We start from the raw sequence: 144,179 nt of genomic DNA on the forward strand, positions 1-144,179 counted from the left end.
TTCTTAAGGCTGTTGAAACCCCAGCCAAGAATGGCCAACTAGTACAAGAATTTATAGATGTCATACAATCCTCATCAAAAATTGCTCCATTAAAATATAAAAGCCAATCCAAAATCACTATTATGGAAAGCCTGGGAAATGCATTCATGGATGAAATTGCACAAAGGGCTGCATGGGAAGGAGTAAAAGAAGGAAAAGAAATAAAAGAAATACTGGGCACATCTGCAGTTAATGTGACAACTGGAATTATGGAAATGAAGTTGAACTATATCTAAGATTAACATAGAAGATATTCAAGAGGTGCAAGCTCAATGCTCTAACCAGGAAAAGTGGTTCTGGATGGAGAATGGTGGGAGGTTAAACAGTGCCATATCTCCAGACTATGGAATGTAGTCTCCAACTATATTGCTTCCTTATCAGACACAGCAGATACACTCCCTAGGACACATTGGAGTATAAAATATGATCACCACATCTCTCAGTGGTGGTGGAACCCAAAGTTCAGGGCACAAACTTAACAAATGTTTGAAAGATTCATGACATGCCAGAAAACAAATCCTGGAGCAGCAGTAAGGCTACCACAATTCAGTGTCCTGCCCCTCCTGGTCCATTTTTACATTTGCAAGTGGGCTGCATTTCTTTACCAAAGTGTTATAGAAACTCAGATGTACTGGTAGTAATGGACAAGTTTTCAAGATGTGTGGAAGCTATTCCAGCAGGGAAGGCCACTGCCATACACACAACAAAAACTCTGATCAAGGACTATACTCCTGGATGGGGATTGCCATGTCACATCGACTCTGTCCAAGGAACACGTTTCACTGGGAGGGTTTGTCAGGAATTATGTCGACTGATGAACATTGAATGGTCTTTTCATGTTCACGTCACCCAGAGTCATCAGGACAAGACGAGCGAATGAATGGAACCATCAAAGAACCACTGACTAAGTATCATGAGGAAGATGTGTCATGGCCTACGGCTCTTCCTGTGGTCTTGCGTAGCATCAGAACAACTCCGAACAAGAAAACTAAACTAAGTCCGTTCTAGGTGATAACAGGGTGTTCCATGTCACTGTTGGGAGCCCTCGATTTCAGATAGGCTGATTCTGGCAGCCAGTTTAGTTATCTACTGTGTGAAATTATCCCAGACTGTCCAGTTTGCTTCTTACTGGGTTTCTGCTGTTTGGAGTGATCCAACAGAAGAACGACACACCCTGATTCCAGGCGAGTGGGTGCTGATTAAGTAACTGCATAAGAATCCACTGGGTGGGAAGATCCCTATCAAATTACCAACAACAATGAAAATCGAAGGCAAAAGTAAGTGGATGCTCACCACTGCAAGGGAGCTAAAGTGGTGCATGACGAACACAACAAGCAGTGTGATTAACATGCTAGTAACCTCTTGACCCAGTTCCTAACCTGCTTGGCTACCACAAGCAAATCACATAACAGTCGGAAGACTTCAAGCACGTAGACAACTACTGGACATTATGAAGTTTACTTTCTTATTAGTTGTTATATTTTTCCAGTTTCCCTACTTACAATGTGTACTAATATTTGTACTAATATGTTTTATCATATTTTGAATCTTTTTTACTTGTTTAAGGGCAGTCATTAATGAAATAGTTTAAACTGACGTAAAGGTGCCTATTAATCTGTCTAATCATAACATAATCCTACGAATACTTTGAAAGATATATACCCTTTGATATTTTCATAACTTAGGTAGTTTTTGATTATTTTATACTTAACTCTGTGCATGAGATCCAATGGCCAAGAAGTGGCTCTGCAACACTAAGTGGAGAGTGATGGCATGATGAGGCACAGAAGCCATGGTCATCTACTGCAACCAAGGAAGACCTAGTTGTGACGTTCATACCACTGGACCCAGATCTCCGAGGTCGAGAGAGTGGGACTACCCCAGTGCAACGGCTTTTTTACATTAAAACTCAACTGCACAGGTTTTCTGTTATCGTTGGACATGACAGACAACCACCACCATCATACTTAATGTAGACACCACAGGTTTTTCTGCCTCTGAATTTTCAGATCTAATGATTCTAAATGTGTGATTTAGAATCAAAGGAGGAATTGCTGGATTCAACTGTTTAATTGTTAGTTGCTTTGCAGATTAACAATTAATTGTCTTCTTTTATTTTATATAATTACTTATATATAAGTAATTGCCTTGTATGCTTCCTATGGGTCATAGTATATGTTCAGCGTGTCTCCTAGAGGTTACATTTTTATGATTCTGGAAAGTTCTGGAAGCTTCTTTTGATGCTGCATTGTTTGAATAATGGATTTCTCATTGGCTGACTCTCATATGCAAATCTGAATGGGATTTTTGTTATCTATGTAGTATAAAAAGTGCTGCGCCATGCTGGGCACCTATCTTTTTTCTTTTGTCTCTCCCTTCTACTGCTAACGTTCCAAGGTGCAAATCCATGGTCTCACGAGACTGACGAATGCCTATATAAAGTTAAAGGTGACAAATTTCTTTAATATTTTAAGCAAGGTTACTTTTTTATTTCCATCTTTTACAGTTTCAAAATAACAAAAAAGGAAAAGAGCCCAAAGCAAAAATTTGGGCACCCTGCATGGTCAGTACTTAGTAACACCCCATTTGGCAAGTATCACAGCTTGTAAACGCTTTCTGTAGCCAGCTAAGAGTCTTTCAATTCTTGTTTGGGGGAATTTTGCCCATTCTTCCTTGCAAAAGGCTTCTAGTTCTGTGAAATTCTTGGGCTGTCTTGCATGCACTGCTCTTTTGAGGTCTATCCACAGATTTTCAATGACATTTAAGTCGGGGGGGCTGTGAGGGCCATGGCAAAACTGTCAGCTTGCGCCTCTTGAGGTAGTCCATTGTGGAACTTGAGGTGTGTTTAGGATCATTATCCTGTTGTAGAAGACATCCTCTTTTTATCGCCAGTTTTTTTACAGATGGTGTGATGTTTGCTTCCAGAATTTGCTGGTATTTAATTAAATTCATTCTTCCCTCAACCAGTGAAATGTTCCTCGTGCCACTGGCTGCAACACAAGCCCAAAGCATGATCGATCCACCCCCGTGCTTAACCGTTGGAGAAGTGTGCTTTTCATGAAATTCTGCACCCTTTTTTCTCCAAACATACCTTTGCTCATTGAGGCCAAAAAGTTCTATTTTAACTTTGAGTCCACAGGACTTGTTTCCAAAATGCATCAGGCTTGTTTAGATGTTCCTTTGCAAATTTCTGACGCTGAATTTTGTGGTGAAGACGCAGGAAAGGTTTTGTTCTGATGACTCTTCCAGGAGGGTCATATTTGTGCAGGTGTCGCTGCACAGTAGAACAGTGCACCACCACTCCGGAGTCTGCTAAATCTTCCTGAAGGTCTTTTGCAGTCAATCCCATGAGCAGTTCTCTCGGAAAGTTTTCTTGGTCTTCCAGACCTCAACTTAACCTGCACCGTTCCTGTTAACTGCCATTTCTTAATTCCATTACGAACTGAGGAAACTGCTACCTGAAAACACTTTGCTATCCTCTTACAGCCTTCTACTACTTTGTGGGCATCATTTATTTTAATTTTCAGAGCGTTAGGCAGCTGCTTAGAGGAGCCCATGGCTGCTAATTGTTGGGACAAGGTTTGAGGAGTCAGGGTATTTATAAAGCTTTGAAATTTGCATCACCTGGCCTTTCCTAAGGATGACTGTGAACAACCATAGCCCTAACAAGCTAATTAAGGTCTGAGACCTTGGTAAAAGTTATCTGAGAGCTCAAATCTCTTGGGGTGCCCAAACTTTTGCATGGTGCTCCTTTCCTTTTTTTCACTCTAAAATTGTATAAAACAAAAACAATACACTAATCTTGCTTAAAATGTTGAAAAGTATGTTTCATCTTTAACTTTATGAGTTTTGGAGATCAGTTCATCTTCTACTAACTTAACTATATTCACAGTAATAGAAATTTTGACTGGGGTGCCCAAACCTTTGCATGCCACTGTATATTACATGTGTGTGCACTAATCTCTGGTGTCAGGTATACTTTACATCTTTCAGGGACCACAAAATGACACATTGCAGCTTATCTTTAACTCCTAATCCCAAAGCCCTTGCATTTAAAATGAAATTATCTTTTCATTGCATTCATGTGTTTGCTGCCTTTGTCATCTCACACCTGCCCATCAGAGAAGCTTTGTATATTGTATATATTAAGCTCAAGTTGCTGTCAATGTTGCTCCATTTGTTAAGCAGAAACTTAAATAAATGTGCTTTATCATTTTCATTTGGGAAGATTGTGAATTAAAAAGCAAAAAATATCAATCTTTTTTGGAAGGGGTGGTAACATTGGGTAACATAAGATGACATCTCATAATACTTGTTACATTTGTGAGAGAGAAAAATTTGTGACGGTGTTGGGGGAATGCTGTTCTGAGTCAATTCTACTCACTAATTCTAAAAATACACATATGACCATGCTGCTTTGTATTCTCACTGGCTGAAGTTATTAGCTACTGCCTGTTGCTTTTTTTTGTGCTTTACTAAGTAACTGATTTGAGTTTAAAATGAGAAGATACATAACTCCACAGCTTCTTAATTTAATTCTGAAGTCTTTTCCAAAATAGCTCAAACTTTACAAAAAAATCTAGCCTCTAATTATGTTGGTCACTGAGGTACAATCATGGAAAGCTGGTGCTTTTGTTTGTTCTGTCATGCATTAGTCAGTCTCTTTATGGCCATGACTAACACGATGGGGTCCTAATACCATGGTACTCCTAACCAATAACTTCAAAGCTAAGCAAGTACATCATCATCCCTCGACCACAATTTGGTAATTTAGTAGATTGCATGTTTTCAAGTCTGTGTTATTTTTAAATGTATTTCAGAAATGAATGAAATAAATTGTGTCATTGCCTATAGCAGATTATTGATTTAATTCAAGGCATCATTTTAGTTTTGAATTAGGATAAACATATTATTGAAGCTTTTCCTCGTTTTATTTCACTGTCCCAACAACCTTACTTTTCTTGGTCCTCCTGAGAAATTTCAGTCTTGCCAAGGTGGCTAGTAATTGATGTTATTGTAGTAGGGATGTTATAAAAATAAAGGGTGAGCTAGTGGGAAGTGGGGGAGTATAGATTGTATATTAGTAACTTACCTCATTGCTGACAATTCTTTTATAAATTGCTTCCTCTTCCAATCACTGGATATAGTTATCTTCTCAACTGTTTTTACATTTTGCAATTATGAATTTCTAGTGAAATTTCCCCAGTGCAAAAGAGTCCTTTCACATCTTCTCTTCACACCTTTCATTCGACACATTTTCGAACTATTTGAGACTATAGCAGACAGAATTCGGTGTTACATAAGCAGGGAATTTTGATAAAATGTGAAAGAGTGAGTCAAGGACATTTTCAAATCTTTGCAGTCTGATGCACTGTAAAGTGAACCAACAATTCCCAATTCATCACCATCCAATTACTTTAAAGTCTGTGTGGGTCTGATGGTGACCTAGCTGTCTGCCCCTGGGATTCAGAGTGTACATCCAGTGACTTGCTCTTGGAAAGACCCTAAGACCATACAACTTAGGAGCAGAATTAGGCCATTTGGCCCATCAAGTCTGCTCCACATTCAATCACGGCTGATCCTTTTCTCCCCTGCACAACCCCATATTCTGGCCATCTCCCCATAACCTTTGATGCTGTCTCCAATCAAGAAACTATTAATCCCGGCCTTAAATACACCCAATGACCTGGCCTCCACAGCAGCCTGTGGTAATAAATTCCACAAATTCACCTCCCTCTGGCTAAAGAGATTTCTCTGCATGTCTGTTTTAAATAGACGGCCCTCTATCCTGATGCTGAGCTCTCTTGTCCTAGACTCCCCCACCATGGGAAGCATCCTTTCCACATTCACTCTGTCTAGGCCTTTCAACATTCAAAAGGTTTCAATGAGATCCCCCCTCATCCTTCTAAATTCCAGTGAGTACAGACCCAGAGCCATCAAATGTTCCTCATATGATAACCCTTTCATTCCTGGAATCATCTTTGTGAACCTCCTCTGGACCCCCTCTAATGCCAGTACATCTTTTCTTGGATGAGGAACCCAAAACTGTTCACAATACTCAAGGCGAGGTCTCACAGTTCCTTATAAAGCCTCATCATTACATCCTTGCTCTTGTATTCAAGACCTCTTGAAATGAATGCTAACATTGCAGTTGCCTTCCTCACCACTGACTCTACCTGTAAGTTAACCTTCGGGGTGTTCTGCACAAGGACTCCCAAGTCCCTTTGCATCTCAGATTTTTGGATTTTCTCCCTATTTAGAAATAGTAGAACATAGAATAGAACAGCACAGTACAGGCCCTTCAGCCCACAATGTTGTGCCGACCCTCAAACCCTGCCTCCCATATAAGCCCCCACCTTAAATTCCTCCATATACCTGTCTAGTAGTCTCTTAAACTTCACTAGTGTATCTGCCTCCACCACTGACTCAGGCAGTGCATTCCACGCACCAACCACTCTCTGAGTAAAAACCTTCCTCTAATATCCCCCTTGAACTTCCCACCCCTTACCTTAAAGCCATGTCCTCTTGTATTGAGCAGTGGTGCCCTGGGGAAGAGGCGCTGGCTATCCACTCTATCTATTCCTCTTATTATCTTGTGCACCTCTATCATGTCTCCTCTCATCCTCCTTCTCTCCAAAGAGTAAAGTCCTAGCTCTCTTAATCTCTGATCATAATGCATACTTTCTAAACCAGGCAGCATCCTGGTAAATCTTCTCTGTACCCTTTCCAATGCTTCCACATCCTTCCTATAGTGAGGCGACCAGAACTGGACACAGTACTCCAAGTGTGGCCTAACCAGAGTTTTACAGAGCTGCATCATTACATCGCGACTCTTAAACTCTACCCCTCGACTTATGAAAGCTAACACCCCATAAGCTTTCTTAACTACCCTATCTACCTGTGAGGCAACTTTCAGGGATCTGTGGACATGTACCCCGAGATCCCTGTGCTTCTCCACACTACCAAGTATCCTGCCATTTACTTTGTAATCTGCCTTGGAGTTTGTCATTCCAAAGTGTACCACCTCACACTTCTCCGGGTTGAACTCCATCTGCCACTTCTCAGCCCACTCCTGCATCCTATCAATGTCTCTCTGCAATCTTTGACAATCCTCTACACTATCTACAACACCACCAACATTTGTGTCGTTTGCAAACTTGCCAACCCACCCTTCTACCCCCACATCCAGGTTGTTAATAAAAATCACAAAAAGTAGAGGTCCCAGAACAGATCCTTGTGGGACACCACTAGTCACAATCCTCCAATCTGAATGTACTCCCTCCACCACCACTCTCTGCCTTCTGCAGGCAAGCCAATTCTGAATCCACCTGACCAAACTTCCCTGGATTCCATGCCTTCTGACTTTCTGAATAAGCCTACCGTGTGGAACCTTGTCAAATGCCTTACTAAAATCCATATAGATCACATCCACTGCACTACCCTCATCTATATGCCTGATCACCTCCTCAAAGAATTCTATCAGGCTTGTTAGACATGATCTGCCCTTCACAAAGCCATGCTGACTGTCCCTGATCAGACCATGATTCTCTAAATGCCTATAGATCCTTTCTCTAAGAATCTTTTCCAACAGCTTTCCCACCACAGACGTAAGGCTCACTGGTCTTTAATTACCCAGACTATCCCTACTACCTTTTTTGAACAAGGGGACAACATTCCCCTCCCTCCAATCCTCCGGTACCATTCCCGTGGACAACGAGGACATAAAGATCCTAGCCAGAGGCTCAGGAATCTCTTCTCTCACCTCGTGGAGCAGCCTGGGGAATATTCCGTCAGGCCCCGGGGACTTATCTGTCCTAATGTATTTTAACAACTCCAACACCTCCTCTCCCTTAATATCAACATGCTCCAGAACATCAACCTCACTCATATTGTCCTCACCATCAAGTTCCCTCTCATTGGTGAATACTGAAGAGAAGTATTCATTGAGGACCTCACTCACTTCCACAGCCTCCAGGCACATCTTCCCACCTTTATCTCTAATCGGTCCTATCTTCACTCTTGTCATCATTTTTTTCTTCACCTAATTGAAGAATGCCTTGGGGTTTTCCTTTACCCTACTCGCCAAGGCCTTCTCATGCCCCCTTCTTGCTCTCCTCAGCCCCTTCTTAAGCTCCTTTCTTACTTCCCTATATTCCTCAATTGACCCATCTGATCCTTGCTTCCTAAACCTCATGTATGCTGCCTTCTTCCACCTGACTAGATTTTCCACTTCACTTGTCATCCATGGTTCCTTCACCCTACCATTCTTTATCTTCCTCACAGGGACAAATTTATCCCTAACATCCCGCAAGAGATCTCTAAACATCGACCACATGTCCATAGTACATTTCCCTGCAAAAGCATCATCCCAATTCACACCCGCAAGTCTGCAGATTTATTTCTACTACCAAAGTGCATGACCATGAATTTTCCAACATTGTGTTTCATTCGCTATTTTCTTGCCCATTCTCCAAAATCTAGGGCCTTCTGCAGCCTGTTTCCTCAACAGTATGTGTCCCCTACTAATCTTTGTATCATCTGCAAACTTGGCAACAAAGCCATCTATTCCCTAATCTAAATCATTTATATACAGCATAGAAAGAAGCAGTCCCAACACTGACTCCTGCAGAATATGACTAGTCACCGGCAGCCGACCAGAAAAAGATTCTCTTATTCCCACTCGCTGCCTCCTTTCAACGGCCATGTTAGTAAATTTCCTGTAATACCATGGGCTTTTAACGTGGTAAGCAGCCTCATGTGTGGCACCTTGTCAAAGGCCTTCTGAAAAGTCCAAATATACAACATCCACTGCATCCTCTTTATCTATCCTACTTTAAATAATTCCAACAGGTTCATCAGGCAAGATTTTCCCTTAAGGAAACCATGCTGACTTTGTCCTATCTTGTCCCACGTCACCAAGTACTCCATAACCTCATCCTTAACCATTGACCCCAGCATCTTCCCAAACATTGAGATCAGGCTAACTAGTCTATAATTTCCTGTCTGCTGCCTTCCTCCTTTCTTAAAGTGTGGAGTGATATTTGCAATTTTCCAGTCCTCTGGCACCATATCAGAGTCCATTGATTTTTGAAAAATCATTGCTAATGCCTCCACAATCTCTAACGCTACCTCTTTCAGAACTAGGGTACAGTTCATGTGGTCTGGGTGACTTATGTTCCTTTAGGTCTTTCAGCTTTTTGAGCACCTTAGAGTCGTGAGGTAATGATGCAGCTCTATAAAACTCTGGTCAGGCCACACTTGGAGTACTGTGTCCAGTTCTGGTCACCTCACTATAGGAAGGATATGGAAGCATTGGAAAGGGTACAGAGGAGATTTACCAGGATGCTGCCTGGTTTAGAAAGTATGCATTATGATCAGAGATTAAGGGAGCTAGGACTTTACTCTTTGGAGAGAAGGAGGATGAGAGGAGACATGATAGAGGTGTACAAGATAATAAGAGGAATAGATAGAGTGGATAGCCAGCGCCTCTTCCCCAGGGCACCACTGCTCAATACAAGAGGACATGTTTTAAGGTAAGGGGTGGGAAGTTCAAGGGGGATATTAGAGGAAGGTTTTTTACTCAGAGTGGTTGGTGCATGGAATGCACTGCCTGAGTCAGTGGTGGAGGCAGATACACTAGTGAAGTTTAAGAGACTACTAGACAGGTATATGGAGGAATTTAAGGTGGGGGCTTATATGGGAGACAGGGTTTGAGGGTCGGCACAACATTGTGGGCCAAAGGGCCTGTACTGTGCTGTACTATTCTATGTTCTATGTTCTATACCTTCTCCCTTGCACTCACTTCTCTTCTTTCAGACACTACAATGTCCGGCACACTGCTAGTGTCTTCCACAGTGAAGACTGTAAGCAAAATACTCACTTAGTTCATCTGCAATCTCCTTGTACCCCCTTATTATCTCTCTAGCCTCATATTCTAGTGGTTCTATATCCACTCTCATTTCTCTTTTTTACATACATGAAAAAGCTTTTACTATCCACTTTGAAATTATTTGCTTGCTTGCTTTCATATTTCATCTTTTCCCTTCTAATGATTCTTTTAGTTGCTCTCTGTAGGTTTTTAAAAGCTTCCCAGTCCTCTTTCTGTTAATTTTTGCTTTGTTGTATGCCCTCTCTTTTGTTTTTACATTAGCTTTGACTTCCCCTGTCGGCCACAGTTGTACTATTTTGCCATTTGAGTATTTCTTTGTTTTTGTAATATATGTGTCCTGCACCATCCTCATTTTCCCCAGAAACTCATGTTCTGTTGTCATCCCTGTCAGCATCTCCTTCCAATTTACTTTGGCCAACTCTCATATCACTGTAATTTCCTTTACGCCACTGAAATACTGCTATGTCAGACTTTATTTTCTCCCTATCATATTTCAAGTTGAACACAATCATATTGTGATCACTATCTCCTAAGAGCTCTTTTACCTTAAGCTCCCTAATCAACTCTAGTTCATTACATAACACCCAATGCAGTATAGCTGATTCCCTAGTAGGTTCAATGACAAACTGCTCTAAAAAGCCATCTTGTAGACATTCAACAAAATCACTCTCTTGACATCCATTATCAACCTGATTTTCCCAATCAACCTGCATGTTAAAATCTCCCATCACTATCATAACATTGCACTTTTGACATGCCTTTTCTATTTCCCATTGTAATCTGTAGTCCATATCACAGCTACTGTTTGGAGGCCTGTATATAACTGCCATCAGGGTCTTTTTACCCTTGCAGTTTCTTAACTCAACCTGTAAGGGTTCAACATCTTCCAATCCTATGTCACATCTTTCTACTGATTTGATGCCATTCTTTACCAGTAGAGCCACACCACCCCCTCTGCCTACCTTCCTATTCCCCTGATACTGTACAACGTTTTACCTTGGGTATTCAGCTCCCAACTACAACCATCCTTCAGCCATGATTCAGAGATGGCCACAACATCATACCTGACAATCTGTAATCATGCAGCAAGATCATCCACCTTATTTCTTATATTCTGTGCATTGAGATGTAACACTTTGAGTACTGCACTTGCTACCCTTTTTGATTTTGTATCCCTAATGCACTGATACTCACCCTGCTGGCTGCAATTTTGTCCTATCATCTGCCTGCCCTTCCTGACAGTCTGACTGCACGCTATCTTTGCTTTTTTACCATTCGTCCTATCCTGAGTCCCTTCATTCCGGTTCCCACCCTCCTGCCACGTTAGTTTAAACCCTCCCTGACAGCTCTAACAATCTTGCCAATGAGAATATTGGTCCCCCTCTGGTTTCATAGCATTGAAGGTGATTACATAGCATAGTGTGCTTTTGACCCTGAATTTTCTGGTTGATAGCAAGTTTGACTCCAGACTTCTGACTACAGTCATGGGCTAAAGGTGAGCCAAGATAACAGGGAACCAGCCTTGGGAGTGGGGCTGAAACTGCTGAGATAGATAGATCCTTTATTGATCCCAAAAGAAATTACAGTGTCACAGTAGCATTGCAAGTGCACACATATACAAGTATTAGAAGAGAAGTAAGAAAGAATAAAAAAATAGAGCTTAATGACCAAGGAGACAGTGGGCCAGAGACTCAAAGTTCCTAGCTTTAGAGTGAAGCTGAGAGTGACCCAACTACCAGGCTTCCAGTTTCACAAATGGAGCTAATGGTGATTTGACTCCACCTAGCGCAATGGTTTTGGTGGGGCAGAAAGCAGTTTTATTCTCTTAAATAGTTCAGAATGCTGAAAGTACTCAACAGACCAGGCAGCGTCCATGGATAGAGAAAAAGTAGTTAACATTGCATGTTCATGGTTAGTTCTGACACAAAATGGAAAGACTGGTGATTTTATATTGATGAATTCTGTAAATTGCCAGGTCGAAGACACGTAACTGTCCCTCAATTTTACGTAGGGTTTCATTGGAGCTGTGTAAGAACCAAAGACAGGAAGTGTAGGAGTGGATGGAAAATTAAAGTCATAGGTAACCGTAAACTTATAGTCACCCCTGTGGGCTAAATAGCAGTGTTCTCAAAGGTGAACTCCAATCTGCATTTACTATTGCTTTGTGATTCCATTGTTCACTTTTCTGACTTTACCAACATTCATTGGTCTTGTAATGTAATCTTAGGTATTTCTCCCTTTACCTCTTCCCTTCTCACTATCAAGAATCCAAATACTTCTTCTAATGTGACTGAACTCATTTGCAGCTTTTTCAATTTGGTACATTGCCATCTATCCGCACAATGTGGTCTATTCAATGGAGAGATCAAACACAACTTGGGTGACTACTTTTCAGACAACTTCTGTTCAGTCCCCAAGGATGAGCAGAGCTTCCAGTTGCCTATCACATTAATTCTCCATGCTATTCTTTTATCTCTGTCTTTAACCTCTCATACTGTTCCAGTGAATCCCCACATAAGCCTAAGGAACATGGTGATACTTTTTGTCCTGGTATCTTACAGCCCTTGGGACTTGACATTGAATTCAGCAACTTTGGAGAACTAGCCGTCTAGTTTGTAAAAAGCAGAGTGATGTAAGGTTACAAGCCTGTAACATTATTCAGATTTTCTCTGCCTTTAGATGCTGCCTGAACTGAATATTTTCAGCTCTCTATTGTCAGAAGTGTGATATTTATTTATTAAGAGACACAGCATGAAACAGGCCCTTCCGGCCCTTCGAGCTGCACCGCCCAGCAATCCCCCGATTTAATCCTAGCCTAATCACAGGACAATTTATAGTGACCAATTAACCCACCCAATGGTACATCTTTGGACTGTGGGAGAAACTGGAGCACCCAGACGAATCCCACACAGTCACGAGGGGAACATACAATCGCCTTAACAAACTCCTTACAGGCAGTGGTGGGAATTGAACCGGGGTCATCTGTACTGTGAAGTGTATGCTAACCACTATGCTACCATGAATAAAAGAGAGTTACCTATCTCAGTGTTCCAGCGTTATATTTTCTTCCTTTCCTCTATTCTCAATCATCTCTTCTATTTACATCAACCACAGTTATCAAGTTTCTTCCAGCCGTCCCAATATCACTTATTGTGTCATTCAACATCTTTTGGTCTCCAGCCTACTGTAGACTAGAGAACATGCTTCTCCCCACTCTTTCCCCCTTCTCAGCATCTTAAAACATCTGTGATTTCTAAATTTTCCTAGGTCCGATAAAAGGTCATTGACTAGCAACATTAACTTTGTTTCTCCCTCCTGAAATACTGAATGACCTATTAAATATTAACAGCATCTTCTATTTAATTTGACTTTACCAACATCAGCAGATTTTTTCTTTCAATTTCCATCCTTTGTACCCTCATTCATTCAATTCTGCTGCACGAGTCCAAGCCATTATCTCTACTTTGGAAAAGAACAAATGGTAGAACATTTGAAAATGCAGATGTTGTTGATGAAGCAGGTTTTCAGTTGCTTTTTGTTTGAAACATTTTAAAAGGCTAGTGTGGTCTCAGAAATATGATGTCATTTGTCGTTTAGCAGCATTTACATACTTTCCAACCACTTTTGAGCTTCCAGAGTCTTCACTTCTCTCCCAACTCTACCCCAATGTCTCCCTTTCTTTCCCCCTACTCCATTCCAAGGTTTGCCCTTCTCCACTACCCCTACCAAGAGTTTTTTCCTTCTTTCCACCCTCAACTTGACTACTCTTCATATCCTTCAATTATACCCTCATCTTCTCCACCAACACCATACGAGAGTCTTCTCCTCTTTCCTCTGATTCCACAAAATTGGTCTCTTCTTCTCCTCAACCCACAAAAGGCTTTCCCACTCTACAGATTTCACACAGATCTCTCCTCATTTTCCTTAACTCCACGCTGGGATGTTTTCCTCTTTCCTGACCCCACACTAAGGGTTTCTTTCCAAATTCCTGACCCCATACACTAGAATCTCTCTCATCCCCTGGCCCCACAATGGAGACTTTATCTCCACCACCTCCACGCATCAGAGAATCTCCTTCTTCTGGTCTTGCTCATTAGATCCAATTCTCTACTCAAGCCCACCACCACCCTGAACTTCACCATCTATTCACACCTCCACAATTTTCCCATTTCACTCAAACAGGGGCCATTGAGGTTGTGCAGTCTGAATAAGGAGCTACCAGATCCATGATCAGGTCAAAAGGTGTTAATGGAAAGGAATTGCTGACAAAACTCCACATGGGAGCAATGTTAAGATACAACTGTCGTGTACTTCGTCTCACACAGTGCTTAAGTACATGCATGGATAGGTATTAAATAATTTTTGATCAATCTTTCAGACTCTCACACACCCAAATTCTTTTCATACTTACAATCCTCTCTCACACTTCCACAAATAATCCTTCGACCTATTCTCATTGCTCGTAGTTCTTTCATATTGCCTCACAATTACTTTCATAACTTTAAACATGATCAGTCCTAATGTCCTTTCACATACTCACAATCCTTACATACTCACGTGAGCAATCCGCTCAAGCTTTTTCATACCTCACAGACCTTTTTATTATAATCCTTCTTTTGGACAGAGGCGTAAATAATCCAAAAACCAACCATTATAATATATTGCTAACAAAATGGCCAATGTAATTAGCAGTGTTGATGAAGCTATATCCTTCTAGGAAATTGAAGTTACTTTCAACCTTTCTTACAGACGTACCTATTTCCATGACCTAGATTAGGGGACTCCTATCATAAGACCATAAGACAGGGGTCATCTGGCCCATCAAGTCTGCTCCGCCATTCAATCATGGCTGACGCTATTTTCCCTCCTCAGCCCTGACCTCCCCGTAACCTTTGATGCTGTGTCCAATCAAGACCCTATCAAGCTCTGCCTTAAATGCACCCAACAATCTAGCCTCCACAGCTGCTTGTGGTAACAACTCCCACAAATTCTCCTCCCTCTGGCTAAATAAATTTCTCAGCATGTCCGTTTTGAAAGGATGCCCCTCTATCCTGAGGCTGTGCCGGCTTGTCCTAGACTCCCCCACCCTGGGAAACATCCTGTTCACATCTACTCTGTCTAGGCCTTTCAACATTTGAAAGGTTTCAATGAGATCCCCCCTCATCCTTCTGAATTCCAGTGAGTACAGATCCAGAGCTATCAAATGTTCCTTGAATGATAACCCTTTCATTTCCAGAATCATCCTTGCGAACAGCCTCTGGACCCTCTCTAATGCCAGATCTTTTCTTAGACGAGGAGCCCAAAACTGTTCGTAATACTCAAGGTAAGACCTCACCAGTGCCTTAAAAAGCCTCAGCATCATATTCCTGCTCTTATATTCTAGATCCCTTGAAATGAATGCTAACATTGCATTTATTTTTACTATTTTTGCAAAAAGCTTTTACCATTCACTTTGATATTGTAGAGTAAGCAACTAGAATTTAAACCACAAATGTGTCAGAACCTCCATTCGGGAAAACCTGATTCCTCCCACCCAACGTATCTCCATCCCCCCAGTGTAGACATAAAAATGTGAAACTTGATAAAAGGAATCCAAGGCCTTTCTCTGCATCATGCATTATTCTCTATTTCGATCTTTGCAGTGATCGCCACTTCCCTACATCCATAGTGACTATTGTTTGCAAACTTAGTAGTTTTCTGACTTGCCTGGAGTTGGAGAAGTGTTGCAGGCAATGTCAACTGATGTGAAAATGTTTGTTCTACATTTGCCTAAAACCATATTTTGTAATCTGGAAGACTGGGAAGCTGAAATATCAGTAAGTAGAATATGGTATTAAACACATCAGGGCACATCTATTCCATTGGCCATTCTTTGAATGCCCTAGCACCATCCCCAAGTGGCTAGACCAACAGCTCTTTGCAGAAGTGGATGCTAGGACGAGTCCAAGCACAGAAGATACCAATTTCAAGTACCACATCACGCTGACTGAGTAGCTCATTCACAGTCCCTGGATTGTTCCTCTAAATTCTTCCCCATTTCCCCTCTTTTGAAATCCTCTTAGAACCCATCTTACCAACCAAGATGTCAGTCAATCTTGGACGTCAGCCAGCTAGAATAGCGAGCAGAGTTTAAAAGTGAGAACAGTTTAAAAAGAGACAATTATTTCTTCAGCAGTTTGATTGGGGCACGACAGCGCAAGAGTGTGGATGTCAGCCAGGTAGAACAGCGAGAAGAGTTTAAAAGGAGACAGCTTTACAGAGCGGGCAACAGAGTAGAGGGAGACAGAGTAGGAAGGCTTTGGCTCAATGGGGTTTCGGCAATAGCAGGTTGAGGCGAGGTAGGTTGCCTGCATAGAATACAGACAGGAAGTATGTTTTTGCCAGTGTTCTGTGTTCGGTGTCATATGTGGGAAGCTCTGGAGACTCCCAGCCTCTCAGATGGCCACATCTGTGCCAGGTGCATCGAGCTGCAGCTCCTTAGGGACCAGGTTATGGAACTGGACATGCAGCTCAATAACCATCGTCTGGTCAGGGAAAGTGAGGAGGTGATAGAGAGGAGCTATAGGCAGGTAGTCACACCAGGGCCTTGCGAGACAGATAAGTGGGTAACACTCTGGAGAAGGAAGGTCAGGAGTCAGAGGCTAGAGAGCACCCCTGTGGCTGACCCCTTAACAATAAGTACTCCTGTTTGAGTACTGTTGGGGGGGGGACGGCCTACCTGGGGGAAGCAACAATGGCTGTGCCTCTGGCACAGAGTCTGGCCCTGTGGCTCAGAAGGGTAGGGAAAGGAAGTGGATGGCAGCAGTGATAGGGGACTCTATAGTTAGCGGTTCAGGCAAGCAATTCTGTGGACGTGGGAAATAAGCACAGATAGTAGTTTGCCTCCCAGGTGCCAGGGTCTGGGATGTTTCAGATCACGTCCACGATATCCTGCAGTGGGAGGGAGAACAGCCAGAGGTCGCGGTACATATTGGTACCAACAACATAGGCAGGAAAAGGGAGGAGTTCCTGAAAACAGACCACAGGGAGTTAGGAAGGAAGTTGAAAAGCAGGACCTCAAAGGTAGTAATCTCGGGATTATTGCCTGTGCCACGCGACAGTGAGTATAGGAATAGAGTGAGGTGGAGGAGAAATGTGTGGTTGAGGGATTATAGCAGGGGGCAGGGCTTCAGATTTCTGGAACATTGGGACCTCTTTCGTGGCAGGAGTGACCTGTACAAAAAGGACAGGCTGCAATTGAATTCCTGGGGGACCAATATCCCAGTGGAGAGGTTTGCTAAAGTTATTGGGGAGAGTTTAAACTAGAATTGCTGGGGTGTGGGAACCGAACTGAAGAGACAGAGGAAGGGGCAGTTGGCTCACAAATAGAGAAAGCTTGGAGAAAGTGCAAGAGAGAGGATAAGCAGGTGATAGAGAAGGGACACCCTCAGACCGATGATTTGAGATGTGTCTATTTTAATGCAAGGAGTAATATGAACAAAGCAGATTAGCTTAGAGTGTAGATCAGTACTTGGAGATATGATGTTGTGGCCATTACAGAGACTTGGATGGCTCAGAGGCAGGAATGGTTACTTCGAGTGCCAGACTTTAGATGTTTCAGAAAGGACAGGGAGGGAGGCAAAAGAGGTGGGAGCATGGCACTGTTGATCAGAGATAGTGTCATGGCTGCAGAAAAGGAGGAAGACATGGAGGGGTTGTCAACTGAGTCTCTGTGGGTGGGAGTTAGATACAGGAAGGGCTCAATAACACTACTGGATGTTTTTTATGGACCACCCAATAGTAACAGGGACATCGAGGAGCAGATAGGGAGACAGATTCTGAAAAGGTGTAATAATAACAGGGTTGTTGTGGTGGGAGATTTTTATCTCCCAAATATCGATTGGCATCTCCCTAGAGCAAAGAGTTTAGATGGGGTGGAGTTTGTTAGGTTGGTTCAGGAAGGTTTCTTGATACAGTATGAGGATAAGCCTACAAGAGGAGAGGCTGTACTTGATCTGGTATTGGGAAATGAACCTGGTCAGGTGTCCGATCTCTTAGTGGGAGAGCATTTTGGAGATAGTGATCACAATTCTATCTCCTTTACCATAGCATTGGAGAAGAATAGGAACAGACAAGTTAGGAAAGCATTTAATTGGAGTAAGGGGACATATGAGGCTATCAGGCAGGAACTTGGAAGCATAAATTGGAAACAGATGTTCTCAGGGAAACGTACAGAAGAAATGTGGCAAATGTTTATGGGATATTTGTGTAGAGTTCTGCATAGGTACGTTCCAATGAGATAGGGAAAGGATGGTAGGGTGCAGAAACCGTGGTGCACTAAGACTGTTGTAATTCTAGTCAAGAAAAAAAGAAGAGCTTACAAAAGGTTCAAAAAACTAGGTAATGATAGAGATCTAGAAAATTATAAGGCTAGCAGCAAGGAGATCAAGAATGAAATTAGGAGAGCCAGAAGGGGCCATGAGAAGGCCTTGGCAGACAGGATTAAGGAAAACCCCAAGGCATTCTACAAGTATGTGAAGAGCAAGAGGATAAGACATGAGAGAATAGGACCAATCAAATGCGACAGTGGAAAAGTATGTATAGAACCGGAGGGGATAGGAGTGGTAATTAATGAATACTTTGCTCCAATATTCACTATGGAAAAGGATCTTGGTGATTATAGGGATGACTTGCAGCAGACTGAAAAGCTTGAGCATGTAGATATTAAGGAAGAGGAAGTGCTGGAGCTTTTGGAAAGCATCAAGTTGGATAAGTCACTGGGACTGGACGAGATGTACCCCAGGCTACTGTGGGAGGCAAGGGAAGAAATTGCTGAGCCTCTGGCTATGATCTTTGCATCATCAATGGGAACGGGAGAGGTTCCGAAGGATTGGAGGGTTGTGGATGTTGTTCCCTTACTCAAGAAAGGGCGTAGAGATCGCCCAGGAAATTATAGACCAGTGATTCTTACTTCAGTGGTTGGTAAGTTGATGCAGAAGATCCTGAGAGACAAGATTTATGGACATTTGGAGAGGCATAATATGATTAGGCATAGCCAGGATGGCTTTGACAAAGGCAGGTCGTGCCTTACGAGCCTGATTGAATTTTCTGAGGATGTGACTAAACACATTGATGAAGGTAGAGCAGCAGATGTAGTGTATATAGATCTCAGCAAGGCATTTGACAAGGTACCCCATACAAGGCTTATTGAGAAAGTAAGGAGGCATGGGATCCAATGGGACACAATTTTATGGATCCAGAACTGACTTGCCTACAGAAGGCAAAGAGTGGTTGTAGATGGGTCATATTCTGCATGGAGGTTGGTCACCAGTGGTGTGCCTCAGGGGTCTATCCTGAGACCCCTACTCTTCATAATTTTTATAAATGACCTGGATGAAGAAGTGGAGGGATGGGTTAGTAAACTTGCTGATGACACAAAGGCTGGGGGTGTTGTGGATAGTGTGGAGGGCTGTCGGAGGTTACAGCGGGACATTCATAGGATGCATAGGGGCAGAGAAGTGGCAGATGGAATTCAACCCAGATAAGTGTGAGGTGGTTCATTTTGGCAGGTCAAATATGACGACAGAATATAGTATTAATGGTAAGGTTCTTGGCAATGTGAAGGATCAGAGGGATCTTGGGGTCTGAGGTTAAAGAGGCATACAGTGCATTGGCCTTCATCAATCATGGGATTGAGTTTAGGAGCCGAGAGGTAATGTTGCAGCTATATAGAACCCTGGTCCGATCCCACTTGGAGTACTGTGCTCAGTTCTAGTCGTCTCACTACAGGAAGGATGTGGAAACCATAGAAAGGATGCAGAGGAGATTTACAAGGATGTTGCCCGATTGGGGAGCATGCCCTTATGAGAATAGGTTGAGTGAACTTGGCCTTTTCTCCTTGGAGGGACGGAGGATGAGAGGTGACCTGATAGAGGTGTACAAGATAATGAGAGGCATTGATCGTGTGCATAGTCAAAGGCTTTTTCCCTGGGCTGAGATGGCTAGCACGAGAGGGCACAGTTTTAAGGTGCTTGGAAGTAGGTATAGAGAACATGTCAGGGGTAAGTTTTATATGCAGAGAGTGGTGAGTGCGTGGAATGGGCTGCCGGTGACGGTGGTGGAGGCGGATCTGATAGGATCTTTTAAGAGTCTCCTGGATAGGTACATGGAGCTTGGAAAAATAGAGGGCTATGGGTAACTGTAGGTAATTTCTAAGGTAAGGACATGTTCAGCACAGCTTTGTGGGCCGAAGGGCCTGTATTGTGCTGTAGGTTTTCTATGTTTCTATGTTTCTAATCGCTCCCATTCTCTACACTCCTTCTATTGTCGCTTTTTCCTTTACATTCATCATTCACTTTACAAACATGAAAAGGTCAAAGTCAATGTATGCTGTTATTTTGACTGTATGAATAGCTAATGCCTGAATGTGCAAAGAAAAGTGCATCGAATTCAGCCGGCAAGGACCTTCTTCTTGGTCCCAATAAACTGGTATATAGGTGTCAGTCTCTGGAAATTTGGGGATGCCATTGATTGCTTGCTGGTAAGTGGGTGCACTGGGTTCTGGTGGGTTTGCAGTTGAGACGGGGGGAAAGCAAAGTTCTGAGCAGAAGCCTCTTGTCATAAAGTGTCCCACAATCTAATAATGGGAGTTTTATATGAACCTCACTGCATTTACCTGAGGAGTATCATAAAGCTTTGGACCTATCAAACTATATCCAGAGGATGAATTATCCTCTAATTGCTAACCAGGGCATTTGGAGAGAGACAAATTAATGAGAGTACTGAACTGTACAATTAAGTGTGCTCATCTGAATCATGAAAACTGGGAAAAATGGATCCTTAATAACTACTATGTACTGAGCTAGTCAACTTAACTCAGGCAAGCAAATGGTCTTTTAGGTCCTGGTGGTCGAGGAAACATCTGGTCCATTCCTCTAATGAGAGGTACTTGTGTTTTAACTCATGAGTATTCCAGCACTGATTTTAACCAAATATGCTCAAAAAGTTGAGGTTTTTCCTTGTCTGATCCAACACTCCATTAAAGTCAAGGGCAAAAGAGGTATCCAGCCAAACTTGTTGGTCAGGCAAAGGTTACGATTATGTTATCAGATATGGAATACAGACATTTGGGCTATAAGCTACCCAATCAGAATGCAAGATGTTGTTCTTCCAATTTGTGTTTGGCTTCTTCATAGCAATGGAGAAGGTTGAAGACAGACAATTCAGCGTGGAAGAGGGAATGAGAGTTCAAATGACATGCAACTGGAAACTTGAGACAGCAGTAGTGGACAGTGCACAGATGCTCTCCAAGACGGTTGCCTAGTCTACATTTGGTTTCAGCAATGTAGTGCTAGCACTACATGCAGTAAACTAAGTTGAAAGAGGTGCAGGTGAATCTCTGCCTCAGATGGAGGGGTCTTTCAGGCACTTGGTGGTAATGTGAGGAGAGGTGAAGGGACAGGTGTTATACCTTCAGTTACAGAGTAAAGTGCCATGGGGTGGGACAAGGATGGAGAGGAATGAGTGAACCATGGAGTCCCAAAGAGAGTAGCCCCTTCAGAAAGCAGAGAGTGACTCTTCACTTTGGAGATGGCAGAAATGGCGGAGGATAATATGTTGGATGTGAAGGCTAGTTGAACAAAAGATGAAGAAGAAGGGAACTCTTCTGATGTTTTACCTGCAGAGAGGAATGATCAGAGCAGTCATGCAGGTAAGTGGAGGAAAGACATGTGAGGGCTCTCATGGCAGGAGGGAAGTCATGCTTCTGGAAAAATGAGGACATTTCAGAAACTCTAAAACAGAAGACGTAATATTGAGAACAGATGAAGTGAGGGGGGAGAAATTGAGAACATGGGATTGCACTTTTATAACAACACACAAGCACTGGAGGAACTCAGAGAGGAAAATGGACAGTTGACATTTCAGCTCGAGGCCTTTCATCAAGACTAGGAGGAAAGAGGGGAGGAAAAAGGTGGAACATGATGTGCTGGTCCTCTAATCTACATTTAGCCTCAATTTGACAGTAGAGGAGGTGTGGGAAATGGAAGTGGAGATCCTGGTTGGTATGCCATCCAACCTGATGGCATTCACATTGATTTCTCTGACTTCCAGTAACCCTCCTCTCTGTCCCTTCCATTTTTCCTTTATCCTCCAGCAGCTCCCCCATTATCTTTTCTCTTTTTCCTCCCCTTCCCTTTCGATCTGTCCACCACCAACATATTCCCCCAATTGGTTACTCTCTCCACCACTGCCCTTTATTCCATGGTCCCCTGTCCTCAGTGTGGGCACATGGCCAAGTGGTTAAGGTGTTTGTCTAGTGATTTGAAGGTCACTAGTCCGAGCCTCAGCTGTGGCAGTGTCTTTGTGCCCTTGAGCAAGGCACTTAATCACACATTGCTCTAGTCTGTGCGAGGAGTAGCGCCCCACACGGACTTCCAATCTGCGCCTTGTAGGGCATGAAAATGCCTGATGCAGGCCTCTCATGGTCTGAGTTGACGTTCCCCCACCCCCACCACTTTCCTCTCTTATCAAATTCCACCTTCTTCAGCCAAGTCACTTCCATCTATCACCTTCCAGCTCTCACTCTCCATTCCCCTTCAACTGCCTGTTGCTCCCCTCTTCTGCATCCACCTATCACTCTTGCTTCACCTCTTTCCTCCATCTTTTTATACCAGCTATCTCCCCTCTTTCTTTCTTGTCCTGATGATATAAACTGTCTATTTCTCTGCATAGATGTTGTCCGATTCACTAAATTCCTCTAGATTTTTGTATGTTGCTCTGGACTTTCAGTATCTGCAAACTCTTGTGTCTTCATCATGAAATGGAGACACCTCTTTCTTCCTTATTAGGGAGAGAGAGAGCCTGTGGTATGTCGAATACCGGGTGAATAAGTAGTCTTTGGGGTACTGCAAGTCTGTGTCTTTGCTGTTGCTTTGCTGCACACTTGAGTGCTCAGTGGTGGGTGCCGATGCTTTTTTTTGCTGGTGGGGGAGGGGGGGTTGTTGCTTTGCCGCTACTTACGTGCGGGAGGGACGGGAGCTGGGGGGGCTTTGGGGTTCTAACGTTTAACTGTCATTCATTCTTTGGGGGCACTCCTCTGTTTTTGTGGATGATTGCAAAGAAAAAGTATTTCAAGGATGTATATTATATACATTTCTCTGACATTAAATGTACCTTTGAAACCTTTGATCTAGCATTCATATACCCTCCCCTCTCCATTGACACCCCCAGCCTCCCCCCTCTTCTGATCCCAGCTCTCATCCATGCCGGGTCTTTACCATCCCCTCCGACCTTCAACTGTCGGAAGCAGAACGCTCTGTTCTCAGTAAGGGCCCCCTTCGCCCACACCTCAGCGAGTTCCGTGTTCGCCAGGATGCGGATCTTTTCTTCCGCCGGCTCCGTCTCCGTCTCCGAGCCTACTTCTTCGGCAAGGACTCTTCCACCCCCACCGATGACCCCTTCTCCCGTCTTCAACCCTCCTCTTCTTCATGGACACGCCGCTCTGGTCTTCTGCCTGCTCTGGATCTCTTTATCGCTAATTGCCGATGGGCCATCAACCGTCTCGACTTCACCGCACCTTGTCCCCATTCCAACCTCACTCCTTCGGAACGCTCTGCTCTCCACTCCCTCCGCACTAATCCTAACCTTATTATTAAACCTGCCGATAAGGGGGGTGCTGTTGTAGTCTGGCGTACTGACCACTACCTTGCCGAGGCACAGCGACAACTCGCGGATACCTCCTCTTATTTACCCCTCGATCGTGACCCCACCAAGGAGCACCAGGCCATTGTCTCCCACACCATCACCGACTTTATCCGCTCAGGGGATCTCCCATCCACTGCTACCAACCTTATAGTTCCCACACCCCGCACTTCCCGTTTCTACCTCCTACCCAAGATCCACAAACCTGCCTGTCCTGGCCGACCTATTGTCTCAGCTTGCTCCTGCCCCACTGAACTCGTTTCTGCATACCTCAACACGGTTTCATCCCCCCTTGTCCAATCCCTTCCGACCTATGTTCGTGACACTTCTCACGCTCTTAAACTTTTCGATGATTTTAAGTTCCCTGGCCCCCACCGCTTTATTTTCACCATGGATGTCCAGTCCCTATATACTTCCATCCCCCATCAGGATGGTCTCAAAGCTCTACGCTTCTTTTCGGATTCCAGACCTAATCAGTTCCCCTCTACCACCACTCTGCTCCGTCTAGCGGAATTAGTCCTTACTCTTAATAATTTCTCCTTTGGCTCCTCCCACTTCCTCCAAACTAAAGGTGTAGCTATGGGCACCCGTATGGGTCCTAGCTATGCCTGCCTTTTTGTTTGGTTTGTGGAACAATCTATGTTCCGTGCCTATTCTGGTATCTATCCCCCACTTTTCCTTCGCTACATCGACGACTGCATTGGCGCTGCTTCCTGCACGCATGCAGAACTCATTGACTTTATTAACTTTGCCTCCAACTTTCACCCTGCCCTCAAGTTTACCTGGTCCATTTCCGACACCTCCCTCCCCTTTCTAGATCTTTCTGTCTCTGTCTCTGGAGACAGTTTATCCACTGATGTCTACTATAAGCCTACTGACTCTCACAGCTATCTGGACTATTCCTCTTCTCACCCTGTCTCTTGCAAAAACGCCATCCCCTTCTCGCAATTCCTCCGTCTCCGCCGCATCTGCTCTCAGGATGAGGCTTTTCATTCTAGGACGAGGGAGATGTCTTCCTTTTTTAAAGAAAGGGGCTTCCCTTCCTCCACTATCAAATCTGCTCTTAAACGCATCTCCCCCATTTCACATACATCTGCTCTCACTCCATCCTCCCGCCACCCCACTAGGAATAGGGTTCCCCTGGTCCTCACCTACCACCCCACCAGCCTCCGGGTCCAACATATTATTCTCCGTAACTTCCGCCACCTCCAACGGGATCCCACCACTAAGCACATCTTTCCCTCCCCCCCCTCTGCATTCTGCAGGGATCGCTCCCTAAGTAACTCCCTTGTCCATTCGTACCCCCCATCCCTCCCCACTGATCTCCCTCCTGGCACTTATCCGTGTAAGCGGAACAAGTGCTACACATGTCCTTACACTTCCTCCCTTACCACCATTCAGGGTCCCAAACAGTCCTTCCAGGTGAGGCAACACTTCACCTGTGAGTCGACTGGGGTGATATACTGCATCCGGTGCTCCCGATGTGGCCTTTTATATATTGGCGAGACCCGACGCAGACTGGGAGACCGCTTTGCTGAACATCTACGCTCTGTCCGCCAGAGAAAGCAGGATCTCCCAGTGGCCACACATTTTAATTCCACATCCCATTCCCATTCTGACATGTCTATCCACGGCCTCCTCTACTGTAAAGATGAAGCCACACTCAGGTTGGAGGAACAACACCCTATATTCCGTCTGGGTAGCCTCCAACCTGATGGCATGAACATTGACTTCTCTAACTTCCGCTAAGGCCCCACCTCCCCCTCGTACCCCATCTGTTACTTATTTTTATGCACACATTCTTTCTCTCACTCTCCTTTTTCTCCCTCTGTCCCTCTGAATATACCGCTTGCCCATCCTCTGGGTTCCCCCCCCCGCTTGTCTTTCTTCCCGGACTTCCTGTCCCATGATCCTCTCGTATCCCTTTTGCTAATCACCTGTCCAGCTCTTGGCTCTATCCCTCCCCCTCCTGTCTTCTCCTATCATTTTGGATCTCCCCCTCCCCCTCCAACTTTCAAATCCCTTACTCACTCTTCCTTCAGTTAGTCCTGACGAAGGGTCTCGGCCTGAAACGTCGACTGCACCTCTTGCTACAGATGCTGCCTGGCACTTTGATGTGTGTTGCTTGAGTCTTATATTGATGTAGCTGTGGACGACAGTAGGTTTACAGAAGTCTGAATGAAACTTCTCACTCAGTTGTGATGGGGGCTGAGTGGTACTGGAAGATGATATGTTTTTTAAAGAATTAGACTGTTGTAGATACTTCGCAAAATTCTTTGATAACGATAACAGGTAGTGAGCTGAGTAGTTTACTTCCATATGTGTTTTTGCTAGTTAACACAACCAACCCTCCAAGCACACATTACATTTGGTTATTAGGGAGGTTAATTGTAGTTGTTGGAGGACAACCATCTTCAGTTGCTTCACCAAACAATCATACGAAGACTAGCATAGACTTCTTTACTGATGATGACACAGTATTTAACTTTATTAACAATTCCTCAAGTAATAAATCAGCCCATCCCACCTGCAGCAATATCTGGATAGCATTCAAATGTGGGTTGCTATGTGACAAATAGCAGTTATACCACTTGAATGCAAGACAATGGTCATCTCTTGGAAATAAATTCTAACCAGCTGACTTTGACATCTAACACATTGGTAGATTGTCATGTGCCAATTTCCCTCCAGTTTACATGTAATCTGTGGCTCACTGGCCCATCAGGCAGATCCTGCAAACCAGCTTCAACCCTAAACTCCAGCCTGCCTGTATGGAGTTTGTGACCAGGTGGATTTCCCACAAATGCTCTGCTTTCCTTCCACATACCAAAGAGCATTGAATGGGTGGCTAACTTGTCACTATAGATGACCCTGAGATTTGGTGGTTAGTTGGAGAATTCATGGGGAAATGATAGGCATGGGGGAGAGAATTGGTTACAGGGAATTACAGTAGGTGAGAGACTGGGATTGATGGGATTGTTTTGCGAACCAACATAGATTCAATGGTGTTCTGGTTTGTCAAAAGGAAATATATAAGTATTATATATATAAAATTAATCTCAGAGTTGTATACTGCATACTAATAAATGTACCTTGAACATTGAACCTTAAAAATCCTGACAAAAATATCTCATTCCTTTATTCTTGCTTAATTTTAATCCTGGAACTCGCAATCTTGTAAACACCCTTGCCACAAGGTTTGCAACATTTTAAGGAGATAGGTCATTACCAGCCTTTCAAGGACAAGTGATCACCATTAATTACTGTGCATCCAGTGACATTAAATAAGTATTGAATGTCAGGTGGTTCTAGACAAGGTTGGGGGTGCCAAAACATAAGGGAAGATCAAAGATTGGGATGAGGGTTGGAGATTGGACCACAAGTGGAAGTTACGTTTATGGCTGCTGTTGATGCCTGAAAGGCAAAGATGGGAGGAGTAGATTTATATTGAGAGATAAACCTAATAATGATCCATTGAAGGTAATTTTTTTTGCATTTATAACCCCAAAAGTGTCTCTGGCATGCACAGTAATTAAATGATCATCACTTGTTGTCCTTGAAAGTGGCTAGGTTAAAGAGGTCACCAGGATCTACAAGATGCTACAAGATCTTATCAGTTCATCCACCCAGTACTCTAATCACCACTCACTGTGCTCTTTCATGGGAACAAGTAATTCTTGGAGCATTTTCTATCTAAGTAAGTTATCACATTAATTAAAAACACATGTGCTGTTCTAAACTAAGGGGACCTGATAAAGAGAGGATAGAAATCTGCTTAAAGGAGGTAACTGAAGTCAAAGTTGAGTGGCGATCTTGCTGAAGAAATGTAAATATTAAAGTCAGGGGAGCAAACTACTTAAAGAAGTGAGGAAAAGGGATACGAGGACTTGTCACGCTCGCCCGTCATCAGATAGCTGTTCACAACCAATGGATTACTTTCTACGTGAAGTCACAAAGCAAAATCCCACAAACAGCTAACCAGATAACCTAGCTGGATAACGATAATAAGGGGTAATAGAGATATGGCCAAATGGAACTTACTGATCTGGACGGCATGGATGAGTTCGGTGAAGGGCCTGTTCCTGTACTCTGTAATTCTAGCTTGGTGCACAATAAAGTTACTTGGAGAAGCAGCTTAGGAGAAGATGAAAAAAGTTTTATTGTAAAAATGCTCCCCCTCACCCATGTAATTATATGTGTTCACAATGTTCGACTTCCATAACAATTTTCAGTTAAGCTTAGGTGATTTTGCATACTTCAATGTAATGTACAGACCATTCAAGTAAATGAAAATTTCAGACCTATTCAATCCAACAAACACCAGTGTAACCCATTGCAATAGAACCAACATTTGTTTTTGTTAAAATAACACTATTTACAAGTTTAGCTGAAGGTAAAAGATCTCCCTGCTTCTTGGCCAAATTTTATAATTTAATTGAGAGCACAATATACAATTATGAAGTAATTGATCAGATTATTGGTACTGGATATTCCCATCTGCAAATTTCTTTACAGTGACTGTAAAGTCAGAATCAAATTTATTATCACTGACAAACATTTATTATTTTGGTAAGTTTATTCTTCACTTTGCAAACAAGTAAATCATATCAACTCCAGTATCAATGGGAACAATCCCAATCAATGTAACACTCGAATTCAGCTTCCTGCAAAAGAACTTGGTTCAAAATCAGAATTTTATTTAACAGGCTTTTTGAATAGTAGCTTTAGAATCCACACCAAATTGGTATGCCAAGTAAAAGTAGATTCTCATGATTGGCGTTCATCTTCATTCAGCCAATTCTTCTAGCAAAGGTGACAATTTAGTATTAAATTCAATAATTTTGCCAATGTGCTTAGCTGGCATCCAAGGCTCACTGGATACATCTCCACAGTCATAAGGATTCAGGTTTAAGGATTAAGGGTAGCAAATGAGATGCACTCGATGTTCTCAGAACCATCCTGAAAACTCCCTCTCTACTCTGAAGACTTATGGTCCATATTTTCTTGGGTCTTACCCTGGAGCCTTATTGTTGCAGACTGAAGTTGTTCTGTGTGGTAGGTTGGTAGAGGGCCTTGGTCTTGCACATGTTGAACATTTTGCATGTTCAGCAGTGATTCCATTTCCTCCTGATGCCTGGTTACTTTTGAATTAAGATATGGCCTTCTTAAATTCTTGACAGTCAGGAGGTTGACAACAAAGTTGGTCCAGTTTGTTTATTATAGAATGAGTCCATTGGCTTTACATGTTTGAAGAGGACTCAGAAGTATTCCTTTCAGTGGGTACTATAGTTACACCTCTCCTTTCCTGATGAGTTCAATCAATTCTTGGTTCATAGTGATGTGGGCCATGGATATTTATATGGCTCTTATAAAACTAAAGACCCAATGCATGTCATGGGTGTTAGTTACTGAGGTTCCTGCACCGTTCTTTGTGCTTTGTGCTTGGGTTCTGCTTTCAAATGTCTTTAAAACTGTCTCATATCTCTTAAGTAAAGGAGAAATTTTCACTCAAGGAACACTTTATATAAGCAATTAATCATTTCTGCAATGTCCTTGTCATTCTCAACAAGTAGTCCCTGTTCTTGGTAGAGAAGTTGAGAGTTTCTCCATAGGGGCCAAATATAGTGGACCTCAGGATTGCCCCTTATGTTGTGAACACACTGCCAGTTTCTTAATCTGGGAGTAAACAGGTTGCCTACGAGGTGCTGTCTGAACAGAGCCGCCTTTGTGATGTCCTTAAAATCGTTGATTTTGATCTTGAACGCCATCATCTTTAAGATGTCCTGTAAGTCCTGTGGAATTCCTAGCAAAAGCACAATGTACAACCAGTCATAAGGACTGCAGTGTTCAAAGTAGAAATGCTACCATTAGTTCCTCAAGACAATTAAACACCTCTGTCACGCAGGGTCTGTGGTACCATTCCCATTTCTGAGTAAACGGGTCTTGGGTTCAAGTCCAAGAGATGTTGGTGTAGAAAATGGATCACTTATCACTTCCTAAATTCAATTTAAAAGAACACAATTTTAATTTGAAAAAAAAAGGATTTTGTGTGAGATGCAACATGTCCACAGTTTTCATTCCTTGTCCTCTGTGCAAATGATGCTCTAAAGACTCTACACAGCTACACCAGTGTTGTGCAATGTACTCCTGGTTGCCACCTCAATCAACTTTAGTGATATCTACATGTAAGTAGGCTTCCTAATCACCAGTACCGCTTAAAGCGACAGGTTTAAGCAAGTCCCATGCTGCTATAAGAAACTCAACTCAAGTTGTCCCACTTTAGTAAATACCTGATTTCCTTTTTAATGTTGCACATTATCAGAATACAGCACCTGTTAGCAGATCTCTACACCTGAATACTCCAGCAGCAGTCCTTGATCAAAAACTATAGTCTTTCTAATCAACTTCTGGGTAGTCCTCATCTTTGAGATCCACCAGCAGAATGTAAAAGATTGCATAAAACTACTTTTAGAAGAGCAGGGCACTTTCCTAGGCAATACTTTCCCTTCAAATGGCATGAACAAAACTTATAATTCAGTCATATCACTCTACCTTTGCTGAACTAGTTGTGAACAAATTGATGACTGTATTTCATTTAGTGACAAGATACATCCAGGGATTTTAAAACAATTTGAGGATGAGGAAGTCCCTATATAAATTCAAGTTTTCTTTATTAGCTATGGTTACACATTCTATGGTCAGCATTACCCATATCCCACATCCGAAGAACATTTTTTAAAAACGGTAACTTGAACAACAGGAATTACAATAAATACAATGAAAGCAGCAACAAATATGTCCAGTGACTTTCAGGGTGAATGGCTGCTTCAAGGTGCTTTTCAAATCAAATTTATGGCACAGTCCCTGTCAGACTGAGAACTCAGATGGATGTGTGTGAGGTTTGGGAGCAGAGAGGTAGAGGGAGGACATTACTGAATTTTTAAAAATGATTTCCTGTTGTGAGTTCCTGATGCAATGAATGTTGAAGGCAAACAGTTGGCAAGGTAGAGCAGAGAGGCATAATGTACATTGCCAATTAAATAAAGTATATCACAATCTCCGTTGTAACATGAAGTATCTGTATGGACCTTACTCTGTGTTTTTCATTATGGTCACTGTTTTACCTGTATATATAATATTCCAATATTCCTAATGGCAATTTTGTAATGTAAACTATTGCCTATCCCATTGTAGTTCAAGGTTGTAATCCCTAGATGGCAGGAGGTTTAAATCTCCCAACCATTCTCTATTTACACAGCTTTTTTTCATACAACTCCAATTCTAATGTTGTACTTCTATTATTTTATATTTCAACGTGATTCATTCCTGTTTAGGATTCTCTACCCCTTTTCCATACCTTGCCTGATCTTGCCTTGAGTTCATATTTTCTGCTGACCCACAAGCCTTTAAATTCCTTTCTTGATTTCTCATTTAGCAGCCTTGCCACAAAGTCTTCATCTATGTGAACTACATTCCTTAGTCAGCTTCTTAACTTGCCTGATAACTCTCTCATTTTAAAGCATAACATCCCACAGTAGCTCCCACCCTGAATGAACACCCCTCTTCTCTGCTTCCTATCCTCCTGCTGGTAGCAGCAGCACCTTAAAAACCTTTCTGCTGTCACTAAGAAGCCTCTGCTGCACTCTTTCCAAGGCCTTAAAGTTATTCTTAAAGTACACGGTTGTACTCAATATTCCAGCTGAGATTTTATCCATCAGTTATAAATATTTAGAATGATTTCTTTGCTTTTATTTGCAAGGCCTCCAATTCCATACATTTTCTTTTCGGAGTTTGGAGTTGAATCCCAATGTCCTCTGTGAGGAGTTTGTATGTCGCTGTGGAATGTGTGGTTTTCTCCCACAGTCCAAACATGTAGGTTAATTGGTCATTGTAAATTGTCCAGTGATTGAGCTAGAGTTGTCAGAGATTGCTGGGTGGTGTGATTCAGAGTTGGAAAGGCCTATACTGCACTGTATCTCTAAATAAAGAAATAAATATAACCTCTTCAACCAGGCAGTCACTATATTATTCATAATGTTATGAATTAACAGTGCTTGCGATTTCAGGATGTGGTATAGGTGAAATTGACCCTTGCACTAGAGCTGCAGCTGCAGTTGTATCCCACACCACTCCTATCAATCAACACTGATCCTCTGATAGCCTGCACATCAGTACCAGAGTTGGGTTTTCAGTGTCTGTAAAGCTGTTTCAATTGTGTTTTGCCAGGACCATTCTATTCCAGGTGCCAGTTCAGAACTGGTCTAAACATGACCAGAGAGCTGAACAGCAGAGGCCAGGAGAGAGAGGCTATTCTTGATATTAAGGCAACATGTGACCAAGTGTGGCATGGGCAAATGGCAACAAAGGGAAAATACTTCAACGGTTGGAATCATACCTTTCGCAAAGGAAGATTGTACATTGCCAGGGTCAACAATTCTAGCCTCAGGATGTCACTTCAGGTGTTCAGGGCAGTGTCCTACGCCCAGCCACCTTCAGCTACTTCATCACTGATCTTCCTTCCATCATAAGATGAGAACAGGGAACGTTTATGAGAATTACACAAAGTCCAACTCTGTTTACAACTACTCATATTTGCATGCAATAAAACCTAGACAACATTCAGGTGTGACATAATGGGTGACATATAACATTCATGGGAAAAGTGATTTGAGTATTGATCATCTCTTACAAGAAAGAATGTAACCATCCACCCTTGGCACTCAGTTGTATTACCATTGCTGAAAATGCCACCATCAACAACCCAGGGATAGACATCACCATTAATTAGTGTCCTGGCTATATAAATAGTACCGGGACGTTAGGTCAGAAACAGCAAGCAACTCATATCCTGGCACTAGAAAGCCTTGCCATCATCTAAAAGGCACGTTTGTCTTGCCTGGATGGCTATAGCTCCAATAGCTAGGATACAGTCATAGAGGAAAACAACAGAGAAACAGAGCTGTTGGCCACAACGACATCAGCTGCCTATTTATGTAACCCTATATTAATGCCACTTTTGAAAGATTATACCCACATTACTCACTCCCAACCCACCACATTCTACCACTCATCTACAATTTATAGTGACGGACTATAGCACATCAATCTACTCACCAGCATGTCTTTGGGATGCCGGAAGAAAACAGAGCAACTGAAGGAAAACCACATGGTTGGTCACAGAAAGACTAAAGTAGTCTGCACAGACAGCATTCAAGGTCAGGATTGAATCTGGGTCACAGGAGCTGTGAGGTAGAGGCTTTACTAGCCTTGACCCTGTGCCAGCCCTTATAGTAGCCCAACTGACTGGCACCTAGTTCACTGCTCTAAAAATTAATTCCATCCACCACAAAAAATGATGGCTGAAGGGTTACTTATCTTGCAATGTCACACACCTACAATCCTCCAGCAAGAAAAGGACAAGGGAAGCAGGTGCATGAAAATACCATCACTTACACTTTCTGACATGAAAATATATAACTGGTCCTTGATTATCATAAGACCATAGGAGCAGAAGTAGACCATTCAACACATCCAGTCTGCTCCGCCATTCAATCATGGACTGATCCAATTCTTCCAGTCATCTCCACTGCCCTGCTTTCACTCCATGCTCTTTGATATCCTGGCTAATCAAGAACCTATCTATCTCTGCGTTAAATGCACCCAATGACTTGGCCTCCACAGCCACTTGTGACAACAAATTCCACAGATTTACCACCCTCTGACTAAAGTAATTTCTTCGTATCTCAGTTCTAAAAGGACGTCCTTCAATCCTGAAGTCGTGCCCTCTTGTCCTAGCCTCCCCTACCATGGGAAATAATTTTGGCATATCTAATCTGTTCAGGTCTTTTAACATTCGGAATGTTTCTATGAGATCCCCCCTCATTCTCCTGAACTCCAGGGAATACAGCCCAAGAACTGCCAGACGTTCCTCATATGGTATTATATATGATATATAATGATTTCCTGGAATCATTCTCGTGACTCTTCTCTGAACCCTCTCCAATGTCAGTATATCCTTTCTAAAATAAGGAGCCCAAAACTGCACACAATACTCCAAGTGTGGTCTCATGAGTGCCTTATAGAGCCTCAACATCACATCCCTGCTCTTACATTCTATACCCCTAGAAATGAATGCCAACATTGCATTCGCCTTCTTGACAACTGACTCAACCTGGAGGTTAACCTTTAGGGTATTTTGCACAAGGGTTCCCAAGTTCCTTTGCATCTCTGCATGTTGAATTCTCTCCCCATCTAAATAATAGTCTGCCTGTTTATTTCTTCCACCAAAGCGCATAACCATACACTTTCCAACATTGTATTTCATTTGCCACTTCTTTGCCCACTCTCCTATGCTCTCTAAGTCACTTTGCAGATTCTCTGTTTCCACAACACTACCTGCTCCTCTACCTATCTTTGTAACATCAGATTTAGCCACAAATCCATTAATCCTATAGTCCAAATCATTGACATACATTGTAAAAAGCGGAGGTCCCAATACTGACCGCTGTGGAACTCCACTGGTAACCGGCAGCCAGCCAGAATAGGATCCCTTTATTCCCACTCTCTGTTTTCTGCCGACCAGCCAATGCTCCACCCATGCTAGTAACTTCCCTGTAATTCCACAGGTTTTTATCTTGCTAAGCAGCCTCATGTGTGGCACCTTATCAAACGATCTCCCAGTCTGCGTCGGGTCTCGCTAATATATAGAAGGCCACATCGGGAGCACCGGACGCAGTATATCACCCCAGCCGACTCACAGGTGAAGTGTCGCCTCACCTGGAAGGACTGTCAGGGGCAGTCTGGGACGCAGACTGGGAGATCGTTTTGCTGAACACCTACGCTCTGTCCGCCAGAGACAGCAGGATCTCCCAGTGGCCACACATTTTAATTCCACATCCCATTCCCATTCTGACATGTCTATCCACGGCCTCCTCTACTGTAAAGATGAAGCCACACTAAGGTTGGAGGAACAACACCTTATATGCCATCTGGGTAGCCTCCAACCTGATGGCATGAACATTGACTTCTCTAACTTCCGCTAATGCCCCACCTCCCCCTCGTACCCCGTCCGTTATTTATATACACACACATTCTTTCTCTCACTCTTCTTTTTCTCCCTCTGTCCCTCTGACTATACCCCTTGCCCATCCTCTGGGCGCCCTCCCCCGCTTTCCTTCTCTCTGGGCCTCCTGTCCCATGATCCTCTCATATCCCTTTTGCCAATCACCTGTCCAGCTCTCGGCTCCATCCCTCCCCCTCCTGTCTTCTCCTATCATTTTGGATCTCCCCCTCCCCCTCCCACTTTCAAATCTCTTACCAGCTCTTCCTTCAGTTAGTCCTGACGAAGGGTCTCGGCCCGAAACGTCGACTGTACCTCTTCCTAGAGATGCTGCCTGGCCTGCTGCATTCTCCAGCAACCTTGATGTGTGTTGCTTGAATTTCCAGCATCTGCAGAATTCCTCGTGTTTGCGTATAAAAATTGATTCACAGTTTATCATAAAGATAGTTTTCATGACAGCATATAAATAACAAAACATGGAATTCTGCTCATTAGGGCTCCGAGTTACCAAAGGAAAACTGACAAGACGTGGTTGGACTCCCATTAAACACTACCTGAAATTGCTCACTAACAAAACTCAGCATCTGAGACGCGAGGACAGACGGGAGAGAAAAATAATCAAAAAGAGCATAAAATGTGAGAATCAACCATCTCCATCCGATTCCTGTAGGCTATGTTAAATTAAATTGAACCCATTCAATAGAACATCTGCTCCCTTGTTTTTTGTACCTTACGCAGCAAAAATAGTAACACCCTGATCTGGCCAGCTTCACCGAGATAGTATTCAGAACTCTAGCTAGGGTTGGGCAAGGTTAACATCCAGCAGAATAGAGGAACAAATGTTTACATGACAAATTGCTTAAACACAATTAAGCAAACTACAGCAACATCATGTGCATCATTTAACCAATCACCTTTTTCTTATCTTAACACTGTGCATGTAATAAGAAAGTTTTGCTTCCAGCAATTTTTCCATGTGGTCTGATAACACTAAAACATATCTGTTGTCTTCAGTGTCACCAAATTTAATACTCTTTTAAATCGTAAAGTTGCTTTACAGCTGTCCTTGCATCTGGAGGATGCTAAATCTTTGCTTCGAGTGCACCACCACTTACATCTTTTTTGGCACGTTATTGATTTTTGTTTTATTATGACTTAGGTACACCTTGGGAGTTCACGTTTTAAGCTGAAGATACCATATAAATGTGTTCATTGTGCATTTAACAAACAAAAGTACAGCAGTTGGATTAAGGAAGTTAAAAAATGCAATAAGGTCTTGAACACTCGGGTAACTAGAGTAAGTTTTCATCTTTATGGCTGTTGAAGTATGGGATACAGCGGACGATTTACTTGCTGCTCTTTGTTGATTTCAGTGAAATCACAAGTGAGTTCACTGTACACGTTAAGGAGGATGGGGAAAAGGGTCAGAATCTGAAACAGGTTTCATATCACTGGAATACCTCCTGTTGTTTTTGGCAGCAGTATATTGTAATACATAATAATAAATATAAACTAAAAATTACAATACGATTATATATATATATAAAAATTAAATAATTAGTACAAAAGAAGAGGGAAAATACTGAGGTAGTGTTCATGGGTTAATTGTCCATTCAGAAATATGATGGCGGAGGAGAAGAAGCTGTTCCTGAAATGTTGAGTGTGTGTCTTCAGACTCCTGCACCTCCTCCTTGATGGCAGCAATGAGAAGAGGGCATGTTCTGGGTGATAGGGGTCCTTAATGATGGATGCTACCTTTTTGAGGCATCGCCTTTTGAAAGTGTCCTCGATGCTGACGAGGCTAGCACCCGTGATGGAGCTGGCTGAGTTTACAACGTTCCACAGCATTTTCCGATCCTCTGCATTGGCCATCCACACCACACGGTGATGCAACCAGTTAGAATGCTCTCCACGGTAGAAATTTGTGAGCGTGTTTAGTGAATTCTCCTCAAACTCCTAATGAAATATATTAGATTATGAGGACACTCAGTCCTCGTTTATTGTCATTTAGAAATGCATGCATTAAAAAATGATACAATGTTCCTCCAGAATGATATCATAGAAACACAGGACAAACCAAGACTAAAACTGACAAAACCACATAATTATAACATGTAGTTACAACAGTGCAAAGCAATATCATAATTTGATAAAGAGCAGACCATGGGCACAGAAAAAATAAGTCTCAATGTCCCGATAGACTCATCATCTCACGCAGGCGGCTGAACTTCCAAGCGCCGCCAACTTGTCGATGCAGCACCATTGGAAGCACCCGACCGCTGCGGACTCTGAGTCCGTCCGAAAACTTCGAGCTTCTGACCAGCCCCTCCGACACAGCCTCTCCGAGCACCATCCTCTGCCAAGCGCTTCGATCCCTCCCTGGCCGCCGAGCAGCAAGCGAAGCCGAGGACTCGGGGCCTTCTCCTCCGGAGATTCTGGACCACACAGTAGCAGCAGCAGCAAAGCAGGCATTTCAGAAGTTTCACCAGATGTTCCTCCGTGCTCTCACGTCCGTCTCCATCAAATCGGGATTGTGCACAGCCCCCTACTTGACAAATAACAGACATCACCACCAGAGTGGCCGCTGCGAGCTGCGTCGCGCCGTCATCTTCTCCTCTCGAGCTTTATGATATATTGTGGATATATTGTAGCTGCTGTCATGCTTTCTTTGTATTTGCATCAATACTGTATGTTAAGCCCAGCATAGATCTTCAGGGATGCTAACATCCAGGAACTTGACAGTGCTCACTCTGCCCATTTCTGATCCCTTGATGAGGACCGGTGCGTGTTCCCTCAACTTTTCGTTCCTGAAGTCCACAATCAGTTCCTTGATCTTACTGATGTTGAGTGCAAGGTTGTTGCTGCGACATCACTCAACCAGCTGATCTATCTCGCTCCTGTATGCTCCTCATCACCATCTGAAATTCTGCCAACAATAGTTGTGTCGTCGGCAGATTTATAGATGGCGTTTGAGCTGTGCCTATTAGGATAAAGGTGACTTCATCACCTTGATAGATACAGTAGCTGTCTATTACACCCTTGAACCTGCCTCTGTGGTACAAATCAGGTCAAGATTTATAGAGAATCACAACCCACAACTCTCATAAAAGTTAATTAATTCCATTCAAATGCCACAAAATATAATACAAGGTTAAAAATATCTAACAAGTCATTACAAGAAACTAACAAAATAATTGGGTGCGAAATACTAGAAAATATTATTCAATATGAACTATGTACTCTAATAATCCTTTAATCCTTAACTGTGTACAATGTAACTTCACTCACACATGTGCATCTCTAACTCTGATTCTGAAAGTAATTCACTCTAGTAATATGAAACCATTACTTTCTCTACATCTGCATTTCCCTTTGAAGACACTCTTAATTTTATAACAGAAACCATCATTGATTGCAGAACACTTTAGGTTTCATAAGCAGAATCAAAAGGAAGGGGAGCCCATTTCAGCATGCTTGGCTGAATTGAAGAGATTGTCTGAGCATTGTCAATTCAATGATGGGCTTAATGATTCCCTGAGTGATTGTTTTGTTTGTGGAATCTAACAAGAAAGTATCTAATAGTGGCTCCTAACTGAAGCACCCTCATATTTAAAAGGGCAGTTGAAATTGCTGTATCAATGGAAACAGCAATAGAAATGCAATTGAGTTACATTCAGGAATGAACGTGAATGTGAACAAAACTGCAACATTAAAACAGAAGGCGGTCTGGCCAAACAGATTGTGTTACCATTATGGCAAGAGCTCACATACACCAGAACAATTCAGGTTTAAAGGCGATACTTGCATAAAATGCCACCAAGTAGGACACATACAAAGAGCATGTCAGGAAGACATCAATAACTGGAAGGGAAGAGATAAAGATAAAAAGTCAAGTTACAGTTTCAGAAAGAGCACTAATCTGCATGTTGTTGATGATTTGGACACAGGACTTGGTTGCCTTGAGATTTATAATGTGAAAACTAATAATAGACAAGCAATATGGCTTACACCAGAAATGAATGGCAAATTAATTAAAATGGAATTGGACACTAGCTTGGGTGTCTCTGTTACTTCACAAAATGAGCTTCAATGGCACTTCAATGATTCAGAACTGAAGCCTGCAGATATCCAACCAAGAACTTATACTGGGTAAAAGATAACTCCTGTGAGAATGACATCGGTAACAGTGAAATACAACAACTAACAAGCTACTTTTTGCTTCTATGTGGTAAAAACAGGAGGATCAGCATTGTTGGGAATGTGAATGGCTGAGACAACTATAACTTAATTGGAGATCCATCCACAATTTGTAGGCCACATCCCTTGCAATAGATTCAACTGAGACCGAATTAAGAAAGGTACTGGATAATGCCACAGTACTGTTCAAGGATGGCATTTGAGAACTCAAAATAGCAATGGTAATATACCATTAAATGAAAGTGCCATACCCAGGCTCCCTTATATGATCCGTGATAAAGCAGCCAATGATCTAGATCACATGGAGTCTGAATGAATTCTTTCCAAGGTTGAGTGGAGCCCATGGGCAATGCCAGTGGTCCTAGTAGCCAAGAAGAATGGGTCTGTCAGGGTCTGTGGTGACTTAAAAGTCATCATCAACTCAGTACTGGAAGTAGGTCAATATCCTCAGCCCAGGGTAGAGGATATCTTTGCAAACCTTTCTGGAGGAAAAACTTCAGCAAAGTAGACTTAGCTGAGGTCTACCTACAGATGGAGATGAAGCAAAAGTGTTTCTCACCATAAACATTCACAAAGGGGCTTTTATAGCGATAATAGGCTTACTTTTGCTGTAGCATCCACACCTTCACTCTGTCAGAAAGCTAGGGACTGGGTGCTGCAAGGCTGCCCAGGCACTGAGTGTTACCCAGATGACATCATTGTTACCAATAAGGATGACAAGGAATATCTCCAAAATTTCAAGACCTTGTTAAAAAGATTAGAAGATTATGGGCTCAGATCACAATGCAACAAGTGTGAATTCTTTAAACTAAGCATCACTTACTGTGGTCACACCATTGACGCACAAGAGTTACACAAGTGTGCTGAGAAAATTCAAGCAGTGGTAGATGCCCCAAGGCCAACTAACATGCCACAATTCTGATCCTTTTTAAAATTTGTCAATTCCTATAACAGGTTCCTGCCAAATCTGGCTACTGTGCTTCACCCCTTGAACTTATTACAACAGATAGGGAAGAACTGGCAATGGACAGAGCAGTATGCGGTGGCTCTCCAAAAGGCAATGCAAATGGTGATGTCAGGCACTGTACTCACATATTATCATCCACATCGTTCAATAAGGCTTCCCATGCTTTCTTTGGGATACCAAAATGTCCAGAAGAAAGGTGTCAGAACTATTTCCTCCAGTCCCAGAATCAGCCCCTACAACCACCATGGAGGAGGCCCCAGAACCTGAAATTGTTTCACAGCCACAGGCCTCACCTACCAAGCCGAGTGACCGCCCCCCCCCCCACCTCCAACGCCAACCCCTTGTCAGGGAAGATACTATCCCACAAGAATAAGAAGTCCTCCACAGCGATTAAATCTTTAGGCCTGAAATAGACAAGTTAAAGTTTACTATGTTGTGGATGTCTATATAGTAACTGTACTATATAGTATACAGTCTGCTCTCCGTATCTGCAGGTTCCACATCCGCGGATTCAACCAACCATGGATTGGGATCAAAAAAAACCCCCGGAAGTTCTCTCTCCAGCACTCGTTGTTTGAGCACAGATCCTGGCATTAGTATTATTGAGCCTCCTCCAAAGTGTCCTTATTCCCTAAACAATACAGTGTAACATTGTTTATAGGTAATGCATGTCAAGATTAATACAACAAACCAGATTCCTTTCTCTCAATATGTAGCTGCCTAGCACAGAAAACATATAATACAGGACAAATCCCAGTATCCTGGAAGCAGTCTTCTGTGGCAGTCCATTATGCCATTGTAATAGTGAAAGGAAGACACACGGACCATAGTGATGAAGATGTAGTTTGTGATTTCTGAGCACCACCAAGCCACCTCTGATAAACATACAGTCACAGAAAACATGATATAGCAGATCACTGATATTTAGAAAGAGTGTTTCTGCTGTCAGCACTGCCCTGGTGAAGACTCTCCGAACTTGACGGGCTGGGTATGGTGGTTTTCTGTGTTCTCTCCAACCACATTATCATGAGGCACAGTGCTTGCAATGATTACCCAATATGCAGCAAGACTGAGGAGTGGCAAGATAGGCAGGAGGAAATGAGTGAACATCTGAAAAGTTGGGAAAGCAGTAACCCACTCAAACAGCATTTACAACAATTCCACACTCATTAGCTAACATTCCATCATGTTTATTATCCCTCAAATATGGAGGCAATATATCTTGTTAAAAATAAGCTAATCTATGGGCCAAAGTGTACAAAATTGAAAAATACTGTGAAATAGCTACTCCAGTGAAAAGAAAAGAGAGGCATGAGAAAAAAAGGAATAAGCTTCTTTCTCCATGTTTCTTCATATTGCATCAACTGTGCTGTCTCTGGCTGAGCGCGTCAGCCTCTTTTCGGTTGCATATCCCTGTGCTCATTGCTGTAGGAAGCTTTTGGTGAGGTGCCTGGATCAAAGTCCCTCTTGAATTACAAAGCACGGCTCATTGTATGCCTGGTGCCTGACATCTCCGTTAAGTACTCAGACGTGACAAATCACTTGGGGACGCTGAAGGGACGAACAGTGTCCAACATTCAGCTCAATAACCTGTGTGCAGCGATGTTGCTGGTAAAAGATGTTAAGACCATCTGAGATCAAGTGAGCTGAATGACAGATTAGTCAATAAACCAATATGTAATAGAGAAATGGCAGCCTTTCAGTCCAAGTCCTAAACCTTGGTGTTCTTTTCTCCAAACCTTAACTATAACACTAATTCTCTCTCCAATCCTGTAGGATTCTCTTCATTTTCTACCTCTCTGACCATTCTTACAGTTGGCAGAGGAAAATGTTTTCTAATTACATTGTTCTGATCACTTTAACATCTCACCTGGTTTACTTTCATTCTCCTGGCCTCTCCTTTGTACATCCAGTGGATTTCCACACTCCTGCTTACCCCCCATTCCCTTTAATATAACACAAGTGGAATGCAACAGTCAACCAAAATTCACTGTGACCATTTTGTACATGTGCTACAGCTAAGCAGAAACTCCCCAGTTCCTTAGAGCATTGCAGAAAAAAAAACAATAACAACACAAGGACATCCATAAGAGAACAGTGGATTTTAGGAAGACATTTGACAAGATTCCCTATGGAAGGCTCATCCATGAAGCATAGGATCCAGGGAAACTTAGCTGTGTGGATTCAGAATTGGATATTTAACAGAGGAAGAAGATGGCGGTAGATGGAGCATATTCTGTCTGGAGGTTGGTGAGTAGTGGTGTTACATATGGTCATTGGTTGAACGATTACAATTGGGTTTGGGGTCCTCAGGATGAATGGTTGGTGGTGGGCCGGGGAAGCCAAGAACAGATCAGTGGGTGGACAGTCAAGTAGATGTTGATCAGAGGATTGGAGGTGGTGACAGATGATTAAGAGAAAAGGGCAGAAATTGGTAGTGGGGGCATCAAGTAAGGGTTTGATGGGAGAGTGGGGTGTGCTGGAGATCAGTGAATAGGAAGTGGGAGTTGCACTCAGAGTAGCAAAGTGGCCAGAAGGAGAGCTACTGCAACATGCAAGTATAGTATTGCAGACTCTGGAATCTGGAGCAACGAACAATATGAGAGAGGAACTCTGTGAAAGGAATGAAATTTATGATGTTTTGGGTCAATGTTTTGCACCAGGACTGAGGCTGGAGAGGGGAAATGGTCATCATCGAGAGGAGAAGAAGAGTGGCAATTTTTTGTCCCCATTTTCCTCCCATTCTTGTCACCATGCCCATCCTCCCGCTCAACCCCACCTTCACCCATCTTTGTCCCCTCCCCCCCCGGCTCCCCCCACCCATTTTCCACACAGGTGTCCCCCCACCACCCCATCTGGTTCCGAATGTCATTTGCCTCTCCCTTCTCCCCCAACAGTTCCCACCTGCTTTACTTATCCGAATCCCTTTGTGTTCCCCCTCGGACCTTCTGGTGAATGCATAGTCTCCATAGAATAAAGCTGAGGACCTCAGAGCAAGATTGCAGTACCAGATGGACATCGGGGACTGTTGTGTACTCTGCTTCACGGAGACATGGCTCACCCCCAGCACTCCTGCCCGAGGGTTTCACCTTCCACTACATGGACAGGACAGCAGTGGAGTGACAGGTAATGGCAGAAAGGGTGGCACTTGCTGCATGATTAGCTCACTGTAGAGCACAAAAGTGGTTGCTCCGTCTCAGACCTGCTCCCCCACCTGGAACATCTGACATTCAAGTACATCGATTTCACCTGCCTAGGAGATTTCCGCCAACATTCTGGTAGCTGCTTCATCAACACCTGAGTGGATGAGTGTGTGCCTTCAGAACATACTGGACATACCCAAACCAAAAGCCAGGGATGAACTAGGAGGTTCACAGCCTGCTAAGGGCTAGATCTGTGTCATTCAAGACCAATGATCCAGATGTCCAGGTACAATCTACAGAAGCCTACTTTAAGAGCGAGAAAAGAAATCCGATTGAAGTTAGAGATGGAATCGGATGCACATCAGTTCTGGCAGGGTTTGCTGGCCATCACTTCCATCACTTGTTCACTGTTACACAACGATCAAGAATCCTTACCATGCCATCCCACGCCTGAACTTTGCCAAGTCCAGGCCCCTGGCTGTACTTCCACTTCTGTCATATAGGCTGATACTGAGGACCACAGCACCAGTGGCGAGGAGCATGAAGGTATGGTCAAGGGAAGCAGAGCAGCTTTGAGTCGATGGATAGAACCATGTTCAGCGATTCATCTTTGGATCTGAGTAAATATTCCACAGTCTCCAACTTCATCAAGACCTGCAAAGACGAGTCAGTGCACTTGAGAACATACCAAACATACCCAAACTGGAAGCCCTGGATGAACTAGAAGATTCGTGGTCTGATGAGGCCTAGATCTGTGATGTTCAAGACTGGTGATCCAGAACACTACAAGAAGTATAGGTACGACCCACGGAAGGCCATTCTGAGGGCGAAAAGGCCGTTCTGTGTGAAGTTGGAGACACAGTGGCATACTTTGCATATCATTACTTCCTATAAGGTGAAACCTAACACCTATTATAAGTGGATGTGAACAGTTCAATATCTATTATGCATGGTCTGAGAGGGAGATTAAACCTGGATGTCTGAGTCCTCACAGCATCTGGTGATCTTGTGATTTTTGTCTCAAAGGCCGATATCAGAACATCCCTCACAAGATACAAGGCCTTGATGGTGTACCCAGCAGGGTACTGAAAACCTTCGCTAACCAACCGTATGGAGTTTTCAAGGACATCTTCTGCCTCTCACTGCTGCAGTTGGAGGTTCCCACTTGCTTCAAAAGGGCATCGATTATGCCCAGGAAGAACAGGATGAGTTGCCTCAATGATTATCACCTGGAAGCACTCTCATCTCCTGTGATGAAGTACTTTGAGAGATTGGTCATGGCTAGAAATAACTCCTGTCCAAACAAGGTTCCTTTTGCCTACTGCTACAACAGGTCTACTGCAGGCACAATATTTGGAGCATGTATACAACAGCAAAACATACAGTATGTCGGGCTACACACATAAAAGTTGCTGGTGATCGCAGCAGGCCAGGCAGCATCTCTAGGAAGAGATACAGTCGACGTTTCGGGCCGAGACCCTTCGTCAGGGCTGTGTTCACCAGCAACTTTTATGTGTGTTGCTTGAAATTCCAGCATCTGCAGATTTCCTCATGTTTGCAGTATGTCGGGCTGCTGTTTATTGATTACTGCTCGGTGTTCAACACCATCATTCCCTCAATACTAATCAATAAGCTTCAAAACACGGGCCTCTGTACCTCCCTCTGCAACTGTATAATTGATTTCCTTATTGGGAGAGCACAGTCAGTGCAGATCACAAATAACATCTCCTTGCTCACAATCAAAACGGGCCCACCTGAAGGATGCATGCTAAGCTCACAGCTCTACTCTCTCAACATTGATGACTGTGTGGCTAGGAACAGCTCAAACACCATCTATAAATTCGCCAATGACACCATTGTTGTTTGCAGAATCTTGAAGGTGATACGGAGGTAAACAGGAGGAGGATACAGTAGATCAGCAGGTTGAGTGGTGTCACAACAGCAACCTTTCACGTAACATTAGAAAGACCAAGGACTTGATTGTGGACTTCAGGAAGGGGAATTTGGGAAAACACACACTAGTCTTAAATGAGGGGTCAGTGTTGGAAAATGTGAACAACCTCAGGTTCCTCAACGTTAACATCTCGGAGGATCTTGAGCCCAACGCATCAATACAATCATGAAAAAGGCACACCAGCAGCTATACCTCATTAGGAGTTCGAGGAGAACTAGTACTTCAATGACTCAAGCAAATTTCTGCAGATGCACAGTGGAGCACTTTCTGACTGGAGGCATCACCGCCTGGTATGGGGACTTCAATGCAAAGGGTTGTAGACCAGCTCTGTTATGGGCACAAACCACCTCACCATCCCATTATCAAAGAGATTTTCAGAAGATGGTGCCTTGAGAAGGTGGCATCTATCATTAAGAACCCTCACCATCTGGGACATGCCCTCTTCTTATTACTACCATCATGGAGGAGGTACAAGAGCCTGAAGGCACACTCTCAATATTTTAGAAAGAGCTTCTTCCCAAAACCCCTCTCCCCCACTATCAGGTTTCTGAATAGTCCATGAACATGACCTTGCTCTTTTTATTTTGCATTATTCATTTACTTATTTATTTATTGTTTATAAATTAATGTAATTTTTGTCTTGCATTGTACTACTGCCACAGAACCACACATTTCATCGGTCATAATAAACCTAATTTTGATTCTGGATTGTTCTATGCCTAAACTGAGTAGGATGTTAGCCTGTAAAACAATAGTGACCACTATTCAGAAATTAATGTACAGCTCAGGGATGGCTTTCGAATGCATTGAGAACATTACAGGCAAATCCCATCTTCACCAGAGACATTAACCTGTGTAAAATAATTGCTGTTTCAGATACAATGCAATTCATTATGAGGCAGAGTGTTTCTCTTAAACTGCAAGCCTTTGGAAACTGTCCATTTGTTTTGTTCGGAGTTTTGTCAGTGATTTCTTTTTCTGCAAACAATTGATCCACACCCATGATTGCTGTCACCTACCAATTTAAAACTTCCTGTCACAAAACCTGTGGCTTTGTGGCACTGTTCCAGTAAGAAACAATTCATGTTATCACTATAATCAGTAGGGAGGGAAGGATGCTATCCATAATTGTACACATTTTGTTTTAAAGCATGGCTTCATACAAAAGATTATATATTATCTGTGGAATAAAACTGATATGTCATTGTTTCAAAAATATTACCTAGGTGACTGACATAGGGGGCAATTATATCTAAGCTTCTAAAGCTTAGTAACATTGAGAGAGCTTTTTAAGATTTTTGATCCAGCCATAAAATGTATTTTCACTTGAATACTTGAAACTACACTGGAGTCATGAGCACGCTTAGATCCCTCATCACTTTGCACGGCATCCTTGTGTGGAAATAGATCCCCTTCTCTCATCGTCACAGTGCATCATCATGATGGGAAGGCCTGTTGTAGTGTGGCCTTCATTTGGTCTCAAGAAGTGAGTTTTAAAAAATCAGAAAAAAGGTGGGAAATGTGTGAGTGCACAGTGAGATGAAACAGTGGAGATGAAGGGGAAAATGGTGGTGATAGTAAGCAAGCGAACTGGACCATTTTAACTTGATGCTCAGACCTCTGAGTGTATGCAGGCGGAGACCGAGTTTAGGACGAGGGAAGGATGAACAAACATGTGAATACACTGAAAATGTAGAAGATGATCCCCAATAATGAATGGCAGAGCAGTTTCAAGAAACTATATATTGTTGTTCCAATTTCTTTAGTTATTCATTTACCTTATGTAGATATGTGGTTTTCCATTGTATTAGGTACTAACATTATTTTGGAGTGTGCATATTTACCCCAACTTCACTTACCATAAGCAAACTTTGTGAGAGCATAACTTAAATTATTAGATGACTTCATTTCACGGCAGGCTAATGATACAGAATGTGGCCAGTTGTATTTAATTCAATCTATGTGAATAGGAATCAAAATGGAGAACAGATCATGGTAACCTTCAACAGGAGGTCATCTTACTTGACCTAGCAAACCAGTTGAATTTCTAACCCTCTTTGGTTTAGTGAAGTCTCTCAAAACTCGGTCTCTAAAGAAAAACTGACTGATATGACCGTCTTCCTGTTTCCAGCAGTTGGTACAGTTGCCTCTCAGCTTCAGGAAGTTCATTTCAACCCCAACCTTGGGCATCGTTGACTTATTTTTCCAGTGGCACTGGGAGTTACCCAGGGTATTCTGCAAATTGCTCCCACTGTTACTACATGGCAAAGGAGTCAAAAGGAGTTGACATAAATACGTGAAAAAGAATAATTCACAGGGACGCAAGGAAAAGGAAAAATGCAAAGCAATGCTATGGCTATTTTTGCATTATGATGGACTTTTTTGTTCTAGTTGTGTTCTTTCTTGTGTAATGCCCTGGTTCACATCTTTACTGTTATGCTGCAGGTATTTCCTAACAGCTCTGCTCTGCTTTCAGCCTGTTTGGGTTACTGTTGAAGATAAGGGATGATGTGGAATGTGGGCCATCCAATTAGCGGGAGGTTTTTCTTGGTGAGGGACAATCGGGTTGGTCTTGGGTTTTTGTTCGAGAGGAGATGGAGAGAGAAGACGCTGGGGAGAACCGGTCGTAGCATACGATCCAGTGGGAAACCCATTTGTTCGAGGTGGATTGTGAGTGACGTTCGGAAGGTGGTGTGTGCGTTCACGTTGACCGAGGGCCCAGTGCGTGAGTGACAGAGAAGTTCAAGATAAGCTCCAACTTGTGCACTTTCACTGTTTAATTAGAATGGGCCCTTTTTGTTATTCTTTACTAACCCTTCAGTTAAGTTAAGATTCGTAAGTATAATTCCTTTAATCATCAGCGTACCATCTGTTATTTCATGGCATTAATTTGTAACAGAGTAGCAAATTACACAGCATCCACACAAACCGGGGTTTGGGGTGGGACGAGTTGTCTCAATCTCACGGGCTTGGCGGGACTTGAGAGTGTCTTCCCTAGACTTATGTAGCTAAGGAAACCAGGACGTTTCACTTTAAAAACTTATGTTTAACTCATGTTTCTCTTATGAACGTTGCAAATCTAATGCTATGTGCCTGTGATGCTGCTGCAGGTAAGGTTTTCATGCATATATGTACTTGTGCAGATGACAATAAACTTGACTTTGACTGGTACTGATGGGTTGTCCCTGGGAACCTGTACAGACGCAATAAGCTAAAAAGACTCTTTGAGTGTCATTATAAGGTAACAAAAGATTTTTCTTAATGCAGTAAAAACGGGGACTTCACATTGATACAATTTGTAGGGCTGCTGCTTCACAGTTCCAATGCCCCAATCACAACCTCCACTGTTGTCTTTGTGGAGTTTGCATGTTCTCCCTATGACCACATGATTACTTCTGGGTACTCCAGCTTTCTCCCATATCCCAAAAATATGCAAGTTGGTAGATTAGTTGCTCAATATAGATTCCCACAGCATGTAGATAAGTAGAATCTAGGGGGAACTTGGTGGGAATGTGGGGAGAATAAAATGGGTTAAGGTAGGACTGATGTCAAACAGTACTTGATAGTTGGCTCAGACTGTTTCCACACTGCTTCTCTAGGACTTCATCACACCTTATTGAAACAGTTGGTCAGGCCATTGAATTGATTCTTCAGAAAATAATTCCAAATTTTTGTTTAGGTGCCTTTTAAAATGTACAAAAATACACTTAAAAGGATCAAGGTTTTTAAAGAAATTCTTTCTCCTTTTTCCCCTATTTTTTAAGGAAAATCAATTAATAATAGCTTAGTAGCTCAAGCACAATTAGCCAAGCAGACACTATTTGGGAGGCATGCCCCTTTTTACAGTGGGCAGCCTGATAAACATGCAGTGCTCACCCTACAGTTCATATGCTGTACATTTTGCCTGACTTTCCCTACACTGATTTGGTTGGGTCTCAACAAATCTGTTAAAAATTATCTTTGCTATACTCAGCAATGTCTTCCTCAGAAAGACCCAAAAGTCCAACAATGGAATCTTAAAAGGATAATCAGCTGTTACTGTATCTGTTGGGCAGTGACTAAAGCAACATAATGAAGATGAATAACAACAACAGGATGCATGCCAAATTACATTGGACTTACTGACTGCTGGCTGTATTCCTTTCGCAGTGGTTAACCTATTTGTCATTTGTCATTGTACATTTATTCTTAGTAATGGAATCATTCAGTACCTGACATGGAGCCATATTCAACGATCAGCATTACTGGATGAAGTAATATTCAAATTTCACTTATTTGTTATGTGCCAAGTGCCTTTTGATCTAGTTGAGTGTCTACGTTGATCACACGTAAATATTTATTTGCAGTATACAGTGAATTTCAGTTAATTGAGACACATCAGGACAGTACACTTTCGCCCAATTAAGCTGCCGTCCTATTAGCTGAAGTTTCACGGAAGTAGTTAAAAAGGTATAAAAAAGACAAACTAACGTTTAACTGAGCCACAAATTATGTATTTAAATAATATATAGAATATATTAGACCTCTACCGAAACTACTACAGTACTATAAAACGGTGTATTATCTTATTATCAGTGTATTTCTTATCTTCTTATGCTCCTACTAGTTGTTGCCAGGGGAATTAATTCAGTGTACGCTGATGTGTTCTTTTGATAAACTGTAAATGAACACAATCCTCCCCAACCCGTATCAACACATTGACATCATGTGGAGGCTTGAGATGCCAACTCAGGGCCACCACTTGGAACGGCTGTGGACGAGATGCCAGACAAAGATCAATACAACCCCGGGGCACACTTCAGTTAGAATACAAGACAACAACAATGAACAAAATCAGCATAGACACCTAATACAGATAATGGACTGCCTTCAAGCAGTGTTTCACTGATTGCATCTTCCAGATCATCATTCTAATTGTTACATTCAAGATGATTGTCAATTCAAGCTCTTTGTAGCAAAATTGTTTCATATTCACTCACAGCCTTTTCCGGCATCTCCAAGCCCGGATGCTTGAAACCACAGTGAGCAAAACAGTTCTGAATTGTCTTACTGTTTATTATTCTCCAACTATCAGTGACAAAAATCACTGCTTTTTGAGCACAAACATGCAAGTGGCACAATTTAAAAACTGTTTGCTCTAAGCACGGTGAAATGTCTAATGGCTACATGATTGACGCTAGTTAGAAAATGTTTAGCAACAATCTTCTCCCCCAATTAAGCAGAATATTGTCACAAGTAATTAAAGAGAATCCTGACTATTTCCTCACTTTGTTTTTGTTCTTTAAGAGTTGTCCGAAGTAAGTGGCAGCCCTGATTGACAGATGGCCCAATTAACAGGAATCCACTGTATTAACAATTAGGCATTCGTCTGGTATTTTACAGGGAAAATGACCCAAGAATCTTCTTCAAAGCACAATCAGAAATAAATGGACTTCAGTTAAAAGAAAATTAATCAGCGGAGGACACATAGAAAGAACTACAACACACCCACATGAGCTCCAACATCTCCAGATGAGCCTGTAATTTTAGTCTCTGAGGCTGACATTCAGGCAATCTTCAAGAAGGTGAATCCACAAAAGACATCTGGTCCAGACAGAATACCTCATCCAGCACTAAACATCTGTGTGTTGTAACTGCCTGGAGTATTTACAGACATTCAACCTCTCAATTCTGCAGTATGAGGTTCCCACCCGCTCCAAAAAGGCATCTATTGTACCAGTGCCCAAGAAGAGCCTACTGACCCTGCCTCTGTGACTATCATCTGGTGGCATTTACCTCAACCATAATGAAGTGCTTTAAGAGCTTGGTTATGGCACAAATCAACTCCTGCTTTGAATCCATTCTAATTTGCCTACCACTGTAGCAGGTCACCAGCAGATGTGACTTTCCTGACTCTTCGTTCTGCTTTGAAACACCTGGACAACAGCAACTGATACGGAAGCCTGCTGAGCATTAACTGCAGCTCAGTGTTCAACAGAATTATCCCATCCAACATCATCGTCAAGCTTCAAAACTTCCCTCTGTAACTCCCTCTGCAACTGGATTCTTGACTTCCTTATCAGCAGATCTCAGTTAGTGAGGATTAGTAACAACATCTCCTCCTCACTGACCATCAATCAGGTGCACCTCAAGGCTGTGTGCTTAGCCGCCCGCTCTACACTCTATTCAGACATGACTGCATCACTAAGCACAACTCCAATGTCAGCTTCAAATTTGCCAATGGTACTCCTGTTATTGGATGAATCACAGGTGGTGATGAATCAGCTTACTGGAATGAGATTGGTTGAGTGGTGCTGTGAAAATAACCTCTTGCTCAATGTCAGCAAAACTTAGAGCAGAGATTAAGAAATTTAAAAGCTTTTGAAGTTTAGCTTTATTTGTAACATGTACATTGAAACATCGAAACTTACAGTGAAATGAGTTGTTTGCGTCAAATCAAATCAGTGAGGTATGTGCTTATCAGTCCACAAGTGCTGCCACCCTTCTGATGCCACGATAGTATGCCTCAACCTCACTAAACACAGCCATACACCTTTAGAAAGTGGGATGAAATTGAAGCACCCAGAGGAGAAACTCACACAGCTACCGGGAGAACATACAAACTCCTTACAGGCAGCGGTGGAAGTCGAACCCTGAACAGTGATTGTTGGTGCTGTAATAGCGTTACACTAACTGCTACACTCCTCTCTTGACTTCAGGAAGGAGAAGGAGGGCAATTATGCCTTAGTCTTCATTCGGAGAAAAGCAGCACCTTTAAATTCCTTGGCATATCTGATGGCCTCTTCTGGGCCCAGCACATAGACACAATCATAAGAGTGTAAAGACACTGGCATACTTAAAATGTTTCACTTGTAACCAGTTTATACAGATAGTATAAGTATCCTGACTGGTTGCATCATTGACTGTAGTACAGTTCGAATGGGTAGGAATGGAAGAAGCAGAAGAGAGTAGTGGACTCAGTCACCATTAGTAGCATACGCTATCTCTCAAAAAAGACACTATCTATCAAAGATCCATGCCAAATGGCAAAATCCAAATCATCAATCATTATCCATCAACAACTGCCACCATCCAGGTTATGCTCTCTTCTTGAATGAGATACAAGAGCCTTAGGTTCCGTACCACCAGGTTCAGGAACAGTTATTACTCTTCAACCATCAGACTCCTGTACCAACATGGACATCTTCATTCACCTCAACTTTGAGTACGTCCTATGGGCTCACTTTCAAAGCCTTACAACTCATGTTCTCAGTATTATTTTTAGTGCGCATGCGCCGGTCGTGCATGCAGCCTGTTACAGTCGTTCCGACCAGTATTCTTACGTTTTTCTTCTTACTTTTTAACTTATGTTATTTTTTGTATTTTTTTTTGCATGGTAACACATCGAAGCTGCACCCTCTCTAACATGCTGGAAGACAGAGTTTTATTTGGGATTTTAGCACCGGAAATAGTTACATTCCGACATGTCTCATTAGCGGGACAGAAGCATGGTAGCATTGTGTATTCCAGGGACCAACTGATTGCGCTTATGCCGTCTGGTTTAGCGAGCAGAGCGGCAGACACCCCTGCTGAAATCTGGAGGAAAACACACAGAGGATGCAGAGGGGGATCACAAAGTCGAGGAAAGAGGACCGGGTCGAGACAACAGAGACTTATGGAGGAGAGGAGTTCAGTGGGTAATAAAATGGACGAGCTCACAGCGCTAGCCAGGTGTCAGAGAATATTTCAGGAGTGCAGTGTTATCTGTTTCACTGGAATGGGGCTGCACGAGGACATATCCGATCAAAACTTCTCCATGGACGGCTTCCGGACCATTCGGGCTGACCGGAAGTGCACTGAGAGCGGTAAGCGTAAAGGAGTTGGGTGCTTACTGTTCTGGTTAACAACAGATGGTGCAATCCGGGGCATATTACGATCGAGGAACGTGTTTGTAGACCGGATATTGAACTTTTTGCTGTTGGACTTCGGCCATATTCCACCGAGATACAACACTGGGCGGCGCGGGAGGTCGTTCCTGCCTGTGGCCATCGAACTTGCAGCTCCTCCCGCGGAGGGTCAGACACCCTGAGCCAATAGGCTGGTCCTGGACTTAATTTCTATCTGGCATAGTTTGCATTTTGTTGTTTGATTGTTTGTGGTTTTTGTATTGCTATATTTATGCTCTATTCTTGGTTGGTGTGGCTGTAATGAAACCCAATTTCCCTCGGGATCAATAAGGTATATCTATCTATCTATCTATTATTTGTTTATTATTTATAGGCATCCATTAGTCTCTTGAGACCATGGATTTGTGCCTTGGAAGGTTTCCAGGGTGCAGGCCTGGGCAAGGTTGTATGGAAGACCAGCAGTTGCCCATGCTGCAAGTCTCTCCTCTCCACGCCACCAATGTTGTCCAAGGGAAGGGCATTAGGACCAATACAGCTTGGCACCAGTGTCGTCGCAGAGCAATGTGTGGTTAAATGCCTTGCTCAAGGACACAAAAGGCTCGAACTAGTGACTTTCAAATCACTAGACGAACGTCTTAACTACTTGGCCACGTACCAACACATTTATTATTATTATGTTTAATATTATAATTATTATTATTATTGGTTTCTTTTTGCATTTGCACAGTTGGCCTTCTTTTGCACATTGGTTGCTGTCAATCTTTTTTGTAGTTTTTCATTGATTCTTTCGCACCTTTATGTCCTATTGTGAATGCCCGCAAGAAAATGAATCTCGGGATAGTATTTGGTGATATATACACACTTCGATAATAAATTGGCTTTGACCTTTGAACTACAGTTTGGCAACACTATGACCACTTTGCACTAAAATGGACTTAATATTTCTGTTTGAATTGAACTTTATTGTGAAATTTGTGTATAATTTATGTTTAATTTAGGCTTTTCTCCTGAATGCCGCTTATATGATTCTCTGTGCCTATGATGCTGATGCAAGTTTTATATTGAACCTGTGCACACAACAAACTTAATTCTGACTTTTAAAGGATATTGGATAAGGATATTCCAAATGCAAGACTAAGACAGGGATATTAATTGTCATTTTAAAAAAAGGAAACAGAAGAGGTTAGACTTGGAGGACTGGAGCACCCTGAGTGGAGTTATTGTAAGTTTATATATGGTTAGGAAGATAGGAGGTCTAAGACCATGAATGGATTGTGTTTATGGTAGAGAACAAGGAGCCCATAGGAGGTCAACAAAAAGGACTGACAGCATCATAGCTACAACATGTTACAGTGCTCTTAATGCTTGGAACCCTAACTGGCTTTTTGTAAGGCCAATCCATTTTTTTTCCATTCCCTGAATCCTATCCATATTACCCAAGATCAACCCCAATTACTCTTGGAAGCAAACCGTCCAGCATTAAAGAAAATTAATTCAATAGATGCCTTTGAGATGTAAACTAGGGTACTAAATTTAATTGGAGGTGATGCTCCTGATCACTGGCTAGTGCTAATGTGGGGAAAACATCAAATAGCCAAAGCTTGTTGAGTCAGGCATAACTTCAATAAAGTGATCAACACAAAAAGTTGAAAACAGCCCATAGCATTCTTCACACCATATATTGGTGATTCATTTATCTGTCAATGTGATAGAAACATATTGCTGTTCCATTCATCCATGTCAGAGTGGCATATGACTCAATGGATATCATGCAAGTGGTGATGGCCTCGCCCACCTGTTCTCCTTGTCTTTCTTGATGAAAAAGGCCATGAGTATGGATAGTGAGGCTGAAAAAGATTCAGTGAGTCGATCTAGAGCATCTTGTAAATGGGCCAAACTACAGATGAGTGTGGGGAGTATCATTGCCTCATGGTAGATTGCTCACTTATAATATACCTGCAGCTAATCACAAAGACTCCCTGAACCATGGCATCAAAGTTCACAGTCTCCACAGCCGAGGACAAGGACAGCACTCTTGCTGATGCTGAAAGTGGTTGATATTTCAAACTAACAACAGTACTTTATTAAAGAAAAGCTTATAGTATGAAGACAGTATTCTTCCCACTGCTGTTTAACCAGTCTAAATGATAATATATTTTTAGAAAACAGGCAGTAAAACCATATAAAGATTTGTAATTATAGATTACAGGTTACATTTATAAGAGAGTGAAGCATGCCTGCTTCATATGTTGACATGACATGCAATGCATTAAGATGTAGACTATAAGAAAATTGATACAAGCACAGGATAGATTAACTGTGAGCAACCTCCTCAGTCACAAAGGGCACTTCAGCTGGATTTGATCTTGTTCACATTTGCAGCACTAAATAGGGAACTGGATGTTGAATGTAGATTATAGATTGTCACAGTGAGATTTTATTTGTCGTGATGTCCATTTCATTACTTACAATATCTTGGGAAATACTTGAAACATCATTGAGATGGCATTATTACCTCTGAACTAAATTAATGCTTTCTACAAGAAGTCCTGACTTGTCACAAATCTAATAGAATAAGCATTGAATACAGATACAGAAATAGACTTCAAATGCTTCCATTTTATCACCAGATCTTCCACCCTGCACCTTTCTTTCTTCTCCTGACCTATCTACCCAGGTCATTTTAGACAACCACTTCTTCTTTACCAACTTCTAATCCCTATCACACAGTTTCTTTTCCTCCTCACTGCTAAAGACCCCACTTCAAAGTTTATCAATAGCTTTTTCTCCATTCTCTGGAACTAAACTGAAGAGCACGAACACTACCTTGGACTATACTTCTCTTTCTCTCTCAATTTCCACAAGTATCATTATGTTTATTTTGTTATGCAAGTTATGTATAATTTATGTTGGCTTACACTCTATGACCAACTTTTTTAGTTACACCTACACATCTGTTCGTTAATGCAAATATCTAATCAACCAATCATGTAGCACCATGCGGACATGCTCAAGATGTTTGGCTATAGTTCAGACTAAACATCAGAATGGGGAAGAAATGTGATCTAAGTGACTTTGACTGTGGAATAATTGTTGGTGCCAAATGGAGTGGTTTGAGCATCTCAGAAACTACTGATCTCCTGGGATTTTCACACACAAGTGTCTAGAGTTTACGGGGAATGGTGTGAAAAACAGAAAGCATCCAGTGAGCAGCAGTTCTGTGGGTGAAAACACCTTGTTAATGAGAGAGGTCAGAGGAGAATGGCCAGACTGGTTCAAGATGACAGGAAAGAAACACCAACTCCAATAATCACACGTTACTATAGTGGTGTGCAGAAGAGCATCTCTGAATGCACAAAATGTCGAATCCTGAAGTAGAAGGGCTACAGCAGCAAAAGATCATGAACATAGACTCAGCAGCCACTTTATTAATTACCTGTTGTACTAATAATGAATGTATGTTTGTAATGTACTGTAGCATAAAGCTATATTTCATGATACTTATACCCTGTTTCTGTGCATATATCAATAAAGTTGAACCTACTCCATATGTTCTTCACCATCACGCTCCTCCCATTGGGTTCACTATTTCACCCCCCCCCCAACACTCTTCCAATCTGCCCACCATTTCTCCCTTATTTGGTTCTTTTGTATCTGATTCCACAATCTGCAGGCCTTTGTTGTTTCCACTCATCTCCTGATAGCTTATCTTGTTATTTCTATCTTTCCTTCCTCAATTTATCAATCAGCCCTTCCTCACCTGGATCCATCCATCACTTGCTCCAGCACTCCTCACCTCACTTCTCTTTCTGGCCATCTCTCCTCCACTCTTGGTCCAGATAAAGGGTCTCAATATGAAGCGTACTCCGTGCACTTCCTTCCACAGATGCTGCTTGACCCACCAAGTTTCTCCAGGATGCTGCCTGCTCTGCTGCGTTCACCAGCAATTTTTATGTGTGTTGCTTGAAGTTTCTCCAGGAGCTTGTTTTTCATAAAACTGCAGCAACGTTCAGCATCCACAATCTTGTGTTTGCACTGAGTCACACACTATCTGACACTATCATCATGCCTGCCTTGGCCTCTTTGTCAATAACCCTTTGGGAGCATCTTCACTGGGTTGACAGCAGCCACCATGTCTTACTGAGCACACTTCAATAGCTCAAAACAATTCATGGCATAGGAATGAGTATCACAAGGTTAAATAAAACCACCTGTGATTTGGGTCTGGATTCTTAAGGACCAATTTAACTAGGGTATTCATTAAACATCCTTCATGATTTAAGACCAAGCCAACATTGCACATTTTAGTCTATTTTCCAAGGACAAGTTGTCCCTTAGACATATCGAATCCCCACTGACAGCACGATCTTATAATAGGCTTTGAATAAGGTTGACTTATACAATCCTTTGTTAAGATTAATATGAATAGCCTGAAGCACAAAGATACACAATGAATAGACTCCGAAAGAGAGTTTCCATAGCATTGCTTAATGTACTTTGTACTTTAATAGTACTTTCTTAGATTTGGCAACAGTTGCAGACCTCATACAGATTCTGTCATTGCTCACTAGACTCCACCAACCTTTATCTGCATGGTCCTGTTTTGGACATTTTTTGAATCTTTCAATTATGTTGCTGTGTGATGACTCACTTCCAACCATCTATAATAATTCATCTATAAATAAATTTTATTTTGAAACACTGAACCACTGAGAAAGCTATTGTCTGTCGTAATCCTTTCTCTGGAAGATATATTGTCATAGTTCCAATTCAAAAACATATTCTAATACAAGCCTCTCTGACGCCATCCTAGCTTTGTGGTTAACCTGCAAAACTAGTTCATCTCCAAGAGATCAGTATCCTTTCAATTCTCCACGAATGCTGTGGAGTCTTCCAGAACTGAAGTCTTTTGGATTCCGTCACCATCACCCAAACCCCAACAATGGATGTTAAAATAAAATTCTCTCTTCGTTTCCATTGAACTCTTAGTTATAAAGTGTGCTGGTTGCAGTGCTGTGATGGGAGAATCTGATTGACTGAATGTAAATACATCAGCTTACCATCATAACCTGCAGGACAGTATACAGCCAGAGCTGCCAACACACCTCCTGTTTTTATGGCGTTTACCAATGACAAAAAGTGAAGCAGTTTGTCTTTCAATGGAAGAGGCAACTTTGAGGAGGGGTTTTTATTAATCTGCAGCAGCTTGTTACAGGTGTGCCTATTAAAGATGACCTGACCCTTTTAGAGGCCTGAAAAATTGCGTCCAGGGCCAACACTGAAGAGGGAAATTGGGAGGGGTATCCAGGTGCCCATTGCCCATTCTCTCGAAGGGTGAACCAATCTGTTTTTGTTTCGGTTCAGCAATTCTCCATACTTAAAAAAAATTGAAACTTTCTGTCCGATCATATGTCTGCAACATATATAAACCTGAAGAATAACATAGCGTAAACCTGGTCTCCCTCAAGTTCAGGGATAGGTAGATTGCAACCTTGACATACTTTGGTTTCCCCATGCCAACTGGAACTGGTTATCAAACTGGAAAGCTGTCAGTTCCTGTACATGAAAAATGGTCAAGGACATGCATGAGGAAAACTCGGCTATTCATCTCTGGCCTTGATGTTTCAACCACCATGCTGTAGAAATGGCAGCTCTTCAAAAGTTCATAGCTTATATCAGGGTAGAAAAAAACTTTGTTCCCTTGAATCATCAATGGCCCTTTTCTATCCTTGGCAGCTTGAGCAGCTGCCTGTAGAATCCTTTCCTTGTCTTGAAATCGTAAGAATTTTATTAAAATCGATCGTGGATATTGGTCATCTTTTGGTTTTGGTCTTAAAGCTCTATGTGCCCGCTCAATTTCAATTGGATGAACCTCCTCTGCCATTTGCAAAACTTCCGGGATCCATCTTTGAAAAAATTCTATTGGTTTTTCTCCCTCCATACCTTCTTTAAGACCAACAATTTTAATATTATTACGTCTACTGAAATTTTCCAACATGTCCACTTTCTCCAAGAGTCGATTTCTTTCCGAGTTCCAGACAAGCAGATCATTTTCTGTTTTTTCCACTCTATCATTCATATGCCCCATTGCTCTTTCCATCTTCTGAAGCTTCTTATTCATTTTATCCTGTCTTTCCATGGCTTTATTATAGCACAACTTCATATCTCTAAGCTCTTCTCTTACTTTTCTTAGTTCAGCCATTAATTGCAGAGAAGGATTCTTTCGAAGAGAAGGAAGAAATTTAATCCAGTGAAAAAAACCCTATGGGATCACGGTTATCAATTTATATTGCGTTATCCTGCAACCTTGAAGATTTTTTTGCCTGGTGGAGAAAAAAGATTTTTTGATGACTACCGGAAAGCGGAGCAGTTTGTGCGAGATTCTCTGAATATTCACCAGATACAAGGACAAATCCAGGGGAGCAAGATAGATTGAAGATGAAGACTGGGTCAAAGAATGGACTTGTTGGATTTTTGAAGGTGGATGAATATATAAATATATTATTAATTATACGAGGGGGGTAAGAAAGGTTAAAATTGGAGGATATTAGTTGGGAAAAGTAACATTAATTTTGTCTATATATATATATATATATATATATATATATATATAATTTTTTTTGTTGCGGGGGAGCTGGAAGAAGCACTGACCAATTGCTATGCTATTCATGTGTGCAAGCGTAGCTTTAGCCACGACCTGTAAAATGGAGGGGGGTAGTGTTGTGTATCTTTTCATTCACAACATTAGTGGGGGGGTATTTTGTTTTCAACATTATTAAAACGTCAAGATTTTTGTGATTTTATGAAAAAGCAGATTCAATTTTTTTTGGATACAAATTTTCATTCAGTGGATGATAAATTTATATTATGGGATGCGATGAAAGCATATCTTAGGGGCCAGACAATAAGTTATACGTCTAAAATTAAGAAAGAATATATGGCAGAACTAGATCAATTGGAAAAAGAGATTACAAAATTAGAAAAAGAATCTCAAAGATATATGTCAGAAGAAAAACGAAGGCAACTTGTCAATAAGAAGTTACAATATAATACGCTTCAGACATATAGAATGGAAAAAGCAATTATGAGAACTAAGCAAAGGTATTATGAGTTAGGTGAGAGAGCACATAAAATTCTTGCCTGGCAGTTGAAAATAGAACAAGCTTCCAAAACAATAAATGCAATTAGAACAAGGGCAAATAAAATATCTTATAAACCTCTTGGCCAGTTCATTGGCTATATTTAAGAGGGAGCTAGATATGGCCCTTGTAGCTAAAGGGATCAGGGGGTATGGAGAGAAGGCAGGTACAGGGTTCTGAGTTGGATGATCAGCCATGATCATACTGAATGGCGGTGCAGGCTCGAAGGGCTGAATGGCCTACTCCTGCACCTATTTTCTATGTTTCTATGTTTCTAAATAAATGAAACCTTTAAAAGTTTCTATTCTGAATTATATCAATCAAAATCACAAAATGATGTTAATGAGATAGAAAGGTTTTTATCACAAGTATCTCTTCCAAAATTGAATTTGGAAGAACAGAAGGGGTTAGATATGCCTTTTACATTAAAAGAAGTTGAAGAAGCTTTAGGATCACTCCAAAGTAATAAATCTCCAGGAGAAGCACACAAATCAAAGTTGCTGGTGAACGCAGCAGGCCAAGCAGCATCTGTGGGAAGAGATGCAGTTGACGTTTCAGGCCGAGACCCTTCGTCAGGGCTAACTGAAGGAAGAGTGAGTAAGGGATTTGAAAGTTGGAGGGGGAGGGGGAGATCCAAAATGATAGGAGAAGACAGGAGGGGGAGGGATAGAGCCAAGAGCTGGACAGGTGATAGGCAAAAGGGGATACGAGAGGATCATGGGACAGGAGGTCCAGGAAGAAAGACAAGGGGGGGGGGACCCAGAGGATGGGCAAGAGGTATATTCAGAGGGACAGAGGGAGAAAAAAGAGAGTGAGAGAAAGAATGTGTGCATAAAAATAAGTAACAGATGGGGTACGAGGGGGAGGTGGGGCCTTAGCGGAAGTTAGAGAAGTCGATGTTCATGCCATCAGGTTGGAGGCTACCCAGACGGAATATAAGGTGTTGTTCCTCCAACCTGACTGTGGCTTCATCTGTACAGCAGAGGAGGCCGTGGATAGACATGTCAGAATGGGAATGGGATGTGGAATTAAAATGTGTGGCCACTGGGAGATCCTGCTTTCTCTGGCGGACAGAGCGTAGATGTTCAGCAAAGCGGTCTCCCAGTCTGCGTCGGGTCTCACCAATATATAAAAGGCCACATCGGGAGCACCGGACGCAGTATATCATCCCAGTCGACTCACAGGTGAAGTGTTGCCTCACCTGGAAGGACGGTTTGAGGCCCTGAATGGTGGTAAGGGAGGAAGTGTAAGGGCATGTGTAGCACTTGTTCCGCTTACACGGATAAGTGCCAGGAGGGAGATCAGTGGGGAGGGATGGGGGGGGACGAATGGACAAGGGAGTTGTGTAGGGAGCGATCCCTGCGGAATGCAGAGGGGGGGAGGGAAAGATGTGCTTAGTGGTGGGATCCCGTTGGAGGTGGCAGAAGTTACGGAGAATAATATGTTGGACCCGGAGGCTGGTGGGGTGGTAGGTGAGGACCAGGGGAACCCTATTCCTAGTGGGGTGGCGGGAGGATGGAGTGAGAGCAGATGTACGTGAAATGGGGGAGATGCGTTTAAGAGCAGAGTTGATAGTGGAGGAAGGGAAGCCCCTTTCTTTAAAAAAAGAAGACATCTCCCTCGTCCTAGAATGAAAAGCCTCATCCTGAAAGCAGATGCGGCGGAGACGGAGGAATTGAGAGAAGGGGATGGCGTTTTTGCAAGAGACAGGGTGAGAAGAGGAATAGTCCAGATAGCTGTGAGAGTCAGTAGGCTTATAGTAGACATCAGTGGATAAGCTGTCTCCAGAGACAGAGACAGAAAGATCTAGAAAGGGGAGGGAGGTGTCGGAAATGGACCAGGTAAACTTGAGAGGAGGGTGAAAGTTGGAGGCAAAGTTAATAAAGTCAACGAGTTCTGCATGCGTGCAGGAAGCAGCGCCAATGCAGTCGTCCATGTAGCGAAGGAAAAGTGGGGGACAGATACCAGAATAGGCACGGAACATAGATTGTTCCACAAACCCAACAAAAAGGCAGGCATAGCTAGGACCCATACGGGTGCCCATAGCTACACCTTTAGTTTGGAGGAAGTGGGAGGAGCCAAAGGAGAAATTATTAAGAGTAAGGACTAACTCCGCTAGACGGAGCAGAGTGGTGGTAGAGGGGAACTGATTAGGTCTGGAATCCAAAAAGAAGCGTAGAGCTTTGAGACCTTCCTGACGGGGGTTGGAAGTATATAAGGACTGGACATCCATGGTGAAAATAAAGTGGTGGGGGCCAGGGAACTTAAAATCATCGAAAAGTTAAGAGCGTGAGAAGTGTCACGAACATAGGTCGGAAGGGATTGAACAAGGGGTGATAAAACCATGTCGAGGTATGCAGAAACGAGTTCGGTGGGGCAGGAGCAAGCTGAGACAATAGGTCGGCCAGGACAGGCAGGTTTGTGGATCTTGGATAGGAGGTGGAAACGGGAAGTGCGGGGTGTGGGAACTATAAGGTTGGTAGCAGTGGATGGGAGATCCCCTGAGCGGATAAAGTCGTTGATAGTGTGGGAGACAATGGCGTGGTTCTCCTTAGTGGGGTCACGATCGAGGGGTAAATAAGAGGAGGTATCCGCGAGTTGTCGCTGCGCCTCGGCAAGGTAGAGGTCAGTACGCCAGACTACAACAGCACCCCCTTTATCAGCGGGTTTAATAATAATGTTAGGATTAGTGCGGAGGAAGTGGAGAGCAGAGCGTTCCGAAGGAGTGAGGTTGGAATGGGGACAAGGTGCGGTGAAGTCGAGACGGTTGATGTCCCGTCGGCAGTTGGCAATAAAGAGATCCAGAGCAGGCAGAAGACCAGAGCGGGATGTCCATGAAGAAGAGGAGGGTTGAAGACGGGAGAAGGGGTCATCGGTGGGGGTGGAAGAGTCCTTGCCGAAGAAGTAGGCTCGGAGACGGAGACGGAGCCGGCGGAAGAAAAGATCCGCATCATGGCGAACACGGAACTCGCTGAGGTGTGGGCGAAGGGGGACAAACGTGAGGCCCTTACTGAGAACAGAGCGTTCTGCCTCCGACAGTTGAAGGTCGGAGGGGATGGTAAAGACCCGGCACGGATGAGAGCTGGGATCAGAGGGGGGAGGGGGGAGGCTGGGGGTGTCAATGGAGAGGGGAGGGTTGGGGTGAGAGGAAGATGGAGCCTCTGAGGGCCCAGGAGTTGACGGTGGGATCTGAGGAAGACGGGGCTGCGGAGTGGTGGAGGGGGAGACGGGAGTCACAACAGCAGCACATAAAGACTCGGCCTGGAGTTCAAGGCTGGAATCTTGAGAGCTGGGATCAGAGGCGGGAGGGGGGAGGCTGGGGGTGTCAGTGGAGAGGGGAGGGTTGGAGTGAGAGGAAGATGGAGCCTATGAGTACCCAGGAGCTGACGGTGGGATCTGAGGAAGACGGGGCTGCGGAGTGGTGGTGGGGGAAGGGGAGACGGGAGTCACAACAGCAGCACATAAAGACTCGGCCTGGAGTTCAAGGCTGGAGTCGCAGTTGGTGGTTGCGTAATCACTTCGAATGTGTCCATGGTCGTTGCTGGAGTCTGGGTTTTGAATATGTCCTGAGGTGTTGGAGCCGCTGAGATCAATGGCAGGCGCCGCAATTGAAAGTTCATGCCTGCTAGCGTCGGGGCCGGCAGGCTCTGGAGTCCGTAGATGTAAGATCTTACGATCTTTGCCTAACATGACAAAGTCAAAAAAACGGCGATTGCAGGCGTGGATCCGACGGAAGATGAAATAGCGGGTAGGACCATTACAGACAGCGAAGAAAGTGTCCCGAAGGTGTGGAAGGGTCTGGGATAGGGACACCAAGTACCTCCTCATGGCGGAGAGAGTCGCCTTCAGAGCTTGACGGGAGAAGCGGCGAGAGGCAGAGTCAATAAAATGTGAGTACCTGGGATCCTCAGAAGGTCCAAATTGAGAGGCTTGGAAACGAATCCTAAAGCCAACTGGAGTAAGTTGGCGACGGAGGCACGTTCCAAGAAAGGATATATGGCTGTGATAGGGAGTCTGAGTCAAAGCTCTGAAGGCGACTCTCTCCGCCATGAGGAGGTACTTGGTGTCCCTATCCCAGACCCTTCCACACCTTCGGGACACTTTCTTCGCCGTCTGTAATGGTCCTACCCGTTATTTCATCCTCCGTCGGATTCACGCCTGCAATCGCCGTTTTTTTGACTTTGTCATGTTAGGCAAAGATCGCAAGATCCTACATCTACGGACTCCAGAGCCTGCCGGCCCCGACGCTAGCAGGCATGAACTTTCAATTGCGGCGTCTGCCATTGATCTCGGCGGCTCCAACACCTCAGGGCATATTCAAAACCCGGACTCCAGCAACGACCATGGACACCTTCACAGCGATTGTGCAACCACCAACTGCGACTCCAGCCTTGAACTCCAGGCCGGGTCTTCATGTGCTGCTGTTGTGACTCCCGTCTCCCCTTCCCCACCACCACTCCGCAGCCCCGTCTTCCTCAGATCCCACCGTCAACTCCTGGGCCCTCGGAGGCTCCATCTTCCTCTCACCCCAACCCTCCCCTCTCCATTGACACCACCAGCCTCCCCCCTCCCTCTGATCCCAGCTCTCATCCGTGCCGGGTCTTTACCATCCCCTCCGACCTTCAACTGTCGGAGGCAGAACGCTCTGTCCTCAGTAAGGGCCTCACCTTTGTCCCCCTTCGCCCACACCTCAGCGAGTTCCGTGTTCGCCATGATGCGGAACTTTTCTTCCGCCGTCTCCGTCTCCGAGCCTACTTCTTCGGCAAGGACTCTTCCACCCCCACCGATGACCCCTTCTCCCGTCTTCAACCCTCCTCTTCTTCATGGACACCCCGCTCTGGTCTTCTGCCTGCTCTGGATCTCTTTATTGCTAACTGCCGACGGGACATCAACCGTCTCGACTTCACCGCACCTTGTCCCCATTCCAACCTCACTCCTTCGGAACGCTCTGCTCTCCACTCCCTCTGCACTAATCCTAACATTATTATTAAACCCGCTGATAAGGGGGGTGCTGTTGTAGTCTGGCGTACTGACCTCTACCTTGCCGAGGCACAGCGGACAACTCGCGGATACCTCCTCTTATTTACCCCTCGATCGTGACCCCACTAAGGAGAACCACGCCATTGTCTCCCACACCATCACCGACTTTATCCGCTCAGGGGATCTCCCATCCACTGCTACCAACCTTATAGTTCCCACACCCCGCACTTCCCGTTTCTACCTCCTACCCAAGATCCACAAACCTGCCTGTCCTGGCCGACCTATTGTCTCAGCTTGCTCCTGCCCCACCGAACTCATTTCCGCATACATCGACACTGTTTTATCACCCCTTGTTCAATCCCTTCCGACCTATGTTCGTGACACTTCTCACGCTCTTAAACTTTTCGATGATTTTAAGTTCCCTGGCCCCCACCGCTTTATTTTCACCATGGATGTCCAGTCCTTATATACTTCCATCCCCCATCAGGAAGGTCTCAAAGCTCTACGCTTCTTTTTGGATTCCAGACCTAATCAGTTCCCCTCTACCACCACTCTGCTCCGTCTAGCGGAATTAGTCCTTACTCTTAATAATTTCTCCTTTGGCTCCTCCTACTTCCTCCAAACTAAAGGTGTAGCTATGGGCACCCGTATGGGTCCTAGCTATGCCTGCCTTTTTGTTGGCTTTGTGGAACAATCTATGTTCCGTGCCTATTCTGGTATCTGTCCCCCACTTTTCCTTCGCTACATCGACGACTGCACTGGCGCTGCTTCCTGCACGCATGCAGAACTTGCTGACTTTATTAACTTTGCCTCCAACTTTCACCCTGCCCTCAAGTTTACCTGGTCCATTTCCGACACCTCCCTCCCCTTTCTAGATCTTTCTGTCTCTGTCTCTGGAAACAGCTTATCCACTGATGTCTACTATAAGCCTACTACTGACTCTCACAGCTATCTGGACTATTCCTCTTCTCACCCTGTCTCTTGCAAAAACGCCATCCCCTTCTCGCAATTCCTCCGTCTCCGCCGCATCTGCTCACAGGATGAGGCTTTTCATTCTAGGACGAGGGAGATGTCTTCCTTTTTTAAAGAAAGGGGCTTCCCTTCCTCCACTATCAACTCTGCTCTTAAACGCATCTCCCCCATTTCACGTACATCTGCTCTCACTCCATCCTCCCGCCACCCCACTAGGAATAGGGTTCCCCTGGTCCTCACCTACCACCCCACCAGCCTCCGGGTCCAACATATTATTCTCCGTAACTTCCACCACCTCCAACGGGATCCCACCACTAAGCACATCTTTCCCTCCCCACCTCTCTCTGCATTCCGCAGGGATCGCTCCCTACGCAACTCCCTTGCCCATTCGTCACCCCCATCCCTCCCCACTGATCTCCCTCCTGGCACTTATCCGTGTAAGCGGAACAAGTGCTACACATGCCCTTACACTTCCTCCCTTACCACCATTCAGGGCCCCAAACAGTCCTTCCAGGTGAGGCAACACTTCACCTGTGAGTCGACTGGGGTGATATACTGCGTCCGGTGCTCCCGATGTGGCCTTTTATATATTGGCGAGACCCGACGCAGACTGGGAGACCGCTTTGCTGAACATCTACGCTCTGTCCGCCAGAGAAAGCAGGATCTCCCAGTGGCCACACATTTTAATTCCACATCCCATTCCCATTCTGACATGTCTATCCACGGCCTCCTCTGCTGTATAGCTGAAGCCACACTCAGGTTGGAGGAACAACACCTTATATTCCGTCTGGGTAGCCTCCAACCTGATGGCATGAACATCGACTTCTCTAACTTCCGCTAAGGCCCCACCTCCCTCTCGTACCCCATCTGTTACTTATTTTTATGCACACATTCTTTCTCTCACTCTCCTTTTTCTCCCTCTGTCCCTCTGAATATACCTCTTGCCCATCCTCTGGGTCCCCCCCCCCGTCTTTCTTCCCGGACCTCCTGTCCCATGATCCTCTCGTATCCCCTTTTGCCTATCACCTGTCCAGCTCTTGGCTCTATCCCTCCCCCTCCTGTCTTCTCCTATCATTTTGGATCTCCCCCTCCCCCTCCAACTTTCAAATCCCTTACTCACTCTTCCTTCAGTTAGTCCTGACGAAGGGTCTCGGCCTGAAACGTCGATTGCCCCTCTTCCTACAGATGCTTCTTGGCCTGCTGCGTTCACCAGCAACTTTGATGTGTGTTGCTTGAATTTCCAGCATCTGCCGAATTCCTGTTGTTTGCGTTTAATCTCCAGGAGAAGATGGTTTTCCACCTGAATTTTATAAAAAATTTAAAGATTTATTATTTCCTTTCTTTATGGAACTAATACGTCAAGCAGAAAAAACACATAAACTCCCAGAATCTTTTTCAACAGCGATTGTAATAGTATTGCCAAAAAAAGACAAGAGACCCTATGAAACCAACATCATATAGGCCTATTTCTCTATTGAATACAGATTATAAAATAATAGCAAAAATTTTATTGAATAGATTATCTAAATATTTACCAAAATTAATACATATGGATCAAACAGGATTTATTAAAAATTGACAATTGGCAGATAATGTAACCCGGCTACTCAGTATAATTCATTTGGCACAAAAAAGGGACGAGAAGAGTATAGTAGTAGCCTTGGATGCAGAAAAAGCATTTGATAGATTAGAATGGGATTTTTTATTTAAAGTATTAGAAAAATATGGGTTAGGAACATCTTTTATAAATTGGATTAAAACTTTAAATTCTAACCCTAAGGCTAACGTAGTGACAAACTCTTAAATTTCAACACCATTCCAGTTAAAAAGGTCAACTGGACAAGGTTGTCCATTATCACCTGCTTTATTTGTACTGGCGATAGAGCCATTAGCAGAACTAATCAGAATTGATCCAGATATTATGGGTTTTAGAGTTAATCAGGAAGAATATAAAATTAATCTTTTTGCAGATGATGTTTTGATTTACTTAACAAACCCACAACATTCGTTACATAAATTATCTTCTAGATTGGATGAATATGGGAAGGTATCAGGTTACAAAATAAATTGGGATAAAAGTGAAATTTTACCTCTTACTAAAGGAGACTATAGTCAATGTCGATTAGTAACCCAATTTAGATGGCCGGTAAATGGTATAAAGTATTTAGGTATAAGTCTTGATAACGATGTAAAGAATTTATATAAATTTAATTATTTACCACTATTGAAAAAAATTCAAGAAGATTTTGACAAATAGATGATACTACCAATAACATTAGTAGGTAGAGTCAATGTTGTAAAAATGAATATATTTCCTAGATTACAGTATTTGTTTCAAACATTACCAATACAATTGCCACAGAAATTTTTTCAAGAGTTAAATAAATGTGTGAGAAAATTTCTTTGGAAAGGTAAAATGTCAAGAATATCATTGGAAAAATTGACATGTAAATTTGGGTTAGGAGGGTTACAACTTCCAAACTTTAAAAATTATTATAAAGCAAATCAACTTAGATTTATTGCATCTTTCTTCGAAAACCAGCATGGATTAAAATAGAATTAGACAAGATAGGAGAAAATAGACCTGAAGATTTTATATATAAATGGGAATTTAAATGGATACGGGAAAAGAAAGAATCTCCTATATTAACACATTTGATTGATCTATGGAATAAGATAAATGTTGATAATGAAACACAGAAATCTCTATTAGCAAGGAGACCTTTGTTCCAAAACAGACTTATTCCTTTTACAACGGACAATCAACTTTCATATAATTGGTACCAAAAAGGGATTAAATTTATAGGAGATTGTTATGAACGAGGTATATTGATGTCATTTGAACAATTAAAGGATAAATATAAAATATCAAATAATACTTTCTTTTGTTACCTTCAATTAAGGGCTTACTTAAAAGGTAAGCTGGGTCAAACAATGTTTTTGCCAAAACCTAATGAAATTGAAATTTTAATTCAAAAAGGGAAAATTAAAAAATTTATTTCTTGTATGTATAATTTGATTCAAGAACAGACAATTAAACAAGGAATCCATAAGTCAAAGCAAAAATGGGAAACAGATCTGAATATTAATATTGATGAAACAAATTGGTCAAGACTCTGTCTTGACAGTATGACAAATACAATAAATGTTCGACTTAGATTAGTACAATATAATGTTTTACACCAATTATATATTACACCACAAAAAATAAATAGATTAAATTCAAATCTATCCGATAAATGCTTTCGGTGTAATCAAGAAATTGGTACTTTTTTACATTCTACTTGGTCTTGTTTTAAAATTCAACCCTTTTGGATAAATTTAAGAGTCTTATTGGAACAAATTACTGGAACTCAACGTCCACATAACCCTGTATTATTTCTATTAGGTGATATTGAAGGGATTAAGCCGAAACTTAAATTGAATAAATATCAGAAAGAATTTATAAAAATTGTATTGGCAGTAGCTAAGAAGACTATAGCAGTTACTTGGAAATCTGATTCGTATTTCAGTATGGATCGTTGGAATAATGAAATGGCTAGTTCTGTTCCACTCGAAAAAATTACTTATAATTTAAGAGATAAATATGTAACATTTTTGAATATTTGGCGCCCTTATTTACAAAAGATAGGATGGCATATTTAAGTGCTCCGATAAAGATCTTGGTCCCTTGGGGAAAGTAACGAATAATTATACCACATTTATTTTGAATCCCATGGAGCACGTGGAAACCTTCCAACACCCAGGCGGCTCTTCTTTTTTTACTCTTTTGGCGCAGGCGTGACCTGTACAAAAAGGACGGGTTACACTTGAATCCTAGGGGGACCAATATCCTGGCAGGGAGATTAGCGGGGGCTACTGAGGTGACTTTAAACTAGAATGGTTGGGGGGTGGGAATCAAATTAAAGAGGCTGGGCGTGAGGAGGTTAGTCCACAACAGAGGGATGGGAACCAGTGCAGAGAGACAGAGGGGTGTAAAGTGAGCGTAGAAGCAAAAAGTACAAAGGAGAAAAGTAAAAGTGGCAGGCCGACAAATCCAGGGCAAGCATTAAAAAAGGCCACTTTTCAACATAATTGTACAAGGGCTAAGAGAGTTGTAAAAGAGCGCCTGAAGGCTTTATGTGTCAATGCAAGGAGCATTCGTAATAAGGTGGATGAATTGAAAGTGCAGATTGTTATTAATGATTATGATATAGTTGGGATCACAGAGACATGGCTCCAGGGTGACCAGGGATGGGAGCTCAACATTCAGGGATATTCAATATTCAGGAGGGATAGACATGAAGGAAGGGGAGGTGGGGTAGCGTTGCTGGTTAAAGAAGAGATTAACTCAATAGAAAGGAAGGACATAAGCCGGGAAGATGTGGAATCGATATGGGTAGAGCTGCGTAACACTAAGGGGCAGAAGACGCTGGTGGGAGTTGTGTACAGGCCACCTAACAGTAGTAGTGAGGTCGGAGATGGTATTAAACAGGAAATTAGAAATGTGTGCAATAAAGGAACAGCAGTTATAATGGGTGACTTCAATCTACATGTAGACTGGGTGAACCAAATTGGTAAAGGTGCTGAGGAAGAGGATTTCTTGGAATGTATGCGGGATGGTTTTTTGAACCAACATGTCGAGGAACCAACTGGAGAGCAGGCTATTCTGGACTGGGTTTTGGGCAATGAGGAAGGGTTAATTAGCGATCTTGTCGTGAGAGGCCCCTTGGATAAGAGTGACCATAATATGGTGGAATTCTTCATTAATATGGAGAGTGACATAGTTAATTCAGAAACAAAGGTTCTGAACTTAAAGAGGGGTAACTTTGAAGGTATGAGACGTGAATTAGCTAAGATAGACTGGGAAATGACACTTAAAGGATTGACGGTGGATATGCAATGGCAAGCATTTATAGGTTGCATGGATGAACTACAACAATTGTTCATCCCAGTTTGGCAAAAGAATAAATCAAGGAAGGTAGTGCACCCGTGGCTGACAAGAGAAATTAGGGATAGTATCAATTCCAAAGAAGTAGCATACAAATTAGCCAGAGAAAGTGGCTCACCTGAGGACTGGGAGAAATTCAGAGTTCAGCAGAGGAGGACAAAGGGCTTAATTAGGAAGAGGAAAAAAGATTATTAGAGAAAACTGGCAGAGAACATAAAAACGGACTGTAAAAGCTTTTATAGATATGTAAAAAGGAAAAGACTGGTAAAGACAAATGTAGGTCCCCTGCAGACAGAAACAGGTGAATTGATTATGGGGAGCAAGGACATGGCAGACCAATTGAATAATTACTTTGGTTCTGTCTTCACTAAGGAGGACATAAATAATCTTCCAGAAATAGTAAGGGACAGAGGGTCCAGTGAGATGGAGGAACTGAGTGAAATACATGTTAGTAGGGAAGTGGTGTTAGGTAAATTGAAGGGATTGAAGGCAGATAAATCCCCAGGGCCAGATGGTCTGCATCCTAGAGTGCTTAAGGAAGTAGCCCAAGAAATAGTGGATGCATTAGTGATAATTTTTCAAAACTCGTTAGATTCTGGACTAGTTCCTGAGGATTGGAGGGTGGCTAATGTAACCCCAATTTTTAAAAAAGGAGGGAGAGAGAAACCGGGGAATTATAGACCGGTTAGCCTAACGTCGGTGGTGGGGAAACTGCTGGAGTCAGTTATCAAGGATGTGATAACAGCACATTTGGAAAGCGGTGAAATGATCGGACAAAGTCAGCATGGATTTGTGAAAGGAAAATCATGTCTGACGAATCTCATAGAATTTTTTTGAGGATGTAACTAGTAGAGTGGATAGGGGAGAACCAGTGGATGTGGTATATTTGGATTTTCAAAAGGCTTTTGACAAAGTCCCACACAGGAGATTAGTGTGGAAACTTAAAGCACACGGTATTGGGGGTAAGGTATTGGTGTGGGTGGAGAATTGGTTAGCAGACAGGAAGCAAAGAGTGGGAATAAACAGGACCTTTTCAGAATGGCAGGCGGTGACTAGTGGGGTACCGCAAGGCTCAGTGCTGGGACCCCAGTTGTTTACAATATATATTAATGACTTGGATGAGGGAATTAAATGCAACATCTCCAAGTTTGCGGATGACACGAAGCTGGGCGGCAGTGTTAGCAGTGAGGAGGATGCTAAGAGGATGCAGGGTGACTTGGATAGGTTGGGTGAGTGGGCAAACTCATGGCAGATGCAATTTAATGTGGATAAATGTGAAGTTATCCACTTTGGTGGCAAAAATAGGAAAACAGATTATTATCTGAATGGTGGTCGATTAGGAAAAGGGGAGGTGCAACGAGACCTGGGTGTCATTATACACCAGTCATTGAAAGTGGGCATGCAGGTACAGCAGGCGGTGAAAAAGGCGAATGGTATGCTGGCATTTATAGCGAGAGGATTCGAGTACAGGAGCAGGGAGGTACTACTGCAGTTGTACAAGGCCTTGGTGAGACCACACCTGGAGTATTGTGTGCAGTTTTGGTCCCCTAATCTGAGGAAAGACATCCTTGCCATAGAGGGAGTACAAAGAAGGTTCACCAGATTGATTCCTGGGATGGCAGGACTTTCATATGAAGAAAGACTGGATGAACTGGGCTTGTACTCGTTGGAATTTAGAAGATTGAGGGGGGATCTGATTGAAACGGATAAGATCCTAAAGGGATTGGACAGGCTAGATGCAGGAAGATTGTTCCCGATGTTGGGGAAGTCCAGAACGAGGGGTCACAGTTTGAGGATAGAGGGGAAGCCTTTTAGGACCGAGATTAGGAAAAACTTCTTCACACAGAGAGTGGTGAATCTGTGGAATTCTCTGTCACAGCAAACTGTTGAGGCCAGTTCATTGGCTATGTTTAAGAGGGAGTTAGATATGGCCCTTGTGGCTACAGGGGTCAGCGGGTATGGAGGGAAGGCTGGGGCGGGGTTCTGAGTTGGATGATCAGCCATGATCATAATAAATGGCGGTGCAGGCTCGAAGGGCCGAATGGCCTACTCCTGCACCTATTTTCTGTGTTTCTATGTTTCTATGTTTCTTTTTTAGGTAGGACTATTTATGGGGTGGGGGGAGGGTTAAGGGGAGGGGGGAGGGTAGATTTTATCTTTTCATGTATTCTTTTTGAAAACTCAATAAAAATTATATTATAAAAAAAAGAAATGGCAGCTGTTGTGGAACAAGGGCTGGATCCCATATCCTTGTATCTTCCTAACGATAATCATGCTGGAAATTACAATAATAACAGCCTGAAAGCTCAGTGAGCAGAATAGAGACTGTCACTGGGACCTTCAATCGACTATCTTCTGACTGAAGTACTAAGTAAGTGCACTGGAGTGGTCTAACTGGAAAGATCTCATACTTCATTGTCGTCTGTTACATACGGAATAATCCGAGAACAATGAGGGGCAGAAGCAAGAGAAAGAAAACCAAGCAAATGGTGACAAAAGAGGAACTTTTTGAGCATGTTGCTGGGCAAGGTCTCATAGTGCATGGATTCACCTTCTACTAGCTCATAATTTGCACTGAGGTCGTTTGCACCTAAGGAATTACGAGGTTTTTTTGTTGAATGACTATCGAGAAGTTGCCAATCCACCTACAATGTCTGGCATTGACAGTCTGAATTATAGGAGTTCCACCATTTTCACTTGATATCCAATGGCGTCACCATTACCAATGGCCAGAAAATGAGCTACTCTTGACAATTAGTTTTCTGATTCATAACCAATTACAAAGCATAGGGTTGGTTTGACAGAGAAGCATTCAACAATCCAAAAGCACAGCAGAAAATGCTCTCAGGTTGTCTCTACAGCTCCAGCTTTACAGATAACAAATAATGCTAACAGGTTACGAAAGAGGCAGTTCCAATGAAGAAAGCTCCATCATATTCAGTACTAGACAGCCCACTGGAATGCCACAGCATGATCTAACCTGAGCTTTGCCACAGCCAAAATCAAGCAGCACACCTCCAATGCGAGGCATCTAACATGACAGCAAGTACCATATATTTCATTAGGAATATTTTTACCTTAAACCCATTTGATCACTCAGTTTTGTTTTGCTTGGGTTCTCCACATAGGGGAGAGGTGCAGGGAAGGTGGGGGGTGGGTGGTGTAGATGGGGGAGTCTCTTAACAGGTACTATAGAAGGTCAGGAGGGATGCCATCTTTTTAGGGATGCTGAGGAGGCTAGTGCCCATGATGGAGCTGACTGAGTTTACAAATCTCCGCAGCCTATTTCCATCCTGCGCAGTGCCACGCCCCTCCCCCGTACCTGACAGTGATGCAGCAAGTTAGAACGCTCTCCATTGTACATCTGTAGAAATTTGTGAATATCTTTGGTGACATACCAAATCTCCTCAAACCCCCAATGAAATACAGCCACTGTCATGCCTTCTTTGTAATTGCACCAATATGTTCGACCCAGGAGAGATCCTCAGAGATACTGTCACCCAGAAACTTTCCACTTCATCTTACCCTTTCTGAAGTCCACAATCAATTCTTTGACATTGAGTTTGAGGTTATTGCTGCAACACCACTCAGTGACCTGATCTATCTCACTCCTGTACGCCTCCTCGTCACCATCTGAAATTCTGTCACCAGCAAATTTATTGATGGCATTTCAGCTGTGCCTAGCCACATAGTCTTAGGTGAAGAGAAAGTAGAGCAGTGGGCTAAGCACACATCTTTGATGAGCATCAGTGTTGATTATCTGCGAGATGGAGATGTTAATTCCAATCCACGCAGACTGTGGTCTTCCAGTGAGGAAGTTGAGGATCCAGTTGCAGAGGGAGGTACAGAAGACCGGGTTTCAGAGCTTTCTGATCAGAACTGTAGGAATGATTGTGTTAAATGCTGAGCTGTAGTCAATAAACAGCAGCCTGACGTACGTATTAGTATTGTCCAGGTGAAGAGCCAATGAGATCACATCCCCTGTAGGCCTATTGTGGCAATTGGAAGTTGCAGTGGGTCCAAGTCCTTGCTTATACAAATAATTATTGTATTACTGTAAAAACTCAGACATTTTTTCAGGATTTTTGAGAAAATTGTTAATATGTATTAACTGATGTGGATGAAGCTGAGTAAATTTTTTATACCAATAATTATGAATATTATCACTGCTGGTACTTTTCCAGTTATGGGTATTTTTTATAACCACTTTTAGCATATCCATTGTAACTTCAGGAGTTTGCATGTCTTAATTGTGTGAGTGTGTTCTTTTTCCTCCCTAATTCGGCTTGCTTCTTGATTGTGTGTCACCCTGTTTGACCAGATATTGACCAAAAATTCATTATTTCTGTGTTTGGTGGTAATTCTGTTCTAGGGTTGGTGACAGTTTGGAGCATCAAATTTAGTTTCAATGTCCCATATAAACCTTTTTCATTGTTCCTGATCCGATAATCCTGGTTTCTTCTTCTGATCATTTCGTGTATCTATTTAGCCTGGCTTCCTATGCACCAAGCTTTTATTTTAGTGTATCTATAAACTCACTAATTTTTATAGATGCACCGTAGAAAGCATTCTTCTAGGGTGCATCACAACCTGGTATGGAAGTTGTCTTGTCCAAGACCGGAAGAAGCTGCAGAAGATCGTGAACACGGCGCAGCACATCACACAAACCAATCTTCCGTCCTTGGACTCACTTTACACCGCACGCTGTCGGAGCAGTGCTGCCAGGATAATCAAGGACACGACCCACCCAGCCAACACACTTTTCGTCCCTCTTCCTTCCGGGAGAAGGCTCAGGAGCTTGAAGACTCATACGGCTAGATTTGGGAACAGCTTCTTTCCAACTGTGATAAGACTGCTGAACAGATCCTGCCCCGGATTTGGGCCGTACCCTCCAAATATCTGGACCTGCCTCTCATTTTTTTTTCCACTACCTTACTTTCCATTTTTCTATTTTCTATTCATGATTTATAATTTAATTTTTTTAATATTTACTATCAATTTGTAATCCAGGGAGCAGGAAGCGCAGAATCAAATATTGCTGTGATGATTGTACGTTCTAGTATCAATTGTTTGGCGACAATGAAGTATAATGTAAACTCTACAATGCTTTGGCCAGGTTGATCATATCTTGAGTGGACCTTGTGTTTCCTTAGCTTTTCTCTTAACTTTTTTGGTTGGGTTATCCACTTTCTACCCCATTAGGTGGACTATTTCTACTCTTAAGTTTTCAATTTTGTTTCTTAGTCTCTTCTGCCATTTTGGTGTTTTCATTTCATGGGTTCCTGTTAATGGGTGTCCCTATTTTGGAGCATTGCACTGTACTGCTGTTAATGTTGCTCACGGTGTTGCAGACTGCACTCTGGCATCTGCCATCCACCCCAATGATTCATACACATGGACAGCCTCCCCTACACAACCTGTGGGTACCACAGAGAGACGGGCAGTCCCCTACACAACCTGTGGGTACCACAGAGAGACGGGCAGTCTCCTCCACACAGTCTGCAGGGAGCACAGAGAGATGGGCAGTTTCCTCTACACAATCTGCAGGGAACACAGAGAGACTTCATTTTAAAACGGTTTACTATTTTTTTCTGGTGATAGCAAGCATTTAATACAGATTAATAGTATTCAGAAGTTTTACTAAAGGTACAACTAGCCATTATGTAGGGAAGATCAAAGTTTTGCTTTGTTGAAGGTTGACTTCCCTCTAAACGTCTGGAATAAATGTGGCCTCACCCTGGTCTAGAGGAACAGAATCAAATCTAGTGCAGTCACTATGGAGACATGCCACAAAATGGACATTTCTTCACTGTGAAGTAGCTTGAATTAGCCTCTTGTCTCATATCACAGTTTGTTATTCCTGAAGGCGTTGATTGGCTGTAGGTGGTTAGGATAAACATTCTCTGTTAACTGATTCAGTGCACCAGCACAACTGAGAATGTGACTGGCCCACCCAGTAGCCAAGATCATTCCGAACACATTTGACAATATGGATGTTTCTGCCGTGTCAGCATTTACGGTCTGCTCCTAAATTGCCCTTGCACCGAAGTGGAACTGGAGTTTGGAATTGGTTTATTATTGTCACATGTTATGAGAAACAGTGAAAAGCTTGTCTTGTGTACTGTGTGTACAGACCAGATCATTACACAGTGCATTGAGGTAGAAGAGGGTAAAACAATAACAATGCAGAATAAAGTGCGTTAGTTACAGAAAAAGACCAATACAAGTTAACAAGGCCACAGTGAGACATTTTGTGAGATCCAGAATCCGATTTATCATACTGGAGAACTACTTATTAGTCTTATAACAGTGAGGAAGAAACTGTTCTTGAGCTTTGTGGTATATGTTTTTAGGCTTTTGTATCTTCTGCCCGATGGCAGAGAAGAGACGAGAATGTTCAGAGAGAATGGGTAGGGTCTTTGACTATGCTGACTGCTTTACAGAGTCCCTAGAGGGGAGGCTGGTTTCCCTGATGTGCTGAACTGAGTTTACAACTCTCTGCAGTTTCTCGTGAATGAATGAGTTGCAGGGCCATTCCAGAGGAGTTAAGAGTTACCACATTGCTATAGGTCTGAAGCCACATATACCAACATCAAGTTTCTACAACTATTCATGGACCTGTACTATACAGGACTGGTACCAGCATTTTAATCAACAGAGTTTAAATTTGATTGTTCCCATGATGACATTTGGACTGTGCTTCCAACATCCCAAAGACTTGCTGGTTAGCGGGTTAACAGATTACTTCTAGCAGATGTGGGCAGCAGGAGGTTGAGCAGGAGCTGATAGGCATGTAAGAGAGAATAGGTTACAGAGAAATAGGAGGAGACTGGGATGGATGGGATTGTCCTGAAAACCAATGTCGACTTGGCCGGATAAAAGTCCTTCTTCCATGTCCTGAGGAAACACAGAAGCGTGAACTCATACTGCTGTCTATTCTAATCTTCTTGTAAGCAGTGTGACCATTTTAATCCTTAACTGACATAGTTTAGCATTGTTTAAAACTGACTTCAGCTTGGATTTCATTTCATGAACAGAGCCAAAAATAATTGGCAGAGAGATATTAAAAGGCAGAGCTTCACTCTGTGATTTGAGTGACATCTTTAAAGTGCTTGAATTCAATACAGGGGTTTATAAAACATTGGTTTTTGAAGCTATGTTGTAGTTTGCTCGTTAGCTGACAGTGCACGAAATAAAAAAAGAGCTGATTGAATACCTTGTAAGAAGTTTCCTGGCATTACTTCCTGTTAAGAGATGTAGTGATTTACATGCAGCTCACGAGAGGGCCACAATAGCTGTACAAAGCTGCCACATAGCCTGCAATGGAAGTAATAGATGTCAATTTCTTCTGGTTATCATATCTTGCTCTGCCAGTTTCTGTGTCATTTGTTCCAATGAAAACTAGGGTTGTTTGGTAAATCTAAGAAACAGATTTCAGTTTCATAGTCCACAGTCCATGTTGTCTCAGTTTTACCAAACTGGATTGCTTCCAAAACAGTATCTCCTTCCCATTTGTAACATGACCAAATCGTATCAGACATGATGTTGGTTGACACATGTCAGACAATCAGAATGTAATGCCTGGAGATTAGCGCTGCAGCTAACAGTTTCTCCTAACTTAGCAAAACATGCATCAATAGAAGATTGGAGTCCCTTCTTCCGTCAGCTGAAGTTATAATTAGTACAGGAGTAGGTCTCTTGAATAATGAGCAAGACCACTGCTAATCTGACTGTAATCTCCACTCTGCATTCCTATCGAGCCATGGTAACCTGTCATTCCTTGTCACTGAGCCTAAATCCTGGTATTCCCAATGCAGCATCATTATGATGAGTCATCACTATGTCCTGTGTTATATGACCTGGGTGATCACACTCTCATGACCATGATTGTTCTTGACAAATTTTTCTACAGAAGTGGTTTGCCACTGCCTTCTTCTGGGCAGTGTCTTTACAAGATGGGTGGCCCCAGCCATTATCATCACCCTTCGGAGATTGTCTGCCTGGCCACATAACCAGGATATGTGATATGCACCAGCTGCTTCTTTGGCTTTATGTGACTCTGATCGGGGGTGGGGGGGAGCTAAGCAGATGCTACACCTTGCCCAAGGGTGACCTGCAGGCCAACAGAGGGAAGGAGCATCTTACACCTCCTCTTGGTAGAGACGTATCTCCACCCCGCCACCCAATTATGAATGCACTTTCACCAAAATTCTGCAAAAATTCATGATAGCAGCTCCTCTGCTCCTTTTCAAGGGCAATTAGATATGGATAATGTCATGTCTGATGTGATGGTAATGCCAGCTGTGCATTTGTCCCTATGCTCAGACGTGTTTCAATGCTTTGCTTATCAATAATCTATGTTTCTTCCTTAGAAATACTCAGACTCCTATGAACATTGTGTAACTGCCCCCAAGTACCTGTGACCCTGCTGCAGGAAGTAAGTTTTTCATTCCACCTGTGCAGGCAGGTACTTGTACGTATGACAATAAACTCAACTTCGACTTTGACTCTGCTTTCACTGCCTTCCTGAGGAAGAATGTTCCAAAAGAATGTTGATTCATCTCTGTTACAAATTAATGATCCCACATTTTTAATGACAACCCCTAATTCTAAATGTTCCCACAAGAGGAGACATTTCCTCCCAAAATTGCACCTTACCTGTGTCTTAAACAGGTGACTTCATAGTTTGAAACAACAGTCTTAATTGTAATTTAGGGAACTAGACATAAGAAAACAACCTCTTCACATCCATCATGTCAAGACTGAATTTTATATGCTTTAATTAAGTCACTTTTCATTCTTTTCAACTTCAGCAGACATAGTCTTAGCTTGTTGATCATTTCCCCTTAAGACAACCAGCCTATGGCATAAATACATTTCATAAACATTCTATGAACTGTTTCTAGTGCATTAACATCCTTCCTTAAATAAGGAGAACAATATTACAATGTTGCTTCAACTGCAACTTTCTGTGCAAGCTGGGACTTCATTGTCTATAGTTGCTGAGGTGACCTAGAGCCCTTCCAAGCTTAAACTGGAGATATCTGCAAGACCCAACAGATTGCCAGCCTCTCTTGAATAAGGAAACATCCTAACCTCATTCCTACACAAAGAAAACTGAATTCATTTCATTCGCACTTGACAGAGAGCAAGAGGCAGCACAATTTTTGCAAGGACTACTGGCTTCCTCTAATGCAGGATGCCACTATCTACATGTATACACTGATTTGTGATCAACAAATGAGCTGGGATATTACTGTGAGTATTAGTGTGGCCACACTTGGAGTATTGGGAACAGTTTTGGGCCCCTTAAATAAGAAAGGGTGTGCTGGTATTGCAGAGGATCCAGAGGAGGTTCACAAGAATGATCCTGGAAATGAAAAGGTTAACACATTTTGGAGCATTTGAAGTTTAGAAGAACAGGGGGAGGGGGAAGTTCTCTTTGAAACCCCTCAAATATTGAAAGGCCAAGATAGAGTGGACATGGAGAGGAAGTCTACGGCCAGTGGGCACAGCGTCAGAATAGAAGGATATCTCTTTAGAATAGAGAGGAAGAGGAATTTCTTTAGCCAGAAGGTGGTGAATCTGTAGAATTCATTGCCACAGATGTCTGTGGAGGCCGGGTCATTGGATATACTTAAAGCGGAGGTTGATAGGTCCTTGATTAGCAAGTTTGTCAAAAGTTACAGGGAGAAGTCAAGAGAATGGGGTTGAGAGGGATAATAGATCAGCTGTGATGGAATAGCAGAATGACTCAATGGACTAATTGCCTAATTATGTTCTTTAGATCTTTTGAATGAATGAATTTCACCTGCTCAGCATTCAGCTGATGTGTGACAATATCCAGTGAATCATTCAGATCAATTCTTGGTGGCACAGTAATGATCCAGATGCTCCTGTTGTGGCTGGATTTGAGCCAAATGTCAACAAAACAACATACATGTCCTGTATCTTATGGCAGTGGTCCCCAACCTCCGGGCCACGGACCAATATCAGGCCGTGAAGAATGCAGTGAGGCAGCGGTAGCCGGAACGCACCCAGCACATCTTTAAGAAAAAAAGCCAAAATAAATAAGCTAATTAATTAGGTGCCGCCCGACACTAATTAATTAGCTTGTTTATTTCGGCTTTTTTCTTCAAGACGTGCTGGGTGCATTCCGGCTACCGCTGCACCACTGCATTCTTCGCGGCCCCATATCAGTCCACGGCCCAGAGCCTGGGGACCAATGCCATAAGATACAGGAGCAGAATTAGGCCATTTGGCCCATTGAGTCTGCTCCGCCATTTCATCATGGCTGATCCAATTTTCCTCTCAGCCCCAATCTCCTGCCTTCTCCTCATATCCCTTCATGCCCCGACCAATCAAGAATCTATCAACCTCTGCTTTAAATGTACATAAAGGCTTGGCCTCCATAGCTGTAAATGGCAAAGAATTCCACAGATTCACCACCCTCCGGTTAAGAAAATTCCTTCACGTCTCCATTCTAAAGATGTCCCTCTATTCTGAGACTGTATCCTCTGGTTTTAGACTCTCCCACGATAGAAAACATCCTCTCCACATCCAGTCAATCAAGGCCTTTCAACATTCGATAGGTTTCAATGAGGTCACTCCTCATTCTTCTGAATTCTAGTGAATACAGGCTGAGGGCCAACAAATAGTCTTCATATAACAAGCTGTTCAATCCCAGAATCATTTTCATGAACCTCCTTTGAACCCTCTCCAGTTTCAGCACATCCTTTCTAAGACAAGGGGCCCAAAACTGCTCACAATACTCCAAGTGAGGCCTCACCAGTGCTTTATAAAGTCTCAACATTACATCCTCGCTTTTATATTCTAGTCCTCTTGAAATGAATGTTAACATTGCATTTGCCTTCCTCACTGCAGACTCAACCTGCAAATTAACCTTTAGGGAATCCTGCACAAGGACTCCCAAATCCCTTTGCACCTTGATTTTGTTTGTATTTTTTCTCCATTTAGGAAAGAGTCAATCTTTTCAATTCTTCTACCAAAATGCATGACCATACACTTTCCAACACTGTATTCCATCTGCCATTTCTTTGCCCATTCTCCTAATCTGTCTAAGTCCTTCTGTAGCCTCTCTACTTCCTCAAAACTACCTTCCCTCCACCTATCTTCATATTAGCTGCAAAATTTGCAACAAAGCCATCAATTCTATTATCCAAATCAAGACATATAACAAAAAAAAAATTGGTCCCAATACTGACCCCTGTGGAACACCACTAGTCACTGCCAGCCAACCAGAAAAGGCTCCCTTTGCCTCCTGCCAATATTGCCACTGCTTCATCCATGCCAGGTTCTTTCCTGTAATAACACTGGCTCGTAGCTTGTTAAGCAGCATCATGTGTGCCACCTTGTCAAAGGCTTTCTGAAAATCCAAATATACAACATCAACTGATTCTCATTTGTCTATCCTGCTTGTTATTTCTTTAAAAGAATTTCAACAGGTTTGTCAGGCAAGATTTTCACTTGAGGAAACCATGCTGACTATGGCCTAGTTCATCGTGTGCCTCCAAGTAAACTGAGGCCTCATCCTTAATAATCTACTCCAACATCTTCCCAGCCCACTGAGGTCAGACTAAATGGCCAATAGTTTCCTTTCTACTGCCTCTCTCCCTTCTTGAAGAGTAGGGTGACATTTACAGTTTTCCAGTCTTGTGGTACCATTCCAGAGTCTGGTGATTTTTGAAAGATGATTACTAATGCCTCCACAATCTCTTCAGCCACCTCTTTCAGAACCCTGAGCTGTACACCATCTGGTCCAAGTGACTTATCTACCTTCAAACCAGTTTCCCAAGAACCTTCCCTCTAGTAATGGTAACTTCACACACTTCATGACCCCTGACGCCTGCTTGCGTCTTCCACAGTGAAGACTGATGCAAAATACTTACTCAGTTCATCTGCCATTTCCTTGTCCCCAGTACTACCTCTCCAGCATTGTTTTCCAGTGGTCCAATAACAAACTCCCACCTTTCTTTTACACTTAGTATCTGAAGAAACTTTTGGTATCTTCTTTAATATTATCAGCTAGCTTACTTCTGCATTCCTTCTTTACCTTCTTAATTACGTTTTTAGTTGCCTTCGTTTAGCTTTTAAAAGCTTCCCAATCTTTTAACTTCCCACAAATTTTTGCTCTATTGAATGTCCTCTCTTTGGGTTTCATGTTGGCTTTGACTTTTATTGTTAGCCATGGTTGTGTCATCTTGCCTTTAGAATATTTCTTCCTCCTTGTTGCTGTTCCTTTTCGCACTTTGTGGTGCATCAGGCAGCATTTTTGCCTGTCCCTAGCATTTGACTGTTTTTTACAAGGCCAAGTTGCTCGCTCGACATTCAACCTAGAACAGATTGAAAGCATATAAGGAGCCTGCCGGATTTGAACTTGAGACCACTCGCCTCAAAGTCCAGTGCAGATGCCACTACACCATCGGCCAGTTTTCTTTCACTTTAGAATGTACATATCCTGTGCCTTGCAAAATGCTTCCATAGATCCAGCCATTGGTGCTCTGCCGTCATCCCTGCCAGTGTTCCTTTCCATCCAATTCTGGCCAACTCTTCTCTCAAGCCTCTGTTACTCAGGAGCCATCAGAAGCACACTACTGGTGTGCTCAAGCAGCACTGCTTAAGCAATTGCATTACTCTGAAGAACCCTGCAATTATGCAGGACATGTCCCAAGTTTTATAGTAACACTGCCATCCCCCAGTTGAGGAGATAACACTTGGCACCATCCAAGCTAAGATACAGGAAGAAGTGAAGAACAACTGATACAGCCCATATTTGCCTGTGATAACCATGAACAATTCACAGGATGATAATTCGAGTAAGTGCAATCCCAATTCTTAATACATCAAATCCTGAAGAAGGGTCTCATTCTGAAACGTTAATTGTTTATTCATTTCCATAGATGCTGCTTGACCTGCTGAGTTCCTCCAGCATTTTGTGTGTGATGCTCTTTATTCATCAGTAATCTTATACCTGACAAACCAGTATTTGAACAGACCAACAAAGTTAGCTTGGCCTCCAGCCAAAAATTTCAAATTAAATTTATAAATCAAAACAAATCATATTAAATTAGATAACATCTAATCGTAGATTTTAATTTCCTTAGAGCCTTTGCTTATCCTGCTGTTTCAAAGTAAGGCTATCCAAGTGGCTACAACATGGCTGGTAGGAAGCTGCAGCTGCCACAATAGACTTCTGGATATAAAGCATGCAGACTTTAAAAGCAGCAATTGGTTACTAGCTTAAAATTATAGCTGGCTGTAAGCCATAACCCTGTAAAAGAGCAGGACATATAATTTGGGAAAAACAGAAATTGCTGGAAACACTTAGCAAATTAGGCTACTCCTGTTAGTTGGAGAAATAGAAATAATGTTACAGTTCAGTGAAGATACTGGGGATTGTTCAGGAGGCCTCTTCTATCTCTCCTTCTTTTTGTCCTTCCTTTGACTCTCCTCAGAACCCAAACTTCTTTGTCTCCTCTTCTCCGTGTCTTTTCTTTCCTTGCCCATCCAAATCTTGGTCAATTTGCATAATTCCTAGTCTCTAGTCAAGAGAATGCATTCTTGTTGTGCTGAAGACATGCTGTCAACATGAAGAAAGCTGAAGTAACCACTAGAAGGTAAATTGAGGGTTTCTGTATCTCTTACTGAATTGTTGGCAATTTTACACATGGATTTAATTCCACTTAGACTAGATGCAGGAGGGGTGATTGATAAGTTCATGGCCTAGGGTAGAAGGAGTCAATTTTAGAAAACCTAGTACATTTATTTTACAACATAGTCCCCTCCTACATTTACATACTTAGTCCGGCGGTCGTGGAGCATACGTATCTTGGACCTCCAGAAAGTGTCCACAGCAGAGGTGATTGAAGTTTGTGGCCTCTGGTAGAAGGAGATGAGTTATACAGCTCTTGTTATATGCACATGCTGTTCAACGTTTTGAGTGATTATGTAGAAAGTTTGAAGTTAATAACTCATCTCCTTCTACCTTAGGCCACGAACTTATCAATCACCCCTGATGAGTTATTAACTTCAAACTTTCTGCATAATCACTGAAAGAGTTGAACTGCATGTGCATGTAATGAGAGCTGTATAACTCATTTCCTTCTACCTTAGGCCACAAACTTATCAATCACCCCTGCTGTGGACACTTTCTGGAGGTCCAAGATCTGTATGCTCCACGACCGCTGGACTAAGTATATAAATGTAGGAGGGGACCATGTCGAAAAACAAATGTGCTAGGTTTTCTAAAATTGACTCCTTCTACCTTAGGCCACAAACTTATCAATCACCCCTCGTATTTGGTTTGTTAATCCCAATATATAATGGTACCTCATACATGAGCTAATAAATTTTGATCTAAAGGTATCCGTTAGTCTTGCGAGACCATGGATCTGCGCCTGGAAAGTCTTCACTCTCCAGGGCACAGGTCTCGGCAAGGTTGTATGGAAGACCAGCAGTTGCCCATGCTGCAAGTCTCCCCTCTCCATGACACCAATGTTGTCCAAGGGAAGGGCATTAGGACCCATACAGCTTGGCACCAGTGTTGTCGCAGAGCAATGTGTGATTAAGTGCCTTGCTCAAGGACACAACACGTTCCCTCGGCTGGGGCTCGAACTCACGACCTTCAGGTCGCTAGTCCAATGCCTTCACCACTTGGCCACGTATCACTTAAAACCAATATGCCAAATTTATTTTTGGATTAGATTATGAGGACACTCAGTCCTCGTTTATTGTCATTTAGAAATGCATGCATTAAAAAATGATACAATGTTCCTCTAGAATGATATCACAAGAAACACAGGACAAACCAAGACTAAAACTGACAAAACCACATAATTATAACATATAGTTACAACAGTGCAAAGCAATACAGTAATTTGATAAAGAGCAGACCATGGGCAAGGTAGAACAAAGTCTCAAAGTCCCGATAGCCTCATCATGTCACGCAGACGGTAGAAGGGAGAAACTCTCCCTGCCAAGAACTTGCAAGCGCCGCAAACTTGCCAATGTAGCACCATTGGAAGCACCCGACCACAGCAGACTCTGAAAACTTCGAGCCTCCGACCAGTCCTTCGACACCAAGCACCGAGCACCATCCTCTGCCGAGCGCTTCGACCCTGCCCCGGCCACCGAGCAACAAGCAAAGCCGAGGACTCGGGGCCTTCCCTTCCGGAGATTCTGGATCACACAGTAACAGCGGCAGCGAAGCGGGCATTTCAGAAGTTTCACCAGATGTTCCTCCGTGCTCTCACGTCCGTCTCCATCAAATCAGGATTGTGCACGGCACCCTACTTGACAAATAACAGACATCACCACCAGAGTGGCCGCTGCGAGCTGCGTCGTGACGCCATCTTCTCCTCTTATTGTAACTATTTCAACTTAATATTCTACAGCTGAAAAAATGCTGCCTCTTGACCCAGTTCAAGCTTAAAGTAAAATTTGCAACCGGGTTATTGAGTTAATTACAAATTCACAAGCTGACCATCATATTTCACTATATTTCAGAGACATCCCTTCTATACCCTATCCTGGTAGGGTCCTATTTACTGCACTGGCGAGCAATGTTCCCTCTAATTTGTAATGACCAGAGTGCACAAAAATCTTGTGCTATGAAATTTTTTGTTCAGTGACACAACACGTGCACACTGATTTTTTAAGTGGGAGTAAACCTGAAGCTACTTTAAGGATAATAAGCCATTCTGATTTAAATGAAGTAGCAGTTCGTTTGTGTTTCTCGCCCTTTGCTTCTTTGGAATTCAGCATAGTGGATCAATAACTTCTTCAATAAAAACAGTATAAATAAGCCATTTCTATAATCTGCAGACTAATCACGTTGTTAATATCATCCACGTCAGAAACCGGAAAAGGAAATGTGATTGTGTACGATCGTGAGACATGCCAAATTCCTTTGTGTGCTAGTCACAAAATTTGTGTGTGCGTGCGCACATGCGTAGACCTTAGCGGGAACATTGCTGGCGAGTCCGAATCCATTACTTCTCATTCAACACATAGGGCCATTTGTATTCATCACCACCCACTTGACAATAATATTCCAATGACACTGACATTCTCTGGACACATGAGGAAACATTGATACAAGCAGGGCATCTGCTATGTTTACTCATCATGGAAACTTCAATTTTCTTGCTATGATTTTGGCATGAATGAATTTGGTGGGCTGAGGTGTCTGTTTTGTGCTGCAAGTCTCTATGACTTCATTCTCAGGCACTGTTCAAAAAGACAATTTCCCTATTTCACCTATGCCTGTGAATACCTTTACCATTACTTAATTAATTTCATCTTTGTGGAAGCTGATTTTTTTAACTGGTGTCACAAGTCTGCTATATCTACCTTGTGGAGAGTCCTGAGCCATATTGCTCCCTGTAAATCACCTTCTAATACCTTCTCTCTTTGCTTAGTTACCAATTCATATCCTTATCTTACTCAATAATACCTACTGACCTTAGATTGAGGGGCAGGTCTCCTGCACTGTATTTTCAGAATGTGATAGCTTGAGACATCACTTTGTAAAGTCAACCAGGCTTACTTTTTAAAGCCACACAGTTCTCATGGCTTCCTCTCTAGATAGATAGATACTTTATTGATCCCAAAGGAAATTACAGTGTCACAGATATACAAATATTAGAAGAAAAGTAAGAAAGAATAAAAAATAAGTTACCCCAAACAGTCTAACAGGAGGAGTTTATCACTTCCCCGACTATAGGTTGACTCATTAAAGAACCAAATGGCCAAGGGTAAGAATGACCTCATATAATGCTCTTTGGAGCAGTGCAGTTGTCTTAGTCTATTACTAAAAGTGCTCCTCTGTTCAGCCAAGCTGCCATGTAGAAGGTGAGAAACATTGTCCAGAATTGCCAGGATTTTCCGTAGGGCTCTTTGTTCTACCACAGACTCCAGTGTGTCCAGTTTGACTCCTATAACAGAGCCAGCCTTTCTAATCAGTTTATTGAGCCTGTTGGCATCACCCATGTTGATGCCAATGCCCCAGCACACCACCACATAGAAGATTGGACTGGTGACAACAGACTGGTAGAACATGTGAAGGAGAGGCCTGCATACTCCGAAGGACCTCCGTCTCCTCAGGAAGTACTTTGACCCTTCTTGTACACAGCCTCTGTATTGGTGCTTTACTGTAATCTATCATCCTGGTACACGCCCAGGCATCTGTAGGTCCTCACCACATCCACATCTTCACCATCAATAGTAACAGGGAGCAGTGTAGGCTTAGTCTTCCTAAAGTCCATCACCATCTCCTTTGTCTTACTGATGTTGAGCTGCAGATTATTCAGCTTGCAACATTTGACAAAATCCTTCACTCTTCCTCCTGTCCTCTCTTTATACACCCAACTATTTCTGAGTCACCAGAGAATTTCTGCAGATGATACGACTCAATGTTGTATCTTAAGTCCAAGGTATACAAGGTAAACAGGAAGGGAGCCAATACAGAGGACTCTACAATCCTCTGCTATTCTGTATCTTATGATTTAAATGTGAAATTATAAGATTCAATCAGAAATATCCTTAAATCCTGGTAAAAGTTGTCATTGAACATGTGGATGTTTGATTTCTTCTGATGAAGGTGATAACATCCATTAAACTGATGTTTGGATGACTTTAGTCGAAGGTGACAACAAAACAAATCCTGTGCATTATCAAACTTTGATATTTTAAATTTATCATTGGGCTTTAAGCTTGTAAATGTTATAAATACGTTCCATTATATTGTTATGATATAATAAAATTACAAATGTATTCCCTATCTTTAGTTTAATGTTTAAAAGGAACCAGTTTAAGGCATGCTCTGTAATGACTCTAGAGAACCATTAGAATAAATGACCCTTAGTCTGACACTTGCAAAATAAACATCCTGGTTACAAACAACTAGTTGTCCATCTAATGCTTTTTAAAAATTGGAACAATAGAATTGCAGGTTCCAGTAGGCAACATTGATCAAATTCATAAACATTGTTGTATTTTGTTCCTATGTATTACAAGCCAAAGCCTTCTTAGTGACTGTATAATCAAATCTATATTGCAATTCTGTTTAGGCTAAAGCAGGATAAAAAGGAACAGTAATTTGCTGCTCTGAATGAAATGAAGTAAAGTGATAGGATCCTCTTTAGAAAGAAGAATTTACTCTTATTTCAGCAGACGTATTAATTCAGTTTGTCCATATACACCCTTGTGCAAGTTACAAATTTGGGAAATACTGTACATTTCAATATGACACGTACACACCCATTATCATTCAGGACCCCCATCACCCAGGTCATACCTTGTTCTCATTGCTACCATCAGGGAGGAGGTACAAAATCCTGAAGACACACACTCAACGATTCAGGAACAGCTTCTTCCCCTCTGCCATCCAATTTCTGAATAGACATTTAACCCTTGAACACTACCTTGGTACTTTTTTATTTCTATTTTTGCACTACTTATTTAATTAAATTTAACTATTTAATACATATATTTACAGTAATTCACAGCAGCTTTCTATTATTATGTGTTGCAATGTACTGGTGCCGTAAAGCCAACAAATTTCACGACATATGCTGGTGACGTTAAATCTGATTCTGAGAACTCCTTTCTTCCAGAGTCATTCTGAGTTTGATTTCAGGAATGAATATTCATGAATTATTGAAGTAACTGATTATATTTAGAAGTGACTGCCCTGTTTCAACGATAACATTTGTATCAGGGTATAAAAGGCTCAAACTCTACTTCTTTGAGGGTCTCGGGTTCTGCCCTTTAATGCAGCACTGATGAGGTGATACTTCATCAGGAATGCTGTTTGAACGAGGCACCAAATTAGAAATCTACTTGCAATTCAGAGGCATCTCATAGATTACTGGGCATGCTTTTAAACAGGGAAGAACTATTCTGGATTCAGGGTTTATTTCTCAACACTTTTTACAACAGTCATCGTTGTTTATTGGATCTTGCTGAGAACAAAGTGGCGAGCTTACTAAAATATGGCATTTTAAATGTACGTCATTGACTACGATGAAAGTTGACGTGTCCAAACAAAATGAAAAACAATCTAGAAATTCAAGTTCTGTCCCTCATTACTATTACCTTTGATTCCAATGCAAAAACAATTTTAGGACTTCCCAGAATTACAATTCTTCAAAATACGTTGGGTTATGTGTTTACCAGAAGCTGTAACGTTGCTCGAAGTAATTCATTGGCATTAGGTTTGTTCTGGTACTGACTCACCTGAAGATTGTTATGTAGTCACAGGAGAAGTGAGAAGTAGTAGGTACTGATCGTACCCTATCAGAAAAATTCCTTTTGTCAACCCATCCATTCCCCGCCCTATCTACATGTTAAAACTAACTTGTTTTCTCTCTTCCCCAGTTTTCAGCATGGGTCATCAACTTGATACATTAACACTCGAAAGAGTAGATGTAAAGATATTTCCTACGGTGAGAGAGTCTAAGAGCCGAGGACACAGTCTCAGAACACAGGGATGTTCTTTTAGAACAGAGATGAGGAGGAATTTCATTAGCCAGAGAAGAGTGAATCAGTGGAATTTGTTCCCACAGGTGGCTGTGGAGGCCAAGTCATTGGATATATTTAAGGCAAGGTTGATAGATTCTTGATTAGTCAGGGTATGAAGGGATATAGAGAAAAGGCAGGAAAATGGGGTTGAGAGGGAAAATAGATCAGCCATGATGAAATAGCAGAGTAGACTTGTTGGGCCAAATAACTAACTCTGTTCTTATGTTTTATGATCTTTAGTCTCTTTTTCTTTCCACAGATGCTCTCACCAGCTGAGTGTTTTTTTTTTGCTATTTTCATTAACAATAGTCCCGAGAAAGAGGAGGCCGTGAAGATAACGAAGGGTCAGGGTTGGTATTAGAAATGATACATCAACCAGTAAAGTAAACAATTTACGTAAGTGAAAGAATTAGGAAATATAATGTATTGTAAGGACTATGGCTGTGAACAGCAGAGTCCCACACTGTGAGAAAACATGGGCAGATAATTGGAGTTAATGATTTAAGCCATAGGATATTTTGATCAGAATAGTGAAAACTCCCTGTCACTTTGCAGAAGTGTTGAATTCTACACCCACCTGACAGACACTAGGAGCAAACTTTAAGACTTTTCCTTTATAGATATGAATAAAGGCTTAATGGTTCTGTTACCAAGGTGACCAAAATCACTTAAAATAGTATATCCTAGCAATCGCATCACTAGCCTCAATCATTAATCAGCAGAGTAATTCCTGTTAGCCAACAGTCAACTACCATCCTGGATCCTCATGCATCCACCGCTCACGGGTACAGGAATCTATACAGCCATGACAGTGACACATTCTTGAGGAGATGGTGCACAAGAGGCAAAGTATGTTCTAGAAGGACAGGAACACACCACCAGAAGAGGCCCTCAGCTGATTTTTCGATGTTTTTATAAATTTAAATCACAAAATCTATTTTGCGCGCTATTTTGATTGGGCGGAGTGGTATCGGTTACTAATGACTGGGACAGAAACACGTCGTATTCTTTGTTCACCTCCTCCTCACCTTAGCACATCTGCTCTTCCAGCTGTTTCTTCTCCACCTCCTCATGCCCCCTCCTCCATCTGTGCCAAGAGCTGCTCATCATCTTCATGTTAGGTGACAGACTGTTCTGTCAAAGTGACAGGGGTGTATACTATCAAGTGATAGAATTATTATTTAAAATGCTCAGCAAAGTTCCTATGGCATTGTCAGCCTGTATCCAGGAATGGAATAGAAGCCTTGCAATAAGAGGAGGAATAATATTGCCTGATGTTCAAGTTTTTGACATGTGGTGGGTCAAATACTAACACAGAGGATTACCACAAAACAAAGGAATCACTCCCAAATAAAGGACTTCCAATGGCTGCAGAGCAGCGACCCCTTGAGTGACTGCAACCTCTTTTGTTGTAGGAGAATTGTAGGTCGCCTGAAACCCAATGCAGGACATCATGCACACAATCTGAGCAAACCCTTGGACTAACTGCACTTCTCAACTCTGGCAAGATGGAATTCCCTCTCAATGAATAGACAGATTTAGTGACGTGCTCTATAAATCAATGCATTAGCAACTTTAAGATGTTACTATTACCCCCAAAGGCAGCCAGGAAGGAGGCAAGTATAGAAATCATTTGATAGTCTTTATCCTGGTAAGGTTTGCAGTTGTGACAGTCAGCAGTCGTCAGTGATATTTTCACAAAGTGAAGAGATCTCGAATAGTGAAAGTCCAACGATTGTAGTAAGTGGTAGCTCTCAAATACCTTAGCATGTTTAACCTTCTGCTGTGGACTTGTCTCTGCTTTCCTTTTCAAAGTTCAAAATTTAAAGTAAACTTATTATCAAAGTACATATACATCATCCCATATCACCTTGAGATTCATTTTCTTGCTGGCATTTACAGGAAAAAAAATACAAAATAAGTTTATGAATAAAGCTATGAATAAACAGACAAAGACTGTCAAATTATGCAAAAAAGATAAACTGTGCAACTGAAAATAGCACTGAGAACATGGGTTGTAGAGTCCTTGAAAGTGAGTCCAATGGTTGTGGAATCAGTTTATAGTTTATAAACCTGTTCCTGAACTTGGTGGGTTGGGACCTAAGGTTCAGATGATAGTAGCGAGAAGAGGACATGGCCTGAATGGTGGGGATACTTGATGATAGATACTGTTTTCTTGTGGTAGTGTTCCATGTAAATGTACTTAATGGTGCAGAGGGCTTTGTCTGTGATGGACTGGGCAGTATTGACCACTTTCTGTAGCCTTTTCTGTTCCTGGGTGTTGATGTTTCTATACCAGGCTGTAATGCAACCAGTTAGGGTACTCTGCACTGTGCACCTATAGAAGTTTGTCAAAGATTTCGGTGACATGCTGAATCTACACGAACTTCTAAGAAAGTAACTTCTTTGCGATGACACTTATAGTGGCGACAAGGTGGGTCCAGGACTGATCCTCTGATAGGTTGATGCCAAGGAATTTAAAGCTACTGACACTCTCCATCTCCATTCCCCTACTGAGGACTGGTTCAAGGACATCAAGCTTCTTCCTTCTGTAGTCGATAATCAACTCTTAGGTTTTGCTGACATTAAATGACAGGTTGTTGTTGTAGCACTATTCAATCAGGTTTTTGATCTCCCTCCTATATAACTCCTTTCTCAAGTAGTTTGTCTTGCCCCTTTATTTTCCGAGTTAAGTTAAATTCTAAGTAGAATACATACTAGCCTATTCAATACCTGAAAGAATTTTGTATGAAACCAGCGACCAAAATTCACATCAGAACTCTAGACAACTCATTGTAGAATAAGACTTTTGTAAATCACCTAATCTGCACACAATTTAAACACTAACTAGAAGTAATAATCCAAGTACCAATCAACGATCTGCCCAGCTCATCATCTTTTAAACAATATTCTTGAATAACCAGAGATGCTTAATTCAAAGGTATGAAGTAAATTTATTGTCAAAGTATGTATATGTCACCAAATACTACCCCGAGTTTCATTTTCTTGCAGATATTCACAGTGGAACAAATAAATGCAATAGAATCAATGAAAAATGACACACAGACAAGGACTGACAAGCAACCAATGTGCAAAAGACAGTGTGCAAATACGATAAATGAATTAATAATCCTGAGAGCACGAGTTGCAGAGCCCGTGGAACTGAGTCCATAGTTTGTGCTCAGTGATCAGTTCAGCTTAATAGCACTTATTATTACTATTATTATGATTATGAGGACACGCAGTCCCCTTTTATTGTCATTTAGTAATGCATGCATTAAGAAATGATAAAAATGTCTTTCCAGAATGATATCACGAAAACACATGACAAAGCAACTTAAAAACTAACAAAAACCACATAATTATAACATATAGTTACAACAGTGCAAAGCTGCAAAGCAATGCCGTAGTTTGATAAGAACAGACCATGGCACAGTAAAAGTCTCAAAATTCTCTCGGAAGTCCCATCATCTCACACAGACGGTAAACCTCCAGCACCGCCAACTTGCCGATGCAGCATCCCGGAAGCATTCGACCACAGTCCGACTCAGAGTCCGTCCGAAAACTCCGAGCCTCCGACCACCTCTTCGACACCGAGTGCCGATCACCATCTCTGCCTAGCGCTTCGACCCCAGCCCCAGCAACAGGCAGTAGACAAAGCCGAGGATTTGGGGCCTTGGTCTCCGGAGATTCTCGATCGCACAGTAGCAGCGGCAGCGAAGCGGGCATTTCAGAAGTTTCTCCAGATGTTCCTCCGTGCTTCTCATGGCTGTCTCCATCAAATCCGGATTGTGCACGGCCCCTAGTTACACATAATCGATATTTATTTGGAACGGCTGTGCGCGCTGCGTCGCGCCGCCATCTTCTCCTCCCTCCCACTTAGTGCCATTTCCAGGTGTGTGAGTTTAAGAGAGGATGTTGGTTACAGCATGGGATGCCAGAGTGGTAGCACTGCCACTGGCTTGGCACTTTGCACGGAATGACATCATCTACCTGACCCGATAGTTAATAAATGCACATTTATCTGCCAAAGCCTCATCAGAAGTAAGCAACTATTCCTGACTTTAAAAGTCTGATTAATGCTTGAAAAGATTGGATCCACCTGCCAGATTTCTGCTCCACTATCTCCAAATATGTCCTTGTTTAAAATACAGTAAAAGCATTTTAATTCACTGTAATTTTAAGTATTCCGTAAAACAAGATTAGATCTAAACAGTTTCAAACTGAATTTCCCACTTCCTCATTAACATCATTCCTGTTACAAAGGTATTTCCAGTAACAGAAATGTCCAGACTACAAATTGAAGGTTGCCTTCACATTACCTCTGAGGAAAGCTGTGCCTTGGGCAACGCCTATAGCCAGATTTCCAGCAACCTCATGCAAAATCCTGAAGAAATTGAAGTGAGTTTGCTTCAAACAGCCAGTTCCCCTTTCATTCCCTTCGATCCTTGCCTAGTCCCACCTTGAAATGCAAGGTTTGTACAAATGAGTTGGAGACTTGGAATCAAAATATCAACTGTTACACATAAAGCTACTAGTTCTTCAAGTGCATTAGAAATTGATTAACTGTGAATGCCCACAAGAAAATGAATCTCGAGGCTGTATATGGTGATGCACACAGTACATAGTACATCTGTGTGAGATGATGGGACTTTCGAGAGACTTTGATAAAAAATTTACTTTGAACTTTGGACTTCAAAATGCAATGTAAGCCTGTTAACTCTGTCACTTTAATAACGATTACTTTTTTCGCTCGCCTGTGCACTGTCACATCAATTAGGAAGTCAGTGAATACTTCCAAGAAGAAAAATCTCTGCTCTCAACAGAATGCAATGAATGAAATGTCAAGGTCCCTGAGAACAATAAATCATGGACAATAATCTAGTCTCGCTCAGCTGTGTGGAACTATGGGTCATCACTGGAAAATATTATTCATTGCCGTCACCTATTACAAAGCCTGTCTGCTGTGACAGCAGCAGACCTGGGGCAATACAGTGCACTAGATAGACCACCATTGCCACCTGCTGGATCATTCAGCTTCTTACCTCCAGAATGGGTGACCCATTCAGTTTTTCTGCCTCGCAGGACTTATTTCAAACCAAAAAATTGTGGGCATCTCTCGCCACACCAAACATTTATTATCCATTCTTAATTGCCCTTAAACATAGTGACTTCCCTGCAATGTCATGGGGCCCCCATGTATCTTTTCCCATTAGAAAGGCAGATTTGTTTAAAGAAAAAAATTAAGTTCATTCAAAGCGCAAACTGTCCAATAAAATTTAATTCAAGAAGGTCTTCAAACCGTTTTTCCTCACATCTTTAAACTTGTGTCTCATGTCGTTTAATTTGGGTGCACTCAGTGAAATTAGGGAAGAAAACAAACTGGGTGTTGCTTCCTCTATATACTGAAGATTAGTGTTCATTGACGAGGATTGATTAACATCCAGCTTTTGCCTTCATAGCACCTATTACTTGGGTGCTCTGTGTGTCACATTGGTTCCAATAATGGGAAACCACAGACAGATTCTGGGAGTGGGAAGTGCTAAAGGTTTTTGCAGAGTGATTTCTTCCAGTTTGTCCATGAGACAGTTTATTCTTCTCTTTTCATGTCTCTTTTTTTCTCTTTTCAAGGTGGCCAAGGTCCTGTCAGAGTCTGTGATCTACAGCTACAGCTCAGACTAAGGTTCCTCATGAGCGATGGCAATGGATTCATTTTTTTTTTCCTTTTCTCTCTCTCTCTCTCTCCATTTTTAATTGCCCTTAAACATAGTGTTTTCTGTGGACTGTTAAAAGACAGCCCCATTTTTGTGGATTTGAAATCAAAAAAAGATCAGACAATGTTTTCTATCTTAAATGACATTATATAAATTAAATGGGCTTTTATGACAATCACATAATTTTAAAGGTACTATTTCAAATATCAACTTTTTGTTCTGAATTTTATTCGAATAATTAAATATGAGATTCAAAGTTGCATCTCCAAGTCATACTTTATACTTTATGGACAGGTAGGCCATTGGGAAACCGTGTTGAATGTGACTCCACTTTAAGAAAAGAGCGAAGCAGAAGAAAGGAAATTATAGACTAGTTAGCCTTTATTCAATGGCTGGGAAGATGGTGGACTCCATTATGAAGGATCAAGTTTTGGGGTACTTGGAATTATATGATAAAGTAGGCCAAAGTCAGCATGGTTTCCTCAATGGGAAATCTTGCCTGACAAGTCTGTTGGAGTTCTTTGTGTAAATAACAAGCAGTATAGACAAAAAGAGAATCAATGGATATTGTTTTCTTGGATTTCCAGAAGACCTTTAACAATGTGCCACACATGAGGCAGCTTAATAAGATAAGGGCTCATAGTATTATTGTACGGATACTATCATGGATAGAAGATTGGCTGATTGGCAGGAGGCAAAGAGTTGGAATGAAGGGTGACTTCTTCTGGTTGGTTGCTGGTAACTAGTGGTGTTCTGCAGTGGTCGGTATTGGGACACTTCTTTTCACATTATATGTCCATGATTTGGAAGGCAAAATGCATGGCTTTGTGGCCATGTTTACAGAAGATGCAAAGATAGGTGGAGGGCCAAGTAGTGTTGAGAAAGCCAGGAGTCTGCAGAAGGGCTTGCTCAGACTGGGAGAATGGACAAGTAAAAGGCAGATGGAATATAGTGCGGAGAAGTGTATGGTCATGCACTTTGGTAGAAGGAATACAGGCATAGAATCTTATTTAAATAGGAGAAAAAAAATCAAAAAACAGAGGTGCACAGTGGCTTGGGAGTCCTTGTGCAGAATTCCCTAAAGGTTAACTTTCAGTTTGAGTAAGCAAGGCCAATGCAAGTTAGCATTTGTTTTGAGAGGACTAGAATACAAGAGCAAGGATGTGATGCTGGGGCTTTATAAAGCGTTGGTCAATTGGAGAATTGTGACCAGTTTTGACTCCCTTATGTACGAAAAGATGTGATGGCATTAGAGAGGGTCCAGAGGAGGTTCACAAGCATGATTCTAGGAATGAAAAGGCTTAACATATTATATAAGAAGCATTTGATGATGCTGGGCTTGTACTCATGGGAGTTAAGAAGAATGAGGCGGGGGGGAGCCTATCAAATAATGAAAGGCCGAGACAGAGTGGATGTGCAGAGGATGTTTCCAATAGTGAGTGAGTCTAGGAACAGAGGACACAGCCTCAGAATAGAGGGACATCCATTTAGAACAGAGTTGAGAAGGTATTCTTTAACCAGCGGATGGTGAATCTGTGGAATTCTTTGCCTTGGAGGGCCAAGGAGGTCAAGTCATCGAGCATGATTAAAGCAGAGGTTGATAGATTCTTGGTTAGTCAGGGTGCCAAAGGTTATGGGGAATGGGGTTGAACAGGATAATAAATCAGTCATGACAGAATGGTGGAGCAGACTCGATGGGCTGAATGGCCTAATTCTACTCCTCTTCTCATCTTATGGTCAATATATACCATCAAGTGTATGGAATGAATAGGCAGAGAGATCACTGATTTGATGACATTACTACTACATTAGAGCTCAACACTTCAGCCAGTGCTACTCTGAGCTTCATACAGCTGAATAATTAAGCAGCAAAAAGACTCTAACCTGTCTCACCATCTCACTTCCATGTAACTCTTTGCAAAGTACATTTCTTCAAGGTGACTTTTGTCAGGCCTTCTGACCATAACCAAGGAGCCTTCTCTCTTACCTTTCACAGGACACAGGCTGTGGGCAAAACAAGGCCAAAAAGAGCCCATGTCTATGTAGAAATAACACATTCCAAACTGCTTCAAAGGCAAAGAATTTCTTTACGATTTGCTCATCTTTTTGGAAATTGACATTTTCAGTTGGAAATCCCAGTTTGAGTATTCCCATAAACGGCATGTTTTGATGACAGTGGTTGTGACAGGTATGTTAGACACATTACTGGAAGAGCTCCGATTTTCACGGTGTGATGCCACAGGGATTATTTGCAGTCAGAGCAGCAGCTTTGAAATGCAGTGTCATCTTAGATTATATACAGTGAACCTTACACCCACAGTCCTGTGATTCAGAGGTGAATGTGCTTTGAACTGAAACAAACTGAACAGGAACATTGAAGATATGGTTCATTGGGTTCTGTCATCTAGTCAGATTGGCTCAATGTAAAACCAACAAATTCCGGGTTGCCATCGAGTTGTTATTCTCACATGTACCCAGATACAGTAAAAACCTTGTCTTGCATAGTCTTTATACAGACCAGAGCCACACAGTGCATAGAGGAAGAACAAGGTAAAGACAATAACAATGCAGAATGTACTGTAACAGCTACAGAGAAAGTGCAGTGCGTGCAAGATCACAGGTAGATTGTGCGATCTGGAGTCCATCTTATTGTACAAGAGGTCCACTCAGGAGACTATTAACAGTGAAATAAATCAGTCTTTGAGCCTGATTGCAAGTGCTTTCAAGCTTTTGTATTTTCTGCCGATGGGAGAGAGGAGAAGAGAAACTATCCAGAGCAGGTGGGGTCTTTGATTATGCTGGTTACTTTACTAAGGCAGCAAGAATCCGTAGGGGACAGGCTAGTTCCCGTGATGGGCTCGGTGAACATTAGAACTCACAAGCAGGTACTTTCTAAAACAGAATTGCTAATAAAAGAACAAAGCCACAAAGGGGGAAAAGGTTGTTGGTAATACTGCTCTAAGCAATATTGAATCTGGCTCGCTAAAATTCAGTGCCTCAATAACTAGTTTTCATCCGCAACTCTATTGATTGGTTCTTCACAAAGTAAGACTCCCATATTGCAACTTCCAAGCATTATGAACTCAAGATTGTGAATTGTTCTCATTGTGCAGGAGGCTGCTGACCACTTTTTAAAACCACAGTTACATTAAAGCATTTAATGGATGGAAGTAGCACTGAGTCCAACCCTAATGTAACCCCAATTTTTAAAAAAGGAGGGAGAGAGAAACCGGGGAATTATAGACCGGTTAGCCTAACGTCGGTGGTGGGGAAACTGCTGGAGTCAGTGATCAAGGATGTGATAACAGCACATTTGGAAAGCGGAGAAATGATCGGACAAAGTCAGCATGGATTTGTGAAAGGAAAATCATGTCTGACGAATCTCATAGAATTTTTTGAGGATGTAACTAGTAGAGTGGATAGGGGAGAACCAGTGGATGTGGTATATTTGGATTTTCAAAAGGCTTTTGACAAAGTCCCACACAGGAGATTAGTGTGGAAACTTAAAGCACACGGTATTGGGGGTAAGGTATTGGTGTGGGTGGAGAATTGGTTAGCAGACAGGAACCAAAGAGTGGGAATAAACAGGACCTTTTCAGAATGGCAGGTGGTGACTAGTGGGGTACCGCAAGGCTCAGTGCTGGGACCCCAGTTGTTTACAATATATATTAATGACTTGGATGAGGGAATTAAATGCAGCATCTCCAAGTTTGCGGATGACATGAAGCTGGGCGGCAGTGTTAGCAGTGAGGAGGATGCTAAGAGGATGCAGGGTGACTTGGATAGGTTGGGTGAGTGGGCAAACTCATGGCAGATGCAATTTAATGTGGATAAATGTGAAGTTATCCACTTTGGTGGCAAAAATAGGAAAACAGATTATTATCTGAATGGTGGCCGATTAGGAAAAGGGGAGGTGCAACGAGACCTGGGTGTCATTATACACCAGTCATTGAAAGTGGGCATGCAGGTACAGCAGGCGGTGAAAAAGGCGAATGGTATGCTGGCATTTATAGCGCGAGGATTCGAGTACAGGAGCAGGGAGGTACTACTGCAGTTGTACAAGGCCTTGGTGAGACCACACCTGGAGTATTGTGTGCAGTTTTGGTCCCCTAATCTGAGGAAAGACATCTTTGCCATAGAGGGAGTACAAAGAAGGTTCACCAGATTGATTCCTGGGATGGCAGGACTTTCATATGAAGAAAGACTGGATGAACTGGGCTTGTACTCGTTGGAATTTAGAAGATTGAGGGGGGATCTGATTGAAACGTATAAGATCCTAAAGGGATTGGACAGGCTAGATGCAGGAAGATTATTCCCGATGTTGGGGAAGTCCAGAACGAGGGGTCACAGTTTGAGGATAGAGGGGAAGCCTTTTAGGACCGAGATTAGGAAAAACTTCTTCACACAGAGAGTGGTGAATCTGTGGAATTCTCTGCCACAGGAAACAGTTGAGGCCAGTTCATTGGCTATGTTTAAGAGGGAGTTAGATATGGCCCTTGTGGCTACAGGGGTCAGGGGGTATGGAGGGAAGGCTGGGGCGGGGTTCTGAGTTGGATGATCAGCCATGATCATAATAAATGGCGGTGCAGGCTCGAAGGGCCGAATGGCCTACTCCTGCACCTATTTTCTATGTTTCTATGTTTCTAATGACATTAGTCAGGCTCCCTGAAGTTATTGCTGATGGTCTGTGTAAAGTGCCCACTGTTTGTGATGAGACATGGGGATCAGGAATAGCTTCACAAGAAAAGTTTTGCAAATAATAAATGGCCACATTTCAAAAGAGGATTAATTTGTACAGTTGCTGTTAGAATCATTAAAAAACTGGATTGAGATTCAAACAAATAGAATATGCAGACATGATCTTGTATTGGCATGCTCCTCTGTAAATAGTATTGAAAACAAATTAAAGGTACATTAATGCAAGGCACAACTAAAGCATTAATTGGACTTGTTCCTGCTCTGGAAGAACTCTGAAAGCTTGCGCAACACCGGTACAAAGGAAGTCCTCCCGACAAGCCAGCGAAGTGGCAAACAGCAGGGAGGAAGCTGGATGTTAATGGTGGATTTTATTTTGTACGCTAACATGCAATAATGACCTTCCTTCCACTATTCCTGATCCCCATGTCTCATTACTAGCAGTAGACACTCTACACAGACGATCAACAATAACTTCAAGGAGCCTGACTAATGCAACACGAGTGAAAAGGAAGCCGATTCAAGGAATTTCTTGGCTGACAAATTTTAAGGACTTCATTTAAAAACCAGTAGTCTGAAAGCAGTCAAAGTGGCACATGAGCTACAGTTCTTTGAGTTAGCGGTGGTGTTAAAGAGCAGGGCAGTGGTCACACTTTTGACTCATAACCTGCCTTGTCGAAGTATGGGTTCCCAACAGTTCTTCCTTCCCCACATCCTAAAGATACACAAGTAGATTATTTGGCTACTGTTAATAAGCCGGAGTAGGGGTGAGTGGAAGGAGGATCACGATGGTCTCCTCCTATGTTGTAAGCAAGTATGAGAAAAATATATTGTACAAACATTATTGATGCATGAATTCATTTTCTTTAAAGACTACACTGTGCAAGGGACATGAACTTTTGGAACTATCGGAAAGGAAGAGACTGAACGAACCGCAATCTATTGAATTGCTAAACAGAAGAAAGGCTTGAATAGGCTTGTTCCAGTTAACATAAGAAATAAAATGTTGGCAGAGTTGAAGGCAGCCTGGTAATACGAGATCACCTCAAGTGTACATGATCTGACTGCATCATGTTAATGCAGGTTATAGGAATCATGACGGCACTGGGATACGTAGTCCAGGCTGACTACTCAATGCAGTAATGAAGGATACTGTCAGAGTGCCAGCTTTTTGGCACATGACTTGGAAGATCCCACTGGATACATCAAAAGGTGATCTAACCAACATTTAGTGCTCAACCATATATTTCACTGCTTTTTGTGGCGTTTAGCTATATGTAAAATATCGGGTAGATTTCCTATAATAATCCTGTGATCACCATAAAACATTTTAGATGATAATATAAACACAAGTCTTGGGTAACACATCAAAGTTTCCAAAGTGGAACACAAGAAATAATAATGCTGACAAAAGTTCTCTAACCTCCACTTCATTAGTACCTCAGTCATCCTGGTTTGACCTGGTTCTTTGCTGACCCTGAGGTACGTCTCTGCTCCAGGGTTAACACAATAACGCTCAGCTGCTCAGTGAAGCAAAGCACATCCTGTCGAGTGACTGCCTTTCCAACACAATGGATTGACCCTGGTTGAACTGTAAATAACAAAGGAATGTTTAACTTATTAAAACATACTTTTGAAGACTGCAATTGATGAAGATTAGCCGAGAACAAATGCATTTTATGTAAGACCATAAGATATAGGAATAGAATTGGGCCATTCAGCCCATCAAATCTGTTCCACCATGCTAATTTTTATTCTCCCTCTCAATCCCATTCTCCTGCCATCTCCCTGTTAACTTTTGATGCCCCGACTAATCAAGAACCTATCAAACTGTTTTAAATATACTCAATAACGTGGACTCCAATGCTGTCTGTGGCAATAAATTCCACAGATTCACTGCACTACTGGCTAAAGAAATTTCTCCTTATCTCTGTTCTAAAAGGATGTCCATCTATTCTGAGGCTGTGCCCTCTGGTCCTAGGCTCACCCAGTATAGAAAATATCAACGCCCCCCCCCCCCCCCCCGCCAAACATATCCATTCTGCCTAGGCTGTTCAATATTCAATAAGATCCCCTCTCATTCTTATAAAGTCTAGCACACACAGGCCCAGAGCTGCCAAACACTCCTCATCTGTTAACCCTTTCGTTCCTGGAATCATTCTTGTGAACCTCCTCTGGATCCTGTCCAATACCAGCACATCTTTTCTTAGATAAAGGACCCTATACTGTTCACAAAGCTCCAAGTGTGGCTTGACTAAGCCTTATAAAGTATCAGCATTACACCCTACACTTATATTGTAGTCCTCCTGAAATTAATACTAACATTGCATTAGCCTTCCTTACCACAGACTTAACCTGCAAATTAACCTCCAGGGAATCCTGCATGAGGACTCCCAAGTCCCTTTGCACCTTTGAAAATTGAATATTCTCCCCTTTTAGAAAATAGGCTGCACCTTCATTTCTTTTACCAAAATGCACAATTGTACGCTTCCTTACACAATATTCCACCTGCCACTTCTTTGCTCATTCTCCCAATCTGTGTAAGTCCTTCTGCAGACTCCCTTCTTCAAGCTACTGACCTTCATATCCTCCATAAACTTGGCGACATAGCCATCAATTACATCACCCAAATCCTTGGTCATAATACATGAAAAGAAGCAGTCCCAGCATTGACACATGTCGAACACCACTAGTCACCAATATCCAACCAGAAAAGCCCCCATTTATTCCCACTCTTTGCCTTCTGCCAGTCAGCCAGTCATCTTTCCATTCTAGTTTCTTTTCTGTAATATCATGGGCTCTTATCTTATTATAGCAGACGCATGTGTGGCACCTGTCAAAGGCCTTCTGAAAATCCAAATAAATATTCACTGACTCTATCCTGCCTGTTATTTCCTCAAAGAACTCCAATAGAAACATAGAAAACATAGAAAACCTACAGCACAATACAGACTCTTCGGCCCAGAAATTTGTGCCAAACATGTCCCTACCTTAAAATTACTTGGGTTACCCATAGCCCTTTATTTTTCTAAGCTCCATGTACCTATCCAAAAGTCTCTTAAAAGACCCAATTGTATCCATTTCCACCACCGTTGCCGGCAGCCCATTCCACGCACTCACCACTCTCTGTGTAAAAACTTACCCGTGACGTCTCCTGTGTATCTGCTCCCCAGCACCTTAAACCTGTGCCCTCTTGTGGCAACCATTTCAGCCCTGGGAAAAAGCCTCTGACTATCCACACGATCAATACCTCTCATCATCTTATACACCTCTATCAGGTCACCTCTCATCCTCTGTGGCTCCAAGGAGAAAAGGCCAAGTTCTCTCAACCTATTCTCATAAGGCATGCTCCCCAATCCAGGCAACATCCTTGTAAATCTCCTCTGCACCCTTTCTATGGCTTCCACATCCTTCCTGTAGTGAGGCGACCAGAACTGAGCACAGTACTCCAAGTGGGGTCTGACCAGGGTCCTATATAGCTGCAACATTACCTCTCGGCTCCTAAATTCAATCCCATGATTGATGAAGGCCAATACACCATATGCCTTCTTAACCACAGAGTCAACCTGCGCAGCTGCTTTGAGCATCCTATGGACTCGGATCCCAAGATCCCTCTGATCCTCCACACTGCCAAGAGTCTTACCGTTAATACTGTATTCTGCCATCATATTTGACCTTCCAAAATGAACCACCTCACACTTATCTGGGTTGAACTCCATCTGCCATTTCTCAGCCTAGTTTTGCATCCTATCAATGTTCCGCTGTAACCTCTGACAGCCCTCCACACTATCCATAAATCTCTAACCTTTGTGTCTTCAGCAAACATACTAACCCATCCTTCCACTTCCTCATCCAGGTCATTTATAAAAATCATGAAGAGTAAGTGTCCCAGAACAGATCCCTGCGGCACACCACTGGTCACCGACCATTGGGAGTGGACCCAAATGCAAGGCACAGACACTGAAGTACTAGGAACAGGACTTGACAGAGAGCTGGGACAAGAACACGGACTTGGGCTAGGACATTGGCTAAGCAAGTGGGACCGGGACAAGGAACTGGGAGCTAGGAGCCTGGGCTTGGACTCCGAGCCGGAGAATGGACAAGGACCCAGAACCTGGGTCTTGACTTGGGCTCGGACCCCGAAACTAGGCGAGGACATGACATGGCTTCAGGACTGGTCATGGCTTGGGTTCCTCGAGGCAAGGACATGACGAGACTTGGGTTCGGACTCCGAGCCAGAGACTGGACGAGGACCCAGAACCTGGGTCTTGACTTGGGCTCAGACTCCAGAACTAGGTGAAGACATGACATGGTCTTGGGAGACAGGACTAGGTGAGGCTACAGGACAAAACAAGAGACTCCTGGGCAAGACAAGGAAACTCCAGCACAGGACGAGAACACGAAGCCGTGACTTGGTCGGGGGAGACAGGAATGCAGAGCCTTGGTCGAGGGAGAACAGGAACATGGAACACAGAGCCAGGACCCCTCCTTAGGAACAGGAGACAGGGCCGGGACTCATACACAGAACGCAGACAGACAGTTCGTAACACAAGGTAGCAGCAAACAGCCGGACCTACCTAGCAAAGGCATGGACACAGAGACAGTTCCAAACAACGATAGACAGTTCCTTATCTAGACACAGCAAGGCTCCGGTCTTGCTCCGGCAGTAGAACTTGACAGTGATACAGGCGGGGACGCAGGCAAGTCTTCAGGCTAGGGCAGAAAGTGAAGGGAAGGGAACAGTCCAGCAACTGAAGCTGAACCAAGGAACTATTTAAGTAGCCAGCACAAAATATGAATCAGCTGCCCCAATTAGAGCACCCAACAGAAAAAGGGAAAGCCAGAAAACCTGGAATAAGGAACAATGGACCAGACCGTGAACCGGAATCCAGACTTCACGGACCGGACCATGACATGACCTTCATGCAGTATTTGACCTGTCTACAACCACTCTTTGCCTTCTGCGGGCAAGCCATTTCTGGATCCATAAAGCTATGTCCCCTTGGATCCCATGCCTCCTTACTTTCTCAATAAGCCTTGCATGGGGTACCTTATCAAATGCCTTGCTGAAATCCATATACACTACATCTACTGCTCTACCTTCATCAATGTGTTTAGTCACATCCTCAATAGATTTGTCAGTCAAGGTTTTTCCTTCAGGAAACCATGGTGACTTTGGCCTATTTTATCATGCGCCTCCAAATACCTGAAACCACATCCTTAATAATAGACTCCAATATCTTCCTAACTGCTGAAGTCAGGCTAACTGACCTATAATTTCCTTTCTTCTGCCTTCCTCCCTTCTTAAAGCGTGGAGTGACATTTTCAATTTTCCAGTCCTTCAGAACCATTCCAGAATCTAGTGATTCTTGAAAGATCATCACTAATGCCTCCACGATCTCTTTAGCCACCTCTTTCAGAACCCCGGGGAGACTTTACAGCCTCCCAAACACTTTCTCCTTAGTAATAGCAATGACACTCATTTCTGTCCCCTGACACTCTTGAACTTCTGGCCTACTGCTGGTGTCTTCCACAGTGAAGACTGACACAAAATGCTTATTAAGTTTGCCTACCATTTCTTTGTCCTCCATTACTACCTCTCCATTTTCCAGCGGTCTGATATTCACTTTTGCCTTTCTCTACTCTTTATATATAGTTTTTGAAAAAACTTCGGTATTCTCTTTAATATTACTGTCTCACTTACCCTTGTATTTCATCTTTTCTCACCTTATGGCTTTTTTTTGCCTTCTTTTGGTTTTTAAAAGCTTCCTAATCCTCTAACTTTTCTCTAATTTTTGCTATTTATATGCCCTGTCTTTTCCTTCTATGCTATCTTTGACTTCCTTCAGCAGCCACAATTGCCTCATCCTCCCTTTAGAATACTTATTCATCTTTGGGATATATCCTGTGCCTTCTGAATTGCACCCAGCAACTCCAGCCATTGGTGTGTTGCCATCATTCCTGCTAGTGTTTCCTTCCAATTAACTTTGGCTAGCTCCTTTCTCTTGCCTCTGTAATTTCCTTTACTCCATTGGAAAACTGATACATCTGACTTTATCTTCTTCCTCTGAAATTGCAGTGAATTCTATCATATTGTGATCTCTGACTCCCAAGGGGTCCTTTATCTTAAGCTCCCTAATCAAATCTAGTTAAGTCCCCAGTGGTCTTAACCATGAGTTGCTCTAAAAAGCCATCTCATAGGCATTTGACAAATTCCCTCTCTTAGGATCCGGTACCAACCTAATCTACCTACATATTGAAATCCCTTGTCACTATTGTAACATTGCCCTTTTTACATGCCTTTTCTGTCACCCATTGTAATTTGTATCCTACATCTGGCTACTGTTTGGAAGCCTGTATATAGCTGCCATCAGGGTCTTTTTACCCTTACAGTTTCTTAACTCTACCCACAAGGAATTTACATCTTTCAGTCCTATGCCACCTTTTTCTAAGTATTTGATTTCATTTTTTTACCATCAAAGCCATCCCACCCCCTCCGCCTACCTGCCTGTCCTTTTGGTACATGGTGTATCCTTGGATGTAAGTTCCCAACTATGAGCTTCTTTCAGCCATGACTCAGTAATGCTGTATGTGCCGATCTCTAGATGCGCTTTAAGATCACCTACCTTATTCCGTATACTGTGTGCATTCAAATATAACACCTTCAGTCCTGTGTTCCTAACCCTTTTTTGATTTTGCCCCCATGTTATACTTCAACTCATTCCACTAACTGTAATTTTGCCCTATCATCGGCCTGTCCTTCCTCACAGTCTCACTACACACTGCATGTACTTGTATACCAACTGCTCCATTCTCAGCCCATGCACTCTGGTTCCCATCTCCCTGCCATATTAGTTTATACCCTCCCCAAAAGCTCTAGCAAACCTGCCCACAAGGATACTGGTCCCCCTCAGGTTCAGGTGTAACCCGACCTTTTTGTACAGGACATACCTTCCCCAGAAGAGATCCCAAAGATTCATAAATCTGATCCCCTGCCCCCTGCACCAGTTCCTCAGGCACACACTCACCTGCCAAACCATCCTATTCCTACCCTCACTGGCACGTGTCACAGGCAGCAATCCAGAGACTACTACCCTGGAGGTCCTGCTTTTCAGCTTTCTACCTAACTCCCTATATTCTCTCTTCAGCATCTCCTCCCTTTCCCTACCTGTATCATTAGTACTAATGTGTACTGTGACTTTTGGGTGTTCACCCTCTCCCTTTAGAACGCTGTGGACCCGATCTGAGACGTTCCTGACCCTGGCACCTGGGAGGCAAAACACAATCCAGGTTTCGTTTTTTCATCCACAGAATCTCTTAACTGCTCTTCTAACACCACTGCACTCATCTCTTCCTCCCTTCCCCCCTTCCCCTCTTCCCTTCTGAGCCAGAGCATTAGATTCAGTGCCAGAAATGCACTCACTATGGCTTCCCTTGGTAGGTTACTCCTCCCCCTCACAACAGTATCTGAAGCAGTATATTTATTATTGAGGGGAACAGTCACAGGTGTACTCTGCACTGACTTACCCTCTCCTGACAGTAACCCAGGTACCTGCCTCTTCATTCTCCTGTATGAGCTGAAGATCATCCAGCTGCAGCTTCAGTTCCTTTAATGCAGTCAGCTTAGAGTGCTGCAGCTCGATGTATTTCATGCAGATGTACTCATCAGAGACACCTGTGGTCTCCCCAAGTTCCCACATCTCATACAAAGAACATACCACTAACTCTGGACCCATTCTCAGCACACTAGCTATGTATTGATAGACTAAGAAAAGGAAAAAAAGTTTTAGAAACTTGGGTAGATCTTCCGCCTGTGCTTGTCCAAGCCTATTCTTGCTGAAGCCTGTTGAACCAAAGCTTCCCACTCCATCACTGGTCCACTCCAACAATGGCTGCTCCGCTGACACCTCCCTTCCGTTTATTGGCTCAAATAAAACTCACTCCTGACAAGACTGTTCTTTTCAAATGGCTCCCACCTTGCAATGATGTTTCTCTCTCTCATTCACAATGAGGCACGTTCTTTTCAAATGACTCCCGCTTTTCTCTTTGTTTATTTGAAAATGATTTAGGATACAATGAGGCAGAGTGGCGCAGGCAGAAGGTTGACCTCATGCTGCCTATTGCCAGCACACCTAGATCAGGGCCAGTTAGGAAAATCAGGGTCAGGCACTTAAAAGAGGCCAGCAGCTGTTGTCTGCTCACCACAAGCAATGTGACAAATGGAAGAGTTTCAAAGAGCTCAGGTTGTCCTGATTATCACAAGTCACCAAGTAGAAAATACTATGACTGAGTTGAGATTTGAAGGTGTACTTAAAAATGTATAGTTATGACTGTTGTACTAGCTTAGTGGTAAAGGTGGGGTTTAGAAAATAAATGGTACAATGTGCTTGTGGCTATGCATAGCAATGGTAACAATAGTAGCATAAAACATGAGATTAACGTGTAAAACTCACTTGAGAAATAACTTGAGTGAAACATCAGTCCATAAAGTGCATACACGATAGGTATACCTCACATTTATTGGATAAAGTTTGAAGTACAGTAAACACAACCAACAAAATAGTAAATATATGTTTAGTCAAATCTGAGAACAATATACAGTATGTACATTTATGGCTTTATAATCTGTTCATTGTACAGTGTTAGAGATTTGTAAATTGTTAATTACTGATGTAATTCAATATACAGTGGATTCTGGTTAATTGGGCCATTGGTTAATTGGACCAGCTGCTTATTCGGGCCAACTCTTAAAGAACAAAAACTAATCAAAATAACCAGGATTCCCTTTGTTTATTTGGTCGTTGTGCCACTTAATTGGGACTGGAGACTGTTGCTGAACAGTTTCTAACTAGCATCAGTCACATGGACCTTTGTGACCCTTAGACACTAGACCAGCTTAGAGTAAACAGATGTAAAATTGCGTCAGTTACATGTGTTTGTGTTCAAAAAGCAGTGATTTTTGTCACTGATAGTTGGTGATAAATAATCAGCAAGACAGTTCAGTCCTGGTTTGCTTACTGTGGGTTCATGCATTCAGGCTTGGAGATGCCAGAAATGGCCAGGAGTAAAACTGAAGCAACTTCACTACTCCTACAAGTTAGAAACTATAAAGAATTTGAAGGTATCAACAATCATCTTGAATGTTACAATGCAAATGAAGATGTGGAGGATGCAATCCTTGAAAGGATTGTATGAAGCTAGCCCATTATTTTCACTAGGTGCCCGCACTGATTTTGTTCACTTACATTCAATCAAAAGAACTCAGCAGCATGCATTGGATGTATTTCTGCCTTGATAACTACTGGGAACTATTACACAGTTTCATAGTGCTGTAGAGTATTGATAGTGTTCTAATTTATTCTTTTCTTTTCATTTAAATACCTAATTGATTATTCAGTTAAATGGTCGTTTGTTTTTTTAATACCTTGTTAACTATTTCCATGAAACTTGGGCAAATTTGAGCCAAACCGTACTGGTCCTGATGTGTCCCAATTAACTGGAATCCATTGTATTTTCATAGTTGTGGTGGTTTGTTAGCTTTTGAACACTGAATATTGAAAGTCCTAGATAGAGTGGACATAGAGAAGATGTTTCCAATAGTGGGAGAATCTAGAACCAGGGGACACAGACTCAGAATAGAAGGATGTCCCTTTAGACAGAGATGAGGAGGAATTTCTTTAGCCAGAGGGAGGTGAATCAGCAGAATTCTTTGCCACAGATGACCATGGAAGCCAAGTCATTGGGTATATTTAAAGCAGCGGTTGACAGGTACTTGATTAGTAAGGCCATAGAAGTTTACAGGGGGAAGGCAGGAGACTGGAGTTGAGAGGGATAATAAATTAGCCATGTTAATTTTAATTTATTGAGATACAGTGTGGAAGGTCCTCCCAGCCCTTCAAGCCGCGCCAAGCAGCAACCCCCCAATTTAATCCTAGCCAAATCACGGGACAATTTACAATGACCAATTCACCTACCAACCAGTACATCTTTAGACTGTGGGAGGAAACACAAGAGATTCTGATGATGCTGGAAATCCAGAGTAACAGAGAATTTTGTATAAATTTTCTATGATCGAAGAGTGGAGCAGACTTGATGGGCAGGTGGTCGAATTATACTCCTAGGTCTTATGGTCTTGTGATCTTACTTGCCCTTTCCTGTGTAGCTATACAGGGCCAGCAAGTTTATTTCCCTTTGAATCTAGGCCACATTAGCAGCATCTATGCCAGTATGAAGGGCCAGAGCCCAGGAGATCAGACTGTGATGCACCCAGTTACCAGTTATGTAAAATAACCTCTGAGTGAGCAATCCTTTCCTAGCAGGCTCGGAATCTGTGCATCTCACTGAAAACGCTTAGTCCTCTCAGCTGCTGCTCTGCTTTCAACGAGGAGCTCAGTCTAGCCCGGGGACACATGGTGACAAAGTAAAATTAGAAAGCCTGTGTCGTGCTGCTGAATCACAGCCTGCCTCTCCGGAGGGGATTGTGGACAAACAGAATGAAGCACTGCAGAGAAGGGCAGATGTTGAAGGCTGAAGAAATTGTAAACCTCTCTAGGAACTGTACACAGTTGTGCCTGTGTAAGTAATTAGTTTATTGTAAAATTTCATATATTTATATAACTACATTAATAACATTTCATATAAATGCTAATATAAATTTATACAGTTTTACGGTTGTGGAGGTTTGGAGCCAGCTTCCTGCCTCCCCCATCCTTCCAACAGCTCCCAAACCCACCTAGTACAACTCATCTAAACCTCTTATAAAAGAGCTGCTGATGACCACATACATTTTCTGTTTTTATTACTAATCCAGAGACCCAGATTCAAATCCTACCACAACAGCTCCAGAATTTAAACTCAGTTAACAAACTAAAGTTTTAAAAACAAAACAAATCGTGAGTGGAGATGGCCACCAAGGTCCCAAGGACATTTGCTGATGCATGTCCAGTTGTGGACAACACTCTTCAGCCACTTTGGGAGCATGTTTTATTATCTCAGCAACCCACTCAAAACGCTAAACCCTCTCCAGGTAGCATTCCTGTAAAGAATCATCTGCTTTGTTTAAATAAAATTATTCTGCCTTGTTGCACGAACGTGGTCTCAATAAAATGGCAATCCGCTTACAAGTGAAATATGTCTGGGGAGAGTGTCTGTGAGTTTGAGAGCATGGGATTAGATCCAAACGGTTACTAAAGGGACTGGGGTTTAGGGGCCAATGAGGGATTACAAAAGGTGGGATATTACTGGGAAGGTAAAAATAGTTGGAAACAAAATTATTGGAAACATAAAGAGAATAGGGTTAGACAAAATATTACTGGGAACTTGAAGAGACCAGGTGAATAAGGTCTCAACCTGAAAGATCAATAATTCCTTTCCCCCACCGATACTGTTCAAACCACTAAGTTCCTGAAGCAGTTTGAGATTAGTTTACATGGGATATTAAAGGGTTATAGGAATGCTAAGGGGAGAGAGCAATTCAACTCTTGGAATTTGCCCAGTTCAGACTGCAAACTGGACTGTGAATTGGATAAACACACACAAAATGCTGGAGTAACTCAATAGATCAGGCAGCATCTATGGAAATAAATCAACAATCGACATTTCGGACCAGGACTGTAAATTAGATAAATTAGAAAATTTATTTATATCTAGTACAGACAAGTGCAGAGATTAGAGCAGGAGGCTCGAGCAATGATAGATTGGTACTTTATTGATCCCAAAGAAAATTACAGTGTCACAGTAGCATTACAAGTGCACAGATATACAAAAATATACAAATATTAGAAGAGAAGTAAGGAAGAATAAAAAGTAAGTTACAGCAGGGGGTCATCACTTCCCCGGATACAGGGTTGACTCATTATAGAGCCTAATGACCGAGGGTAAGAATGACCTCATATAGCGCTCTTTGGACAGTTGTCTTAGTCTATTACTGAAAGTACTTCTCTATTCAGCCAAGGTGCCATGTAGAGGGTGAGAAATATTGTCCAGAATTGCCAGGATTTTCCGTAGGGTTCTTTGTTCTACCACATCCTCCAGTGTGTCCAGCTTGACTCCTACAACAGAGCCAGCCTTTCTAATCAGTTTATTGAGCCTGTTGGCATCACCCGTGTTGATGCCATTGCCCCAGCACACCACCACGTAGAAGATTGTACTGATGACAACAGCCTGGTAGAACATGTGAAGGAGAGGCCTGCATACTCCAAATGACCTCAGTCTCCTCAGGAAGTAGAGGTGACTCTGGTCCTTCTTGTACACAGCCTCTGCGTTGGTGCTCCACTCAAGTCTGTCATCCAGGTGCACCCCCAAGTACTTGTGGGTCCTCATCACATCCACGTCCTCATCATCAATAGTAACAGGGAGCAATGCAGGCTAAGTCTTCCCAAAACCCATCACCGTTTCCTTTGTCTTTCTGATGTTGAGCTGCAGATGATTCAGCTTGCACCATTTGACAAAGTCCTCCACCAGGGCCCTGTATTCATCCTCCCACCCTCCCTTTATACACCCAACTATTGCTGAGTCATCAGGGACTTTCTGCAGATGACGTGACTCAGTGTTGTACCTAAAGTCCGAGGTATACAGGGTGAACGGGAAGGGAGCCAATACAGTCCCCTGTGGTGCCCCAGAGCTGCTTATAGCCATGTCTGACACACAGCTCTGAAGCTGCACAAACTGTGGTCTGCCAGTCCAGTGGTCCATTATCCAGGAGATAATAGAAGTGCCAATCTGCATTGAACCGAGATTTTCCCTCATGATGAGGGTTGTATCAAAAAATCAAAAGACATGATCCTCAGTGCTGCCCTGCTTATCCAAATGGGAGTAGGCTCTGTTCAGCAGGTAGATGACAGCATTGTCAACTCGCAAACCGCAGGGAATCGAGGGCTGATCTCACCAGCGCCCAGAAGACCAGCCCCTCTAGGGTCTTCATGACGTGTGAGGTCAGGGCCACTGGATGGTTATTATTCAAGACTTTTGGTTGGCCCTTCCTGGTACTGGGACCACACATGATTTATTCCACACACTCGGTACCCTTTCCAGGCTGAGACTCAGATTCACAGTGAGCTGGAGATCTCCACACAGCTGCTCAGCACACTCCTTCAGGACCTTGGGGTTCACATAATCTGATCCCGATGCTTTGCTGTGTCTGTTTCTCAAGGCCCCTTCTCACCTACTCAGTGAAGGTGAGTCCATGATGAGTGGGGAGTTGGTGGAAGCTGGGGGCTGGGGGAGGTGAAGATCAGGATGACAGCAGTTGGTATGTGGAGGTCTGGATGGTAGGTGGGGATGTAGATAGTAGTAGCCTGTGAAATATAACTGCTGAAATTTGACAGGCCTCTTGAACATTGCGTTGCGACTCATTGAAATTATACATTGACAATTAAGTTGTGCAGAACTTGCATCTCTCCCAGTAAGAAAACTATATTCACTGTTAGACACCACACTTCAGGAATGATACATTGGCTTTTGGGGAGGCCAGAATGCTGCCTCTGGGGACCCTCTGACTGGACTTGGTTTGTAATCCTGCAGCCCAGGCTAGTGATTATGGTTTGTACAGGGAAATATTTTCTTCGGTAGGAATATACATGATAAAGGGGCATACAGAAACAAGACCTGAGAAAGATCTGACGTAACATAAAGATTTTTACTCCTCATGAGTATGAAGGATGTAAATAATAAAGTCAACTCAACTCAATTCACTGGGAAGTCGAACCTGAAATGAATGAGGAGTGAAATGGTGATTTGTCCCGATGACCCAGTTGAGTTACTTTAATCCTCTAGGTGGCGCCATTCACTAACCCATGAAATACACTGGTCCCAGGCGGGAAACAGGAGTAATGAGGAGGGAACAGGAGTAGTGAGGAGGGAACAGGATTAGTGAGGACGAAGTGGTGGAGAGGGTAAAGAAAGGCAGCTGAGGGCTTCACCAGCAAGGAACTTGAAGAACGGCTGCAACAGCAAGTTACTGATGAGTTTAATGCGATAAAAGTCAAAGAGCAGGTAATCAATTCATTATCATTGCAAGAGAAAATCTGCAGATGCTGGATATCCAAGCAACACACACAAAATGCTGGAGGAACTCAACAGGATAGGCAGCATCTATGGAAAAGAGTACAGTCGACGTTTTAGGCTGAGAAACATCTCTTTTTTTTCCTTCTTTTTCTCTTTGTTTCTTCTCTTCTTTTTCTCCAGTCCTGACAGTCCTGAAGAAAGGTCTCGGCCTGAAACGTCAACCGTTTGCTCTTTTGCATAGAAGCTGCCTGGCCTGCTGAGTTCCTCCAGCATTCTGTGTGTGTTCATTGCCACCTCAAACCCGTTTTGTTCTCTCTGCTGGTGCAGCGATGATTCTCACCCATATTCCAATCTTCTAATGTGGTTGTGCTGGAGACAGTAACTACTTCCTCCCCTATGGGCCCTTGTATTCCTGCTTGTTACCTCATTGCATTAGAGGAGGTTGGAAGGAATTTACTAATCACCTTCTGTCTCACAGATCCTTAAATCCTGGTGAGAAACTAAAAGTAAGGTTGATCTGGGGTGACTGCAAAGGGATCGTCAACATTTCGGGTCAAGACCTTGCATCAGGACTGAGGCTTTAGAGGGAAGATAGTCTACAGAAAAAGGGGAGAAGGGCAGTTGAGGCAAGGCCTAGCAGCTGAGAGGTGGAACCAGGTGAGGAGGGGAAGGGGAGAGTGGTGGAGCTGGGTGACACTGGCTGATGGGTAATGAGTAGAGACAGAGACAAATAAAAAAATATGGTCTAATCCAGTGGTTCTCAGTGTAGGCCATATGATCCCCCAGGGGGCTATGCCAGATTCTGTAGGGACCACATGAGTTTCTGTATGGGCCATGATAAGTTTACTGCTTTAATAAAATACTACTAAAATACATAAATAAAAAATATATATGTAATTTAATTGGAACCCTGAATGAAACGAATGGGAAAATAAGCTAGACGATGCAAGGGAGGCAGCAAAACAGCTGAAGACGTTTGCCCTGCAAATCGATACAAGCGCATTATGTGATAATGAAGCCCCTCTGATGACATATGTTAGGTTTTAAATGATGATCAGGCCAGTGAGGAAATACTTTTTGCCAGAAAGCTTAAGACAGACACCAAACTATTTTTGAAGAAGTCAAGAGCAGTTTCTTGGAAAACAGTAGTCTGCTGGAAAATATAATAGCTTGTGTAGCTGATGGTGCTGCTTCAGTGGTAGTGAGATACATTTATAAAATGCTGTGCCTGATACTTTTTCCCGCACACCGTGTCATCTACCTTCAGCACTCGCTTGCTAAAATATTGGGAGGGTGTTTGAACAACAATTTTGCTGGGGTAATAATGGCTGTCAACTTCATCAAATCAAATGCACTTCAAGATCATCTTTATTGCCAACCTTGTGAGGAAAAGGAAGAAGATTTTGAATGGCTATTAATGTATACAGAGTTCCGATGGCTATCTAAAAGAAAATGTCTTCGTCGCTTTGTTGCACTTTGGGATAGTCTTGTAGCATTTCAAAGTGATGAGCAGCTTGGAGAACAATTTGTTGCTGCTAAGTCTGAGATATTTTACCTGTCAGATATATTTGAAAATCTGAATTTATTAAACAGTTACAAGGAAAAACTGCAATTTCATATCATACGAAGAGGCAATTACTGCTTTCCTTGGAAAACTCAAACTTTTCAGCAGCAATATTGGACGTTGTGAGTTTATGCAATTTCCTTCACTGGCCACTCTCAAAATGGAATTGCAAGATGGTATATCTTGATCATTTAAAACAACTGCACTCTGATATGGAATTTCAGTTCAGAGACCTGCAGGAGATGCATATTCCAGATTGGGTGATTAATCCATTTGAGGTGAACGTGAATGATGTTGACACCACACTGCAAGGAATGTCTTACTGAGCTGCAGAGAGATATAACAGCTCAAACAAAATTCAAAATAACTTTCCACAGTTCTAGGGGAAAGAAAAGTTGTTTTTAATTGGGTTTCCCACCTCTTATCTAGTTGAATGCGGTTTTAGTCAAGTTCTTCCCCTGCTATCAAAAGTTCGTAAACGTCTTGGTGTTGTGAAAGGAAATGACTTTCATATATTCTTTAACCAAGTTGCAACCAGATATTCAAAAACTTGCTAGTTTGCATCAGTCACAAATAATTTACTCAATACCCAAAGTAACAACATTGCTTGTTGGAGGAATATTATATATATTATAAATAGAGTAGCCTATTCAGAGCTTAAAAATTGTTTTATTGGTCATACACACCTGTAACATTCAAGTTGTAAAACCTGTAACAACCTGTAACTTCCAGTCAAGATGGCGCCTTCGTAAAACGCAACCATGGTTGACAGCTTCTGGATAGACCATAAAACCATATATTTCACTTCTTTTATGTCTTTTATATTTGCTTTTTGTCTTGAATGTGATTCTGGAACTATGGGAGCTCGTGTTTTGCAGTTTGGAGATCATTTCGTGCTTCAGTGTTCTGCAGTCTCTGAGAGGATTCTGGGAGGCAGAGGTAGTGTGCATGAACCTCTTGACAAGAAGGCAGTGGGATGGGGTGCAAGCCGATGTTCCACTCCATTTCACTGATTAAAGCTTCCACTGTTTGCTGATTAAAGCCAAAAAGAGATTAGAACATGAAGGCGAATGCAGAAGGTGAGCACTGGCTGCCTGCCTTTTGATTACTGGTGGGATCACTCTGCTACGGAGAGGGGAGACTGCCTTTTGATCGCTGGTGGGATCACTCTGCTACGGAGAGGGGAGACTGCCTTTTGATCGCTGGTGGGATCACTCTGCTGCTGGAGAGGGGAGACTGCTCTTTGATCACTGGTGGGATCACTCTGCTACGGAGAGGGGAGACTGCCTTTTGATCACTGGTGGGTTCGCTCTGCTGCTGGAGAGGGGAGACTGCCTTGTGATCGCTGGTGGGATCACTCTGCTACGGAGAGGGGAGACTGCCTTTTGATCACTGGTGGGTTCGCTCTGCTGCTGGAGAGGGGAGACTGCTCTTTGATCGCTGGTGGGATCACTCTGCTACGGAGAGGGGAGACTGCCTTTTGATCACTGGTGGGATCACTCTGCTACGGAGAGGGGAGACTGCCTTTTGATCGCTGGTGGGATCACTCTGCTACGGAGAGGGGAGACTGCCTTTTGATCACTGGTGGGATCACTCTGCTACGGAGAGGGGAGACTGCCTTTTGATCACTGGTGGGATCACTCTGCTGCTGGAGAGGAGAGACTGCTCTTTGATCGCTGGTGGGATCACTCTGCTACGGAGAGGGGAGACTGTCTTGTGATCGCTGGTGGGATCACTCTGCTACGGAGAGGGGAGACTGCCTTTTGATCGCTGGTGGGATCACTCTGCTACGGAGAGGGGAGACTGCCTTTTGATCGCTGGTGGGATCACTCTGCTACGGAGAGGGGAGACTGCCTTTTGATCACTGGTGGGATCACTCTGCTACGGAGAGGGGAGACTGCCTTTTGATCACTGGTGGGATCACTCTGCTGCTGGAGAGGAGAGACTGCTCTTTGATTGCTGGTGGGATCACTCTGCTACGGAGAGGGGAGACTGTCTTGTGATCGCTGGTGGGATCACTCTGCTACGGAGAGGGGAGACTGGCTTTTGATCACTGGTGGGATCACTCTGCTACGGAGAGGGGAGACTGCTGTTTGATCGCTGGTGGGATCACTCTGCTACGGAGAGGGGAGACTGCCTTTTGATCACTGGTGGGATCACTCTGCTGCTGGAGAGGGGAGACTGCCTTGTGATCGCTGGTGGGATCACTCTGCTACGGAGAGGGGAGACTGCCTTTTGATCACTGGTGGGTTCGCTCTGCTGCTGGAGAGGGGAGACTGCTCTTTAATCGCTGGTGGGATCACTCTGCTACGGAGAGGGGAGACTGCTCTTTGATCACTGGTGGGATCACTCTGCTACGGAGAGGGGAGACTGCCTTTTGATCACTGGTGGGTTCGCTCTGCTGCTGGAGAGGGGAGACTGCCTTGTGATCGCTGGTGGGATCACTCTGCTACGGAGAGGGGAGACTGCCTTTTGATCACTGGTGGGTTCGCTCTGCTGCTGGAGAGGGGAGACTGCTCTTTGATCGCTGGTGGGATCACTCTGCTACGGAGAGGGGAGACTGCCTTTTGATCACTGGTGGGATCACTCTGCTACGGAGAGGGGAGACTGCCTTTTGATCGCTGGTGGGATCACTCTGCTACGGAGAGGGGAGACTGCCTTTTGATCGCTGGTGGGATCACTCTGCTACGGAGAGGGGAGACTGCCTTTTGATCACTGGTGGGATCACTCTGCTACGGAGAGGGGAGACTGCCTTTTGATCACTGGTGGGATCACTCTGCTGCTGGAGAGGAGAGACTGCTCTTTGATCGCTGGTGGGATCACTCTGCTACGGAGAGGGGAGACTGCCTTGTGATCGCTGGTGGGATCACTCTGCTACGGAGAGGGGAGACTGCCTTTTGATCACTGGTGGGATCACTCTGCTACGGAGAGGGGAGACTGCTGTTTGATCGCTGGTGGGATCACTGTGCTACGGAGAGGGGAGACTGCCTTTTGATCACTGGTGGGATCACTCTGCTGCTGGAGAGGGGAGACTGCCTTGTGATCGCTGGTGGGATCACTCTGCTACGGAGAGGGGAGACTGCCTTTTTATCACTGGTGGGATCACTCTGCTGCTGGAGAGGGGAGACTGCTCTTTGATCGCTGGTGGGATCACTCTGCTACGGAGAGGAGAGACTGCTCTTTGATCGCTGGTGGGATCACTCTGCTACGGAGAGGGGAGACTGCCTTTTGATCACTGGTGGGATCACTCTGCTACGGAGAGGGGAGACTGCCTTTTGATCACTGGTGGGATCACTCTGCTACGGAGAGGGGAGACTGCCTTTTGATCACTGGTGGGATCACTCTGCTACGGAGAGGAGAGACTGCCTTGTGATCGCTGGTGGGATCACTCTGCTACGGAGAGGGGAGACTGCCTTTTGATCACTGGTGGGATCACTCTGCTACGGAGAGGGGAGACTGCCTTTTGATCACTGGTGGGATCACTCTGCTACGGAGAGGAGAGACTGGCTTTTGATCACTGGTGGGATCACTCTGCTGCCGGACAGGTAAGAGCCTGTCACTCTGCCTGAAGAACGTTACCTAGGTTTTCTGTATTTTGGATATACACTTGGACTATGGACTTCCTTTCATTCTTATAGTTTTTTATATTCAATGTTTTTCGCCTGATCTTTCTTATTTTTTTGTGTGAGGGAGGGAGATCTGGGGTCAATGTGCCCAATTCATTTTTCTTTTGTTTTGTGCGGGGAGGGGCATTTGGGGGCTGATGATCTTGCTGCCTTTCGTTTCTTTCTTGGTTTTATGGCTATCTGGAGAAGAACAATTTCAGAGTGTATGCATTGATACTAAATGAACCTTTGAACATTCTATTTAACATAATAGCTATAACCTGTTAAAACATAAATATTGACTGCATATAGGAATAATGAGTACAATTGACCAAAAAGAAACTTTAACAACTAACAGAGACTATGGAGAGTAGGGGCCAGAGGCAAGTAAAAGCCTCAAGTGGGCCACAAGTAGAAAAGGTTTGAGCACCACTGGTTTGATCAGATAGATAGGATTGGTGTAAATGGGCAGAAGTGATGGGGTGAATCCACTGGGCCAGAGAACCTGGTTCTGTCCTCTCCCACTATGAATCCAAGCATTCTATTATTCAGCATTGTTACCAGTCCCTCTGTTTCTGAGAAGGGAGCGGTGAGCCACCTTTCTGAACATTCAAGGTGAAGGTTGTCCCACAGTGCTGCTGGAGACAGGGATCCTCAATTTAGTCTGAATGATATGGAAAGCCCAGCCGTAGATTTCCCAGTCATATAGGTGGGAAGGGGAACCTGCCTGAGGTGTTCTCTCACAACTACTACACTTCAACACACACAAAATGCTGGAGGAACTCAGCAGGCCAGGCAGTGTCTACGGAAACAAGTACAGTCGATGTTTTGTGCCGAGACCCTTCGCGGGACTCACCCCAAAGGTCCTGATAAAGGGTCTCAGCCCGAAACGTCGACTGTATCTTTTCCATAGATGCTGCCTGGCCTGCTGAGTTCCTCCAGCATTTTGTGTGTGTTGCTCGGATTTCCAGCACCTGCAGATTTTCCCTTGTTTGTGATTTGACTACTGCACTTCACTTGTTTTTCTTTAAGCAGTAGAGGTGGCAACTTCGAGCGGTTTGCTGGAGTAGCCAGGGGTGGAATGGCAGTGCCCTTTACAGATGGCACAGACTGCAGCCATTGTACTCTGGTGGTGGAGGGAGTGAACGTTAAGGGTGGTTCATATTGCCAGTCCAGTAGCTGCTTTGTCTTGCGTATTCTGAGCTTCTTGAGATTTATTATCAATACACTCCGCCGAGTATTCCATCACTCTCTGGACTTGTGCCAAGTAAATAATGGAAACACTTTGGGATGAGAGGGGGTGATTCACTCAGTACAGCATATCGAGCCCCCCACTTCCTGTTGTAACCATCTTACTTATGAAAAGGTTACAGTAGAGTGTCTGGTTAACAATTAAACCCTAAATCTTTTTCCATGTTAGGTACATTCACCTGTATACATGTTATAGCAAAGTATCAACTACTTTTCCTTGAATCCATCGGTACTATTTAACTCAACAATGTTTATGGTAGACCATGTTTATCCGTAAACTCAATCACCCACTGTGTTGAGGTGTTTCTCCGGAATTCCTCATTGGATTTCTTCATGACTATCAGGAACGGCCTCCATCAGGCCATTCTTCAGGCTTCCCTTTACTAATGACACTCAGTCGATTCAGTCCTCTCTGCTGGGGCATCATCGTGCCCACCTCCAGCCCATTACCACTTCACATTAAATGGAGCCAGGATGGCTTGTTATTTCAAATACATCTAACCAAAGTTCTGTACAAGATTAATACAACTTGTTTTAAATGACATATCAAATCCCCTCAAACTCCTAATGAAATATAGCTGCTGCCTTGTCTTCTCTATAGCTGTATCAATATGTTGGGACCAGGTTAGATCCTCAGAGATATTGACACCCAGGAACTTGAAATTATTCACTCTCTCCACTTCTGATCCCTCTTTGAGGATTGGTTTGTGTTCACTTGTCATACCCTTTCTGAAGTCCACAATCAGTTCTTTGGTCTTGCTGACGTTGATTGCAAGGTTGTTGCTGTGACACCACTCAACTAGCTGGTACATCTTGCTCCTGTACGCCCTCTCATCTCCATCTGAGAGTCTGCCAACAATAGTTGTATCATCAGCAAACTTATAGCCGGCATTTGAGCTATGCCATGTCACACAGTCATGGGTGTAGAGAGAGTAGAGCAGTGGGCTAAGCACACACCCCTGTGGTGTGCCAGTGTTGATCCACAGCAGGGTGGAGATGTTATCTCCAATCTGCAAAGATTGTGGTCGTCCAGTTAGGAAGTCGAGGATCTAATTGCAGAGGGAGGTACAGAGGCTCAAGTTCTGTGGCTTTTCTATCAGGACTGTAGGAATGATGGTATTATATGCTGAGCTGTAGTCAATAAACAGCATCCTGACATAGGTACTTGTATTGTCCAGGTGATCCAAGGCTGCATGGAGAGCCAATGAGATCGCAAACGTTGTGGCAAAAGGCAATTTACAATGGGTCCAGGTCTTGCTGCTGCAGGAGTTGAGTTGGTCCAGCTGATTTGGAGGTATTGTGGATTTCCCGTTGCCTTTGTCCGCCTTAGTGCTATTGGTCAGGCTTGTGCTATTGCTACAGGTTTGGGAGATGCCAAAGAGAGTCACTCAGTATACTTAGGAGATAGCACGCTCTGCAGTTACAGTGCGCTAATGGTGGTCGTGTCAGTCAAATGGCTGCTGTTGTGGATGTCGTCAAGCATCTTAACCGTTGTTGGAGCTGCACGCACACAGATTATTCATCAGACACTTGGCATGCACAGTACAAGTCTGGGGCTCAGAAGGAGAGTAATTTACTGCAGAAGACCTGTTCTTTTAGCCCTAATGTATGTGATTGATCCTTTTACATTTTGACCAGTGCTGACATCCCCAAAATGTTAATGTTGGTGGATTTCATAAAGGTGTTGCTGTTGAATGGCAAAAATATGTGGTTAAGTTCCCTTTTTGATTCAATATGATTATTGCCTTGGCATGTGCCCTTTGACCCTCATTAATTTTTATCAATGCGTCACAGCTTGGTATGACAACTGCTCTGCCCACAACCACCAAACACTGCAAAGAGTTGTGAACACCATGGAAACCAGCCTCCCCTCTGAGGACTCTGACTGCACTTCTCAGTGCCTCAGTAAAGATGCCAATGTAATTAAAATTTCCATCCACCCCAGGTATTCCCTCTTCTTCTGCCTCCTTTTGGACAGGAGGTCCAAAAGCCTGAAAGCACATCCTCCTAGTAAGATGGCGGCGTGTTCAAACGCAATGGCCTCTCCAGGGCCAACCAAGGTGCACGTCTCTTTTTAAAATGTGCTTTTTATGATCATAAGGCTATGCTGGACTCCAAGAACTACAAGTACAGCCCGTCTACTACATCAGTGATCTGCTCGCCATTCCGAGCAGCTGACCAGCATGTCAAAGGAGCCAGTAGATGGGCCGAGAAGGAGAAGCAGTTGGGTCAGAGAAGGGGAAGCTGGCAGTTGGGTCGGAGAAGGTGAAGTTGACAGATGGGCCAGAAAGAGTTCGGACAGTGCTGCTGACTGATACTCAAAGGCATCAAAGTTGGTGTCCAAAAGCAGCATGTAGTGTAATTGTAAGTTTATCTTATGATCACAAGATCCTGTTGGACACTGTTAATGTAAGGTGCTGTAGGCCGGTTTCCCTTGCTTTGTAGTGAGACAGGCAACAAGGCAGCAGCATGGCCTCAGTTGTAGTGAGGACTAGGCCTCAAGCCGTGGGCTTGCCTGCTGCCGGAGGCAGTGTAGCGTGGTGTCCATGCTCGGTTGGGGGCTGGCCTCTCCCATCAGTGCTGCACTTCAACATTTGACTGGTGGAATGACAGGCTGGATTGCTGGAAGCTGTACCATCAGTTTGCATGTTTCTGAAGGTCTTGGACTATACATGTGTTTTCTTGTGTAATGGGGTGTCTGTGTGTGTGTGTGTGTGTGTTTGTTTTTCTCTTGTTATTATGAATTACTGTCTCATTCGACTGTATCCGTGTATGGTTTGAATGATAATTAAACTTGATTTGATTTGATACCACCAGACTCAAGGACAGCTTCTACTTCACTGTTGTAAGACTATTGAATGGTCCCCTAGTATGATAAGATGGACTCTTGACCTCACAATCTACGTTGTTATGGCCTTGCACACTTTTATCTACCTGCACTGCACTGCACTTTCTCTGTCACTTATTCTGCATTCTGTTGTTGTTTTACTTTGTACTTTCTCAGTGCACTGTTGTAATGACTGTTACTGCATGAGATGGTCTGCTTCATTGTCTGAAGAGTTGCAAACAGAATTGAACATTATGCAACCAGTAGTAACCATCCACACTCCCAGCTTATGATGAAGTATCTGGTGACAGTTGGGTTGGCTTAGTTCCAATATTTTATTAGTTGGGAGGATCATCTTGCTGCTTGAATTCAATATGGACGGTTGATGCTATCATTATAGTTTAAGTCATCCCTTCAGTTTTCTTTCTTACAGTTTAAGCACAATACTTCAATACAATCAAAATCCCTCCAGACACAAGAGCATAATTTTTTCAAGGTGTGCATGCTGGGGGATCCTGATACTTTTGTTCACAAAAGCATCAGGATTTTTCAGAAATCAAGAACAAGTCATGAAACTCGCTGCATATAACTGGTTTATTAAGTATTACAAGAGTAAAGAAGTTCAAGAAGAAGATTCATCAAGAAAACAAAGAGAAAGTAAAGATTAAAAGGTAGTTGTTGTCTTCTCATACTCTGACTAGAGACGTCAGCATTCTGTTGATAACAATTGACCTATGAAATAGCCTAATTCAGTCAGCGTGACTCCTGCCACTGAAAACAAAGAAGTTTTTAGAAAATGCAGAAGTAACTGTATCGTAATTACTGGGAAATCCACTGAACAATTTCTTGTACATGGGTGATTATGTAAAAATGCAAGTATTGGGAAGTTAAACTACAAGAAAAATAACCATCCTACTCCCCACTTCAACAGTACGTAGAAAGGAATGATCAGTGGCGTACTGTTCCCATTGACGGATAGATCAAGAGTTAAAGGGCATTGAGTAAGGGTAATTGGAAGAAGAACCAGAAGTGGAAAAAAGGAAAATCTCTATTAGGTGAGGTTCAGACTGGAGCCAGTTGAAGGAAATTTGGATTTAATGCAAGATTGCCTGTGGAATCTAGGATCTCAAATCCAACAAAACAGATGGTATTGGGGATAAAGAATCGTCAGGTCCACACATTACCTTTCCATCTCCTTATCTACAGTAATGTGTTAATGTCTTCCAAGTTCTTCTTTGCCCATTGGATGCACTTTTATCACCCAACGTCTTTTGCAAGTACAACATGGTCACCACAGGTGTGACAAGAAGACACCTCATCAACGGAGCTTGCTGTTTTAACCCACCACTTAGCACCTCAGCTTTTCAAATTTTCTCTTAATTTAGCCCATTTTCTTTGCCCATTCTCCTAATCTGTCTAGGTCCTTCTGTAGCTTCTCTATTTCCTCAGTGCTACCTGCCCTCCACCTATCTTCGTATAGTCAACGAACTTTGCCACAAAACCATCAATTCCATCATCCAAGTCATTCACACATAAAGTAAAAGAATCAGTCTCAACACAGATCCCTGTGGAACATTACTAGTCACTGCCAGCCAACCAGAAAAGGCTGCCTTTATTCCCACTCTTTGCCTCCTGCCTGTCAGCACTGCTTTATCCATGCTGGTATCGTTCCTATAATACTATATGCTTGGAACTTGATAAACAGCCTCATGTGTGGCACTTTTCAAAAGGCCTTCTGAAATTCTAAGTACACAACATCCACCAATCCTCCTTTTTCTATCCTGCTCATTATTTCTTTAAAGAATTCCAACATATTTGTCAGGCAAGATTTTCCTTTGAGGAAACCATGCTGACTAATGCCTATTTTATCATGTGCCCTGAGACCTCATATTTAATAATCAACTCCAATATCCTCCAACCACTGAGGTCAGACTAACTGGCCTGTAGTTTCCTTTCTTCTGCCTCTCACCCTTCTTGAAGAGTGAAGTGAAATTTTCAATTTTCCATTCCTCCAAAACCATGCCAGAATCAATTGATTATTGAAAGGTCATTATTAATGCATCCATAGTCTCTTCAGTCACGTCTTCAGAACACTGGGTGGTACACCATCTGGTCCTGATGATTCATCTGCCTTCAGAACTTTCAGTTTCATGAGATCTCCTGGTTGTTGATGGACTAGCAGCCTTTTGCAGTCGCTCCTACTTACTTACTTTACTGTTTCCAACCCGTTTTGAAACTTTACTTTTAAAAGTGATATTGTTTTACTAAGACTACTATGAGTACAAGGGGTGCCAAGGGTACTAAAAAAGACCCTCCCGCATCTTTGGAAGCTCTAATGGATTTGCTTCGAAGGCACAGAAAAGAATCCTCCGACGAGTTTCAGCACCAGTTCCAACAACTCAGCTCTGATATTAAACAAATTGATGAAAAATTGGATTCTATTCAAAAAACCTTAACTGAACATGATAAACGAATATAAGAGAATGAAGAAACTCTGACGATTTTGGATGTGAAAATAGATGACCTACAAAAGCTTTGTGAAAAACAATCTAAGTCTAATGAAAAATTAAGACCCAAGATTATTAAATTAGAAAACAGAAGCAGAAGAAATAATCTACGAATTCTGGGTCTTGAAGAGTTAACAGAAGGTGATCAGCCTACTGAATTATTTGCAAGCTTTTTGGCAAAATTATTTCCTAAAATCTTGCTGTCTTTACCTATGATTGATCAAGCTCATAGAAACATAGAAAATAGGTGCAGGAGTAGGCCATTCGGCCCTTCGAGCCTGCACTGCCATTTACCAACTCAGAACCCTGCACCAGCCTTCCCTCCATACCCCCTGATCCCCGTAGCCACAAGGGCCATATCTAACTTCCTCTTAAATATAGCCAATGAACCGGCCTCAACTGTTTCCTGTGGCAGAGAATTCCACAGATTCACCACTCTCTGTGTGAAGAAGTTTTTCCTAATCTCAGTCCTAAAAGGCTTCCCCTTTATCCTCAAACTGTGACCCCTCGTTCTGGACTTCCCCAACATCGGGAACAATCTTCCTGCATCTAGCCTGTCCAATCCCTTTAGGATTTTATACATTTCAATCAGATCCGCCCTCAATCTTCTAAATTCCAACGAGTACAAGCCTAGTTCATCCAGTCTTTCTTCATATGAAAGTCCTGCCATCCCAGGAATCAATCTGGTGAACCTTCTTTGTACTCCCTCTATGGCAAGGATGTCTTTCCTCAGATTAGGGGACCAAAACTGCACACAATACTCCAGGTGTGGTCTCACCAAGGCCTTGTACAACTGCAGTAGTACCTCCCTGCTCCTGTACTCGAATTCTCTCGCCATAAATGCCAGCATACCATTCGCCTTTTTCACCGCCTGCTGTACCTGCATGCCCACTTTCAATGACTGGTGTATAATGACACCCAGGTCTCGTTGCACCTCCCCTTTTCCTAATCGGCCACCATTCAGATAATAATCTGTTTTCCTATCTTTGCCACCAAAGTGGATAACTTCACATTTATCCACATTAAATTGCATCTGCCATGAATTTGCCCACTCACCCAACCTATCCAAGTCACCCTGCATCCTCTTAGCATCCTCCTCACAGCTAACACTGCCGCCCAGCTTCCTGTCATCCGCAAACTTGGAGATGTTGCATTTAATTCCCTCATCCAAGTCATTAATATATATTGTAAACAACTGGGGTCCCAGCACTGAGCCTTGCGGTACCCCACTAGTCACTGCCTGCCATTCTGAAAAGGTCCCGTTTATTCCCACTCTTTGCTTCCTGTCTGCTAACCAATTCTCTATCCACATCATTACCTTACCCCCAATACCGTGTGCTTTAAGTTTGCACACTAATCTCCTGTGTGGGACCTTGTCAAAAGCCTTTTGAAAATCCAAATATACCACATCCATTGGTTCTCCCCTATCCACTCTACTAGTTACATCCTCAAAAAATTCTATGAGATTCGTCAGACATGATTTTCCTTTCACAAATCCATGCTGACTTTGTCCGATCATTTCACCGCTTTCCAAATGTGCTGTTATCACATCTTTGATAACTGACTCCAGCAGTTTCCCCACTACCAACGTTAGGCTAACCGGTCTATAATTCCCCGGTTTCTCTCTCCCTCCTTTTTTAAAAAGTGGGGTTACATTAGCTACCCTCCAATCCTCAGGAACTAGTCCAGAATCTAATGAGTTTTGAAAAATTATCACTAATGCATCCATTATTTCTTGGGCTACTTCCTTAAGCACTCTAGGATGCAGACCATCTGGCCCTGGGGATTTATCTGCCTTCAATCCCTTCAATTTACCCAACACCACTTCCCTACTAACATGTATTTCACTCAGTTCCTCCATCTCACTGGACCCTCTGTCCCCTACTATTTCTGGAAGATTATTATGTCCTCCTTAGTGAAGACAGAACCAAAGTAATTATTCAATTGGTCTGCCATGTCCTTGCTCCCCATAATCAATAGATCGCTTGTGTCTCGACCACCTCCAGGAGCAAGACCCAGATCAGTAATAATCTGTTTTCATGAATTTCAAAGGATCGTTTAATTCATGAATCCCGTCGAAGAGGAATGATTGATTATAATGGTCAGAAGATCAGGATCATCGAGGATTTTTCACCTGAGGTCATGAATGAGCATCTTAGTTCAAAACAGTTATGTTGGAACGTTTTAACAAAGGTTTCAAACCTTCTCTTTGATATCCTGCTCAGCTCAGAATTATACTAAAGAATGGCTCTAAGGAATGGTTCCATTCAAGTGAAGAAGCTCAGAAATTCTTAAAATGAGAAGATTAACTTCGGTACCTTTCCACATGAATAATTGCTTCTTTTACTTTTGGTTAACCTTTGTAGCTAACCCTCCTTTTGAAACTTTAAATGCTTTACTTAGGGGACAAGATTTTAACAACTTAATATCTTGTGTGTTTGTATGTTTTGAATTTTGATAGGTTTATTTTATACTATATTATTTTATATTATACTTATTTTTCTTGAGGTTTTTTTCTGTCATTAAGGCTTAGTTTGGGTATTTTTCATTTTATCATTTTGAAACCGTAATAATCAATCTATATGTGTTCTTGTTATGAGGGTTAAGTGTTTTTTCCTTGTCTACTGTTTTGTCTAGGTGGAATGCAGTTAACCTTGAAACTAATTAGGAGCTAAACCAGTCGGGTTTTTTTGGGAGGATGACGTTATTAGATTTAGCTGTTGGCTTTCTTTTGGCCGGCTTTCTGACTTTGGGAGGAGGGTGTGGGGATGGGTTTTTTTCTGGAAGCTGTTTTGGAGTTTTAGCCAGATCTGTTGCTTGGTTACCACATTTCAAGGTTTATTGTTTGGTTTTATACATTCTAGTGGTTATTACTTTAACCTTTCTATTAAATAGTATTAAAAATGGATCAAACTATTAACTAACTTAGTCTTAATGTGAAAGGATTAAATCACCCAGTGAAACTGAATAAGATTTTTGCATATATTAAAAAACTTAAAGGTTCCAAATATTTTTCTACAAGAAACTCAAGTACGTAATTGTGACAATTTATGCCTCTTCAGTAGATGGAAAGGGCTTATTTTCATTCCTCTTTTCAAGCTAAGTCTAGGGAGGTTCAGATCTTTATAGATAACACAGTTCCCTTTGTCCAACTTAAAGTAGTGTCTGATACTAATGGGCGTTTTGTCATAGTGTCAGGAAAATTAGATAATAAATTAATGGTATTTGCTAATCTGTATGCCCCAAATACAGATGACTCAGGATTCTTTGAGCGTTTTTCTTCCGTTTTTGCCAGATTTGAGCTTTACTCACTGATGATGGGAGGAGATTAATTGCCGATTAGATCCAGCTTTAGATCGGTCATCTTTTAAACCAGTGACACTTAATAAATCAGCTTTGTTTGTTCAATCTTTTCTAACGAAATGTGGTATTGTTGATGTATGGCGTTTTTTTATACCCACTGGCCAGGGAGTATTTGTTTTTTTTTCTCCTCCAGGATTGATTTTTTTTATCAATAGCCAAATGATTCCATTAGTTTGATCCTGTGAATATAAAGAGATTGCTGTCTCAGATCATGCCCCTGTGCTTTAATCTTTAAATCTCCCTGGTCCTCCTCAAACAGATCTTGGTGCTTTAATCTAACTTTGCTATCTGATAAGGATTTTTAAAAATTTCTGGAGAGACAAATTATTCTTTTTTTTCAAGGGAATACACTGGAAGAGACTTCTAGTCTTATTATATGGGATGCTTTTAAGGCCTATATTAGAGGACAAATTATTTCTTATACTGCAAGTATTAAGAAAAAAGCTAATAAAGAGAGAATTGAGTTAGCTAATCAGTTGAAACAATTAGACCAAAAACATGCCTTGGCTCCAGATCCTGCTTTATATAAAAGGCGTGTTGAAATTCAAACTAAATATGATCATCTTTTAACTTATCCAATTGAAATTCAACTGCTAAAAGATAAAAGTCAATTTTATATTCATGGAGACAAAACAGGTAAATTACTAGCTAACCAATTAAAAACCTTTATAGCTAAATGGCAAATTAAAGAAATTTGTAAAGCTAATGGTGATAGGACAACTGACCATTCAGAAATAAATGATATCTTTAGAGAATTCTATTCTAAACTTTATAGTTCTGACTCTCCTAAAGATAATACTATTATGAATAATTTTTAGACCAATTAAACATTCCTACACTTTCCATTGATAACCGTAAACAGTTGGATCAACCTATTTCTTATGAAGAAATTGCCGAGGCTGTACTTTCATTGCACTCGGAGAAGGCTCCGGGACCTGATAGACTTTCTGCAGAATTTTATAAGGCGTTTTCCTTACTGCTTATACCTCATTTATGTTCAGTTTTTTCAGATTCTTTTAAGTTGGGTAGGTTGCCACAATCTTTCTATGAAGCTTCTATTTCGCTTATCCTTAAAAATAAGAACCCAATTGAATGCTCTTCGTACAGACCAATTTCCTTACTTAATGTTGATACTAAAATTCTATCCAAAGTTTTGTCCCGTAGGATTGAAAATATTTTACCATCTATCATTTCTAACGATCAGACTGGAGTTACTAAAAATCGATATTCCCATTTTAATATTCATTGTTTATTAAATGTTATTTACTCTCCTTCTAAGGAGATGGCAGAATGTGTGATATCTTCAGACGCTGAGAAGGCTTTCGATCGGGTTGAATGGAATTATTTATTTAAAACCTTAGAAAAATTTAATTTTGGGCCCGATTTTATTCAATGGATTACTTTATTAATCTCCCTCTGCTCGGGTTCTTACTAATTTTCAGAATTCCAAACCTTTTAAACTTCAACGTGGATCCAGACAAGGTTGTCCTTTGAGTCCTTTGCTCTTTGATCTGGCCTTAGAACCCTTAGCCATTGCTTTTCGAGAATCTAATGATATTATTGGTATTTCAAGGAGAGGTACTATCCATAAAGTTTCACTTTATGCTGATGACCTATTGCTTTTTATCTCTAATGTTGAGACTTCGTTACCTCCTGCACTTTCTTTCTCTTCTTTTTCAATACTTTTATTGATTTTGATTTCTGTATATATAGAACAGAGTTCAAGAGAATACATATTATAAAACAAAAGACAAAATATAATAATACCAGATACAGGATATTGAATCACATTAACGAACTCCTTACTCTATATTCATATGGATTAGATTAGTTCATATATTAGAATATAAACAATTTTATTAAGAATAAAAACTACACACACTACCAAAGCCGAAGCTGTTAGGGGAAAAAAGAAAAAAGAAACTTATCAGATAATAAAATATACTATTAACCAACTTCTGTACTTTAACAAGAAGTCAAAGATTATGAAAATAATTTAAAAATGGTCCCGACAAATTTTGAAAATCTTGGTTAGATTCAGAAATTGAACAACGATTCTTTTCTAAATTTAGGCATGCCATAACATCCCGTAACCACTGAGCCTGATTAGACGGAACAGCATCCTTCCATTTAAACAGAAGTGCTCTTCTAGCCATAAGAGAGAAAAGCCAGAATGTGCAGATCAGATGTCTTCAAAACAATACCAACAATACCAAATAGGGCAGTCAAAGGATTAGGCTTAAAATTTACTTTAAAGAGTACAGAAAAAGTTTGAAATATTTCCTTCCAAAATTTTCCAAGACTTGAGTAAGTCCAAAACATATGAATAAGTGAAGCTTCTCCATTGTTACACCTATCACAATAGGGAGATGCATCTCTATAAAAACAAGGTAATTTATCCTTGGGCATATAAGCCCTATGAACCACTTTAAATCGTAGGAGGGAATGACGAGCACATAGCAATGAAGTATTAACCAATTTAAAAATCTTATTCCAAGTTTCTTTAGAAATTGAGGTCTGTAAATCTTGTTCCCAAAGGTTTTTAATCTTGTCTAAAGAATCATTTCTCATTCCCAACAACATATCATAAATATTGGATATTGAACTATTATAGAATGGTTTCATATTAAGAATTTTATCTAATATGTTCTTACCAGGTCTATTAGGAAATGTATATAATTAAGATTGCAGAAAATCTCTAATATGTAAGTACCGAAAAAGATGGGTTTTTGGTAAACTATACTTTCTTTACTCTCTTGCTTTACCAGTTTTCAGGATATAAACTGAACTTACATAAGAGTGAACTTTTTCCTTTGAATAATTTGGTATCAATTAATACTAACCTTCCTTTTAAAATTGTAAGAAATCAATTTACCTATTTGGGTGTAACAATTACTAAGAATTATAAACACCTACTTAAAGAGAATTTCCTTGCCCTTCTGAATTATGTAAAAAGGGCACTATCAAACTGGTCGCCCCTTTCGTTATCGTTGATTGGACACATTAACTCTATTAAAACGAATATTTTACCAAATTTATATACTTTTTTCAGGCCTTACCCATTTTTATTCCTAAATCCTTTTTTGACTCTCTTGACTTTATTATATATGGGAAAATAAACATTCTCGACTAAATAAAGTTCATCTTCAAAAAGCTAAAAGGAATGGAGGTTTAGTTTTACCAAATTTTAGTTTTTATTATTAGGCAGTCAATATATGAAATCTTGCGCTTTGGTCATATTATATTAACCATGAGGACTGTCTGATATAGGTTTCTTTAGAAGCTAACTCTGTTAATAAATTTTCTATCATTTCTCTTCTTGGATCCTCACTACCTTTATCCTTAAGTAAGTTAACTGATAATTTGGTAGTTAAATATACTTTGAGGATCTGGGTAAAATTTAGAAAATATTTTGGTTTAATGGGATTTTCTCTTTCAAGTCCCATTTTTCCTATTTTTTTTTGGCACGTGACCGGCAGCAATGAGTACAGAATTGAGTCAGATTTTATAAAAACAAACAAACATTTATTAAACTCTGCTCAAAAATAGTGAAATGTATTTAAATGACTAACTTAACCGGAAATTAACAGCTATACGGCAACTCTGGAACAGTCCTTAAAAGGGTAAATGTGAAAACCGTTCTTAAAGTGATAAATTCGAACACGGTTCTTAGAATGGTAAATTTGAAAGTCTAAGAGATTTATACAGTCAATTAGGAGAGACTTTCCTGAAGTAAAGTATTCCTCGAAGACGTGTCATTACTGCTGATCCCAGCCAGAACCTGCCTTGTCTGCAGGATTCACGATGACAGAAATAAAATGGTTTAAAGGAACTAACTTTTTCCTCTGGAGAATCGACACTGCAGTACTCTTCCTACTTTAGCAGGGGATATTCTCAGTTGCAGGTCACTTTTTCTTGAACGAAGATTCAATAAAGGTCGATCCTCTCCAAAACCACCAAAACGACATCAGCTTTACTCGGCTTGGCAAATTCCTACACTTTGGTAAGGTCTTCACTCTCCAATACTACTTACAATAGAAAGTAGAACTCCACTTAAAACAAGACTGTGTCATAAGCCGAAACGGAGTATCTAACACAAAACTAACTGAAAACTAACTGCGTCACATCAGGAGTCTCTTTTATATACCTGTTGAGAACAGGTCATCATGTGACCTCACTGGCAGGAAAATTACATCATGTGACCTCCGCAAGACCATTACATCATCCTCATAAGACAGTCACAAGATATCCATGAAGTCTGTAACATTTTAAACCCTCTATGACCGATCCAGTTTTTAAAGAATGGGATAGATTGGGTATTGAATGCTTCCAGGATTTGTTTGTTCGAGGAAGTCTCCTTTCGTTTGAGCAATTGTCAGCTAAACATAGTTTACCAAAAACCCTCTTTTTCCGATATCTACAAATTAGAGACTTTCTGTGTTCTCAATTATATTCATTTCCTAATAGTCCCGATAAGGACTTATTAGATGTAATTTCTAATTTGAAACCCTTTCATAATGGTTCAATATCCAATATTTATGGCATGTTGTTGGAAATGAGAAATGCTCCTTTAAATTTTTTTTACCTAATTTATTTTCTTAAATTTGGGGAAAAAAAATCTAACCCACTACCAAGACCGAAGCTATTGAACATGAGTGGGTGGGACCGCATCTTTCCATTTAAGCAAGAGCACCCTCCTAGCCATAAGAGAAATAAAAGCCAAAATATGCAAATCAGATTTCTCCAAAATAATATCCTTTCCTCCAATAATACCAAATAAAGCAGCCAAAGGATTAGGCTTAAAATTTACTTTAAAAAGTACCGAGAAGGTTTGAAATACTACTTTCCAATATTTTTCTAGACTTGGGCATGCCCAAAACATATGAATAAGCGAAGCTGCTCCATTATTACATTTATCACAATAAGGAGATATATCCAAATAAAAGCGAGCCAACTTATCCTTGGTCATGTGGGCCCTATGGACCACTTTCAATTGTAGCAGAGAGTGGTGAGCACATAACGATGAAGTGTTAACCAATTTAAAAAATTCATTCCAAGGTTCCTCAGAAATTGAAGTCTGTAAGTCTTGTTCCCAAAGATCTTTAATTTTATCTCAAGGAACACTTCTCATTCCCAACAATATATTATAAATATTAGACATAGATCCATTATAAAATGGTTTCAAATTAAAAATTACATCTAGTAGATTCTTATCAGAACTTTTAAGAAATGTACATAAAAAGTTTCTTATTTGTAAGTATCAAAAAAAGTGAGATTTGGGTAAGCTATACTTAGCTGACAGTTGCTCAAACAAAAGAAGGCTTCCCTCCACAAACAAGTCCTGGAAGCATTTAATACCTAATCTATCCCATTCTTTAAAAGCCACATCTATCATAGAGGATTTTAAAAAATAATTAGAAAAAATGGGACTTGAAAGAGAAAATCTCAATAAGCCAAAGTATTTTTGGAATTGTACCCGAATTCTCATAGTATGTTTAACTACCAAATTGTCAGTTAACTTACTCAGGGATAAAGGAAGTGAGGATCCAAGAAGAGAAATAATAGAAAATTTATTAACAGAGTTAGCTTCTAAAGAAACCTACATCCGACAATCCTCACGATTAAAATAATATAACCAAAATGTAAGATTACATATATTAACTGCCCAATAATAAAACCTAAAGTTTGGTAAAGCTAGCCCTCCATTCTTTTTAGCTTTCTGAAGATGAATTTTGTTTAGTCTAGAATGCTTATTTTTCCATATACAGGATGATAGAATGGAATCAAGAGAATCAAAAAAAGATTTAGGGATAAAAACAGGTAATGCCTGAAAAAGATATATAAATTCAGGTAAAATATTCATTTTAATAGAATTAAATCGGCCAATCAATGATAACAATAGAGGCGACCGATTTGATAGTGTCCTTTTTACATAATTCAATAGGGTAAGGAAATTTTCTTTAAATAAGCACTTATAACTTTTATAATTGTTATACCTAAGTAAGTAAATTGGTTTCTTACAATTTTAAAAGGAAGGTTAGGATTAGTTGATATCCAATTATTCAAAGGAAAGAGTTCACTCTTATGTAAATTCAATTTATAGCCTGAGAGCTGGCTAAAACAGAGTAAAGAAAGCACATGGGATAACAAAATCTTGACATTATTAATAAAGAACAATAGATCATCAGCATAAAGCGGAACTTTGTGGATAGTGCCTCTCCTTAGAATACCAGTGATAACATTAGATTCTCAAAAGGCTATGGCTAAGGGTTCTAAAGCCAGATCAAAAAGCAAAGGACTCAAAGAACAGCCTTGTCTGGTGCCACATTGAAGCTTAAGTGGTTTGGAGTACTGAGAATTAGTAATAACCCTAACGGAGGGGGCTAAATAAAGTAATTTAATCCATTGAATGAAATCAGGTCCAAAATCGAATTTTTCTAAAATTTTAAATAAATAATTCCATTCAACTCTGTCAAAAGCCTTCTCAGTGTCTAGGGATACCACACATTCCGATATCTCCTTAGAAGGAGAATAGATAACATTTAATAAATGACGAATATTAAAATGAGAATATCGGTTTTTGATAAATCCTGTCTGATTATCAGAAATGACAGACGGTAAAATATTTTCAATCGTATGGACCAGAACTTTAGATAGAATCTTAGTATCAACATTAAGTAAAGAAATTGGTCTATAGGAAGAGCATTCAATTAGATCATTATTCTTTTTGAGGATAAGCGAAATGGAAGCCTCATAGAAAGATTGACGCAGCCTGCCCGACTTAAATGAATCCAAAAAAACTGAACATAAATGAGGTATAAGCAGTGAGGAAAAGGTCTTATAACATTCTCCTGAAAATCCATCTGGACCCAGAGCTTTCCTCGAGTGCAAGAAGTGCATAGCCTCGACAATTTCCTCAAAAGAAATAGGTTGTTCCAACTGCTTTCTGTTGTCAACGGAGATCGTGGGAATGTTTAATTGGTCTAAAAATTGTTCATCACAGTGTTATCCTTAGGAGAGTCAGAGCTGTAGAGTCTAGAATAAAATTCTCTAAAAGTATCATTTATTTCTAAATGATCAGTTGTCCTATCACCGTTAGCTTTACGCATTTCTTTAATCTGCTGTTTAGCTATAAAGGTTTTAATTTAATTAGCCAATTTACCTGTTTTGTCTCCATGAATATAAAATTGACTTATCTTTTAGGATCAAAGTTGCTGGTGAACTCAGCAGGCCGGGCAGCATCTCCAGGAAGAGGTACAGTCGACGTTTCAGGCTGAGGCCCTTCGTCAGGTCCTGACGAAGGGTCTCGGCCTGAAACGTCGACTGTACCTCTTCCTAGAGGTGCTGCCTGGCCTGCTGCATTCACCAGCAACTTTGATGTGTGTTGCTTGAATTTCCAGCATCTGAAGAATTCCTGTTGTTTATCTTTTAGGAGCTGAGTTTCAATTGGGTAAGTTAAAAGGAGATCATACTTAGTTTTAATTTCAACACACCTTTTATATAAAGCAGGATCTGGAACCAAGGCATACTGTTGGTCTAATTGTTTCAACTGGTTAGCTAAATCACTTCTCTCTTTATTAGCTTTTTCTTAATACTTGCAGTATAAGAAATAATTTGCCTTGTAGTATACGCCTCAAAGGCATCCCATCTGATAAGACTAGAAGTCTCCTCTAACGTATCCTCTTCAAAAATAAGAGTAATTTGTCTCTCCATAAACTTTAAAAAATCTTTATCAGATAACAAAGTTAAATTAAAACACCACAACTTATTTGTTTGAAGAAGGCCAGGGAGATTTAAAGACAAGGCACAGGAGCATGATCTGAGACAGCAATCTCTTTATATTCACAGGATCGAACTAATGGAATCATTTGGCTATCAATAAAAAAGTACTCAATCCTGGAATATGTATGATGGACATGATGGAAAAATGAATATTCCCCATCTACTGGATAAAAAAACACCAAACATCAACAATACCACATTTCATTAGAAAAGATTTAATAAACACAGCTGATTTATCTGGTATCACTAGTTTAGAAGATGAACGATCTAAAGCTGGATCTAAACAACAATTAAAATCTCCCCCATCATCAATGAGTACAGACTCAGATCCGGCAAAAATGGAAAAAAATGCTCAAAGAAGCCTGGGTCATCTATATTTGGATCATACACATTAGCAAATACCATTAATTTGTTATCTGGATTCCCTGATACTATAACAAAATGCCCATTAGTATCAGAAATTACTTGATGTTGAACTAAGGAAACTTAATTATCTATAAGGATTGAAACTTCTCTGGCTTTGGCCTGAAATGGAGAATGGAAATGAGATTCTCTCCATCGATTAAAAAGGCATGAATTGTCACGTTTGTGTACATGAGTTTCTGGAAGAAAAACCATTGGTACCTTAAGTTTTTTAATATAGGCAAAAATCTTACTTCTTTTCACAGGGTGATTTAGCCCTTTCATGTTAAATCTATGTAAATTAATACTTTGATCCATTTTAAAGCCTTTCATAAGAAAGGTTAAAGTAGCAATCAGAAGAATGTACATTAAACCCAAGCAATAAACCTTGAGATATGGTAACTAGGCAACAGAGTTGACTAAATTTCCAATTAGCTTCAAGAAAAAAGAACTCCTCATCCCCCCTCCCAAAGAGAGAAAATCAGCCAAAAGGCAGCTGACACCTACCCCCACTAATATCATCCCCCCAGAAAAGCCTGCTGGAATCGCTTCAAAAAATTCAACGTTGATTACTGTTCCAACCAAGACAAAGCAAAATACGGTAAAAAAAAGCTTATACAGTTTTACCAAACCAAAGAAGCAATTATTCATACTAAAAAATATTAAACAGTTATATTTCTAAGTCTAAACATTTCTGAGCCTCTTCGTTTGTAAGAAACTATTTCTTTAAGCCATCTTGCATTGTAACTCTCAGCTGAGCCAGATAGCGAAGAAAAGGCTTTAAGTTTTTGCCATAAAGTTCTGCCATAATTTTTTTAAACTTAGCATGTTCTTCCATAACTTCCCATGGGAAATCTTCAAAAATACAAATCTTCTGACCCTTGTTGCCAATCATACCTTTCCAACGGGTTTCACAAATCAAAAGGTCCTTTGTTTGAAATTCATGAAAGCATATAATGACCGATCTTGGTCTTGATTCTGAAGTTGATCTATAAATAGGCGATCTGTGAACACGATCAATCAAAGGTAAAGACTGTATAATATCATGGAATAATTCAGTCAGAAGGTTTGCAAAGAATTCCGTAGGATTATCGCCTTCCGTTAACTCTTTAAGTCCCAAGATTCATAAGTTGTTTCTCCTACTTCTATTTCCCAAATCAATAATCTTCTGCCTCAGTTTTCTGTTGGACTTGGATTGTTTTTCATACAGCTTTTGCAGATCATCAGTTTTCTTATCCAGTATCATTATAATCTCTTCATGCTCTTTTATCCTCTTATCATGCTCGATTAAAGTTTCTTGAATAACATCCAGTTTTGTACCTATTTGTTTAACTTCAAAGCTGATTTGTTGTGAATCGGCCGACGCTTCTTTTCTGAACTGATGGAACTCCTCGGTAAGCTTTTGCGGGCCTGTAGAAAGCCTTTGAAGCAAGCCCTTAGTAGATTCCAAAGCTGCTTTGGTAGCCATAGTAAGATAATAACATGTTTAACAGTAATATTTCAAAAGGTTGGAAACAAAAAAGGAAGTAAACTAGGAGCACAGGGAGAGACCTGTTACTCCATCAGCGACCAGTAGGCAAGTCCCTGCTCCTTTAGACAAAATTAAAAATCTCTGGGAACAAGATTTACAGACTTCAATTTCTGAGGAAACTTGGAATGAAATTTTTAAATTGGTTAACACTCCTTTGTTATGTGCCCACCATTCTCTCCTACAATTTAAACTGGTCCATAGGGCTCATCTGACTAAGGATAAGGTATTTTGTTTTTATTCGGATATATCTCCCTTTTGTGATAGATGTAACAATGGAGAAGCTTCATTAATTCACATGTTTTGGACATGTCCGAGTCTTGAAAGATACTGAAAGTATTCCAAATTTTCTCTATACTGTTTAAGGTAAATTTTAAGCCTAACCCTTTGACGACCCTATTTTATATTGTTGGAGGAAAAGATATTACAGGTGTCCCCCGCTTTTCGAACGTTCGCTTTACGAAACCTCACTGTTACGAAAGACCTACATTAGTACCCTGTTTTTGCTTTCAGAAGGTGTTTTCACTGTTATGAAGAAAGGCAGCGCGCAATAAAAGGTAGCGTGTGCCCGGAGCAGCTGCTCTCCCCCGGATTCAGAACGGCATTGCTTTACCCCGTTGCATTGAGCAGCCGATAGCAAGATGAGTTCTAAGGTGTCGGAAAAGCCTGAAAGAGTAAGGGTGTTACACTTAGCGTAAAACTAGACATAATTAAGCATTTCGATCATGGTGAACGAAGCAAGGGCAAAGTGAGTTTGGCTTGTGGAAGCTGACGAAGATGATGTTGAAGAGGTTTTGGCATCCCATGACCAAGAACTGATAGATGAAGAGCTGATGCAATTGGAAGAGGAAAGGATAACAATCGAAACCGAATGCAGAAAGTGAAGCAACTGCGTGAGATTTTCGCTGCAATGATAAAGTACGACTTTAATTTTGAAAGGGTACGTAGGTTTAGGGGATATTTGCAGGATGGTTTGAGGGCTTACAAACAACTGTATGATTGAAAAATGCGCGAGGCTCAGCAGTCAAGCAAGCCTTCCACATCAGCCACAGCAGACGATGAACCTCGACCTTCGACATCGAGGCTGGCAGTCATAGGAGAAGATGAGCTGCCTGCCCTGATCGACGATGAGATGACACCCCTGTGTCCCACCACCCCAACCCCTGGGCCCCGGACAGATACTGTACCGATTCGCGGAGAATACAGCGGTAGCCTAGAGGCACACAGCACATCTTTAAGAAAAAAGCCGAAATAAACATGCTAATTAATTAGGTGCCGCCAACACGTAATTGTCGGCCCAGATCAGAGTCGATTTCCGATTGCATCGTCTCTGATCTGGGCCGACAATTACGTGTCGGCGCAGCTAATTAATTAGCATGTTTATTTCAGCTTTTTCCTAACCATGTGCTGTGTGCCTCCCGGCTACTGCTGCGTTCTTTGCGGCAATGTATCGGGTCGGCAGCCTGGAGGGTGGGAGCCACTGCACCACCCAGCCTGCGACGACTCAGTCTAGCACACCATCATCAGTGTGCTCGGCGCTGTTTTCCCAATTCCGGTAAGTGATACTACACTACATACATTATTTCTACTTTATACAGGCTGTGTATTTTTACATGTTATTTGGTAGATTTGGCAGCTTCACAGTTTAAAGGTTACTGGAGAGCGCGTTTATGCCAACAGCACTTGTGTGAGATTTTCACTACAGAGATCTGTGCAGGCATTCGTTGTAGAGAAGTATTTCTACTTTATATTTCTACTTTGTATTTATCATATCATTCCTGCTTTTACTATATGTTACTGTTATTTTAGGTTTTATGTGTTATTTGGCATGATTTGGTAGGTTATTTTTGGGTCTGCGAACGCTCACAAAATTTTCCCGTATAAATAAATGGTAATTGCTTCTTCGCTTTACGACAGTTCGGCTTACGAACCGTTTCATAGGAACGCTCTACCTTTGGATGGCGGGGGTATTTTGGAGACATCTGATTTGCACATTTTGGCATTTACCTCTCTTATAGCTCGGAGGGCGATCTTGTTTAAATGGAAGGATGTCGTTCCACTTACTCACGCTCAATGGTTACGTGATGTGATGTCATGCTTAAATTTAGAGAAGATCCATTGTTCAATTTCTGAATCCAGTCAAGTCTTTCAAACATTATGGGGACCATTTTTGAACTATTTTCAAAACCTTTAACTTGCTGTTAAAGTACAGATGGTGGCTAATAACATATTTCACTTTATGACAAGGATTTTTTTTCTTTTTTCTTTTTTCTTTCTTTACCAAACAGCTTTGATCTTGGTAGTAGGTTTAGATTTTTTTTCTGTATAAATATTACATTTCAATATTATGATTTAATTTACATGAATATAGGGTAATGTGATTGCAAGTGTGATTCTAATATATTTGGAATTATTTTATCTTTTTGATTTATAATGTATATCTTCTTGTACTCTGTATTCTTTTATGTAGAAACTAATAAAAATATTGAAAGGGAACTTTCAGTTTCATGAGGATCTTCTCCTTAGTAATGGTAACTTCACACACTTCTGACCCCCGACACTCTGGAACTTCCACCATACTGTCAGTGTCTTCCACAGTAACGACTGATGCAACGTACTTAATCAGATCATCTGCCATTTCCTTGATCCCATTACTACCTGACCAGCGTTGTTTCTCAACAGTCTGCCTTGCTTTATGTATCTGAAGAAACTTCTTGGTACGCTCTTTAATATTATTGCCTAGCTTACTTTCTTATTCCACCTTTTCCTTTTTAATGACTGTTTTAGTTGCCTTCTGTTGGTTTTTAAGAGTTTCCCAATCCCCGAACTTCCCACAATGTTTTTGCTCTATTATATGCCCTCTCTTTAGCTTTTATGGTGGCTTTGACTTCCTTTGTTAGCCATGGTCGTGCCATCTTGCCATTAAAATACTTCTTCCTCTTTGGGATGTATACATCCTATGCCTTCCCAATTGCTTCCAAAAATTCCCACCATTGTTGATTTGCCATCATCCCTGTGTCACACCTTGCTATCAGGTGTAGGTAAAACCCGACAAGGGTCACCAGTTGGGAAAAAAACAGATGGTAAGCCACAACAGCACATTAGTGCAAAGGGGTTTTATTTAGTGCCAGAAGGAAGAAGTGCAAAAGCTACCCAAAAGTTGTGAAGAAAAAAAAATTTACTGGTAGAAAAATAAACATGTATGAACAAACATTTACAAATATACCCAGTCTTTCTCCACAACACACTTTGTCTTTAACTTTACAATATAACTATTCAGCAACCGTCAACTCCAACCCCCACACCTTTCTAGCAAAGCCGGACTGAGGGTTTAAATCTGCCTCCGCCTGGCCTACAGGGACAGGAAATTCTTCTATTGGTCCGGTGGGGGGGGTCACGTGACCAGACCATAATATTTATTTCAGATGCAGAATTTGAACGTTTTAAACATGCATTCTCACATCCTACAGTTTTATACCACAACGAATGCCTCAGTTAAACCCATAGATCAATGTCCACATGCTCAGCTGAACTCCCAAGAACTGCAGAACATGAGAAAAAAGTGCGTGAACTATTGGAGAAACTAGACCAGGGACAGAACAAGGAGTGACTAACCAGGCAAAGGGCCATGATTAGTGGGAGAATTAGCATTGTCAACCTGTTCTGTCACACCTTGTCAGCGTACTTTTCCAATCAACTTTGGCCAGCTCATCTCTCACACCTCTGTAATTCCATTTACTCCTCTCTGATACATCTGACTTTAGCTTCTCCTTCTCGAATTGCAGGGTGAATTCTTTCATATTATCGTCACTTACCCCTAAGGGTTCTATTACCTTAAGCTCATAATCAGTTCCAGTTCATTGCACAGCACACAATCCAGAATAGCTGATCCCCTAGTGGGCTCAACCGCGATCTACTCTAAAAATCCATTTTATGGATAATCTAGAAATTACCTTCTTGGGATTCAGCACCAATCTAATTTTTCCGATCTACCTGCAATCCCCCATTACTATTGTATCATTGCCCTTTTGGTATGTCTCTTCTTTCGATATATCCTTGGACATCAAGCACCCAGTTATAATCTTCTTTCAGCCACGATTCAGTGATACAACATCATACATGCCAATTTGTAACTGTGCTACAAGTTTGTCTACCTTATTCCCTATTCTGTGAGCATTCAAATGTAACACCTTCAGTCCTGTATTCACCCCCTCGATCTTTTCTGCCCTTTACATTGCAGTTCATCCTGTTGTCTGTAATATTACCTTATCATCAGCCTGTCCTTGCTAGGAGTCTCTCTACACACTGCCTCGGTTTGTAAACCAACTACCTCATCCTCAGCATTATCACTCTGGTTCCCATCCCCATGCCAAATTAGTTTAAACCCTCCCGAGTAACTCTAACAAACCTGCCACAAGGATATTGATCCCTCTTGGGTTCAGGGGAAACCCGTCTCTTTTGTCATACCTTCCCCCAGAAGAGGTCCAATGATCCATTCATCTGAACCCCTGTCCCCTGCACCAGATCCTCAACATTCACCTGCCAAATCATCCTATTCCT

The 144,179-nt window shown here is 42.1% G+C and overlaps 1 protein-coding gene across 10 annotated transcripts; it reads right to left on the bottom strand.

Moving 5' to 3' along the window:
- Positions 1-27,785: 27,785 nt before the first annotated feature.
- On the bottom strand, positions 27,786-102,302 carry LOC134357605 (uncharacterized). Of its 10 annotated transcripts, XR_010020672.1 has the most exons (5): positions 98,079-98,336; positions 78,052-78,152; positions 34,926-35,067; positions 29,501-29,604; positions 27,786-29,411 (listed from the first exon to the last, which is right to left on the bottom strand). XR_010020672.1 is itself a non-coding variant. In XM_063069227.1 (3 exons), the coding sequence occupies exons 1-3, from the start codon at positions 98,252-98,254 to the stop codon at positions 29,113-29,115; spliced, it is 606 nt and encodes a 201-aa protein (XP_062925297.1). In that variant the 5' UTR covers positions 98,255-98,336; the 3' UTR covers positions 27,786-29,112. The 10 variants fall into 10 exon arrangements, 3 of the variants coding, with proteins under 3 accessions (XP_062925297.1, XP_062925300.1, XP_062925299.1); XR_010020673.1 differs by lacking the exons at positions 29,501-29,604; positions 98,079-98,336 and adding an exon at positions 102,227-102,302; XR_010020674.1 differs by lacking the exons at positions 29,501-29,604; positions 98,079-98,336 and adding an exon at positions 102,210-102,268.
- Positions 102,303-144,179: the final 41,877 nt, after the last annotated feature.

The sequence above is a fragment of the Mobula hypostoma genome, chromosome 16 (genome assembly GCF_963921235.1).
Source record: "Mobula hypostoma chromosome 16, sMobHyp1.1, whole genome shotgun sequence".
NCBI classification, from domain to species: Eukaryota; Metazoa; Chordata; class Chondrichthyes; order Myliobatiformes; family Myliobatidae; genus Mobula; species Mobula hypostoma.

What these genes read in the sequence shown, in the direction of transcription:
- LOC134357605 (XM_063069227.1), bottom strand. Translation starts at nt 98,254, where the DNA reads ATGCCGTTTATGGGAATACTCAAACTGGGATTTCCAACTGAAAATGTC. An exon ending in CAGCCTGTGTCCTGTGAAAG is followed by an intron (nt 35,057 to 98,078) that starts GTAAGAGAGAAG and finishes GGAATTCTGCAG; the next exon opens with ATGCTGGAAATTCAAGCAAC. An exon ending in ACTAACTGAAGGAAGAGCTG is followed by an intron (nt 29,412 to 34,925) that starts GTAAGAGATTTG and finishes TGCTTTTGCTAG; the next exon opens with GAATTCCACAGGACTTACAG.